The sequence below is a fragment of the Chroicocephalus ridibundus genome, chromosome Z (assembly GCF_963924245.1).
Source record: "Chroicocephalus ridibundus chromosome Z, bChrRid1.1, whole genome shotgun sequence".
Classification (NCBI taxonomy): domain Eukaryota; kingdom Metazoa; phylum Chordata; class Aves; order Charadriiformes; family Laridae; genus Chroicocephalus; species Chroicocephalus ridibundus.
This window is the reverse complement of record NC_086316.1, coordinates 19,854,716-19,998,894: the sequence shown is the minus strand read 5'-3', so window position 1 is coordinate 19,998,894 and position 144,179 is coordinate 19,854,716. Positions and strand designations below refer to the sequence as shown.

Sequence of the window (144,179 nt, the reverse complement as noted above, 5' to 3'; positions counted from 1 at the left end):
CACTTTGAATACACTTAGAATGAAGCTTTAAGCATAGACTTTGGGGTTTTGTTTTTTTAATTGAAAACATAAAATCCAAGGAAACAAACGCAGTATGAGCCATTCTTCTTTCTTTGGTGCTTTAAGTAGATTTTGTTTAAAGCTGCACTGGACTCCATTTGATGTTAACATTTGATGTTAAGGAAAGGAAACCCTGTTCCTGAGGACAAGATGAGTGGCAGGGTGGGCATGGGAAGAGTGCCCCTGTTTATGGATTGGTCTCAGCAGCTCACGTTCCCTTTTTTTTTTAGTAAGGACATAAAGACAGCTGAAAATAACTTGACAATGCAGAGAAAAGACCTCATTTGACTTGTTGTCTGGCCCTGAAATCCTCTTCAAACCAAATCCAGCTTTCACTTACATTGTCATGATCTCAGTAGAGTCACATTTTCTTGTGATCTGCTGCTATTCACTGAAGAAAATTGAAGAGAAAGGAACCCTTCCTGTACTGATTTTTAAACACACTGATGAGTGCTCATTGCTGATAGCGTTATCCTGACTGCACTGTCTCAACACAGAAACTCCAGGGAGTCCAGTTTTTTGAAAGCTGCAATGTAAGTCAGTAACTACTCGTTACATGAGGTACCAATTAAGCTTGGTGTTTCTTTATGTCAAGGTTTTACTTTTCCCCAATGGCATGTGTTAGACCATCAGAAAGTCTGGTGACTGTGTAGCTGATTCACAAGCGTGTGGCACAAGAGTTCTCGCTCTTGCTCACGGGTGGTCCTCCTCTATAATCTTTAGGGTCAAGGGTCATTCCTCGTCCAATGACAACTGAGACTTCTGCGTGCCGCCATAATACAGTAACATATTGTGGTGGGTTAGCCTTGGCTAACAGCCAAACTCCCACCCAGCTGCTCACCGCCTCCCTCCACCAGCACTGGCAGAGAAAATAGGTTGAAAAATTTCATGGGTTAAAATAAAGACAGGGTGCTTGCTCACCCGTTGCTGCCATGGGCAAAACAGACTTGACTTGGGGAAAATTAATTTATTTTGTTGCCAATTAAAATAGATTCAGATGGTGAGAAACAAAGACAATCAATAAACAACCTTCCCACCCTCCTTTCCCAGGCCTATATTCATTCCTTCACTCCTGACTCCCCTATCCACCCCAAGTGGCACAGGGGGGTTGCAGTCAGTACACAGCAGTTGTCTCTCTGCCACTCCTTCCTCCCCACACTGTTCCCCTGCGCCAGCGTGGGTCCTCTTCATGGGCTACAGTTCTTCAGCATAAACCTGCCCCAGCATGGGTTCCCCATAGCCTGCAGCGAATACCTACTCTGCCATGCAGCAGAGGACCTCCTCCTTCTCTGACCTTGATGGTTCCCTGTGCTGTTTCTCACTCTTTTTGTTCTTTCCTTCTCTCTCTCTGGTATTTTCTGCCCTGTCTTAAATACCCTTTCCCAGAGGCACCACCAGTGTGGCTAAGGGGCTCAGCTGTGTCCTGTAGGGGGTTCACTGGAGGCTGGCATGGGCAGCCCCTGGTCTCTTCTCACAGAGGCCACTTCTGCAGCCCCACCCTTGCAAAAAAATTGCCATGGACACCCAGTACAAATGTACGCTGTCATGTTTCCTAGCTGTACCAAGAGGTGCTTGCCATAAGGCCTGATTTGCTATTTTACTATGTGTTGTGACATTGCGTAATGCAAAGTGACAACAGCTTGTGATTGGAATGTGGTATAAAACTTACAGTTTACTTGTGTTGAATATTTGTGAAGATACTCTTCGTGTTCTTTTTTCTAGCAAATTTCTCCACATCCCTCTCTCACTTTCCAGAAAACGTTACACAAACTCATAGAGTGAACCAGGTCTGAAGATTAAACGGGAAGGAAATAAAATAAAGTAAATATTGTATCCACAGCAATTTAATCATCTAAGCAAAGACGGCAGCCAGATATGTATGGATATGCATGAGTGCGTGCTCGTGTATATGAAGAAAGAAAAAGGGGGAGAGGGTGAGAGCATGAGGAGAAGGAGGAATGGTAACTTGGGAGCTTGCACACTCCTGACATTATGAGGCAATGCAAACAGCCACAGATGCAGTTATTTATGGCAAAGGAAAATATATGTATTAGTGCATACTGAACTAGTCTTCCACAGTGGTCACCTGCTTGTAACTTACCCAGTCAATCTGTACCATAAAAGGTCAAATTCTCTGCTGGAGTGCTGAATCTGGAAGGAACATACAGGTGAAATAAAAAGGATTAGGGGAGTTGTACTGCATTTCAGGCACGGAAGGCAATTTACAGTGTCAGATCTTGGCTGAAAAAAGCAATCTGTTGTGGACAGTCGTGGTTAAAGCATATCGGATTCAATCTGTTACAACACATCACAGAAAAATCAGCATCTGTTTGAGATTACACCTATAACAAGTACTGTAAAGAAAGGAATTCTGAAGGCAACTACGGAAACTACAGACTTTAAAACAAGTTCTGAACTCTTGGGACCAGTAATCCTTCCTGTAGCAGCCCCTTAATACTTAATGGCCTGAGCTTTACACAAAATATGAGCAATAAAATGCAGTGTATCTTGTGGGCAAGGAAGCAGAAAAAAATGCTATTGGGAAACTTCTGAAGGTTAAAAATTATATATGCAATGCAAACACATTGTGGCTGCACTGGACACAAGTATGGTGAGGTAAACAGGGAAATGCTTTCACATTTAATTGCTTTTTTGAAGCACATTAATGTTTTCACAAGAAGCGGTTTGCAGTCCTCATCTATTTGATTCTAGGAGATATTTATTTTTCCTAGTCTCCTTTTTTTCTTGCCTTTTCAGAACTTCGTTGTTTCTCAAAACAGGACTAGAGTAAAACTTAGTGATAGAAGGAAATGAGAAAAAGGTATTTTTGAAAAAGAAAAAGGATATTTTTAGTCAATATGTTTCAAGAGTGGTGCTGCCCTAGAGAAACTTATCTGACAGTTTCCTCCTGAGCCATGATTTGTACTGGGTCACTCAATGTACATATGAAATAAAACCTCTCCTGTTTTTAGTACTTACTGGCACACAAAGAGAGATGCAGTAGATCAAGTACAGACTGTTTTAATTCAGTCCTGCAGGTCAGGACAGGGGTGAATTGACTAAGCATTGAGAAGATGCTGCTATGAGTTCTTCTGCTGGAGGAAGAGACAATTTACATGGCTGTCAACATTTTACATTTCATAGCAGTACAGTTGCTATTTGTCTGTTTTGCCAGAATGCTTACAATCAAAAGAATTGCTTTATTAAAATACAGTGACAATTCAGGTCAGGGATTTTTGTGCCTTCAACTCTTACTGAAACCATAATAGAAACACTTGCTAAATGCACATGAGTAATGGAATCGCTATGTAGTACTTTTACTTAGCAACTGAATTACTGTCTGTTGTATAGAATGACCATAGAATCATAGAAGTGTAGAATCATAGAATAAAAGGTTGGATGGGACCTCAAGGATCATCTGGTCCAACCTTTCTGGGCAGCACCATGGTCTAGACAAGATGGCCCAGCACCCTGTCCAGCTGAATCTTAAGTGTGTCCAACGATGGGGAGTCCACCATTTCCCTGGGGAGATTATTCCAATGGCTGATTGTTCTCATTGTGAAAAATTGTTCTCCTGTGTCCAATCCGAATCTCTCCAAGAGCAACATGTACCCATTACCCCTCATCTTTTCCATGTGACTCCTTGTAAAAAGACAGTCTCCATCTTCTTTGTAGCCACCCTTTAAATACTGGAACATGGTGATAAGGTCTCCCCTAAGCCTTCTTTTCTTGAGGCTGAACAAACCCAGTTCTCTCAGCCTGTCCTTATATGTCAGGCTTCCCAGTCCTTTGATCTCTTTGTGGCCCTTCTCTGGACCCTCTCCAGCCTGTCCACTCTTTTTTGAACACAGTATTCCAGGTATGGCTTGACAAGTGATGAGTAGAGCGGGATAATGACTTCTTTATCTCTGCTGCTAATGCCCTTCCTTGTTGCGGCAATGTTGAGGCAACCCATTGTGGCTGTCTTTGCTGCAGCAGCACACTGTTCACTCATATTGAGCTTGTTGTCCACCAGGACCCCCAGATCCCTTTCCACAGAGTTTCTCCCCAGTCAGGTAGATCCCAGCTTGTGCTGTGCTCCTGGATTATGTTTTCCCAGGTACAAGACCTTACACTTGTCCTTGTTGAACTTCATAAGGTTGTTGCTAGCCCAGTCTTCCAGTCTATCTAGGTCTTCCCACAGGGTGGCACTCCCTTCCAAAGTGTTCACTTCCCCACTCAGTTTGGTATCATCAGGAAACTTTGTCAGGATACACTTGTCCCCATCATCCAGGTCACTTATGAAGATAGTAAACAGTGTTGGGCCAATATCGAACCCTGTGGGACCCCACTTGTGACAGGTTGCCAGTTTGAAAAGTAGCTATTGACCACCACCTTCTGGATGCAGCCTGTCAGCCAGTTCCCCACCCACCTCACAGACCATTTGTCTAGACCATAACACATCAGTTTCTCTAGGAGAAGGCTGTGGGGGACCGTGTTGGCTGTGGGAAGCCGTATGATTTGTTCACTTGTCTTAGACGTAATGTAGCACCTACTTCTAATGAAAACTGACCACTTCAGCTTTTCTGGTTTTCCTGTCTCCATACCTCTTTTCCCCATATGCAAGGAAAGAAGTGAAACTTATCCATACGTATATGGCATCACATCCTGTCCTGGAATGAGGCTAAAGCATGACAGCTATGCCAGTACAAGACTACATGCTCCAACATTTCTTGGTTCATGTTCTTTACTGGAGCGTTTCCCCAGCTTATCCTTGTAGATCTAGCTAAATCATGTGTGTTTTGCTGCACAAATAATATCTCATCTTTATTTTGACTGTAAACTATAATAATATTTGGGAATGATGTTCTTTTCCTGTAAAATTGGTCAGTCAACTAAAGCAACTAGTGCTTTAGTTTGTATGTTGGAAGTGCTTCACACTGACTAGAAGTCTGGAGTGGCAGGGCCACCAGCTGTGGCACCTTTCATTGTCAAATTGTGGGAAGGGGATTGTCAGCAGGGTAGTACAAAACAATGGAAGAATCGTGTCCATTTAGCTGGGACAAAGTGGGTTTGATAGGATGGCTTAACAGCGATGCACATTTGGAGTGAGTTATTCAAAAGAGTAGCCAGAAAAAGAAGAACTGAAGGAAAAAAAAATAGAATACACAATATCTTATGTCCTAAAACAGATGAACAGTTCAGGGAAAATTTCCATTTGGGATAACTACAATTGAGCCAGGAGCATAGAATCATCTTGATGAGAAATCACAGACCATCAGATTGCCAGGAGCTCCAAAAAAATCTAAGTACTATTTACAGGTATAATTAAATCTCTATATAGAGTAGTGTCTGGTTTTGATTATGTAAAAAATCTTTAATTTAATTTTGGCTGGGGACATTTCAGGATGCAATTGTTTGACAATTGTGCTAAGTTATGAATTTGAATTTATTTATTTAGGTGAAGAATATGTGAATTATAAATACTCCTGGCACATTAGTCTTGCAAAATTCTGTTTGTTCGCTTATACATGATAAATATGTTATTTTGACAAGAAAATAAATTAGAAGGTTGTTTTGTGTCAGTCAGTATGATGCAAGTATTAAGGGGAGTTTACATGGATGTAGTTGTTACATGGGTGGTGTTGTTAGGGTATATTATCACTTGGCTTTTATGCCAAGGTAAACATCCTTTCTTTCATGAACATTTCTAGATATATAATGGCTGCAAGTTATTTAAACCCTAATTCTACCCTTATTTCATGTAACATGCTGTACCTCGACTAACACAACACTTCCTTCCTTTGTGCTGGACAACAGGGTTAGTTAGCAGTGACTCAAAAGAAAACTGTCACCCAATGAGTCATTATCACCATATAGTGCAGTATTTTATAGCAGTATACTTTCAAAGAGTCAGAGGAAGATGAGCATATATGGTCTTAGTTCTTCTGGGCTGCGTTTAAGATATTGATTCTCACCTATTCTCTCGTATTGCTTTAACTAATCTCCAGCTCTCCATTTAAGATTGCTTTATATTTATGGTTTCCTAAATACATTAAAAATCTTTTCTAAAAGAAAAATATTTGCTACTTTTCAATCTCCAGTGGGATTTCTGATCTTAGTTAAATAAATCATATCACTTAGAAATGAGCTTGGAGCACAAAATGCCATGAAAAATGTAGTGGTTTAGAAGTATAATTAAAAATCTCAGTCTGGTTATTAATTTGGTGGTACCATTTGAAAAATCAAATTAGTTGATCTTCCCCACCCCACACACATCCCTGAAGCTCAGAAGAAAGAAGCAAAGGACTACCTTATCAAAGAATAACTGTCAAGATGATGATGATAAAAGCCAATTTAACTTATGAACTTTATACACAGCAGAAACAAAGTGGGAAACAGATGTGAAACCACACAAAGTCTCTGGGTGATGAATCTGAGTTGGTTTCACCAGGGAACATTACTGCCTTGATAGAAATTAAAACTGTACCCTGAGTCTCAGTAGAAAAACTACTGTACCAACATGAAGATTTACTGAAGGAAAGAAAAAGTGATGCTTACCTTTCTAACAGTTTACACACATTCTCTCTCCTTAAAAGCCATAAAGTTTTTCATGGACTTGGACCTGTTCTGAAAAAAAAAAAAGTGTGTAGATATATAAAGAATAATGTAAGTGTATCCACTTCTGGAATGTCTTTTTCTTTTCAATTTAAACTACGGGTTCTCTCCTTGAACTTAAAAATATTGATATGCCTTAGATATTCACTCCCTCTACCTGGCACATGATGTAGCCTCTTTTATAATCTGATTGCAGATCTACCTAGTACAACATTGCATATGGTGCCTAGTGACCAGTGTACGTTACCTAGTGTACTAACAGTCACTATTTCTTTAGCTGTAAGGACAACCAAAAGTTCTAACTCCTTTTAGTGTTACCATGTTATATAAAAGCCAGATTTCAGGATGTGGACATTTCCACTAAAACCTACCAGAATGTCTGCTAAATCTGGCAGACAGATTATTTTGGGAGCACTATGAAGTTATTTTAGACAAATTCCTTAGTCTAAACATTCAGTTTAAGTCTCATCCCATCACAAGTTAAAGACTTCTCTGATGCCTGGGAGGTCCTAGAACCACCAACATTCCTCCTCGACAATTCGGGATCTGAATGGAGTTATCTTCAAATTAATTAATAAATAACACAGCTAAAGGAAAAGTGAAGTTTCAAGAATGTCCCAATATTCTGGCTTTCAGGACAACACTGTATCAGCATGTTTGTGAGAGTCTATGAATTTGAGAGATCCAAAACTTTGCTTAAATAATTGTAGATCTTCATGTAATTGTTCTAACAGATCAATAACTGGGGATTTGGTAAATTAAAAATGCCATACATGAGGAATTAGATCTTGCATTGTAAAACATAGGGCCTTGCATTCAAAGCAGAAAGGTCTGGGATGATCCAGCACTATGTTTCAGTCGCACCCCCAGGCTTGCTGCTGACATGACCCTTATGAAGGTGTCCTTGCAAGACACCTGGTTAGCTGGCTGTCCCTCCCACTTCCTTGGCATGGAGAGCGCAGGTGAAAACAAACACCTAATACATACAACAGGATATACACACCAGTAAGAAGCTTCAGTCTATATGGGGATCCAAGATAATTTCCTTCAAATTTATCAGCATCGGAAATGAGATCCCATGCTCTCACGTAAGGCTGTTTGCGTGGAGTCAGACTCAGTGCTACTTCTCTTTTCAATGTGTTTTCCATCTCATGCTGTGAAAGCTGCACTTAAATTTTCCCGTTCTTCTGGACAATAAATGCAGGCCACAGGGATCCTATTCAAAATCCTGTACCACTTATGCCACCCGCATAATGAATGCTGGCCCTGCTGGCACAGGATGGCTAGTGGGGCATATACCAACAGGCTGTGTCTGGGGTGACCCACCTTGGGAACGTATTCCTAACATGGAGAAGTCATCAGGCCGCAGCCCCCCTGAGAGCAGCTGCTTTCAGACCACTGGGTTTCACAGATGCTTATGGGTTCTGTCTTCCATTATTGTCTCAATGCGGTTCACAACTCCTGCATTGTGCCCTCTATATTATCCAGCAGTAGCGAGTCCACAAGGTAGTTATATCCTGGTGAAAAAAAAAAGATTTTCTGTTTTTCTTTAATGTAAAATTGGCAATAGTCATATTTTTGAGTACTAAAAATCCCCTTTTCTGCATGAATCATGGTTTTTAACCTCTATTTTTACTCTGCCTTCATCAGTTTTCTCCTTTATGAAATGAAAGGTCCTATTCTAAGGAATCACGGAATCACGGAATCATGGAATCTTCAGAGTTGGAAGGGACCTCTAGAGATCATCTAGTCCAACTCCCCTGCTAGAGCAGGATTGCCTAAAGCACATCCCTCAGGGCTGCATCCAGGCGGGTCTTGAAAATCTCCAGAGAAGGGGACTCCACAACCTCCCTGGGCAGCCTGTTCCAGTGCTCTGTCACCCTCACCGCAAAGAAGTTTTTCCGTGTATTTGAACGAAACTTCCTATGTTCTAGCTTGTGCCCATTGCCCCTTGTCCTGTCGCTGGGAACCATTGAAAAGAGCCTGGCTCCGTCCTCCTTAAACCCACCCTTTAGATATTTGTAAACATTAATCAGGTCCCCCCTCAACCTTCTCTTCTCCAGGCTAAAGAGTCCCAGCTCTTTCAGCCTTTCCTCATAAGGGAGGTGCTCCAGTCCCATAATCATCTTGGTTGCCCTTCGCTGGACTCACTCCAGTAGTTCCCTGTCCCTCTTGAACTGGGGAGCCCAAAACTGGACACAGTACTCCAGTTGTGGCCTCACCAGTGCAGAGTAAAGGGGGAGAATGACCTCCCTCGACCTACTGGCCACACTCTTCCCTGTGCAGCCCAGGATGCCATTGGCCTTCTTGGCGACAAGGGCACACTACTGGCTCATGGATAGTTTGCTGTCTACTAGGACCCCCAGCTCCTTCTCCTCAGAGCTGCTTCCCAGCATGTCCGCCCCTAACATATACTGGTGCTTGGCATTCTTCCTTCCCAGGTGCAGGACCCTACACTTGCTTTTGTTGAACCTCATTAGGTTCTTCTCTGCCCAGCTCTCCAGCCTGTCCAGGTCACGCTGGATGGCAGCACGGCCCTCTGGAGTGTCGGCCACCCCTCCTGGAACAAGTTCATCAAATTATAACATGGGAAATTCTGACTTAGTATTAAGAAAAATATTTTACCATGAGGGTGGTAAAACACTTGAATGGGTCCAGAAAGCATGCGGGGTCTTCATCCCTGGAGGAATTCAGACCTTGCCTGGGCATGGCCCTGAACAAGCTGCTAAAACTGGGCCTCATGTTTCTTGAAGAAACATACATTTCTGCCCTCTGAGACATCCCTACCTGTAATGATCATAGAACCATAGAATGGTTCGGGTTAGAAGGGACCTTAAAGATCACCTAGTTCCAACCCCCCTGCCCTGGGCAGGGACACCTCCCACTAGACCAGGCTGCTCAAAGCCCCATCCAGCCTGGCCTTGAACACTTCCAGGGATGGGGCAGCCACAACTTCTCTGGGCAACCTGTTCCAGTGTCTCATCACCCTCACAGTAAAGAATTTCTTCCTAATATCTAATCTAAATCTACCTTCCTTCAGTTTAAATCTGTTAATCCTCATCCTATCATTACGCTCCCTGATAAAGAGTCCCTCCCCATCTTTCCTGTAGGCCCCCTTTAGGTACTGAAAGGCTGCTATAAGGTCTCCCCAGAGCTATCAAAAGCATTTTTTTTTTAATTCAGGCATTGCCTGGATTGCCCTAAATATGTGTTGCAGACAGATACCGCAACAGCACAAGGAGCAAACTGAGTTCACCGGCTCTGACTTGAGCGCTGCTTCTAGCCTTCTCCCAGGAAGGAAGTACTCATCTGTACTACCTGAAAAAACACGTTCATGAGTGATATATTGGACTGGAGAATGAAAAAAAAATCTGTTGGAGGAATGCATAATGTTCTCAGGAGACCCGTTTTGGGTATTTTAAACCCCCAAAACTACCAGATGAAACCAGGAGAGGGCAATGAGCACACAGAATATTGTTGATAGCTAGAAAGGCCCAAGCTCCTGAATCGTACGATATTTTCCTCATTTTAATCAAGGGGTAAATATTTATTTGCCCCATCATTGGCCCCAAAGAAGCTGCATTTCTGAGGTTAAATATCATCACATTGCACATGATAGGTCTAAGGATCTCTCAAAACAAAACAAAGGTTTCCACATCAATCTTGTTAAAATAAAAAACAATTCAGAATTGCTGCCGAGAGTTTCCTCTTGGGCTAAATGGAAGAATGTGTTTAACTGGACAAATTCCCAGAATTAATGCCACAGAAATTTGCATTAAAAAAACCCAACAATCAGCATTTAGAAGTGGAAAAACCATTGCAAAGATCTGTTCTAAGAAATTGCTTTCACAACAGTATTCACATGAATGCACTCTCTGAGTTCCTTCTTTCCCAACACACATTATTTTTAAGAAGCCTGTTTGATGCATTTTGGTCTTTTTCAGAATGTTTAACTTTTGGTGAACTCTGAAAAATCTATCTGTTCATTAACAAAATGAGGACAGTATTTGTTTGTTTTTCCCAGAAAGAAAGCTTGCCGCTATATGTGTTGCTGTTAGGTCTACTGCAGACATAAACAACAATAAATTGTCCTGCTGGATTGAGGCATGTAATTTTCTTAGGTTTTTTTTAACAGGAAACTCCCTTTAAAAAGACAGGGTAACTTCTAACTTCAAAGATGCTGTAATACAAAAAAGAAAAAAAAAGGAAAAAAAGAAATAGTTGCTTTGGCTGAAACAAAAATAACCTTTTCCAAAAGCACATGAATAAGGTACATCATTATTCTCAGGTGTAAACAAGTGCAGGGGTTTAAACTGGAGGTTTTTTATAGCTGGAGTGGAAATATGTTCCATCAAAAAAAAAAATTCTTCAGAAGCTTAAGTCCTGATTTTTTATTTTTCTACCTTAGTAATTTAGGTGGCATGTGTTGGATTCTAGTTTTGTCCTAAAGGTATTGGTTTAACATTTTATAACATAATATTTAAAATTCTGAGGAATTCAGAATACTTTCAGTATCCACGGGAGCAAACAAACACATATTGCCTGCATACCTAATAGTCTAGCGGTTTACTGTAGTGAGAAACTGCCCACCACATGTTATAGTTTAACCTCAGTGCTTAGGTTTTTACGGGTTCAAATGAGTTGAGTTTGTGTTTCTCAAGGATATCACTATCTCACACTTTACATACATAGTTTGTTCACTGCTTGGAACATCCTCCCAAAATAATACATTTTAAATATCTGTATAGTTTATGAAAACATAATTTCATGTGATATGAATAACAACCCAACCATTTTCTGTCACCAAAAATGAGTGAATTAATGCTTATATTGTTGAGCAGAAAAAAAACTTGATTATTTATGAGAGCAATGCTTCTATAATCTGGGTGCTGACACAGTGAGCAAAATAAGAATGAAGGCAAATTTATCTCAATGCTATTGGCAAACCTAAAGAGGTAAGAGATGCTCTCTAGATGCTACATAGACACCAATGATTCAAAAAAAACAGGAATGAATGTTCCTGTAGTCTTATTTTGTTAGCAGGCTTCTTGTGAGAAGTACGTCTTGGTAAGGATTTGATCATATGGAGTATGGAGGTGCACCAGGCAGCCTGGAGTGCACAGGAGTTGCTGGGACTGCACATGTGAGACAGGACTGACTGGGTCACACTAACCACAAGGGAAGTTAGTCCTTTGTTTCTGGCCTCTGTTTGCTATCTTTGAACCCCAAAGAATGGAACCTGTCCAGTTTCTTCAGGTACTGGATATAGTTTACCTGATATATTTTAAACTTCCCAAAATGCTTCTGGGGGATAAGCAGGTCTCCTCCCCCCAGCTGACACTCCGTGGTGCTTTTCTCAGTCCAGTAGCACTCCATCATTTGGCATGTAGAATGCAAAGTTAGAGAAATACACTTTCAGCACCTCAGATGCCGCATCCGAAACTGCTCCTTTACAGGAAGATGCTTCTTTGTCACAGGTAGAAAACTGGTGAAAGACAGTCACTCCAAAGACCAGACAATGGTAGGGTTCATTTCAAAAGGTGCTTCAAAGCTGCTGCAGCTCTTCAGTGCAACCCTGGCCCTCCGTCATGAAGCAAGCAGCCAGAAGGGAAAAGTGAGGGGACTTAAAACGTGAGTGAACAAGAAGACTGAACAAAACTTTGCGTTATTTTTCTTACTTCTCCAGTCACCACTGCTTATGCTTAAAACATGTTTATACTTGTGTTAGCAGGTGCTTTCTTGCTACAGGTGCTGTCATGAATGACAACTTCAGTGGAGGTGTTCAATTCAAATTATAAATAAGGCACAGTTTTGTTTTGTTTTGGGTTGGTTTGGTTTGAAGTGAAGACAAAACTGTTGCATCAGCTGACTTTGGGATGTGGTATGCTCTCTATCATTTGGCCTCTTTAATCCAAGACTGTCTTTCTAAAAAAGATGTCTTAGCTCAGCAACTAATTATGATCTTTACGCAGAAATTACTGGGTGAAATTCCATTGCCTGTGTACGCAGAAGATCAGACTGTGTAGGTCCTTCTTGGCATTAAAATTTTGTAAATCCAAATTCCAATCCAAATTCTAACACATGTAATCTTACAGATTTCCCCAGAGGTTTCTATAACAGAATGTTTCTTTTTCTTCCTGTCTAACACTGCTCATTAACATTACTTTAACAGACATGACATGCTCTTCCTCGGTGGTGTGCAAAGAACAGTGATGGGAGAGATTTCTATAATGTGCTTTTGAATCTTCCATGATGTAATGCAAACTAAAGTTACTACTTGTTATTGTTTAGTCTTTGGCAAATACTAACCTGTAAGGACAGTACAATACTGATGGAAAAGCAAAAGGCAGTTTGAGAAAGATAGAATCTTGCCCTTTTTAATTAACTCAGGCATTTTAAATTGTGGTCTGCTTCTACATTGTACCACAGTCAAATTTAAACTTTAATTAACTAAATTTTTACAACAGGACAGTTGTGCTGGAAACCAGTCTAATTTTAATGTGAAATGAAATGAAAAGCCGGAGCTACAGTAAAAAATGTCAAAAATACAGTATCTTCAGGAATTTTCATTTGTTAAAAAATACATCACAGGACAGCTACAAACATGTTAAATACCCTGCTCTCAGCTGCAAAGTCCTACCCTGGTGTCACTCAGCTGATTTCTATGGGAGTTTTTCACTAGAATTTAGTATTGTCCACAAAACTTCAAAGGTGAATCCAGACGCACTGTATTCCTTGTGTGTCTGTGGGGGAAAATACCTGCTTCTGGAACTAGACATTCAGTAAGCTTCATCCTCCTGAAGCAGCATCTTTGCTTCTTAAACTTGCCAATGCTTATTTAAGTTCTCTCTTCCTACAGGGTCTCTTCAGCTGATATGATTCCTAGAGAAGCCCTATGGGACTTTCTATAGACTCTGCTCTTTATTCCTCAAGGGGTCCATGACAGTGAATAAAACAATGCCATCAAGTCAAGACTTTCTTATTTCTTATTGATTTCTCATAGCTCTTTGGAGAAACTCTTTCTGGCTTCCTCTACGAAGTTGGGCTTCAATGGAGCAGTCACAGGAACCTTCCACCAGGAAAAGCAGAAAACCTAGAGAAGGCACACTTCTCAGATCGTTGTGCTAGAAGGTGTAATCTGACATACTGTGACCGGTGAGACACCCCATTTTGCAGAACAGCCAGCCCCTATTGCGTTCCCCACAACAAAGCATGGATGCTGATCAGAAATACATAAAATCACCTAAAGCTTAGGACTGTATGTTTGCGATGGTCTGTGTATTTGTATAGATCCAAGAGTTTTCTTTTGCTCAAGCTATGCAGGGGAGTGGTACTTGTACATAGATACAATACTATATAGATAGACATGTACAGGAAGTTTTCCTAAACAAGAACAAGTACAGAAAGAAATTAGCATGGTAAAACTAGACTAAAAGAAAAACTGCTGCAGGTTTAGCTGTAGATTTTCTGGGGAAGATAAATAAGAGGTTTAACTGTTCCTGTTTTTCCCCATCTCATGTCCTCACATTCTGCTCCCATGCCACCTCATACAAACCACAACTTTTCCCTAGTTCCTCCAGAGCTACAGAGAAGTCAGTGTTGCACCAGAATCAAGACTGTTGTCATTTGTTCTCTCCCTCATCCCATTGCCTACCCTCTTGTAGACCCTATTGACAGTATCACTCCATCGCCTGACCCGAGGCAGTCACACAGCCCAGACACGTGTCACAGGGGCAACAGAAGTCAGCTGGAGGGATGGGGAAGGGGCTCCGCGTTCTCAGATAAAGGCAGCAGCCACCTCTGTCACTAAAGTATTCAACTGAAATGAGCACAGCTGAGTGTACACATTTCTGAATAATGTATCTATTTTTATGGAAGTTTCTGTTTGGCTATATGACATCAAATGTTGAGATAATTTTGAATGCTTTGAAATAACATACATTAAACCGCAGTGTGGTTTAAAGCAATTACTGTGTTAGGACTCAACTGAGAAAGAATAAAACCAACCCAAACTAAATACCACGACAGTTTCTGAACTTACCCTCAAAGATTGGTCTTCAATTAGTAGCTGCTTGAGTCTGTTCACTGTGAGGAGAAAATAGTATTTACCATCAATTTTTTTTTCAGGTCATTAAAGCCAAACAAGCACTTTCTAAGTATATCTCTTTTTTTCTACTCTTAGTTGGTAAAGCAATTATTACAGTTGTTGCCCTGATATACCTTCAACATCTTTTTATAAACATTCCTTTCAGTCTAACTGCATGACTTAATGTTTTAATTCAAATAATTTCTCCAGTCATCTGTGCGATGAGAAGACCTAAAGTTAAATCTGATCATTACCTGTGGATGGAAATAGGAATTAGATTAGGAATGTATTTCAAAAAGGATCTACTATAGAGCAGAATAGTAAAAGAGTTCATAATATTGGTATGTAAGACAAAATATTATGATGAAATTTAGCCCAAAGGGAAAACCACCATGGGTGTTTTATTTGAGTCAGAATCGCTGAGTGTCAACTTTGTTCAATAATACACACAGCTGCATGAGGGCTTTCACATGTTCTAAATGTCGCATCTGTTCAATACAGCATTCTGTATTCAGTGCTGCTCTTCATATTGCAGCGGTGGCCAAAAGTAATAGTCAGACTCAGTGCCCAGCTGTGAGCATCACTGAGCCTATACATAGGAAACCATGGTCCCTGCCCTGGAGAGCTTAGAATCTGGCTTGAGAAAGGACATAACAATTGGAAGAAACCTAAGCGTAGTAAGGAAGAAAGATAACAGGAGCAAGATCATGTACTTGGATAGGATGAGAATATGAACAACAAACAATTTCTCAATAGGTTTAGTGTCATCGTCATCTTACAAGGAATGTAAATAAATAAAGTCAGTTCTTCCCAAGACTCATTCAATTAGACATTGCTTTTTTGAATCTTCCTAGAATAGTTATACTTAGTTATCCCTAGAGAAGGAAATGCTGAGCCGCCAAGAAACGCTCACCAGTCCAGACCATCAATTTAGGCAAACTGGCATACCACTACTGTTGTTATGTAAGTTTTGTATGTTATTCATTATATAAGCTGATTTGTTTCAGGACTCGAAAAATACCTATTTTCAAAGAATCATAGAATGATTTGGGTTGGAGAGGACCTTCAAAGACCATCTACTTCCAAACACACACACACGCCCCACCACCTTTCATGGGCAGGGACTATGTTGGGTTGCTCAAACCCTCATCCAACTTGACCTTGGACATTTCCAGGGATGGGGCATCCACAGCTTCTCTGGGAAACCTGTGCCAGTGTCTCACCACCCTCACTGTAAAAAAAAAGTCTTCCTTATATCTGATCTAATTCTACCTGCTTTCAGTTTAAAACTGTTGTACCTTGTCCTGAGCCTATAGGCCCTAGTAAAAAGTATCTCTCCATCTTTCTTATAAGCCCCTTTTAGGTACTGGTGAGGTCTCCTCTGAGCCTTCTCTTCTTCAGGATGAACAACCCAAAGTCTCTCAGCCTGTCTTCATAGGAGAGATGCTCCATGCCTCTGATCATCTTTGTGGCCCTCCTCTGGACCGGCTCCAACAGGTCCATATCTTTCCTGTGCTGAAGACCCCAGAGCTGGACACAGTACTCCAGGTGGGGTCTCACCAGAGCAGAGTAGAGGAGCAGAATCACTGCCCTTGTCCTGCTGGCGACTCTTCTTTTGATGCATCCCCGGACACAGCTAGCCTCCTGGGCTGCAAGCACATGTTGCCAGCTCATGGCCAATTTTTAATCTACCACTGCCCCCAGGTCCTTCACCACAGGGCTGCTCCAGCCTGTACGGATACTGGGGATTGCCCCAACCCTTGCAGTTGGCCTTGCCAAACTTCATGAGGTTCACAGGGGCCTGTTCCTCAAGCCTGCCAAGGTGCCTTTGGATGGCATCCTGTCCCTCAAGCAAATCAACTGTGGAATCAAGTTTGGTGTCATCCACAAGCTTTGTGAGGGTGCACTCAATCCCACTGTCTGTGTCATTAATAAAGATATTGAGCAGTACTGGCCCCAGTATGAACCCCTTTTTACTGATCTCCACTCGGACACTGACTGCAACCCTCTGTATTTTGCCTTGGTGAAGCCATGCTGGCTGTCTCTAATTATCTCTCTGTCATCCATATGCCTTGACATAGCTTCCACAAGGATGCACCACATCTGTTTATATAATCCACACAGAAAAGCTTTTTCAGGATTTACAAATGACACTTTCTACATATAACTGTCTGATAAGCAAAATAGAGCCAATATGTCTTAATTGTATCAAACATTCGCTTGACAATACCAAGCTAGGAACCAAGACTGAGTTGCAAATGTGAGGGTATTTATTTAAGAAATGTCCTGCTCACTGACCAGACATCTACATTTTGACAACATCAGATCAGCAAAACACTGCTGGAGACATCTATGAGGGATTAAGGGATGTCAGATGCTTAAATTATGTTTTTTTTCTATGGGAACTTGGCTAATATGAGGTAGTTTATAAGCCTGAGCCTGCACCTCTATCAGAAGACCTTTTGTCTTGTAGGTTTCTGTGTCCTGCTAGAATTAGATCTCACTGTGGGGAAGCTGACCCATCCATCTGTTTCTATTCTTCCCTCATTTCTTTTTGAATTCAAACTGCAAACTGTATTTCTAATGTCCTTGATAGTCACCTCTAAAACATTGTCTCTAATGCAAAGCTGCGGGGGTTTTTGTTTGTTGTTTACTGTGTATATATGCTTCAATGAAAACAAAGTAGCAGACAATTAAAATCCTAGTCATAGGTATACAGGCGTTCCTCTGCCAGTTCTTTATTACCTTCATCATTGTCCCACCTTTTATGCATACACATTATGAACTGCATTACTGATTGCTATTTTAATTGAGCCTTTGTATGCACCTTATCAGTATAACACAGAATTCTTTTCCAATGTCAAATATGAAAATTGACCTCAGGATTTGAAAGTGGGCTCTTCGCTGGTATTTTTCCATCAGACCTTGAAGTTCCACAATGAAAATTACCTGTCTCTGTGACAGCCATGCAAATTCAGAGGTGGTTATGAAGACGCTATACACTAGATGGAAAAGACCTATCAGATCCAGGTGTATAGGAGAGTTAGGAATTTTATCTACTTTTAAACTAAGCAACCTAGATATGATGAACATGACACAATGAGTCTGGAATTACTTAATGCAATTTTTACAAAGTTGGCTTTGTTTTAGAGATATCACTGATGCACTGTCTAACTATCTTTGATGAGATGCATAGTAAAATCATGTTCCAAAATTTCTGCCAACATGTTCTGCTCTTACATTATGTTGGATAGTGTTCCATTTTGTCGAAGATTTACAAGGACTTTTTCCCTGATGAAGAGGAAAGCAAAATGAAGGATTCAAAATGTTATCCATTCCTCTCCCTTCATAGATAATCTTCTTAACCTCAGAACAGTCTGGTGAATGCCTCAGTTAAAAACTAATTGTTTTCTCAAGTCTTCCTCGGCTTGGACTTACTAGCTGTGTTTTTTTGCTTTTGTGCAGAATAGGCAGAAGGGAAGAATCATTTTGGAGCCTTGCCACAAGGAAGACATGCCTGTGTATAGAAGTGTTCAGCTGAATACTAACTTTTTGTGAATTTACTTGGATTTTCAAGCTTATCGTGATAACCCCTTCTCAGTATTCAAAAACATCAATAAAATTAGGCAGCTGTATCTGAGATGGGCTCTTTACTTTGCACGTCTTGGATTTCTATTTCTTTGTACGTGTCATCGGGCAACTTACTGAAATCAAAGCAAACATACCTAGTTATATTACTGATGGTAAGTTTTGCATACCATTGCAATGAATACTTCAAAGACAATAGTCAGAGAAGCTTTCATTACAGATGCTTATGTGTAAGAAAAGAAATAACTGTGGTGGCTTTTCAAATCTCTAACTGAATTTGCATTAGGTGCCTATTTATCTATTTATCTCACTTTTTTAGAAATCTGATGTGTTATAGAAGTCTTTGGGAGACCAACAGAGAACAAACAGAAAAGTCAGAAAACAATACTCAGAGATGAAACACGCTATCAATTCAAGAAGGGAGAGGCTTTTTGTTCAATTTCACTATGCTCTTTTAAAATCTAGGTTCAATTAAGAAACCATGTAACTGCATGCTATGACACTACTTAGCTTTAGCAATACATCAATACTCTAAACTTAAAAAACACTGCTATTAAAACTTCATTGCAAAACCCTGATTTGACAAAAAAAAAATCCACTGATATCAAAAGGCTTTTGTCTTCAGGTCTCATGCAAGAAAAGAATGACAGCTACCTCAGGTCTTGTAGCTGCTCTTCTTGATGCTGCTGTCAGGTCCTGCAGAGATAGACAAGTGTGCTTAATTTCCCCCACTGGGCATAGTTGTCTGCAATTCAGTAGCTCTACCCACAGTGTATAAAACAAAGTAACTACAAACTAGTTTTGTAATGCAGATAGATAAATCCAAAATACCAGATAGGTGCCAGGTGGCATTTTGTCTGATAACTTTGAACTTACCTACTAATAGAATTCTAAACATTTTCTTTCTTCAACAAATTGACAAGTTAATTGAAGCAACAAAAATCTATGTGTTCCTTCCTAAATTCAGAGCAGAAAAAAAGTCTGAAAGTTTACTTTTGCATTTTACTTATGGTCATAGGAAGCTGCCTGATTAGAGACTTCAAAATCCGGCCTACAAATGGTAGCTAAATTGAACTAGAAGATTAACTTTTGTGAAAATAAATTCTTGCAGTCTGCTCCAAAGACTACTGATGTCAGAAAAAGTCTATAACCCTGGTCTTTAATTAGGTTGCTTTGTTAAAAAATCTCATTACGGACCCGAATCTGAAAATACTTGGTGTTCTTACTTTCTAGTGAAGTTCACGTACTGTAAAGAATATCTTAACATCTTGATTCCAACTATTAAGGGGAATTCATTATAATTGGGAACCTTTTAATCCAATGCACTGACAAGTGAGTTTCTAAATAAAGATACCTGGACCTGCTGTAAAATGTACTTCAGAAAAATCCACAGTGTTCTAGTGTACAAAAAAATTACCCAGTTTTAAATATTTGAATGCAAAAATCGACAAGTTATAAAAAAATATTATAAGTAAGATCTGCAAAACAAGATAAATTTGAATAATCTAGTTGCAACTCAGTGTTTATGCTAACAGAACAATCCAAGTAAGTTCTTTGTCTACTCAAGAAGAACTTGGATGAGTATACCAAATTTTTCTCAGATACAGAATGCTGAAACCAACCACAACTCTTCAAGCTTTTTCTCGTAGCGGCTCCTCAATAACCAACCCTTCAATCCCAAACAAATAAATACCAGCTTCAAAGAAATACACTTAATACATATTAAGTTTATCTAGGTTCATGTTAGGATTTTATGAAATTATTCATATTTCTTGCTTCATGGGTATGACTCTAGCTAAGCATCCCAATTTAACACTAAACAAGAACACAAATTAGCCATCCTATAACAACAGAATTGATGATTATTTAAAAATAACACTAAAAGTAACAAATAATGGGATTGAGGTAAACTGTCTGTCATTTAAAATAACTTCCCCTTTTCTACACTATCACTCTTTTTTCATCCACACACTAAACAGTAAGCTTAGAGAACCTTAAAATGTCTTTCTTACGACATGTACTAAGACCTGCCAAATTCAAATAGCTTTGATTCTGTTTGTGGTTGGTTTTGTTGGTTGTTTTGTTTTGTTTTTTTGAAGAACAGGTTAATCTTTTTCCATTCACAGCTGCTGTTTAATAGTGGTGTACACATAAGAAGGACTTCAAATGCTACACGTGCCATTGAGGACATTTTCCCATTTGTAACCTTTGAATGAAGACTGCAACAATCTACCAACTAAATTTAAATACAAAATACCTCCTCATCTTAGGTTTTGAGAGATTACTGCAATGACTTATTGATATCTGTTTCAATTAGTCTCATTTTCTGGTGAGGGAAAATTTAATTCCTCAATTGATATGGACTGTATTTATTTCCGTAGGAGGCAGAAATCAAAATCCCCAGTGCAGCAAGTACCCAAGCATACCAGGCAAAAAAGAAAGAGGCAGGCAAGGGCTTAAATAACTAAATTAATTGCAATCCAGTGTCAGAACTGGACTTTACAAAGAAATTGTATCAACCTTATGAGAAAACTTAATACCAGAGTACTCAACAGTTTCTAGGTCATTTTTAAAGCAATCACAGTACCTGGCTTGCTTACAATACTTTTAATGTATTGCAGAGATTTTCACCTCAATACTTCTGGTCGCAGGTACCAGTGGGCTTTTTGATGGTCTAGACAGACCCAAAGTATAAAAACTAGGCATAATTAGGCAACCTGTGAGGAGAGGACAGTAGTGGACTGGCCATAGGCACCTAATAAGTGAAAGACGTGACTCTGGTAGGGATGCCGATAGTGCTTTTCATGGTGGATGAAACCTAAATTAATTAACAAATAAAACTTGTGCTATGGAAAAAATGGCAAACAACGTGAATGGCTGATAAATGGGCAAGACTAGCCTCAAGTATGCGTTCTCCAGTTTCATGAAAAATAGTTACTTAATAAAAAAAAAAAAACAAAACAAACTGGCTAGAATCCCACTGTGTGGAAACATTGTCTAATATCACACATTGGGCAACAACCTGCTGTTTGTAACACTAGTAAGATTCAGAGGAAAATTAGAAAGACAGAAACCTCATTCCTTCAGTGTTGTATTTTCCCTATCTTCAACCTTTCCGTTTTACTCAGTCTTAGTCACTGATTGTTCCAGGCAAAACCTTAAGTGGAGAATAATATTTTCAAATCCACAATGAGAAAGATGAGGGGGGATGAGCAGTCTGCAAATATGATGAATATGAGAACCCAAACCCAACCACCCCTCTAGCAGGCTGCCCAGACTAGTACTAACTAACTGGGGCATCAGGCACAACGGACTTGCGGAAAGGCACCAGTTACTGGTTCTTGTTGGGGGCCCAGTCCACCAGATGCTCCTCACTGGCCTGATGCTGGCTAGTAGTGACAACATACACCCACTTTGCTACTGGGAGTATTCCCAAGTAAGAAGACCTTGCTCTCTTTGGTGCATATGTGTCCCGTGCTCCTCAGTGTTCTTCAGACTGGGAATTTTCAGAGTTAGCTGCTGATTTCCCTGTGTTTTTAACCCTCTGAGTTGTTTGGGTGACCGCAGGGAAGTGAACAGTGCTTAAGTAAGTCCACTAGGCTGCACACTTGTCTGCAGCACAGGCCTCCTGAGATAAAGAGCAAAGCAAGCCTGGCTTGGCCAGCAGCTGTCACCAGGCACTGGTCACAGCCTCTGACCCACCTGTCCACAGGGCTAACTTTGAGACCTAGGATCGCACCACTGATTTAAGGGGCTATAAAGAGCTACTTTAAAGCTAAGTACTAGTACTAGTAATTGGACAGCAGTGTAAACCAGCATTCACAATCAATCAGAGCCACAACGCAGGACTGCGTCTTGCAGGATTTCGATTATTAAGGGTGAACCATTTGGAGTAATATGCAATTTAAGGAAACTACAATCCAAAAAATGACAGGAGAACTGTATCAAGAACATCAAAATGCAGTGGCAAACATCTGGCTGGCCAGTAGTGTGTGGACTGTTAACCTGACCTGGGGAAGCCGGCAGCAGCAGGAAGGTGCCTTGCATCTACCTCAGTGGGGTAAAAACTTCCAGCCTGGACTGATTGTCTTCGATGGGCATCACATAAGAAATACCCTCACCACCAAACTTTTGGAGAAGGAGAACTTTTGTGTATTCTCCTCCATTCCTTTGCAAGGATTCATAAGCAAACAGCCCTTGGAAAAATACACCCAAAAGGAGTTTTGGCTGAAATCCACAGACCTTCATTCGTTTGCCTCGCTGGGTGATTGGACTTATCAAAACACGGTGTTGATGAACTCTTGTAAAAGCAGGAAGGGAGGGAGAGGCTCTCGGGCCACAGCCTGCTCCTCTTCTCCGGCAGAGTTTTGGGGAGACGCTGCCCGAGCCAGGTTTATTTGTTCTGGTGATAGGGCTAAGCCTCTCCCATGTGAAATTTCACTTTTCAATGAAAACTTACTCGGGGAGGAGCACCGCCAGTATATTTCTCGTGTGACTCATACACAGAAAACCCAAAAGTCAATAGTCAAGAGTTTATTTGATGGAGGTTTTCTCCTAATTAAGAGGTCATTAAGGGGATCCGACTGTTACTCAGCGCTGAGACGAAGGTCCCCAGCAGCTGCTCCAGCCCGGGAGATGTGCCGGCCAGCACATTTTCCAGAAACATGTTTCCTCTCTCGCTAGCGGCCCCTTCCCCCTCCCCGCCACCCCGTTTCTAGTCTCTCCAGCGCTGATGAGCTAATAGCATTTTTCCTTTGCATACTTTGGCGCTGCCCCACGGCATACTCTGGCAGCCTACGTGTGTCTGAGCGCGCCCGCCCGCCGCAGGCTCGGCTCGGCTCGGGGCGCGGGGGGAGGCGGGCAGGGATGGACGGAGGGAGGCAGGGATGGATGGATGGAGGGAGGGAGGATGGGGAGCCCCCGCCGCCGCGCCGGCCCTCGCCGCCCCCCCCCCCCCCCGCCACCCCGTTCCCCCCTCTTCGGTCGGGGCGGGCGGCGGCGGGCGGGGGGCGGCCGTGCGGGAACTGTCAGGGCCGCACGTTTCCAGCCGCATTACGTGAACAAATGGCGGGGGCGCAGCCAGCCCAGCCAGCGGGGCTTGTGTAACTTTGCGAGCGTGCCAGCAAGTTTAAAGTCCCTGGTCTCTCCTCCTCCTCCTCCTCCTTCCCTCGCTCCAGACACCAGCGCGGGCCGGAGGACGATGAGAGGCTGATTGTTTGCTCCGGCTCCCATTCGCATCCCCTCGCCTATAAATACCGGGGAGAAGAAAAGCCGCTCCCGCCGCCTCCCCCGGGCCGGGTTTCCTTCCCGACGGCCCGACCTGCCCGATGGCACCGCCCGGGTGCCGCCGCGCCTGAGACCCCGCTGCAATCCTAGCCCTTCCAGAGGCGCAGCCCGCATCCCCCTCGGCCTCCCCACACACCGCCACCGCCACCCCCCCCACCCCCCCCGCGCCATCCCGGGCAGGAAAGGCGCCCCTCGCTCTCCGCTCGCCCCCCAACCCGTTTTCGCCCGTTCTCTCCCGCGCCGGCGCTCAGGAAAGAGGAGAAGATGCATTTCGCGCCGCCGGGGCTCCTGCTCGCCCAGCTCCACGCGTGCATCTACTGGAGCTGCCTGTGGCCCGCCGGCTGCCAGCAGCCGCCGCCGCCGCGCCGCGACCCCCCGCCGCCCCCCGCCGCCTGGAGGCAGCGGATCCAGTGGGAGAACAACGGGCAGGTGTACAGCCTGCTCAGCCTCGGCTCCCAGTACCAGCCCCCCCGCCGCAGGCAGGCGGCGGAGGCGGCGGGCAGCCCCATCGTGCTGCTGCGGAACAACGGCACGCTGCCGCGGGGAGCCGCCGCCCGAGCCGCCGCCGCCGCCACCGCCACGGCCGCCCAGCCCCAGCCCGCCGCCGGCAACCGGGGGGGCTCCGGCGCACGGCACTGGTTCCAGGCCGGCTACCAGGCTCCCTCCGGGGGTCGCGCCGCCGCCGGCGGCGGGCAGCGGAGCCAGGGGGCCGCCACCCCCGCCGCCGCCGGGGCGGCCAGGAGCGCTTCCTCGGGGGCGTCGCGACCCAGCGCCCCCACCAGCCCCGACGGCGGCACCGGCACCGACGGCAACCGGAGCAGTACCGGGGCGGGCGGCCTGCCGCCCCTCAGCAGCTTCAGACCAGGGCGGGAAGATGTTATGGTAGGAGACGACCCCTACAACCCCTACAAGTACACGGACGATAACCCCTATTACAACTACTACGACACCTACGAGAGGCCCCGCCAGGGCAGCAGGTACAGACCCGGCTACGGCACCGGCTACTTCCAATACGGTAAGAGCCCTCCTTCTCCATCCCGTCCCGTCCCTTCCCTCCCCTCCCGCCGGCCCCGGCCCCGCCGCCCGTCCCGCTCCCTTCCCGCGCACCACGCTGCCAGCGCGGCGCGTCCCGCGGGATGCGGTGCGGGGGTCGGCGGCCCTGACAGCCCCTCGCTCGGGGCAAAACCTGACCGAGCGGGCGTTTGCACCGCTCCCGGACGGCGGGAAGCCCGGTGGGCGGCAGTCCCCGCGGCTGGGGCCGGGGAGGGGGCTGGTGGCGAGCTGCGGGGGGATGGGGGCACGGCGGGAAGCCCACCGCGGGGGTCCGGGCGTCGTGCTTGGGATGCGGTCTTTGAGAAAAGCCGAAGGGCCTGAGCAAAAAGGGAGAGCGAGCTCAATGGGGAGGGCAGGGGTCCTTCGCAAAGCGACGGCTCCTAAGGATTGGGATGGAAGCCAAGTATTTGCAGACGTGTCCTGGGTTGATCTTGCTGTTATGTGGTTGGTTTGATGAACTGCAGGTCTCCCTGACTTAGTCCCGGATCCCTATTACATCCAGGCGTCCACGTACGTCCAGAGGATGTCCATGTATAACTTGAGATGTGCTGCCGAGGAGAATTGCCTGGCAAGGTAGGCATCACCCCGGCTTTTGCATCTTCGCTGTGGGTTCTTGTGCTCCTGTGCCCACCGCAGAGTACCTGAGGGCACGGTGAAGAGTGGAGAAAAGTGAGGCTGGAGGGCCCGAGGAAACATAGCCCGGTTTGTAACTTTCTTCAGACCCTGTGGCAGATGGTAGGGTTTGCATGTAAGGAAACAATACCACCATATTAGCGAGACAAACTACAGATGCTTTGAAGAACCTACATTTTTGTGAAAAGTTATATTGCACATTTCTATCTTCAGGCTCATTTGAACATATCTGAGTTTTGCAAAATAGAGGCACCTGGAAAACCCACTTGAATCTGGTGATCTTCATGTCCTTCGTCTAATCCAACCAGATCATATTCTACTCCATTAAAAAAAACACCCAGCACAAGCTACTATTAAAATTATAACATGCTAATTGCCTCTGGCTATTAGCCTTGTAATGTCTCTTAAGACTGAAATCTCCATGAAAAGTGTTTCAGCGTCTTTTAACAGGCTGAAATAACAGCTTTGCTATGAAGCTAGGTCCTGTCCAGTTGGCAAAGAGGGATTTTTCCTGTTTTGTTTGGAAAGAAATCAACATGGCTGTTTTTAACCATTTTAACTTGTTTGATACCTTATCATGCAAAACAGATTTATTTATTTACCAACACCATTAATTGATGTCAGACTGTTTCCAGGGTCAATGCTCTTTCTTCGCTTGCTGGAAAGAGTGGCATAAGAACCAGTATTTTTTATGCTAACTTTGCAGTGAAGGCTAATTGAAATGTTCTTGCTGGCTATCAGTTGATTAAAATATTCCAGTACTTAAAAGACTGTAGAAAATGGCTATGTGAAACAGGAAAATGCAGCCTGAGGCATATATTTATTCATTTTTTTGACAACAAAACCAAACATCTGTTGTGTGATCTTACATACACAGTGAGTTATTTTGGTTAACAGCAACTAATGAAATTGTATTTTTAGTACCAGAGTAATTTTACAGCTAAGTGATGGTCTGCTTCAGAGATGGAGGCAGAGAGTCAGTGGCCAAACTCCTGCTTATATTATTAGAAGCGGATTTGAATCTTACCCAGGTCTTGGTCTGACACCAGGCACTTCTGAGCATCACCGTGTGGAATTATTGTCTCCAATGCATGAGCTTTAATGGGGCTGAAAAGATCTTTGCTAACAGTTACTTCTGAGACAATATAAAGTGGTTTTTAAAGTGTTTCTTGCATATACTTATGATTCTCTTTTGCATTATTACAGTTCAGCTTATCGAGCAGATGTTAGAGACTATGACAATCGGGTGCTCCTGAGATTCCCCCAAAGAGTGAAAAATCAAGGCACGTCAGATTTTCTGCCCAGCAGACCCCGTTATTCATGGGAGTGGCACAGCTGTCACCAGTGAGTGAAGTGCTCAGTATGGTACCTTCTAATTATCTTTTTCACTAAGAAATTGTCACTGATATGGTGACATTTTCTAAAACTCCAGTGAAGCGGGAGGAAGTCATGGGGAAACTTTAGCTTTTTAGTGTCTGATTAATTTATGGTAGTGGTAATTACTCTTTGTATAGCCACATGAAACCAAAATGGATATGAAACTTATCTAAAGTATAGAAGTATAAATTCATTATAAATACAAGTCTTGAGTCAGTTTTGACAGTGGCACCTTTTCCCTTTAAGTGTATTTCACACAGGTTATAGTCCAGTTACATTTAAGTGGAACGAGTAAATAAAAGTCCCAATCATGTTATAATAGCTGTGGAAACCCAAAAATGTAAATTTACTATAATGTTCCCTATAAGATATCATTGTAAGCATTGACCCATACTAGACCTGCATTTCATGGGTTAGTTCTTGACACAGAGTGGTCTGGTCGATATGGTAAAGAGAAGATACTGAGCTAACTTATCCCATTATCAACATCCTTATATCATGATGCTTTCAAATAGCAGTGGTGCCCTAGAAATAGCAGAATTGCTGGACACGTGGCAATGTAAATGTAGTAGGACATTTTCAACATTTTGGGAGCAGGTAGCGCTGCAAACTTGTACCTGTTCAGAAAATTCAGATGCAGCCATTGGCAGGTTTGTTCCAACATTTGCTGTTTCATAGCAGGGCCAATTGTAAAATACTAGAAAGCTTACCTTACTTCCACCTTACTTAAAATACAGTACTGCTGTTATGGGTACACAAGTGGTAACTTAATATTATGCTATTAAAAAAATAGCATGTAACGTGGGCTTGAGCTAAAGGCCCCTGGAGTCCATGGAATATTTCTCTCTAGCTTCAGAGGCTTTATGCTTTGCATGAAAAATCAGTATCATTAGAAGAAATTCTTAAAAAAAAAGACTGTTATTACTAGTTTATAAATCTTGTAAAGATCAAAGAGCTAAAACTAAATCAAACCAAACAAAAAAAAGCCTCCATAAATGCTTTAGTTAACTGCCACCCCTAAAAAACCCACCACCAACAACAAAAAAAAAACCAACCCTGATGCTTACAAAGTTGCTAAATGGATGAAATGGATAGAGAGCAATTGAAATCTTCCATTTGTAGAAAAGCAGTTCCTTACTCTGCCACGCTATCACTGTCCAGATGCAAAGTGTCTCTGATGTTGATTCAGTTCTTGGACAGAAAATACATTGCCTACAAAAAAAAATGCATTTTTTGTGATCATTTCCATGACAGTGAAACAAGCTCATTTGGAAATGAACTATAACTGCCAATTAGTTTGGCTAGCCATCAGACTTCAGTGTTAGTCATCATCATCTGTGGACCGGTTTTAGCATTCCTGACTGTGCAAGACTCACAATGCGCGCTTGTGAAACTTGTGTGCTCCCCTTCGTTTCAACAATACGTTTGGATTCTGTTTAATTTTCTCTTTTTCATATACCTCTTGAGCTGAAAGCATTTGTAAATAACATCAGCCAAATGCTGCACAGACAAAGTGCAGGTAGATAGTACAAGTTTAGTTTTCCACATGTTTAGAAAAACTGAAACTACAAGAATAATGTGTGTTCAAGTCCACAGTAAGAGCAAGAACTCACTTTGTGTGAGAGCAAGAAAAATGCTGTGCCCAGATCAAAAGCATACACACCTCTGAAATGGAGACTACATTAAGTATAGACTACGAATTATTGTCAGTGGACAAGATCTGCATTGCCAATACACAGAAGCTGATTTCTTTATGCAGATTTTGTTGTCTCTAATGTTATGAATGTGTACGTTTATTGAGGGCCATGGAAATGTGAAAGCAAATTGTTGGGTTTTTGCCATCAAGTAGCAAGCTTCCCTGGAATTTATAGCATGTGAGGTAAGCATTCCTAGTGAAACTCTGGCTAAAGGCAGTTATAAGATGTACAATTCAAATATGAACTACTTAATACTTACTATTGTTAATGGAAAAGAGCTGAAACGGGAAATTTTGGAAAAGCAGTGCTGCTATGGAGTCTTTCTCATAACAAATTAAAATCTATTATTTATTTATTTATAGAAGATGGCATTTTCATAGTCATCGAAGATGAGAATAATGAAAATAAAACTTAATTGAATGGCCAGTAACAGCAAAGTATACTAACACAAAAGTTCTGCATAATAAATAAAATTTGGCCGTATCTAACAGAAGGTAGTTCAAATAGGATTTTGTTAAAATGTTACTGACAAGTTGTGATCCATCCTTAATAATCTGTCTATGGTTTAACAGACATTATCACAGCATGGATGAATTCAGCCACTATGACTTGTTGGATGCAAGCTCACACAGAAAAGTTGCTGAAGGACACAAAGCAAGTTTCTGTCTTGAAGATACCTCCTGTGATTATGGATATTATAGACGGTATGCATGTACAGCGCATACGCAGGTAAGAGTTGGTTCAGAGACAACCAAGTTTCTTTCCTCCTTCTAATTTATCTTTGGATATTTTTTCCTACCAATCATCTGATGCCCTAAATTATCTGATGCCCTAACTAGCTCTGAAATTCTCCATCACAGAGGCCAGGAGAGCAACTTGGAGACTTGCCATTTGCCCAGGTGCTGCTAAATGTGGGCATCTCATTAAAACGCAGGGACACTCATTAGCCTAGCATCATTGTTAAACACAACACAAGTTCTTGTGCTTACAAGACTGGTCAAGCGAGCTAAAGGGAACTCAAGACAGAGTCAGTAAAGAAGTGGTTTCCAGTGTTCATCCCCCACGAACTGCTCGGTGATGGCCCTTGGCTAGTCCCAGTGTTCATAGCGAGTATTTTCTCCCTCGCAGAGCCCGAGGCTGCAAGGTGCTGAATTCCCGTAATACCTATAGCTACTGGCTGGCAGCCCGACACAGAAAACTTACAGCATACTTGTATGCGTGTATAGAAGGCTGTTCAAGAGGCTGGCAGCTGTGTGGGCATTATGATAGGTCATATACAAATGTAAAGCAAGGTGTTAGGGCTTATTAAAGGAGTATATAAAAAATAGAATGTACCATTATGATATTATACAAATCCAAGATAAAATTCCTACCTTGAATATTGCATGGTCACCACCTCTCAAAATCGCTACAGAAAAGCTTAAAAAAACAAGCCAACCAACCCCAGGAGAATAATACGATCAGCAGTGTAGTACAGCTACCACAGTAAGACATTTCGTAGACTATTCCATTTGGAAAACCAGAAGTAATGCCAAATCTTGAGTGCTCCTGGATGGAAAGAGGAAATTGTTGATATCCGTGGTTTCTCACAGTCCAAGAATTTAAGACTATCCAAAAGAACTGTCAGGCAACAGCTTTAAAACAGAGAGGAGCAGTCTTTTGACCCATGAATAAAGTGTTAAATTCCTTGCCATAGGATGTTGCAGAGATGAAAAATAACTACATGGGTTCAAAAAAAAATTTAGACAAAGTAATGGAGGTTATTAAACACAAAAATCAGATGGTACCCCATGTCTTAAATACAGTTAAATGCCTGGTGGAATGAATCTGCTTGGGTAAAGGACATTACACATCTCATTTCTTCTGTTATTTTCTCCTCAAGCATCTGCTGCTCACCACTGTCGGAGACACTACACTGAGTTTGATGGATCTGTGGTTTAACTCACTGTGGCCATACTTATACATAAACTTGTATCCCTTATTCTGCAGTTTTTAATCTAAGAGGTAGTTATTTTATCACAGAGAAATGACAGCTATGCTTCACTGGCTGACGTGTCCACATTTGAATTTTAAATATAATGAATGATCTGCAATACATAAAGGCTTTGAAGAGGTTTTATAAATATCTTTCCTCCTTCTGTAGACTATGACATCTAACTAAGCAATGTACATATTTTACAGCTGGAGTATTTGTGTCACTAGAATCCCGGCTGTGTCAGCGTTTCCACTGGAAGCCCATATTTCAGGGGTTTGTAATTGGACTGTAAAACTTTCCTCCAGCCTCAGACTTGGCACATACATGCGGGAGTCTGAGCTGATCACCAGCTAGGTCAAGAGGGAATTCCTGCAGTACTTGGGTTTTGTGCACTCACTCTGTGTGTCGCCACAACAGATCAGCTTTGCCTTGAGCCATCCGTATCGGCCACGGTTAAAGACACCAGATTTGAACCGCTGATACATTCGTACGTGGAGATGCTTACTAATGTTCCTAACAGCAAAGAAGTTTTCAGAAAAGATTCATCTGAAAGAAAGGCTGCATTTTCAGTTCTGTCAGATTCTTGTGTCACTATTTGCCTCAAGAGATGCCACGGAAGAATTTTTCTGTGGAAAAATTCAATGCGAAAATGACCCTGGACTCTGCTATTTGCAGATGGCACTTTGGCAGAGTACACCTGTAGCAAAAAATTGCATCATTCCTAAGGGTAGAGACAGGTCCCAACACGGTGATCAAGTTTGTACTCAAGGACCTCAGAAGCTATTGACACATTTGTTGAGATTTACAGATATTTAGGTCCAGTCTTTTTCCAGTTTTGATTTTATTCTCCCCTTTTGTAAAGAACAGTGAGTAATAGCATCAACAGAACTTACATAAAAGTACTGTAACAAGTGATAATAAAATATAGATAAAATACAGATATTTCACAAATGAACAACTATCAATAATATAGGTGTTTTTTATGCAGTAGTAACACAGTGCTGTTTATAAAAGTGATATGTTAGACTTACGTGTTCTAGTTTAGATACCAAGAAAAAATAAGTCTCATTGCCTGAGGAAATTTTCTTAGTGAAATGTGAAGGTTAAGTGAACTTCAGTCTGAGTGTCCCTAATGTCTAGAATGTTACTATTCCTGGTGCTTTTTTTGACATCCATCTTAACTTTGTTTTTAAGGGACTGAGCCCTGGCTGCTACGACACTTACAATGCTGATATAGATTGCCAGTGGATTGATATTACAGATGTAAAACCTGGAAATTACATTCTGAAGGTAAGGGTATTGGGTGTGGGGAAGTTTGTTTTTTCTTTTGTTGTTTTTTAAAGCAGCAAATGATATGCATACCTCCTTTCGAGTGTAAGTTACCGACTTAAACCTGGAGGTAGGTAACACTGTGCTTTCTCCCCTCAAGGTGAGTGTAAACCCCAGCTATTTGGTGCCTGAATCCGATTACTCCAACAATATAGTACGCTGCGATATACGCTATACAGGCCACCATGCATATGCCTCTGGCTGTACAATTTCACCGTAAGTACATTCCTTTGTCTTTGCACCTGTTTTATATTCATAGTACTAATGTTGACAAACAGGTTTATAAAGCTTAGAGATTTACTTTATATTGAAAAAATAACTCCCACCATTCTTTAGAATGTTGTTTCTTGGGTTTCAGGATCTAGCGTGTTGATTCGAAATTCAGATGGTACTTTTCAAAGGTCATTTTTGGCAGGAATGATGGGAACAGTTGCTTTGCTGTTGGTAACTGCATGGGGTTCAAATCCAGACATCCAGTAATTAGACTATTTCAGTAAGGCTAGCACTGATTTTTAAAAATTATTTAGTCTTGAAAAGCAATCATAAGTGAGAATTTTGCTCTTGCAGTCGTGCCATCAGGATGTACAGCACTTTCAAAATTGCTGCTACTGTCTGGGCTGCCAGATAACTACCTCTGGGTCGTGCCTTCTTTGTGTTTGCACAAAAACCTTTCTGTGCTCATTCAGTACCCATTTATAGCATCCACACAGAACTGTCGAGCGGCTACAGAGTTCTTAAACCATTCTGCAAAATCCCACACATGTATGTTACTTTGCTGCTGCTGCTGACACAGCAGCCATCTTCCCTGAAACAGTTCTTCCAGACACGCTCCATTTACAGTTTAGTTCTTTAAAAGTTTAAACAATGCCACAGTTAGGCCTTTTTTCTTTTTTTTTTTTTTTTCCCCCTCCGAAAAGGCAAATTCATTTAATTAATGTTCTCATGGTCGATCTGCTGTAGCTTAGTATCTGTGAAACACACACACAAAACGCGATCAGCCTTATGTAACACAGAGGTAAGCAGTTCTCAGGATAATGTATTAGCGGCTCGTACGAAATATGTATCAAGGGGTTTCATTTGGATTGCATAAGGATGCGTTAACCTTGTACAGAGGTTCATGTGAGATAAATTCCAGAGCGGTAAATGAAAAGTAAAATAAATGATCAGTATAGTCTCCTGTAACAGTGAAAAAAACATGCAGAATTAACGTGACTATTGCTTAATTGGCCTTTAAAATATACACTCCTTAATTTGTATTAGGAAGGCAGTAGTTAAATGAGGCTAAAATGAGAAACATTTTTTCACGCCAGTGTGGAGATCTGTATTTGTCATCGCACTTTGGTCGTAAAGGCGACAAGTTAAATGGCTTCAGCAGAATCCTCTGTTTGTTCTCACCATGTGGTGGTCAGACCTGCAGGAAACAGAGGAAAAAGAACAGGCATCCTGCAGGTCATGAGCGATTATTTTTGGCGAACCCGTGGCAGTAGCTTTTAAAGCATTTCTCTGTCACAGGAGTGATTAATTGGTACTTCTAGGAACAGTGTTTCTGCTCACATGCACGTGGAAGGGAAATTTATGCTTCACGCTTTTAACTTCTAGTCTCAGCGTACCTCTGTAAATGATATCAAGTAAATACATTCATGCAGCGTGAAGAAACAAGATTTCTGTTATTGTTTGTTGACGGCGTCTTCAAGCTGACAAAAGGGTATTTAGCAGATAACGTATGTGCTTGGTCAACTGCATAACTTTGTTTCTTTTCTTTCAACAGATACTGAGAAAGATGCAAGAAAATGGATGAGATGGTGCCAAATGTTTTGAACTGAAGTATCGTTATATAAACTTCGATAGGATGTAAACACTATAGAAACAAAACTGCAGAACATACATACACCCACACACCTTATGTGATTTTGAAGCACTTTGGCTGCTTCTCAGCCAAATCTGTAACTGGATTTTAAGCATTTAAATTGGCATTACATTTTTTTAGTATTGAAATGTGCGGAACTGGTGATTCATGCACAGATATGTTAAATTTTGGAAATCTAACTCATTCATTAAAAAATAAGCATTTATTAACTCCTGAAAATTTGGAGCTTAGGTGATAACAGACTTCAGTGAGAATATTACTGTGAATGAGTTGAACGTATTTTAAAAGGTAGCAAAAAATATGTAAAATCAATTAAATAAAATGCAAGAGAAAGTACTGATGTCAGCTATCTCAGAAAATACCAGAATGAAAAACAGCTTAAGAATAATGCTACAGTACCATTAAAATAAAACTTGCTAAGACATGTTGATATGAATGAGAAAAGTATGTTCAGTTTTCAAGGAATATTAACATATAGCAGAGAAGTACATATATATATATATATCAGTTATACCCCTGCAAGAAAAGTTATGTTTACATTTTTAATACATTAGAAGTTTTTCCATTTTCTTAAGTGAAAAACAGATGGGGTTTTGAAAGAAACCTTTCATCTGTGGAAATGAATTAAAGACCTTATCCACCTTTCTATGTTCAAGAGATTTTTCAAGGTGGGGCTTTTAAAAGACTTCTGCAAACTTAATGTGGATGAAAATAAATACCTGTCAAGAACAGGGCTCTGGGAGATCACGAAGAGTCCCTGATGTAGTCATCTGTGAGAAACATCCAACTTTAACAGGTTAACCATCAAAATAATACAGGCAATTAACTCAGGTGGCACCACAAACAGAAGTAGGTCAGAATCTCTAACGAAGTGTTTTTATGGTAAAAAAGCCTACTACCTGCTTCCCCCTTAAGTACTGTATTTGACTTTAAAAATGTATATTTCAGTATTAAACAATGAAGTTGAAAATATACTATATAGAGAGGGAGAACAAAAGTCAATGTATTTAACATCCTACTTTAGGCTGTTCAGGAACCAAATACAACATTGTTAAGGGTAAAAGCTTCCAGCCCAAATTAAAGTTTTTGCTGAACTGCTTAACTGGTGCTGGGTACACTACTCCTCCTCCCATCCCCAAATTATTTTGCTTTTGCAGTGCACCCTGCTGTAAGCTACAGTAGCTGTGATTTTGTTTTTAAACTGTGAAATAACATATCACAAGGGGATCTGGCTTGGTTTGGTTTTTTTTCAGAAGATTTCTGATCATGTAAAATGAAGGGATCTACTTTTGAAACAAAGGGACCTAGAAATATTGATTGGTATTGCTGAAGTTTAATCAGCAGTTCAAAACACCTAATGAAGCATGGAAAGCTCAGTATGTTTTTTAAAAAATTGAAAAATGTGCTATTCGGTATAGTTAAAAAATGAAGAATCTGAGGAGTATGGAGAGGTTTTATTATCGCTATTGGGAATACTTCAAGCGGCATTTGGAAGTATGTCACGCAATCGAACCTTATGTATTTAATTTGGAAGTTTTATGAATTATCGTAATATCCTTTAAGGATCAACTTGTTCTTTACTGCTACTGCTACATGTATTTAAACTTATGTCACGATTATAAAGTATTTCCATGTTAATCATAACTTGGTTACAAATTTGCACAACTGGTATGTATACTTAAAAAGAATTTAAGAGCCAGCAACCCAGTGATTACTGCGCAACACTGGGAGTGGGTGCAGAATGAGTACCATTTATACCTGCAGGTCCCTTTTTGTTTGCTGAGAGATCCATTTTAGCAGTCACTCACCAGAATGGGCAACGAACAGAAGCAAAATTTGGAAACTAGATGTATTAGAAAGCCATTTATTACATATGTCTGCAAAAATGAGGGTCTGTTTAAAGTCTAGGCTTCTGAAATCTCAGCCCAAACAGTTTTTAAGATTAAGAGGTGTTAAGGGATGCAAGTGCATTCACCATTCTAAAGACTTAGGTCAAAATTGGGGTGAAAGTCCTGATAGCAGCTTGGACGATGGACACAAAAGCTACTGTAATGGAAGCTAGGCTGTGGGCACGGGCTGCTTCCTGGAAAGAGGTTGTGTGCTCGTACCTCATTGTGCCTGATGCTGAATGTGGGACAAGAGAGCACTAACTGGAGACAGAGCAGCCACCGAAACTGAGTTTATCCTTCGGCTTACGAGCCAGTAACCTGCTTACATGTCTATACCCAAACTAGTTGCAGAACTCCACTGAAGTCAGCAAGGAGCTAGAGGACCTTGAGCATCTGTGTAGGTGGAGCAAGTTGTCGTACTGGACGTAGTCCTTTCAGTAGGAATGGCCTGGTTTGGAAAGGTGTTGAACGCCATGACTTTGAATATTGGGGATATTGTAGCTACAAAAATGTAGCTTTTTTTTCCGTAGCAAAATATTGTATTTGTTTTGAAATGTGTGTTAAGAAACATGACAGTGATGTACAATAGCACAAAAATTGCCTAAGATAACATGAACAGTCTATTTAGAAAAAACAAAGGATTTTAGGATTAAAAAAAATGAAGGAATGTGACTTTAACTTCCCCTGTTTAACTATAGTAAACCACAACATAGTAGAAGAGTTTATTATATAGCATGTGTAGAAGTAGTTCTAAATAGGGGAGTGCCAACCAATATTTTCAGTATCTTGGCTCTGCAGTTTTGACCCAGGCACCTTAACTCACTTTTTTCATAATGGATTATATTTGTGGGATTACATGCATTTTTGTTGAAAAACATCTATAAAAACTGTTTTGGTAAAAGCTTATTTTATACAGCAAATTATATTTTGGAATCCTTTTTACCAGACATAGGGCTTATTCCCATCAACTTTGAAAGGCATGTTGCCATTGGTCTGTGGGAGCAAAATCAGATTTAGAGAATTCTAGTACAAATTTGCTGTTTTACAGTCTCAAATTTCCTTGAAAAGCAAAATCGTAAAAATGTGTGTGAAGCAGTTATGTCCCACATTTCAGATCTTTAGATAAAAATTGCACATAAGGAACATATTGTACGTCAGGCTCATTACAGGAGGGGTTTGTTATATATTTTTTTTAATCCTGAAATACATTTGATATTTGCATATTTCTAGACAAAAGTGTAACGAAAATGACAGATTGGTCACCGATGGAACCAACATATTGTGTAGATGATGTTTTTATGTTAGTAAAAGTCTACTCATTTTCTCTCTGCTCCAAAGTTTACTATGCAGTGTCGAATGAGTGCAAACACCAAATATACAATGCGTTGTTTGCAGTGTACTCATTCAAAACCAGCAGGGTGATGTCATAAATGAGACATTGAAAGGTGGTTTATCCTGTGTCTCACGTTTATGCCGATAAGGCATTTTCATTTTCTCCAAATCCTAAAAGGTGCTGAAAGATTTTAACTTGAATTAAAACCAAAGAGTATGTTATTGGGAGGTTTTTATTATGCAACTAAATGCTACAGATACAGTGAAATGCCACTTGTTTTTTGCAACTTTTTTTGAAGGTTTTTCATTATTTCCTTCACTTTTCTTCCAAGAGTCTTAATTTCAGTAACTTTGCATCTTTATCTGAAGAGCTCTAATTTATAATATTCAGGCACTAGCTTTGTATTCTTCATTGCACTTTCATATTCTTGTGTTACATGCCCGTATTATGGTTGCAAGTTTATGTGAAAATGACTTGAATAAAATGTTTCAAGCGTTCTACTTGTCGAAGTATTAATGCATAGGCCAGATCCATCTCCCAATGAGAAAACTTCAATTAAAGTTGTTATATCTATATAAAAACACAGAAGATTCTGTCACACTGACATGGTCTCAGAAAAAAGTTGCGCCAGGGGAGGTTTAGACTGGATATTAGGAAAAATTTTTACACTGGAAGGCTTCTCAGGCACTGGAACAGGCTGCCCAGGGAAGTGGTTGAGTCACCGTCCCTGGAGGTATTTAAAAGACGGGTAGACATAGTGCTTATAGTTTAGATTAGTGACGGTCTTTGTCGGAGTTAGGTCGATGGTTGGATTACATGATCTGAAAGGTCCCTTCCAACCTCAGCGATTCTATGATTCTAAGAAAAAAAAAGGTGCAAGGCATGATAAATTACCTCTCACAGTACACAAAGGCTTAACATGAAGTTGTAACAGGATGAGGTATGGTTCAGCTGGATAAAAAAAAGATTTCCTTACCATATCAGCCATCTCTGTAGGAACAGGAACTTAGAAACCACTTTCAGAATTTCTGCTGCAAAAACTTTACTTTGATGGAAAGATCATCTGAACAGTCCGTGGTAGAAAGTTTACGTACTCTGGAAAATTGACTAACCCATTTAATGCTCAGTTACTCCAAAAACACTTTATCCTTTGTTATTTACATTCTCTGAGTACAAACCAATGTCCCGATGCATCTATATGCTAAACTGATGAAATAGGCTGAATTGTGAACCATCTCTTGTTCCTTCATTGGGGAATTAATACAGAAAAGCATGGTTAAAAACTTTGGAATGTTCACTCTAACAAGAGTTTGTCAAACACTTAAGTATCAACTAATGGCACTCTTGGCTTTGAGTAAATGGAGACAAAACCGATGTAGTATCTTTTAAAATTCATAAAATAAATGTAGAATTATTTCAAATATAAACAATGTTGTGATGTTTCTATACTTTAACAAAATTATTCCTATACCACTACATATTACAGCTAAGAGCTTCAAACTGAGAATTCCTGCAAGTGCTGTCCCTAGAGTGCAGAACGTGGTGTGGATCAGAATCCACGCAAATACAAAACTGTAGTCAAAAATGCATACAATTATTGCAGAAAGTCTATTCAAATTTATTGAAAATAAAGCATCTCCTAGCTTCCAAATACCTTCTACCTGCTATTCTGCTATCTCATTTTCATATTAGATCACCTGCCTAGAATCTTAAAATGATCTATCACCAGTCTACGATTAGAAAGAAGCCCAATACTTTGGGTTAAGAAAGTATTGCTGTAACTGAATTCTCATTCAAGCCCTGTTCCTCCTGACTTAATCAGTCCATAAAAACTGATGAAATATTTATGCCTGTTTGGAAATCTTCAAACTGGTGCTATCAATAGTACACCCGTCTTTTTTTTTTTTTTCTTAAATCGTATTTATTTAAACTAACATTGACTCTGAAAAGATACTGAAAAATCTGAGATTGTTTTGTCAGTAAGTCTGAAGCGAAAAAATTGTGCAGCTGAAGCATTCTAGTAGTATCTGATGGTATGTACCGCAACTGAGAACATTTCTTCTATGGCATGTTACTGAACTGGGAAGCACGGTTCTCAAGGTTTTTTGTATCTAATCATCACAGAATAATATAACTTTCCGTACCACTATAAAAATAAATTGGTAGTACTTTGTGAGAGGTGTCTGTCTAAACAGCATTACGGATACAAGTTATGTTAAAGTCATGTATATATTGAAAATGTTATGTTGTTATAGTGAGGAGAAAATGTTCTGAACTTTATCAACAACCTCCAGGCAAGTTCAGTTGGTTTATCAGTTCCCAAAAAGCTGCCCAGTTCCACACAAAAAATATTATCAAGTCTCAACCATCACTACTCATTTGTATAGCGCATTAAGGCTGTGACCCAGGTGAGTCACTAAGCACCAGCTAAAAGTAGTAGTGACCCACTGAAATATGAAGCAATGCCAGTAATCTAATCTCTCTTCTCTCATTCACATTCAGTGTATGTTATCTTTTTTCTTTTCTTTAAAGTAAGAGCTCAGAAGTGTTTTTGAAGACAAAAAAGAGATGTTTTGATAAGTCAGGCTTCCTTCAGGAAGAATTCTATGGCCACAAATTACAGCTGTAAGAATGGAGTAAGAAACTTGCTAAAATGCCAAGATAAACCAATGCTCTTAGATTTCAAAGCACATGCAGAAAAACACTTTAGAACATAAGCTCCTGAAAGAGTCTGGTTTGGTTTTTTTTTCAAACTATTTGCAGTCTTTAACTTTTTGGACTTTACTGTGAATCAACTCTTAAAATAGGATGCACATCTGATAAAAGGAAGATAAGCTATCTATGAAAAACTGTCTTATAGCTGATGACATCTACTTAAATTTTTCTTGCCTTTTATTGGAACCAGAGAATTCACATACCAAATATATTTTTGGTGTAGCATTTGGCTAGTTATTCATTTATTTAAAGCGTTAAGGATTAGCATTTGCATCTGGAAAACTCAAAGAGCTTGTACATAACAGGTAAATGCATGGCTTTTTCTACAAAATATGATCGATCCCTACAAAACCATAGTAAACCTCTTTCCATGTTTTATTTTGATGCTTCTGTCCTTAAATGTTGTTCCATATGGTACACTGAAAATAACAACAAAAAAACACGAAAGGAAGATAGAAGGTTATTTGAATTTCTAATTCCTCTGAGTGGCAATGCCATTCAGGAAGACACTACTACATACAATTACATTTGTTTAGGATGCAGAAAAGAAAGCCTAACTGAGCGGGGCAAAGACATGCCTAGATAGTAACACAACATGGAACAACTGGAACGTTTAGCCTTCAAGAATTTAACTCAGCATGGGAGAATAGGCAGAAATTGCTGGGCTACAAATAACAAGATACAAAGTCAGCAGAAGACAGAGGTGGCCATACCAGCGACAGAGTTACACTACATTAAAAAACCTAACCTGTTCCTGCCATTTGACTCTAATGTCATCCCAAGTGGAATACAGGGAGGCATTAAACAATGACTGTGTGGAATACAGTGAGGTATTAAACAATGACTACAGATTTTAGACACCTCCAATAACTTCCTGTGGAACTGCTGATGGTTAGGGAGTCATTGTGTGACTCTGTCCTAAGCACACAAACTCACAAGGAGTTGATGAGGTAGGAAAAGACCTCTGGGTATCATTCAGTTCAAATCCACTGTCCAAGGACTGTGTCCAGTCAGGTTCTGAGTATCTCCAAGGACAGAAACTCCACAATCTCCCTGAGCACCTGAGCCAGTGCTCCATCTCCCTCACAGTGAAAAAAGGTTTTTCTTGTTTAAGCAGAAGTTCTTGTATTTCAATTTGTGCCCATTGCCTCTTGTCCTGCCACTTGATAGCACTGGCAATCTTCTTTACACTGCCCTCTCCACACCTCCCCCATATTTATACACATTGACAGGATCCCTGGAGCCTTCCCTTCTCCTGAACAGTCCCAGCTCTCTCAGTTTCTACTCATATGTCATATACTTCAACCCCTTAATCATCTCGGTCACCCTTTGCTAGATTCATTTTGTCTGTCCTTGTCCCTCGTGTACTGGGGAGTACAGAACTGGACCCAGCATTCAGATGTGGCCTCACCAGTGCCGAGTACCACGCAAGGATCACCTCCCTCTGGCTGGCAACACTCTTCTAATGCAGCCCAGGAGGCTGCTGGCCTTCTTTGCTGAGACATACAAAAAGACTGTTTTTCGTAAGAGTGTAATACATAGGAAGGGATCCCCTTAGAGGGATTACAGATTCCACAAGTTTACATGGATTTAAGAGCAGACGAATCTGCAGAAAAGAAATCCAATGAGGATTATTAAACACAATAAGCTACAATATCATAAGCTGTCCCTGACCTATAAAACTGGAAGCTCAATGAAGCTGAGTTGGAAGTTGGATGATGTATCACTGCGTGCTTCCTCTATCCCTATGCTTAAAGAATCCCTTTTTTGACTATTGTTGAAGGTATTAGGCTAGATGGAATTTGGTCTCTGGTGGGGCTATTCTTAGGCATTACAAAATGATACATGAATTGTACAGTGTATTCTCTTACACCCACTGCAGTCATTTACCAAGTTCTGAATTAATTTGATTATGAAAGATACAAGATTATGAAATGTAACTATATTTAAATAACACTGTTAAAGATTAATTAAAAGTTCAGAACTTGTTTCAATTAAAGCAGTAGAAAAGTCCCCTGAAGAAAAATACAATGAAGGTTTTACCTCATATCCCAACCAAATGAACTCCCAAACTCAGAATTGCACTTAAAAGTCAGATGTTTCTTAGTGTACAAAGAGCTTTTTCAGTTTTTCAGCTTTCTTTCAGAAAGTGCAAGACAGGCATGTTGGAGCACCCAGATACACCCACCAGGACAACAGTATTAAAGACTCTCAGTTCTTCAAATCGGCTGTATAATCAAAGGACAGAGATCATAATTTAACAGGCCAATATTTTATTGCTCTCCAGAAGTTTTCATATTGTGCATACTACTGATCAGCTTTTTCAGCTACATGATACATTTGTGAATTTGTGAAGTCTGTTCAAGTTTAAGAATCTCTTAATTTTTCTCAGTTGAGATGTATCTGAAAATATAGTCCTAGGATTATCACCTCAATATTTTGTATATCCCCCTCTCTTTTGACAACCAAGTCCTCATACAGTTTGAAGCACATTTTTACACCAAGAAAATCTGTACTATTCCTATAGTGCACAACTGATGTTCCTAAAAAACATTCATGCACATTAGGGTGTATTTCATAAATGGCGGCACTATGTAATGAAACATATGAACCAACACCATATGACCATCCACTAATCAACAGACAGCACACTGAATAAACGAAGCAATCTGCATTATTAACAGATGGTTAAGTTCTAGCAGTTGCTATTTTATATGTTGCAAAGGATAAGGACAGTACAACAAAAATGTTCAAACAGCAGTTGTTACTTCCTAAGAAAATACCACAGGATGCAAATCTGCAAGATACTTTTTTTTAAAAATCTGAATTTACATATAGTCTAGTCATCAAATTTAATCTTTTTTCCTTGGAATGCTGTAATTTGAGACATTTGCTCCCGGCGTCTCTTGCTTGCTTCCCATGACGGATGAAGAGGCTGCTCCAAACGTGCTTTCTTATTGTCACATTTAATATCTGCAGCTTTTGCAAATGGTTGCTTCTTGAGCTGTTGTTCCTTTTTAAGAAGAGCTGTGCAAGAGGTACAAAATAAAACATTAACTACATTGTGAACCTTCATAAAAATATGCTAAAGCTACATTGGGACTGCAGATATTTTCAAGAATTTCTTAATAAGCCATGGAGAATACATTCATCTGAATGTTCACAACAAGATCTCCTCACCTTGCAGCCCAGAAGATTGTCACTTAGTAGGCTGCAGACAGTTAAGATTTATTATCACTGACCACATTAAAAATCTGTGTAGATAAATATTCAGTACAGTCTCAACTTTTTTCTTCACAATAAACCAATGAGATATTACACAGTGTAACTCAATGTGACTGAACTGGTATCCTTGATCCAATGCACTCCAAAATGGAACCAGATACTATAAATAGAACAAAATATTGAAGGAGCTATTGAAGGAATTACTCATGAGATAAACTACTTGTTAAATATCATAATCCGACACCTTTACCTGTGCACAGGTAACACTAACTGCTCAACACGAAGACAGATGGAAAAGCACTTTCTTGTGTAAACCCCACTTTAAGTATTTCTAATATTCAAAAATTAGCAAACAATATCCACAGATTAAAATGAAAGCTCAACAATTTGACCATTTTAACATCAAATGTTAAAATACGTGCCACAAAATTGAAATGACACAAAAAACAGCCTATCATGATTTGACTGCAGAGGCAACAAAATCTTAAGATGTTTTTACTCTTCTAACTTTACCAGGTTAAGTAATACACACCTGTTCTTCCATTTTTGAGAGGCTGGTCTTTAGTATTTCTGAAAATAAAAAAAGAATTTAGGATTTTTGAAGAAACTTGTAAGATGACAAACAACTGTGAATAAAGAATCATCGCCACCAAAACACTCATGCAATGACTTTTCAAGCATAACATTCAAAACCCTTACATATTGTTTCCTCTTTGTTAATAAAAGAGTAAATATAGAAGTATTAGTAGTGATTTAATTTGGATGCAGGTCTCATTAGGAATCCTATGTATACGTCAGCGCTAATGTGAATATGAAAATTATGTAAGAGTTAACAAAGCACAAGAAGACTGCAGAGTAGTTTATGTAAAAATGTTCTAAGCTGTAATTGGCTGAAATTGCTTCTTGTTTGGTAAGGCCTACTAAAAATCAAAACAATGTCCATTATTGGGAGGGAAGGAGGGAATGGAGAACATAACAAGGGGAAAAGGTTTACCTTCTTCTGTGTTGAGATTTCTGATCAGAGGTAGACAAAGAACTGCAGAACATTGATTCGAGCTTGCTTGCTTTTGCATGTGGCTTTCCTTCTTCCATGATCAAACCTTGCGCTGTCCCAGGCACTGTGTTCTTTCCTTTCTTCACTATGTTTTCCTGAAGTCTATCCTTTTCTTTTGCTGAAGAAAGACCAGTATCGGCTGCTATCTTTTTCTTTCTTTTTACTTTGCCAATGAAGAAATCATCACTGCTGTTACTGTCAGAATCCGATGACTGGTTATAAAACCTCTCTTCAGTACTATCATCAAAGTATTCTTCCTCATTAGGATGTTCCTGACCACTACCATGACTAATTTTTTTTTTTAAGGTGCTTAATTTGTTCATGCTTATATTTTCTTTGCTTTTTTGATAGCCAGTTTTCTTTTCTGTTTTATTCTGAGTGACTGCTTGCATTTCTACTGCCTGAAATGAAGATTCTTCCGGAGCATAACTCTCCATTTCCACAGTTTTCTGCTCAGCTTCACTCTCATGAAGTTCTTCAGCCACCCTGTCAGTTTCTCTTTTCATACTCATTTTTGGTTTGTGTCCTTGATGGTTTTGAGCTAGTTTAAGAGCTTGGTCATCCAAATTGCTATTGAAATCTTGTGCTGATTTAGGCTGTTCTTCTGACTTAGCCTTTTTTGAAGGAGTGGCTTTGGCTGTGTCCTTTCTTTCATCCTTAAAAGCTTTTACAGCAGCTACATAAGGGGCAGAAGAAAGATCTTTGTTCCAGCTACACAACTTTACATAAGTTATTTTAACCTAATAAAATGCTTTTGCAAGTTAAGTATGTTGTATTGAGTAAGCATATTTTGGAGGTCCTTATCAATCATTTACTGAATGCATGGGGCAAGAAATAATTTAAGAGTACAGCACCAACAAAAGTGAGGAAAAGAAATTATTACCAACTGAATACATTATTAAACTCAGGTTTAATTGTGAACTTCTCTTTCAGCAAATAATCTGCAGCTGATAATCATGTTCATTTAGGGCATTACTTTGTGAGTAAAAATGGCAAAGAAATAGTAAATTGCCCAGATATAATTAAATGCTCCATTTGTTAACAAAGCAATTTTTGTGACATTTTTACTAGGACTTGACCCTTTTTAACATCAATTTTAATTGGAAAATTTGAGTTTAAAGAGAACAGGAGATAACCTAAAGAGCCAGGAAAGATTCCCTAAGGATTCTGGGGACAGTTTCCACAGAATTTTAAGGCAGTCATTTGCAAAAGCTTTTAGCTGCCTTTGGAAACCCAGTTCTAATGCTCCTTTTACCTTTGTATCTGCATATTATTGTGCTCATTGCCAGTTCAGTCCTATTTAATTTAGAGATGCTCCATTATACCCATTCGATTTTGAGAGTTTCCATTCTGAGCCCTGTTTGTCCTACACCCTATATCTTCAATGTCAAATAGCATACTGTCATGTATAAGCCCATTTCAACCAACATAAATGACTACAAGCTCTTGACACTTGGTTAATGTGATTATAGGAGCTTTTCGTACTTTTACTTTTCTTTTTATACTACTTATTCATGTCAGGAATATACAGACACAAGGTAATGCACCAGTAATCTACTACTGAAGTCATATACATGTTAATATAATATTCCATACCTTTAAGCTCAACAAATCTGGGTTTCAAGATGGGGTGTGTTGCAAGTCTTGCAATGGCTCGCTCAGTTGCAGTACAATTTGGCTATACAAAATAAAATTAAAGGCATGAAGTCAATAGAAGTCTGTATGAGTTATGCTACAATGCATACTAATGTGATTCTGGACTATTAACTGAACAAGAGGAAAAGCTTATGATGCTATAATATTTGCGTATTTCTTATTTTTTCTGTATTACTGACATTTTAAATAAGGAAAAATCTGCCTGTCCAAACACTGACAGAAACGCAACAGACATGTAAATCTGCTATTTCTCAGGTATTGAATAGGGATAAGACGATTTTTATATTACAGGCATACCAGACAGACCTTTCAGAGCCAACATGCTGATTTTACATTGACTATTTCTTACACATGCAAAGCAAACGCATGAACCCCCTGAATAAAGAACATCATATTGGTAGAAAGCATCCTGCGTGAAGGAATACAGCAGCTTGCAAGAAGTATGGATGCCATAAAAGTAGGCAAAATGACACAGCAGGTACTGAAAGAATATACACTAAATGTGGTTGAGAGGCAAGGTCTAACCTGATCTTAAAGACAAACAGTCTTGAATTTCAAGTAGTAGAATACTGGAACTCTGTAGACCGATTCAAAGAACAAATATGATCTTCATGCTTTAATTTGAAGTAAAAAGGAGGAAAGCAGGAATTGCTTCCATTTCGGACCTCCTCTTTTATGTATTAGAAGTCACAGATATGACCCATTGTAAAAGCTATTTCATTTTCAGGTTCTTCTTTCAGCAGTCAACACTCTGCTTCAAGAACAAAATGAAAAGTATTTATGACTTTTCCAAAGACAGCTTTGATGTCTTTTTTTTTTTGAAGGGAGGGAAAGGGGATTTGACAAGCTTGTAAAACGCAAATTTAGCAGGAAGATTTCTTAAAGCTTCCAGTGAAATTCCTTGCGAGACAGGAGAAAAGACACACCTTCCTCCCTTCCTCTTAGCGGTACTGCAATGGATACATGTTTAAATTGTTGCTACCGGTGATTTGAGCTACATGCTACAGGAAGTACTACAGCAGAAGACACCCGAACCAACAGATGATGAGCCTCTTAATGAACCAGCCAAGCGTCCTGTGACCCAACCTGAGCTGGTTTTGGTGCCCAACAACTCAACACAACATGCTGCCTCTCTTGTCCTGAGCAACCAGAGAAATCACAGGTACGTAATGGCAAGGAATAAAGGGTGGAGATTCTACTGGCTCTGCCCTGGCATAGCGTTAACTTTCTCCATAGCAGCCAAGATGGTGCTGCGCTTTGGATTCGCGACTAAAACATTTTCGAGTTGGTAACACACGAATGTTTTAGTTATTGCTGAGCAGTGCTTGCATGGCATCAGCCCTCCCAACAGGCAGGCAGGGTGTGGGCAAGAGGCTGGGAAGGAAACACACCTGGGACAGCTGATTCAAATTGGCCAAAAAGGATATTCCATTCCATATCAAGTCATGCTCAGCAATAAAAGCTCAAGTAAAGGAAAAGGAAAGGGGGGATGTTTGTGGTTATAGCATTTGTTTTCTAAAGTAACCGTTATATGAAATGAAGCCTTGCTTTCTAGGATGTGGCTAAACATCTGCCTGCCGATGGGAAGTAGTGAATAAATTCCTTATTCTCCTTTGGTTGCACACACAGCTTTCCTTCGCTTATTGAACTGTCTTTATCTCGAGCCACAAGTTTTTCTCACTTTTGCTCTTCTGATGCGATACCCAACCTGCGGGGGTAGCATGAGCAAGCAGCTGCTGGGTGCTTAGTCACTGGCTGGGGTCAAACCACAACTCAAACACTACCTAATACATCAGCAATGCATGTTTAAAATATCTGACATAGAAGTACTTGGTGGGGAATCTTACTTCTTTGTATGTATGTTTTCTTCCAGCAGAATTATGCCACTTAGTATAAATGGTTATGTATTCACTCCATAAAGATAGACGTTCAATTTCATGCCAACTACTACTGCCGAAGAGTTGCTTTCAGCGCTTTGGTCTGAATGAAACAGAGCAGAAGACGACACTTCCAGCCACAGCAGAGCCAACAGCTCTAAATGCAGAAACATTTAATTGGTTTGCAAAACATAAATCTTGTTCCTCAACCAATGCAAAGCAAATCCCATTTGTATTTCTTTTGCTGTAGTTTTAGAACTTACAAAATATACTCTGGGTATGTCTGCTCATATTTCATGTTTGAAGTGTAGAGCATCTGGGAATTCTAGTACTTTCCTTTCTCCTTAAGTCTCTGCTATTATAACTTTAATTCTTCAGGTCAAGAAAAACTGGAAAAATGTTTTCTCTGTAGACTGTCTACAGAAATATGAACACTGGCCAGAGGAGACAGGTCAAAAGATGGGTCCATTTCCAAGGGCCACAGACTGGCTTGCTTTCAGGCTAGCCTACCTCTGAGAACTTGAAATCTGAATTTTGATCCCCATGTGACAGTGCTGCACGCTGCCACCAGATTCCTGGGACAGCAAGCTCACATTTCTGAAGATCAAATGCTATTTTCTTTGGAGATTTTTCTATAGCTGGAAAATCTATTTCTGAACTTAATTAATACACTTTTTCCCTCAGCTACTTCCTGTGGGTTTTGAAAGAATATAGCATGAAGTTCAGAAAGCAGGAGCAGCTTCTGTGCAACATCTGGTGTCCTTTAATTCAAATATTTATAGAAAGGATTTAAGCATATATACATGCCAATCCATATGGAATAACTACATTTTTTCCTTATAGCAAAATACTTCTCAAACACTACTCACGCTGATAGATAGTAGCCAACAAACATTGAATATGACATTCACATTCTTTAAAATTTCTCATTTTTCTGTTTTTTTGGCACATCCAATGCTCAATTTATTTTTCCTCAAGTATTTTCCAGTATATAAAACCTTGGCAGAAAGTAAAACTTACCAGAAAAACGTCAACTGTATTTACAGCAAGAACACCCTTTCCCCCTCCTCCTGCCCCTTGTATGTTTAATTATGCAGATACTGGGATTGTACACATTTATTCTCACATGTTCCTGCTACTCCTTGTATTATTTTGCATTATTCTTTTTTTCATGCAAGAATGTCCAAGTACTTTCTGTAGGAACACTCCCTCATTCTGTGTGCAACTGAGGTGCTGCAAAATGAACAAAGCAACTGAGGTCTGTATAGTCACACTTTTCAGTGAGAAGTCGTAAGCTACATACAGAACCTCCTGAAAGTCTGAGTCTCCTCAAACTTTTTATCTTGGTAAGTGATGCATTATTTCTGTATGTAGTATTAAAGTTGTCTACCTAGCATCACTGACATGTTTCATTAAATTCCATGTGGACATTTAACTGGATTTAATGCACTAATCTCTATGTTTTCAGATCTCCTAAAATGAAAACAAACCCAAACTGCAGAAACAAGTATTCTTCATCATGAATGGCAGATATGCACACAGATGCACAAGCCTCAAAACATAACTTGTCAGTTATAGCATAATAAAGCAGCAGTTGTATAGCTTACCCATGTGCAAGCACACATGCATGCCCCACATAAGGGAGACAAACTTTCTACAATGTGGGAATGATTGGGAAGAGAATGGACATTACAAGCTTGCTAAGATAAAAACAGATTCACGATGCAAGTTTTGAGATGCGCTGGAATAGGGGTCAGAAGAAGTACGGAAGGTCTCTGAGAGCTGTCACCACTGGGTAAAACAGGCATCAGGCAGAAGCTGTGTGTGCAGTACCTGCTTCATACAAGGCAAATGATAAAGCAGAGAAAGAGAAACTGAGTGTCTCAGGGCCTTAGGGCAGATGGGATTGCAGGAGCTGAAAAGGAACCTTGTCAGCCTGCTTGAGACTGTAGAGCTTCAGGAAGAACTAACAGGCAGAAATTTGGGATTAACTTGGGAACACAATACAGAGACTTCTGACCATCACTTCATTCTGATTACTCCTTCTCTTGAGGTCTGCTTCTGTTTGTATCCTTTCTGCTACAATTATAATCAATAATAGGAAAGAAAGAGGTCATACTTCTATTCTTCAACTGACTTTTGTACAAAAGGGAATTGCCTTGTTACAGGTCTCATCAGAAACAAGGCTGGTACTAGAAGAGTATACTACTACAAAGACTACTGCTACAATTTCAGCGGGATCAAAGGATGGTGCTACCAAACTGCTAATGCGTGGTGGCCCTGCATCTGTCACCTTAAATCATCTCTCAGTTATTTAAAATAATGGCATTCAAATGGAGACAGTCAGAAACCCCACTGACAAGTATGCAGCACGTGGCAAAAGCCACGACACAAAGAAACAACCCTGAAGCTCGTCATACTCAAGTTTCTAAACTAACTGGAAGTGCAGATTAATGTTGAGTGTAACAACAGTTTTGAGTTTACGCAGAAAAAAATGGCAGAGATAATCCTAACCAGGGGAAGCATAAAAAAACCCAAAATATAAAGCCCCAATACCAGGCCAAAACAAGATGTCATTGCAATAACCTTTGTAGCAGCTTAGAAGAGCTGTCTCTCTACTAAAAAAAAACCACCCAGAAAACCTGTTAATCCACACGTTCTTCCCAGAGCTCTAACCAGTTACAGATGTCCTTCATAATAGCAGATGTAGTTAATGTGGAGTCACAGGGTGGCTGAAGGTGCCAGATCATGGCTGCTACCCAAGTCCATCCCATGACCTCATACTGCTTTGGAATACGACCCTTGAGAAAAGTTAATTCCTGTCTATGAAATGCTGCTAGTTCTCCCTTACTTTATGTCTGTAACACATATAGTATGTGATTTGTGGCCATCAGACATGGTGAAGATTTTGGTATGAGAGGCAATGGATTATTGATAACACTCGTGGCAGCACTGTTGTCTCTCGGCTCCAGACAGTAAGAGATTGTTTGCTGACCGTGGTGCACTGACCGTGGCTGGACACGGGGTGGGCACCAATGCTGCTCTATTGCTCCCCCTTCTCAGCTGGACAGAGGCACAATCTCTCTGCTGCTCCCTCCTCCTCATGGGGAGGACTCTTTACCCGCTGCCCCTGCTCCAGCGTGGGGTCCCTCCCATGGCAGACACTCCTCCACAAACTTCTCCAACGCGAGTCCTTTTCATGGGCTGCAGTTTTTCATGAACTGCTCCAGCATGGGCTCCTCTCTCCATGGTCCACAGATCCTATGAGGAGCCTGCTCCAGTGCAGGCTTCCCATGGGGTCACAGCCTCCTTCAGGCATCAGCCTGCTCTGTCATGGAGTCCTCCACAGGCTGCAGGTGGATATTTGCTCCACCATTAACCTGCATCGGCTGCAGGGGGACAGCCTGCCATCACCAAGGTCTTCACCATGGGCTGCAGGGGAATCTCTGCTCCAGCGCCTGGAGCACCTCCTCCCCCTCCTTCTTCACTGACCTTGGTGTCTGTAGGGTTGTTTCTCTCACATATTCTCACTCCTCCCCCGGCTGAAATTGTGCCTTTTTTTTTTTCCCCCTTCTTAAATACGTTCACACAGGGGTGCTACCACTGTCCTGGATGGGCTCAGCCTTGGCCAGCGGCAGGTCCATCTTGGAGCCGGCTGGGATTGGCTCTAGTGAACATAGGGGAGAGCTTCTAGCAGTTACTCACAGAAACCACCCCTGTATCCCCCTGCTACCAAAACCTGGCCACGCAAACCCAATACACTGACCTTGATAATAGGAGGATGGATCAACTACAGAAAGCAGTAAACAGGCCTCTGTTGGATTTGGCAAGAGTTTAAAAGACAGTGGTTCTCCCAAGTACAGAAATAACAGAGAGCAATCCCATACTATTCAAAGGAGAGAAATATCAGCACTAAATGCTTCAGACTCTGCACTGGAAATAGACAGTCAAAACCTGTTAGATTTATAATTAACTTTTACTCAGGCTTTCCTAATTTTCCATGTAACATCGCAGTGACCGTACAAGTGTTATGAAGAAGCAGCTATACAACCTTAACAGCAAGACAGGTGAAAAGTTCTTACAGCAATTAGTTCTGTATGGGTCTCAGGAAATCACGCAAGTTTCAACAAATTTTGTTTTTATTGGACTACATACAATTTTGAAAATAGACTCATGAAAAAATCCCACTTGAAGCTAAAACATATGTCTTAACAGATCTAAAGACTTTGCAAAAAAACTCAGCAGGATAATGTCTTGTAATAGAACAATAAAGAAAAATTGAACTATTTCTTACAAAACATCAAGATACACAAGTAAACCTGAAGTCCCCCTTGGCTTCTTGTTTATTACTCTTTTCAATGCTTGACACAGTTTATATTGGTTTACATTGTTTTCTGTTATGGTAACTCAACCCGAAAATATTTGAATATTTACTGTATTTATGTTGCAAGCATTATGGAAGTTGAAGACCCATGGCAACATGAGGTACTCTGGACAATCTTTTCACTCATCTGCAGAACTGCACACAACAGAAGCTAAAGGTCTGGAGAATCTAGCTGACCTTGCACTGATGGCAATAGCACTGACTCATCACTGACTTCATCAGACTCTTGAATCCAGCATCATGGAGAAGCATGAGACTTGTCTAAATACGATCAAGGTGCTTACACTTCCCTAACTTCATTTGTATATCTGGACCAAAGCTATTCTTTTCCCCATAATTTGTTCACTTAGATTTACCTTCATTCATACATCCAGTTTGGCTTGTGTTCTATCAAAAAGAATTATAAACTTGTTTCTATCACTGTCTCCTTTTAAAATAAGAATTTCAAAATAGGCGATAAATTCAAATAAAAATAGATTTCTTGCTGTTCGCTGCTGCATGCATGATAAAAAAATACCTACTAAACAAGCATCTGAAAAAGTTTAAAGGCCCTTTAAGAAGCCTAGCACTTTACAAGTGTTACAAGACCATATTTAATTGGAGTATAAGAGAGTCAATAGAGTTTCTCTGGATTAACCTGTCAACTAATTTAGCCAATCACACAAGTGTGTGGGAAACACTTATTTTGCAGATTGGGAAATGGTCAAAGAGAAATGGTAGTGTTTCATCCCAAACTACCACAGTGATCTACAACAGAGCTTGGCATAAACCCCAGACCTGCCCAAGTACAAATTATGTACTTAATATTCTACTAATTTTTTCCTTCTTCTCTTTATACATAAAATAAATTATTATTTCAATAAAGAAAAGTCAGAGCAAGAACATCCTGAATAAAGCAGGCATGGATTCTTAATTATTCCCTCATGGAGAACAGGGTCAGCCCTAGGTGTAAGTTGAAACAGTAAGATTGTGGGAATACTCAAATGCTGATAACTCTTCTTTGCTTTCTCCAGGGCTAGTAAGAATATGTGTCTATGATCCTCTCAGTTTGGCATCCCACAAAAACAAGGCACACATTTTTAAAGAAAAAAAGTTAATTTCTTAAGGTTATGAAAGATGACTTGAAGCAAGCACTGTGCATTTCATATATTTTGACATTTGAACAGTTGAGGCACTATATCACTGTAAAATATGTGTCTTGCCAAACTGAATAAAAGAATTTGGCGTACAGCACGGTGAAATAGATGCCATAAAAAAACCAAAAGCCAAACAATGAACCAAACAACAAACACCACAAAAATCCAACCAAACCCTGCCCCAACCCAAATCAGGCAAAAGACAATCATATTGAGAAAGTAAACTGGAAAGCAAAATATGATGAAATAGAAACCCTGAAGCGAAAAATGTACTGCAGGGGCAATAGAAACAAAATGCTTCTTGGATTAAGAGACAGTAGCTGTGAACAATACAAAGAGAAAGGTCTTTGCCACAAAATTCACATAGACTTCTTCAGAGAACATAATGAGATTTGGAGGAAAGGTCATATATAAATTAGTTTGACAATCACTATGTATTAGATCTGAAACCATAACTGACTATTGCAGAAAAGTGAAGTTGACAGATCATAAGTGGACATCTAGAATGAGGGTCTGGAGACTCGAAATAAGCAGTTGTTTATTAACTCCGAACAGGGAGTTAAGATGGCCAATCTAAAAATGGAATTTGAAACAACCACTATTTGGGAAAACAAAATTTAAAAAATTGATTACTTATACTTATTTGTTACTATTACTTATACTTTGAAACACAAAGTAGACCAACAACACTCTGACAGTGCTGCAAGCTGAGCAGGAAACAGAGTTGTCTGAGTTCACTACGACCTGAATGCATCTGAGCTCCCAAAATCCAGCTGTGCATCACAGGCATGTCCAAAGACTGAGTGGAAGCAGATGGTAGCAAATAAATTGGTGAGATACAGGGATGAGCTTCACATTATTAAAACTATTTAATGAAACTAAGAAGTTCACAGTATTCTGCCTTGGACAAACCCGAGTTTCAGAATCAAGATATCCACCAGTCCCCTTAGGAAGTCAACTTGGTGACAAAACTCTGTACCAAACTTTCAGGGATGTAATCTTGAGACATCCTTACAATATTTCACTGCAAAACCGATGCTTAAACCTCAAATTATCACTTGTCAGATACAGCCTGATACAGCACCATATGGATAAGCACATGTGAAAGACAGTTTGTAACAGAGAGAGTAGACATAGTTCTGCTCTTCAAATTTAAAACAGATGCAAAGCTTCAAAACTAGATAACATTAGAAAAACAAGCTCCAATTTAATCAGGTATATTTCCGATAATTTATAATGCAAAGGTGAAAGATTTATCCCTGACAACAAAGCCTGTCTTCCTCAGACCTTCACATTTACAAGCACTACCACCAGGCAACACACCTATATATAACTGAAGTATTGTCAGGTCAATGTCTTCAGATCAAACTCTCGAGAGATGTATTTATGTTCAGAGCACTGCTGAAGGAACTAAATATGAGAGCCAGGGATTTGGAGGCACAGATGACTTAAAGACTTCATGAATGCTGCACACACTAACCAGGGGTAGGCCATGTTCTAATATGCTATTCAAAACACGACAGAATTTCTTGGCATACCACATTGCAATTTTCGTGCACAATTGAAAACAGATTTCTTTTAATCTATATGTTTTTCAGCCACTTTCTGAAAAAGACAATGGAAATACAAATTCTGTTCACTGAAAAACTATTAAAACATCTGAGATAAACATACCAGTTTTTTGGCACCAAAATGTAGATTTTCCATCATTAAGTCTATTGAGGGAGTATATGTATTCAAAACTTACTCTAATGATAAACACATGTCAGATGTATATGGAAGCCCTGATATTACTCGTGCATATCAGCACATGATGGATGTAAAATAAATGGAAATCCTGGATATTCACATTTTATAGCAGGTATTTCACCATACGGCACACACAACAATCACTTTTATGCTTAGAGGCTCTCAGGCATCTTCTAGACCATTGCGTTATTATTACTGACCTCTGGCATGCAGAATTTTCCTGATGTGTAACCATTTAACCATTTTGATCATTATGCAATTATTTATATACCAAAACAAAGAAAAATTAGACCATCACCCTTTAAGTTTAATGCTGCTACACTTTCACGAAGTGACTAGTTAACCTCACGTTTCCCATACTTTCTCTTACCTAGAAATCTTGTCATAGAGGGGCAATATGCTGCAAACTTATGCTCTCATTTTACCAAGCTGCAACTTTTTAATGTAGCCATCTGCATTCATTGACATCCCAATAGATGAGATTTTTCTTTAAAGAGAATTCCAATAATTCAAGAACATCTAATTTTTCTCCTTCTACAGTTAATTTTTAAGAAGTTAAAGCAATAGTGCCTCCAGCACTTTTCATCTAATTTTCCAGTGTTAACAGACTGATGGGCTTCATGTTGAGCTGAAAAAGCCCTCCTAATTCCGTAACTTTTTTTTTTCAATTTTTAGTTTTATAAATCTCAATTTCTTAATTCTGAGTTGCAGCACTTTAAAAACTTACATGGATAGGAAAGGGGGAAAGAAATTGGAATGGTTTTGTACTTTATTTTTACATGATACAGAATGAAAAATTGATAGTTTCATTTATAAAAATAAAAAAGCAAAAGACAGCAACTGTTCTTCATTTTTAGAAATATCAGGAATGTCAGATTTTATTTTTTTTTATGTTTTATAATGCAATTGAGTCACACTACAAAGTGTACATACAGAAAGAGCTTTTCCAGTTAGTAATGTGTGAGTAGCTGTCAGTCTTTAACATAAGTGATTACAACTGTTTATTTAAAAACATCTTGACACTTTTAAGTTTTCTAAGCAACCAAAAGAATGACAGATTCCAGCTCATGTATGTTCTACCTTATGTTCTCTCTCCTTGCACTTATCTTCCGTGCTAACTCTATGGTGCTTCTCAAAACAAGATCAAGAAGGAATGGCCACCTCTCCCTCAGTGGTACGCCGATCTTGGTTTCTCAAACACACAAAAAACCCTGTTGGAAGTTAATGCTTTTAAAACCACCTGCAGTAGTCTTGGTTGAAATTGCTCAATGGGTACCAATACTTAGAGGATTAGCAGATAGGTAGATGGCAAGACAGGGAAAACATTTTGCCTTCTCATTTGGTTGAGCATATCCTTCTCCCTGCCCCTTCATGTGCATCAACTTTATAATTACTTTCCCAATGGATACATAAAGGATGCAATTCAAAGATTCTGTCTTTAGTACCCAAATGAATTAAGGGTAACAAAACCTCTTACTATTAATATCTGTCCTAAAAGTGTAGCTTCTTTAATCTGATTTAACATTTTCTGTTCGCCATCATCACTTTGACTGGAGGCTGTAGCACATTACCAGTACCAAACTTTTATGATAGTTGGAACTTCCATTCAAAAGACTTAGTGCTTCACTTTTCCTGTAATTCAGTTGTGCTGTTAGGCTTAAAATGCAGTGCTTCACAACACAGCACCACTCACACGCACAAACGTCCTACCCCATTATCCGTGGAAAGACTGTACCTTTCATTAATTATCTTGAAGACCTGGTGGAAGGAGAAAATCTATTGTATATGTGATGAAGTTGTATGTCAGGTAGTCTAGTTTCCCCCATTAATTTTGTCAGTTCAAGGATTGGTATGGAAGCATTCATAATTTACACCCTTTCTTTGTAGCTTAGTATTGGAGGCACCAATCAACTAGCACTGTAGGCATCCTGATTTACCTTCATTCACATGCCCCCTGCTGGTCTTGTCATTGTGACTCAGATGTTCCTCCATGCATACCATCTTCCACCCACTTTTAGTTTAAATATTCCTTTATGACCTTCACAGTTTTCTGTGCCAGCAGCATGGCACAATTTTGATTACGATGCAGCTCATCTTTCTTGTCCAGCTTCCTCTTGCCCCAAAGGCTACCCAAACACCTAAATCTCTCCTTTCTATACCACACTCTCATCCATGCATTAAGATTCTGGACCTCTGCCTGCCTTTTGGGCATTGCGTGCAAGTCTGAACAATATTTTGGAGAAGGATACCAAGGAGATTCTAGACATCAGTAACTTGGCCTTGGTTTATTTAAAAAGAAAAAAAAAAGCCAAACCAACCACCATATCTCAAGAACCTCCTGTTATGCTACTTTTTTTTTTTTTTCTGCATTTCCTTCAAGGAAAGCACAAAGCCAAGACTACTTCTAACGTTTTCCTCTACTGTTCCCATGACAGCTCATATCCAGTAAGATATTTATACACATCACTTAAATACTCATGAAAGACAAGCGACTCTCAACTTCCCTTCCTATTTTAAATGACTGCTGTGATATAAATCTTTCTGGGTCTGAAAAAATACAGCCAGGTGCATGCGAAGCACCATGCATCACAACATCACTACCACAGGCATACCCGACCTTAAAAACACTGCCCTTCTCTACTTACCTTTTCGTCCATTTATGCTCTTGCAAGTGTTTAACGTGTCTGAGTTAGATAGATGATCCAACCCAAACATCACTTAGAAAAATATGAAATGACTTCCTCTGAACTTTATTGACAACAATATGCCTGCCCACATTCTGGGCTGACACACCAAATAAGTGAAATGACCATATATTCAAATCAAAAGCAATCATATCACTTTTGAGATTGAGCCTTGTCTAAGGACAGGAATACACTTCAATAATCTTGAACAATCAGTTCAGCCAGGCAACAAAATTAAGTAATACAGCTTCACAGGAATGTAAATGAGTGGTAGAAAGATTCCTGGACTAGTAATTTAAAATTTCACAGGAGACAGCCTTTTGTGTCAAGAGATAAACATAGTATCTCTGTGAAAAACTGCCAAAGTTACTAGCAGTTTATTTCAATACTGAACTTTAAAAAGATTCTTTCCAGAATGGACAAAATCCAAGCTGTAATTAAACTGAGATCACTGCAATTGCTACTCTGCTGTTGAAGATGATGGTAACTTTGGTCTAGTTTACCTCCTTGCTCTCAAACTTAGTCAGGCACATACGTGGCAGCCTAGCTTAAATGCAAAGGGGATAATGGAGAAGATACCTACAAATTGGCCCAGAGAAAGTAAGGGAAAGAGTGTGTGAGGGTAAGGAATAGCAAACAAAAGGTGAGAGGGCAACAGACAGAACATAGAATAGTCAGGAGTCTGAAGTCTCCCACTGAAAGCCTGGGAAGGGATTGATACTGGCTGGGCTAGCAGAGAGATGGGCAACTGGGTGGAGAAGTAGGTGGGAGAAGCGTGGAGAGAGATTTGTCAAAAACTGACAGACTTAGTTTCATACTGACATAAAACTTCAGTTGCAGCCATAGCAATGGTATTCTAGGCTGTAAAATATAGGGGAGTATATATGAGAGACATACTAAACAGTTTGCCGTTCAAGTGATTAAATTTGGAAGATGAGGAACCTTTGGGAAAAGACAACAAAAAACAATCAGTCACACAGAGAAAGTATTTACGGCTGAATGTGATATTCATCACTGAATGCAAAATTCTTCACTTCATCAGTAGTCTTAGGAAGACCACAGACATTCCTGTTTAATGTTAACATCTGGTGTTTGACATGGAAAATTCTCAGGAAACAGTGGCTTCATACATTCAGTGTAACTTCCATTCAAACGAGTCAAAATACTCAGGACAAAAAGCATTCAACTCTGCAACACTGATTCCCAGCATCAAGCCAACAATTTTAGCCTGTGTTACAGGAAATCATGCTATTAAATCAATGCAACACATTTCCAAAAACATAAGATGCTGACAGATCACAGAATGGTTTGGGTTGGAAGGGACCTTAAGGATCACCTAGCTCCAACCCCCCTGCCATGGGCAGGGACACCTCCCATTAGACCACCACCCCGTCCAACCTGGCCTTGAACACTTACAGGGATGCGGCATCCACAGCTTCTCTAGGCAACTCTCACAGTAAAGAATTGCCTCCTAATATCTAATCTAAGTCTACCCTCTTTCAGTTTAAAACCATTACCCTCCGTCCTATCATTACACTCCCTGATAAAGAGTCCCTCCCCATCAACTATTACATGTCTGGTATCTCATATGCAAATGAATACCTTTATTTGCATACTAAAGTAAGAAGGGAACATAACATTTTAACATGTAGGAAAATAAACAGTGTATTATTATTTTAGTATTCTCAGCATAAACACATTATTGGAGAATGGAAACATCTTCGTACATACAAGGCAATACCTTCATTCTGATCCTAAGATAAACAGAGTTGATAACATGTTTCCAATAATTGACAGTTAGAAAGAGGGGGTCAGGGGGAATGAGATGGAGACTGTCAACAGTGTGCAGGTAGGGGATCACTAAACTATTAAATTATCACATTTTCTTCTTATAATTATGCTCTGATTGTCTATACATGATTTCTAACTTAAGAAGAGTGTAACAACCAGAATTCAGATAAAAAACGAGAATTAAATTTTTCATGGCTGTCTCAAAAATACCAGCCATTTGCCACCGCATTGACAAAATCAAACCACAAAACAGCAAAGTGCAAAGAATTAATAAGCTTATTATACAAAGTTGGTGGACTATCACATCAGTATTACACAAAGGACTGATTCATACAGTAGTCCTCTCCCTATGGTTTATGGATTGCAAAAAAAATATATTTTCATAAGCAAAGAATGTTAAAAATCCAGAAAAGTAATTATCTAGTTATGCTGCTGTTAAAGGCACTAACAACAGAAACAGAAGTTTTATATCAATAATAACATCTATCCTAATCAGAATGTTTTTCTACTGAGTAGAATTCTTCAGGGGGGCTTGGAGGGGGAAGAAAAGGGAGGAGGTTATGGAAAAATCCCTCAAAGCCCAAACGAAAGACAGCAACTATTCTGTGCTTGATCCAAAGCCTTTGAAGTTAACGGAAAGTCTTCAATTAAACTGCAGGAGACTTTGCATCAGGCCCCTTTTATGATGAACTAGTGCATTTCCTCAGATTAAATCCACAGAGAATACAGAGGTTTTGTTTTTATATATTTTGCACTAGAAAATACATTTTTAAAATAAATTAAGGTAAAGATCACAAGTGTACATTTAGGATTGTCAGCTAAGATAGAAACCTTTGTACTTTTCAAAGTCAGAAAATACAGATATGACTGGTTACTCCTCAGATGCAGATGTGTTTAATCAAAAATTCTACTCAATTCAGAAACTACACCTTCCTTCCTTTCCCTGTCACACAATTAAATAGTACCAAGTTTAAAATTTCCTTAATAAGTGTGTTCATTAGAATATATATAATGCATTTATTGGCTGTGTAACCATGTTTTGCATGTGTCAGTGTCTTGCAACCAAAGATGACCAGCTAGTGATACACTCGGGGAAACCCGATGCTCCAAATAATTACTTACTGACTGTTAATGCCTCAAAGTTAGTAGACTTTCATAAATTGCCTTTCACAGACTGTTGGTGTGAAACACGCTTTCAGTGTAAATCTACAAAGAACATGTAACAACACTGTGACTACCCTATCCTTGCTCTTTTTTTGGTTTCTGATGAGAGAGGTTGTGGACTGCTAAACAGACTAATATCAGGCCATCACCTACATAGTTTAAAAAGAAGGTGGTATGAATCTGAGAAATGCTATTTTCATAATGAGATTTGAACACTTTTGAAAGAAAAAAAGGTAATACCTAATCAGTCCAGTGAGTTCCTGTCTTGCAAGTTCTTTTTGTTCCTGTCTGTCCAGGGAAGAAATACCTTTCTACCTCTTTCTCGTGTCCTTTCTGCTCAAGGACTTCCTTAGTCCTGCACCAGAGGTCCAGTGAATTCACAGAGGAGTTTGGCAGGTAAAACAGGGTCATCTCACATGTGAATCTGCAGAATTCTCATTTGATAAATCACAGAAAATCTTTCCTTATTACTGTAAGTTTTTCAGCTGGTTTCTGAATCTCAAATTCAGGTGACCCATACAGGTAAAGAGCCATAGATACTAAATTCATTTGCCCCTGAAATAACCCCCAGAACTTTAACTGTAGCTAACAGCCTTTGGGCATCCATTAAAAATATGTGGATCTGAAGCTAGACAGCACCAATGTCACCCCTCCAAAATCATGTTAAGTACAGCTATCCTCATCAGGCAGCTCAGACTTTTAATGATCAAAATCATACTGTGCACCAGGCTGCTCACTCAAATCCTGGCACATCTCTCCATGGCTGTTCATGAGCTGCCTAAGATCCTGTTTCTAAAGCCTTTGAATTCCTTTTAAATTCCAAACAAGACAAAGTTGGTTCCTGAACATGAAGCAATCCAAAATAAGCTCACCAGGCCTTACATTAGCAAAAAAAACCTTCTAAGAGCTAGTAATGGCTTACATTTCTGGTCTAGAAGAATTTCTCAACACACTTAGAAATTGTGGCAAGCTTTTCAGTAATCTTGAGATTCAGAGGGTTGTGGCATGGCCCCAACAAACTTTGAAGATCACAATATCCTCATAATTTGCTGTGCAGAATCCTTTTTGCAGACAAGCATCTCCACGATTCAAACACAACAGGATTGGAGTAACAGGTGAAAATCCAGGACTTAGTAGGAAAAGGTGGTGCTCTTCAAGGCCACAGATTAAAGCTCAATGCAAAAAAAGGAGAATTATGCTACTAAGGTTATGTGAAGATTGAGTCTGGAAGCAAAAAATAGAGGATGTATTTATCATCTGTGAATACTTGGTATTTCTGCAGGTCAGAAGCACATGCTCAATTCAAGCTCTGACAATAATGCATACTGGTATTCTGTTCTTCACGCAAAGAAAAATACAATAGTTCTTTGCATTTTCAGTTTCAATTCTGCTCCTCCTGCCTGCCCAAATCTGAAAGTCGTTGAATTATGAAGACTTTATTATTTAGAAAAAATAAGAAATATTTTGAGTTAATACAAGATAGCACTCCAGATCACTGCTTGTAGTACAGAGTTCCATTGTGCTGAAGCAGAATTCCACCACTGTTTAAAACACACGTTTTTTTTTCTCATGTCCTACATACCAAGGACTTACTGGAAGAAAAACTAAATGAGATGCCACAATAAGTTAGTCAGTACCTGTCAGCCTAGTGTGAAGGCAACAAAACCAACTGCAGTTATGATGAAGGTGTTCACAGGTGGACCAATTTCCCCTTTTCTGAAGAAACAGCACGGATGACACAGATAGTTTCTCTTATACCAGAAAAGTATTAATACACCTTAACCTATGTATCCTGCCTGTCTTAACCTATCTAAGTTACCTTAAACCTACATTAGCAATAAGTTGAAGATAACAGTTAAGACCTTTGCAAGTTCCCAAGTCAGATTCCTGCTTGTAATGAAAGCAGTTTTAGGATTAGCTTCCGATTTATAACTTCGGTGTGCTGGAGCACAACACTAATGAACCAAGACTCCTGGAATACTTCAGGTACATATGCTGTAAGGAACACTTCAAAATGCAATCACAGCTGGAAATACCAGTTTAAAAAAACCCAAACATTAGCCAACAGATCTGCCACACACTTTTTAATTTCGTTAATGGCTGGCAAGTATACTGTAAACAACTGTGTACAGAAAGCACACAAAAACTTAGTCAAAACCTGGAAAATACAGGTTCCATTTTTCAACAGCTGTAACTATGCACAAACAATATAAAGTCTAGTTAAAGCTGCATGTCAACATTCATTACAGTTTTTACAACAGAATTTATTACCTGTTGATAGCAATGGTGCCAGCTGCAGCAATATTAAAATGGAATAAAAATATTTCAGCAGAGGTGCACAAAGAAGAGCTGTTCACCTACTGCTTCTTGTCTTACAGTACCATGGTAAGCCCTATAACATGTTTATAAAGTATAAAAGTAAGAAGTCTTGTGTCATGTAGCTTGTGACTCTTCCCAATTCACTCCGCAATTACTATAAATCTGATTTGTTTATTAGCAACCATCAGTACAGCAATATTGACAAGTAAATCATAAGAACTCAAGTTAGAGTGCCACTTGCTAAACACTCAGCACAATTTTATTGTACTTGTCTGAAATTTATGCAAACTCTTTTTAAATAGGAAAGTATGCTTATCTTATTCTGAAAAATATACGGGGAAACATAGTAATGGAACATAAAATCTCAGTGGGCAGAAGGAATTAAACAAATATCTTGACTACATGTCCACTATGCAAAACTAATATTCAGCATTCCACAGTGAATTAAAAGCAGATTGCCTTTTATCAATGAAAACAAACCTATTCTGAAAATGAAAACAGCCACAGGATGTTTTCCTTCAAATATTTTGAAACTCAAGTTAATGAAAAGGTAAACAGTATAGTCTGCATTTCATGTGACCTACAGAATATCGCTAGGGGTAGAAAATCAATTATTTTTTTATATTGCATGTTTAATAACTAACTTTGGGAAATTAAGAAATAATATATTGGAAAATTAAGTTTTGTTAAAGCGCAGACGGGATGCATTCTTCAGTTAGGGATATGTTATGGTCAACCAATAGCAACTAATAAAATTATGATGGCTCAGCCACCACTTCTCAACGGTACTATAATAATTAATTGTACATGTTCTTCTACTGCAGTGAGGTTAAAAACCCTCTGTGGGTTTAAAAAAGCATCAGCACCCATCCATAAACTTGATTTGAAACATGAGACCCATTCACTACAAGGTGTGAGATTAACAGACTTTCATACCACTGAAAAACAGGACCAGCAGCAGAAAGTAACAGAAATAACAAACAATTCTAAAACCCAAAACAACTCCATGAAGATACCTGTATTACCTGTTTTCATGGATTACACCTAAAGGAAAGCCTATTTTAAGAAAATATGGAAAGCATACACGAATGAATGCTTTGGCTATGAATACATCAAAAATAACGGGACAAAATAAAACAGTAAGATTAATAATATTCCTTTTGTATCCTTGGCAATAAAATAGTCCTCTTAGAAAATAAAATTCCAATGATAAACTCCTTTAAAACAACAGCATCAATTATTTCATTCTGTGGCTCCTACACTTTATGCAACCAGCATAAGCCTGATGCATTTGAATTCTTGACAGAAGAATCACTTACAGGAAGTGAGAAAATGTCTTACTATTTGAATTTAGCATACGTCTTCAGGCATGAAATCCCTCTCCATGTGTCCTCAAACATCCAGAATCTTCACTTACGCACCATTTCTAACATTACAGTAAGCAGTTTCTCACTAGCTCACCTTCAGACTGGAAAATCTTGGTCAAACAAATTTAGAAGAAGAATGCTGCTTTTTAGCTCCATGCCAGTATATCTGTGACCCTTTCCTTACTCTCTTCTAGCATGAAGAGAAGGAAAAGCAATAAGATGCTTCCATCCAAACACTGCTCCAGAAATATTAAATCCTATCATATTTTCCTATTTACTTGATTGTGCTCACATGAAGCATGGAAATCCTGCTACATACTATGCTAATAGCTGAACTACATCACACATGACTGTGCTTTGCAACACCATAGTTCTATTACAAACTAATGATGCCATTATAAGAGGAAATGACCCAGTTCTAAATTAAAACTTAGCCTATAGACTACAAAGATTTCCCATTTCAGACTCCCTTAGTGGACCACCCATAGGAATTTAGGCTAACGTGGAGGAAAACACAAAATTTCATGTATTGGCATTGTTTGATTCAGAACTGCTTTCCGGCATCACTTCTGCAGCACATCCGTTAAAATCGTACTTATTTCTGCTCTTCTTCACTCTTCTATTAAGAGTCTCCAGTCAGTTCTTAACCTTAACTGCCAATTTCAACAAGCATCTTCCCACTTCTATGTCTTAATTTAATCTCTTACAGACACCACTAGCTAGACAGTTAATATTTAATAACGTACGAATAGTTGGCTTCAGGAGAAACACTGCACTGACATTAATGTGCCACAGGAGCGTTAAAATTCCAGTCTTACTTCAGGCTAATGTTTGTCACGTTTTGCTCACATGTGGAAACTTCTCTCTGCATCTAAAAGTATTTAGAGCCTTTTTCCAACTGTTGTTGAAAGCTTAGATTATTTACACTAACTGAACCATGTATATGTACTGTATAAACAAAATAAATCTATTTATAAAAGACTCAAAACCCACTACTAAGCATCCTGGTATTCCATTCCAGTTACTAGGGACTAGCCCACCAGCCTAGATGACAAGCCACTTGTACTAAACAGCTATACCATTTTTTTTGTAGATAGATCCTAGTGGATAAATTTCCTTAGAAAAGAAAGTAAGGTCTACAATGAAGATGCAACATAACATACAGAACACACTGTGCACATGCATGCACCCCAGCCACACAAGCACCTTTTCCTAAGGAGTGCTTTCAAAGTCACAGAAGCAGGGGAAAGAAAACAAAAAATATCAAGCCTTACCTTTCTGCAGACACTTTCAAAATTAACTTCTGTCCTAAGAGCAAGTCTGGTAACTTCATCTGGCTTTATTTCCTGTGGGTGAAAGATATATTTATTCTTCTTATGATCAGATTTTTTGAAACCTTTCTAAGGTTCATCTTCCTCATAAACATTCTAACTTCATGGCATCTCCCACTGACCTCTTAAAGGAAGAAAACTGGTTTGTTATACAGAGATTTTTTTGTGTGTACATAAATAATACATCTACTGACTTCCAAAACATTCACTTACACCTAATCTGACTGTATCTACTACTGCTGAGGGCAACAGAGATTTTTCAACAGCGAAATATGCAGAAGGGTGATTTTATTTACAGAAATGTTTAAATTGACTGTATTGTTGTGCTACAAATAAACTCTGGAAGGGTTGAAATGCCCCACTTATCTTTGACTCTGAAGTTACATCAGAACTTATCAACATATGTGAATATACAAGTTGAAGACAATGAAATTTAAGTTGAGGGGAAAAAAATTTTCTTTTCTGAAGAGACTGACTACACATGCAATTTTCGTTCCTGGACTTAAGCATTTCCATTGGCAGTTGAAATAGAGGAATGAAAATCCTGGACAAGTGTATTAGCCTTATCAACTGAATGCACTGAATATTGGGTTTTCCCTCCTAGGGCACTGCGTCAAATAAATCATGTTACATACCAGTTGTTTGCCAGATGGCCATTTTAAAAGTAGTTTAACTACAGTTACGCAGAACCCAAACAACTTCCATGCATTCATAGTTCTGAAAAACTGTACAAAGAAACCGAGTTTTAGTTTTTCTGACAGCTTTCATTTGGATCTAGCCTATATCACAATCCTGGTGGCCTCAACACCTGAAGAAGATTATCTGTTTGCTAAATTTCTAAAACTCCAGGAAAGCAGATGACTTAAACATAAAACCCAGCAATTCTGCAACACTTCTGATCAATAAAGAAAATGAAAACCTAAACTGGAAGTGCCCATTAAAAGTATTATAGTTTGAGAAACTGATACATGTCCAGGCACTTGGGCTGCGCCTATAACTAACATTATGCTCAGATCTGACAAGAAAGATGCTGACTGAAAAACCTTAAAAACAACAACTGTAACTACTGGCTCAGAATAACTAATGTATTAGCAAAAATTCAAATGCAAATCAAATTATGGGAGACATGATAATTTACAAACATCTAGAAGAAAAATGTACTATATAATAGGGACATACTTTCATGTTCAGCAACTAAATTACACATTCCTTTTTCTCTTTTTCCCTACTTAATTATCCAATAAGTATTCCAACACTTCCCTTTAACATCCTGCTCCATTGTTAACTTTCCATATTCTATCCTCTTTCTGTCCTAAATCTGGAGCAGTCTGTGCACTTCGTGACACGTAATTTCAGGAAGAACCAAGTAGTTTACTTTCTTATAAAGGGTCATACCTTGCATTTCAAAACCTTACATTGTCCTTCCTTCTATATATTAGATACGTTACAGAGAGTTTGCATCTTACCTAGATGCATATGTCTTAAAACTATAAGCAAGCATATAATAATGGGAATAAAGTAACAGAACAAAATTAAATTAACAAAAAAATAAATCTCTTTTTGTGAATGTCAGAAGAGCTTCCTGACAATGAGGTCTAAATGTCTGCGAAATCATCTACCAAAGGTACTGGTGGAAGGCCGATCTCTTGGAGGACAGAATCCAGACTGGAAAAACACTAGTGGATGTAGGAAACAATCTTCTACTGGCAGTTGGACAGTTGGATGACCTAATAGAATCTAGAGATGGAAAAGACCTATGATTCAGTTTTCCATGACTTTCCAAAGCATTTCACAGATGGTGAAAGTAGGACACCGTGGTTAAGTGACATGCTTACTGTCACATAGTAGGTTGGGGGCTATGAATGAAGCTGTGGAACCCAATACTATTCATTAAATCAAGCTGTTTCTTTACTAAAAAAAAAAAAAAAAAAAGATAATTTGTATGATATACATCCCAAATAACACTGCCTATTTTCTTGCCTCCTCAGGATTTAAACGCAGCAACTGGTTTCAGAGGGGAGGCACGTAAACTTCAGCCACTCCTACACTAGAATGTTTAAGGTTTAATTTTTATATGACCATACTGCAGAATGCCCTTAACGTTGCAGAATCATGCATAATAATGGAGAAAGAATTACAGTTTGGAACATGAAGTCATGAATGGAGCTTCACTGAAATGCTTAGTATAAACGAATGAGGCCAAGAACCTCCTGTTAAGGCTTAAAACCCAAAAATTATAAAGCACCTCCTTCACTTCTCTTAGATTTAAGGCAATACAAGCATTTTTGACTTATATAGTCTTCAGCAGCTCCCTGGTTTTCTAAGAGTAGCCATGTAAGTCAAGTTATTGGAATAAATAGACCTTTCTATGGTGTCTATTAATGGTCAGCTTCAGACAAGAAAATAGAAAAAGGATATAGTGATGTCTTTCCCAGCAGTTTTCTCAACTTTGAGATGCACATAGCTCAAGAACTCCTGACTCACAGAGAACCTTTGTATTGAGTATCTATTATGAAGTCTTCTTTCACCAATTACGTTAAGGGATGTTATAAGCGGCTGCCACCTCCAGCACCTCTGGGACCAGTCCAGGGATTCCTCCTGCCCTGCTGCTGGAGCCCAGCCCAGTGTGTCCAGAGACACAGAGGTCTCCATCCCAGGTCCACAGATGTGGCAGTTGCTTTCTCACTGGCAGGTTCAAGCAGTAGTGACGCTCAGCTATGCATCTAGCTGCCACAGACATGTAACACTTACAGGGCTCACACGTACAGCCAGCCAAGACCTCTTCCTCCGTTTGGTCAGGTCAGGATTGAAGCTCACTATTGAGAGTACAGAATGCCCCCTCCCAGCCCCTTCTAGATTAACAAGCACGTGCACATTCACGGATACCTCAAATATCAGCACAGCATATCCCTCTGTCCACCTAATACCCCCATGCCTGGGTCCAGAGCCCTTTTATCCACCTCATGGACCTCCTACTTGCTGGCTGGCAGCAAGTCACTAGCAGGCAGATGCAGGCACTCAAACTCTTGTCTTACAGGTTCACTTCTCTTACAGGCACCCCACGCTGACAGGTCTCTCCCAAACACCAGCATGGGCCCTCTACCCACCTGGTACCCCTTCCCCGACCCACTGCTAGTCCCATTTGAAGTCTGCTAGCGAACTACATGTGACAGAGATACGTATTTGGGGTCAAACCACGCGGAAATACAGACACTCTGCCTGTCCCTGTTAGCAGCAGGCACCAGGCACATGGGCTGCGACCTGTGGTCCCAGTCCAGATGCTGCACCGAAAGCCTCACTTGCTTCACTTGCCCCACACTCACCCATAGCTGTGCCCAGGACACACGCTGTCCCTGTCTTCCCAGTTAGGACATGTGCTGCTCCTGCCCCTGTGGCTGGAGCCGAGACCCTCACCTGCTCCTGCTGCTGACACCACAGGCTCGCGTCACCCACACCCCTGGTCTGACTCTAGCTGTTGTCTCCATACCCAGTCATGACGGTCCCCCCAGTAGCTGGCACCTAGTCCTTACAGCACTCGCACAAAGAGTGAGATTACACAGAGAGTTAAGATTTATAAAAAGACAACAAGCTGTGGAGATCTGAACAGGGCTTGTTAAGATATGTGTACTGACTGGCACTGGTTGGGACTGGCCCCTCCGATACACATTCCCACCTGTGCTCCCTAAACATTGTTTAGCAAATTTTGCATAGTCCACAGGTCCCCCCCCACTGCCCCAAGTCCTCATGTTCATCTTGTTTCCACTTCTTATCAAAGTCCAGGCTGGACTTCCCCAAAGCAACACCAGTAGTTTCTTAATTGCTCGTTACTTAGTGACTGTAGACTTTTTGTCTTTGTCACACTGTCTGTTATCCCCTTCCACCAGCTCTATTCCTCTCTGTGTTTTTGTTCACCCTCTCCCCTTTCACTTATTATCCTCTTAGCACTGAAAAGGTCCCCTACTCGAGGCTCATAATAAAGAATGCTCTCACCACCTTCCACATGCCCTCACAGATTATAGCTGCTTTCTGAAATCATGTTGATATTCGGTATCATAACATCCTGTGCCAGTAAGTTTCCAAGACTAATGAGGTGTTATGTTCCAACATAATACAGGGAATACAAAAGTTAAGAGGGAACCAGATAAGTATGCTACTTTGTGAAGTCTCCTGTCCATAATAATCCCAGGTTAGGTAAATACAGACAAAGCCCCCCTACCAACCAACACATACACTCTCCTTCTCTCCGTGAAAATCCTCTCTGGCAAACATTTTAAACAACCCCCAAATACCTAAAAAAAGAGAAAGCAAGCCTTAAAAACAAGGTGTTGAAGTACTGACTGCCTCTTGAGGGATGACAAAAAAACAGCTGTTGGGATCAACAGACCCTTCTGCCCTGCATGCTGACCGTGTTTGCTCTTGTGGGAAAGGTACTACAAGAGCTACTGACTGAGATACGCTGCCAGTACTGATGGCACCAGTGCCCTAGCTGGCAAACGCTGGCATGCTGATGGCTAATGGACAGTAAGCAACAAGAAGAACAAATAATTTTCTTTTAATTACAGACTGCATGCCTATCTCAACTTCTGTCACGAAACCCTTTAAGAGACAGGGACGTGAGCAAGGGAAGACTCTGTGCAGGCTAACGTAGATGACACAAAGTACAACGATGTAGCTCTCTGTTCTGGTGCCTGAGCTGAGCCAACAACCACCACAGGAGTAACCAAGATGAGACTTGGAAGAAGGTGGCGAAGGTGACATAGTGGCAGCAGCAGGACCATCTGATAAGTCTCAGAGCTAGGATTTGCACAATTTTTCAACAATTTTCACAATGTGGAGACCGAGGCTCCTCCAGGCGTTCGCCACTCGGGCAGCTGCTCCGGCGGGGGGACATCAGGGAAACCAAGCCATCAGCCAGTTGGACCTCGTCACGGCTGCAGGCAGATGACTAGGCCTTGGCCTGAGATTAAGCTGAATAAACAGGATGTGAAAAACTACTGGACATGACATAAGAAAACTGCTGGATGTGACAGATAATGCGAGAAGCTGACAGAGTGGCTGGATTTTACAGATCATTAAGGGAAAGTTACGTGAAAAACAGACAAGCTCCATGGAAAGGTGGAGTACAGGGCAGCTTTTGGAGATGGGGTGGGTACATCTTGCAAGGCTGACAGTACCAAGGGAGCCGTACTGGCAATAGCACACGAAGCCAAGACCGCCTATGAAGTCACACCGAAATATGGAATTTGCGGAAAAAGTAACTAGGGGTGGGCAAAGCCTGGCCGGGGCTGGGAAAAGGGAGTGCTGGGGCCCAGGAAGGGATGTGTCAGCGCACGGCTGTGGGGCAGCCATGCAGCTCCGAAGCCAGCCCACTGCCAGAGACAGCGAGCTCACCCCACTGCTTACAGAAACTGAGAACAGCAGTGTCTGTGGTTTTTTTTTTTTTAATTTTTTCTTTAAATGATCAACTTATTTAAATAAACCATAACTGCCTTACACAGAAAGGGGAGATCCCATTGAACAGAAGTATGTCAAGCACAAATGACATCTGAAAATACGATTTCATGCTGATATTGGTCATGGCTGCTGCGATACCACTTTATCCAAGTGATACTGAGGAAGATACAGTGTCTAGCTTAACGGGTATGGAAATGTAATTTATTGAACAGCCTTCAGAAGACAGGAAAGGCACAAAAAACCCTGTCGGATGAAGCTTTGACACATCTCAGAAATGCAAGATTATTCACATAAAATGTATTCCCAGCCATGCTGTCTAAGGCAGTTTTAGATGACTCAGAAGAAACAGTTTGCCAGTAGTGGCCTGTGGAAGCAATTTAGGAGTCCTCACACTATTAAAACCTACCCAATTTCAATTTTGTTTTGACTAGCATTTTCTGTTTATCTTTATCATGCAACTCATTAATTTTCTCATTGTTTTTTCATCTTTTCTTAGTCATATGAGTGTTAGGCCTTTCCTTATGAAATTGTTCCGTATACACCATCTTTATAATATGACTTTTGTCTTAAAATGGAGAAATTTCTGCAAAAAATAAGTAACAAAATCAGGGTGTACACAAGGAGGTAACAGAACACTCATACCAAAAATCAAATATTTCTGATGAAATCTCAACTGTAGTCTGTTAACCATTACTGCATTTACTTCTTTTAAAGTATTATCGTAATTTTTACCCTTGAACACGTGTAAAAGTTTCTTGCAAAGTTGCTTATATTTTTCCTCAGCTTTCAGTCTAATTTTGCTATTTTCTGTCATTTTTCTATGTTCCTTAGTAAGGAGAAAGGGATGGGGGGCGGGGGGAAAACACCTCATTTCAGAACAGGTCTTCAGTTTCTCTTTTCTGTAATTTAATCACTGCATGGCTTTCTGTCACAACCAATTTGTTCCCCTAAGTCTGTAAAAGTTCAGTATTTTAGTCATTCAGAGCAAAAGTAGTCTTTGACTCTTAGTGCAAATTCTACCGTTGTGAAAGTACACAAATATGAGATCATGCACTTACAAGCAGAATATCTTCAAAGTAGTGAAATAAATCAGCCATGGTTCACCTGAAAGTTTATATGCTTTTCAAAAGAAACTCCATGATAAAAGTACAAGTTTGTTTCAGCTACGAAGGCCTGTTTTCAAGAAATGCAGTATTCTAATTGGTTATACCTAACTGATTATGAAGAAAAAGTGACACTTTTTCCCCTGACAGTTTACCAATCTGTATCCTTTGTCAGTAACTGTGACCCAAATATATACATATATATATATACACAGACAAATGAGAATTTCTACAGATGTATGTCTTATTAGTGGACCACCATTACAAACTAAACGGCACTCTGCCTATGTAAAAAAATTAAAATAAATACACCTCCCAAGTCATATCCCCCCAAGCCCCCTTTTTACCAGATGTGAAACCAAGACGAATTTGGTCTTGGTTTGGAATTAATAAACAGAATAGTAGGGCAGAAAATTTAAACTGGTAAGTAAAAATTTTGATATTGTGCAGTCAAGTGTGGCTTAAGCTTGTTAATAAGTTTATTAAGCAGATCAGTGCTACACCCGCTTTATTATAAAATCACTATGTAATTTTAGCAACAGACAAAATCAAGCACACTTTAGAGTAGCTGGCTGGCTTCCTACCAGTACTTATAAACTATTACCAAGTCACCCCTCAGCTTACTTTTGACTAATTAAATGTCCTGAACTTCATCTACCACAGAAGGAAAGTCTGTCCGTATGTAACCTCTGTAAGTCTTTCCTGCATTTGCTCTCATTTTTTAACCACAATTTTAAAAATAGGAATAACATAGGATGCATTATCTGTCTTGGAAATATCATACAGAAGAAAAGAACTCTCATTCTAGACAAAGAGCCCATAGCCTTCCTTGCTCCTGGAAACTTAATCTTCCATTTGGCTTTACTTTTTTCCTCAATGGAATCCAGACAATCCAAGTCACTCTCGTCTTTATCCATCACCTTTAAATTACATAAAATCCTTCCAGAGAGTTCTATTGATTTGTCTCAAATTTCCCTAACTGTAACCTGATGTTAGGTAAACTCAGAATTTGCTACTTGTGACTGCATCTTCTGCAGTAAAGCTTTTGATGCCTAAAGACTCAGACTTTTTTTTTTAATGATTTCCCGCTTTGTTGGCGGTGACAAGTAATCCCAAAACCTCATTTATCTCCTCTGGCTGAACGACAACATGAGAATGCCCAAATGATGCAACCATACCATTTATTTTACTTGGTGCTACGAAAATAGATTGAATAATCATTAAAATGTAGCACTACTTTGATACTAAAAATCCTGTTGCTAGCAGCCCCTAGAAATCTCCAGTCTTTGCACCCATGTACTTCTACTAAAAACACAGCACGATATGAAAGCATGGCAAGTAAAAACTAGATGTTTTTCATCAGGAATTCAATCCAGCAGCTCAGCATTTCAATTCTAAAAAGACCTGTCACTGCCTCCTGTTGCAGCAGATTGCAAGCAGACACTTTACATAACGCTTCACATCCGTGGATGTGAAAGAGTTACGCGACAGTCACCAAGGGTACTGCTGACGAGGGCTGAGGTTTTCAATCCACAGGTGAGAATCCAGTGAGGGCCAAACCCAGTCTCATTAGAGGTAGGTTGATTCACAGGGAAGTCTAGGATGGTGCTGTTAGGCCATCCCTGTTACAGGTCTGAATTTGACTGATGCCCAGAAAATTAAGAAGGTATATAGACTGTCCAGTCACATGTTCAGAACATTATTGCCCTTTTGCAAGTCAAGTAAGCATCCTGACATCTCCGTGCTAAAAGGTTTCCTCACTTTTTTTTTATTTTTTTTATTTCCGTTAACAGTCATTTGGAAAAAAACCTGCACCCACCAATCCCTGAAGCGTGAACTCACCCCCTGACCCATGCTGCTGTAATGGGGATTCTTTCTCGGGTTCCTTGGGTGAATCACGCTTAGGACTCAGGGCAAAGGATGAGCTGGGCAACTTTAGCACTTCAGCTCCCCCAGTTTACAGAATCCCCCAATATTACACAGAGAAGGATCTTGCTATGCTTCCCAAGCCACACTCAGTTCATGCTAGATTTAATTAAAATGTAATCAAAAGCATTTATTTGTAATACTCGAAACACATGTACAAACATTTATAAACTGCTTAGGTAAAGAATCACACACAGAATTACAGCATGGTTCAGGTTGGAAGGGACCTTAAAGATCATCTAGTTCCAACCCCCCTGCCCTGGGCAGGGACACCTCCCACTAGACCAGGCTGCTCAAAGCCCCATCCAGCCTGGCCTTGAACACTTCCAGGGATGGGGCAGCCACAACTTCCCTGGGCAGCCTGTTCCAGTGCCTCACCACCCTCACAGTAATGAATTTCTTCCTGATATCCAATCTAAATCTTTTGTCTTTCAGTTTGAAGCTGTTAAGAAATCATAGAATAGTTCGGGCTGGAAGGGACCTTAAATGTCATCTAGTTCCAACCCCCTTCCATGGGCAGGGACACCTCCCGCTAGACTAGGCTGCTCAAAGCCTCATCCAGCCTGGTCTTGAACACCTCCAGGGATGGGGCAGCCACAACTTCTCTGGGCAACCTGTTCCAGCGTCTCACCATCCTCAGAGGAAAGAATTTCTTCCTAATATCTAATCTAAATCTCCCCTCTTTCAGTTTAAAACCATTACCCCTTGTCCTATCACTCCTCTCCCTGTTAAAGAGTCCCTCCCCATCTCTCCCGTAGGCCCCCTTCAGGTACTGGTAGGCTGTTATAAGGTTGCCCCCACAGATCCTCCTCTCCTCCAGGCTTCTGAAATACAAGATATGCTTAACCTATCCACACTAGGTTAAGGATCCCTCTGCCTTGCCCAGGTTGACTTGCTTGTCTTCTCGGCAAAGTGACACTCAGGATTTTCAACATTTGTGCATATTTACACCATAGCTTGCACCTTTCAGGCAGAGCAAGCGAGGGAGTCTGTTTGGGAACTACTGTCATGGTTTCTTTGGTGATTCACTGGCACCTCACTGGCATAAACCTTTGTTTTTTAAATTACAATGGACACAAAATCTAAGTGGTGCAAACATGTAAAGCTTATAAAAATACACAGTAATCTACTGTGTGGTAACAGAGACCACAAAAGACAGTAATTAACCAATGTGAAGTGAATATGTCTGGGAAGATGGATGCTAGATTTATCCTATGCTAGATTAATCCTTTTAATCTAGTATAATGTAATATACTGACAAAGACAAGACTGTGTGTTGAGGCATAAGTGCACTCAAAACTAATATAAGCAAGACAATTAAATCAGCATATTACCAATGTATTCTTTTTTCTAAATGAAAATTACATGTCGCATTACAATGGGGGAAGGAATATCTTTCCAATTAGCAATGCTCTGCATGTTGTGGAAACGTCTCACTATTAAACTGTTTTCATCTTATCAGTCTTACAAATATTTACTAAAATTGTTTGAATAAATACTATTTCAGAAGTTTGCACATTTTCAGGAATGACATCTTCTTCTAATAAATGACTTTAAGTAAACTTTTGCTAAGCTTACAGCCAATGTAGTAAATCTGATAAAAGTTCAAAGTGTGCGGATGTACAGATTTAGCTTTCCGTAGAAGTCAAGCTTTACTGTAAATACCTGTATCATAAAGAACAGAAAACTACAAGAAAGCAAAACCACAACAAAAAAGATTCCATGGATCTTTTTTTGTTCCACCAGTCTAGCCAACAAAGCTCTTCCCGGCAACCTGACTGGATGACTTGATTCTATATCATCACATACTGAAACCAGAGGTTTTATCCAGTAGAAATGAAGACATTTTCTCTCTAATTGCAGACAAATTAGGTGAATTATAATTTAAATACATTCCCCTGTATCATTAGGGTTTAAGATTATTATTATGTCCTACAGTAATTATAGTATTTTTCACTTATCAAATATGTAGATTCTGTATTACAAAGAGGAAGGAAAACATAAAAAGAAAGGGTTCTACAGTTGCTAATTTTCCTAAAGTACACACTAAAGAAAATCTCATGTATGTTTTCAATGACTTTGCATGTTTCATCAATTGCCTTACATTTTCAAAAGCTTTATAGAATATAATGTTGTTTTAACTTGTCTTTTATTTTAATATATGACTTCTCAAAATAAAAATTAATCTTCCTTGAAATCATTAATTTTCAGCCTTGTTGGATTAATAACAACTTGGGCAGGAATACTACAGAACAGATTAAGGAAAAATAGTAAAACTTAATTCTCATTTTAAAATAACAAAACCAAGTAAGTCACTAGAGGAAATTATCAGAATAGAACATCCCAAAAAAATAGAAAGCTGTACAACCATCTCACTTTAGATGAATATAAGGCCTTTGTTTTTGATGGGAATTAACTATTACTAACCTGTTAAAAGAGAGAGCTCCAAAATTACAGTTAATCATTGGGAATGCAAGAATGTATTTCAAGTGGAACTTGTCTAGCAATTGTTCTTTTGTAAACTACACTGGTGTCAGGTTTTTGCTGGCACCAATTTTAAACATTACTAAATGTCTACAGTATTGCTGTCTCAGTTTAGATCCAAGTGAAATTCAATGTCAACCTGTGAGTTTTCATCTACTAAGTTTCACACTGCAAAATTTTATAGTTTTCTGGTTTTATTGTTCTCTGGAAAATAAAGTTATTAAAATATTAATCAAACAAAACTACACAATATTCCTATAAATATAGTTTTGTCCATATGGTTACCTTCCTCTAGCTAAATATCCTTACTCTGCTATGCTGTACAAGCTCTCTTAAAAACAGAGCACACAGCTAAGGCAAAAATTACTTATTCATGCAGTTTAATAACAAAACAAAATGAAAAAAACAACTCCCCAAATGAAGAGTTAACATGGCTAGTTTGTTTAAGCTGTTGTAAAATACCCAAACTTTATTTGGCAAGTATATGCTGCTCTTTTCTGCCACGTTTATAAACTAATTTAATATTTCAAGAGGTATGCAAGTCAAATGCCAGCAATTACATCAGCCTACTGAGATGAACACTGTGAACTTGGCATTTTATTTAGTCAATTAGATTAAATGAATTGTTTAATTTTGGAGGTTCCCATCTGATTCAGTAGCCACATTCAGGGAGCAACAATCACTTTTCATCATATGATACAAAAAAAAGTTAGCAAGTCTGTAATCTTGTGACAATTTCAGAAGTAGAAGGTATTATGGAAGTAAACTACAATTACAAGCATTCAAAAGAGAAGTTATAGAAAAGGAAAAAACAAGCTCACTGGATTATTCAGTACAGCAAGTATGATGATGCCAAAATTATTGTTACTTAAATATTCTTTTTTCTTCAATCATCTTTTAGTTCTGAATGTCAGTGTTCACTTGGACTGGTACAATCTGTAATTTCACTCTGTACTGGCAATTTGTTCCATGCTGCTTTTCTAATATTAAAATAACAACCACATGCAATTTCAGGGTTAACATATTTCCAAGCAGCCCTGTGTTGGCTGGAACCATCTTTGGTTTTGAATTACTATCCCCGGTATTCACAGCCGCTGCCAGTATCACTGGTTGCCAGATGAACTGTTTTTGTAAAAATTAAAGAAAAACAGCGTTGCTTGCCAGAAGGGGACGCTATGCACAACTAGCAAAAAGCTGCCTCTTTCTCAGTTTAGCCCCTTCTCTCCTAGCAGGAGCTTGGGCCAGCAAGACTGCCACCAAAGCAGCCAGGAGAAGGATGTGCTATATTCTCACAATGTTCCCAGTGGAGACAGCGACTGACAAATATAATCCCCACCCACTAGGTTCTGGGTTGAAATAGATATAGAAATCGAAATGAATAATGAAGACAGAAGAACCTGGAGAGAAAGAGGTAGAATACTCAGAGCCACACACACAGCCGCTTTGTCTGCTTCAAAAGGGCATAAAAGAGCTCAAAGATTAGACACAATGGAGAAAGAAAGAATTTCCTTTTTCCATTCCCTTTCCCAGTATGCACTACCTGCATGAAAGGTACTCGTCTCCAATCTTTTCTTAAAGCGCCATGGGGAAAAAAAAATAAATTACTTTTTGTTCTTTCCCAGAGATCTTGAAACTTGAGCAAGACAAACCTGCTATCTCATTTTCCCAGGGTGAGGGGTAAAGGTGGAAAGAAGAGACCTGGCAACAAAACATGAAAAATACAGCTTTTTTCAGTACCTACTGATTTCCAAATTGGCTGCTAGAAGCTCCTGAGCAAAATATTGTTATACAAAGTGCAAAAGAACTATCCAGGACAAATACATGAATTGTGCAAAGCTCCAACATCAGTAGTTCACCCTGTATCCTGGGAAAACCTATTCCAATCTATTCCAATATTTTTTTTACACCTTCTGTAGATGCTATGCCATATCTGATCATCCTTTACACTCTTCTTTATACTTTTACTAGGTTTTCAAGGGGTTTTTTTGCCTTTTTTTTTTTAATACACTAAGAAGACTTATGCAGTATATGGTAAAACAATTGATTTAAATAGGAACAGACTTTCTTCTGCCTGAAGACAACAAATAGCAATGTAGCATTTTCACAAAGGTATCTACGGTACTTCAAAAATCCATCTCCTCGCTGGTAATACCCAATTTTGATCCAGAGAAAATGAAAAACCATTGGAAATGTAATGCTCACAACCGCCACATGCTTTACTTTCCATTTATCACTATTGAATTTCTTCAGTTATTTTATTGCCCATTTAGTCAGTTTTGTAGTATTATTCTGCAGTGTCTTAGTGTTAGTATCTTCACCATTCTGAAACTTTGGATCATCAAGCGCTGTCATTCATTCTCTTTTTCTGAATCACTTCCAGCACTGCTCTCCACAGAACGCCACTATTAGCTTTCCAACACCATGAAAGCCAAACACCTATTCCTCTCTTCCACCTATTATGTTTAACTCTGGGACCAAAAGAAGAAAACTCATATCCATGAACAATTTTTTTTCTAAAAAAACAAACCAAACTAAACCATAAAAAACCACCAGAGGCTTTGGTGAAAGATGGACAACAGCTTTTTGGAAATTTAAAACAATATACAAACTCAACCAGCAACATCCAGTGTATGTACTTACTCCTTCAAAGAACTCAAACTTATTTGCAAGGCATGACTTTCATCTCCTAAAGGTACAATTATTCTGCCTCATCCTATTCATCCATGTGTTCACTAAATCCATTCTTTAATAAAAGTGCCAATGAGTCTGTCCAGCACTGAAGTCATATTTACATTAGTATTACATTCCCAGAACAGACTTTTTTTTGTAAGCAGGAGGCAACCACGGGGGAAATAATATTTTACAGACAAAAGCATCAATTGGAATAAGGAGTCAGAGCAGCTGCAGACACCATTCTGAATTAATTAGTTTCCAAGTGACTATAAAGATATTTACAGTAGGTCTCTAGCTCTTTTTTTTTCTTCACCCCCACCCCCTCAACCCTCCAATCAGAAGAAATAAGAATAAAACCTTTACTACAATATTCCAGAATAATTTCTTTTATAGCTAGGAAGAACAAAACACCTAATTTCTGTGGGAAATTTCTTCAGAAGAAAGAGTTCCAAAAGGAACAGTTAAGGATACTGAGAAGCGTTAATACTGATCTACCATACTAAGTATATTCATTATTTAGGGGAGATACTCTTCTTAGCTTCTTCAGAACAAATTAAGTACAAGACCAGCTAGTATACAGCAAGAAATTAACTAGAACTGCCTCAGAGATCTCACAAGGACCATCTTATTTGGCAACTTCTAGTGCACCTCAGCATGGGATGGCCAAAATGCAAAGAAAAGGTATGCAGTGCTAACAGAAACAGTCTTTTCTATCTCAGATTCAGATGAATTACAGAGAAGGTTAACGAAGAGGCACAAGTTGGTGCACTAAAGTGAAATATAAGTTGGGATGTTGAAAGATGTCAACAAGAAAAATACTATCTATTTGGAATATGCATAAGTATTTTCAAAATGAGCACAGAAACATGCTGACACTTCTGTCACTATTTTGAAGGATAATAATAACAATTAGTGTTTTGGTTTGCTGTCACTGCTCAATTTTCAAATAAATTAAGGCATATGGGTTGCATTAATTTGTGTTTTGTACTACTGCAAAGGTTGCTTCTTTATTAAAATAAACAATAAGAATACTCATACAGAATTCAGAAAGGAGATGGAGTCTCATCTGCAAGCCATATTTTTTAAAAAGTGAAAATAGCTTATTTTGCATCCTTACAAAAAAATAAGATAGTAAAACTCTTATGCAAGACTCAAGAGGAAAAAGCTTCATCTGCAAGCCATATTTTTTAAATAGTTGACAATCTTTACTTAGAACCTACTTTAATATTTTCCTTAAGTTGTCTGAAATCCAACAAAAAGCTGCCTTTGTGATCTGTTTTCACTTTGTAACTAAGAATCTAGAGCATAAGAAAAAAAGCATATGATAACTGCTTCAATTGAAGAATCTTGTCAATAATGAAGTCTTGAAAATGAAGCTGGTGATGTTTTTACTGACTTCTATATTTAAGAAATGCAGCCCATCTTTATTTATGCAATCCAAAGGGGTATTTGCTGTAAAAAAAAAATCATTACTTCTGTTATCATAATGAAATAAAACAGTAGGAATGGCTGTCAGCCATTTTCTCATTCCAAATTAAAATTGTACAGTACAAGATTTCCCCCCTCCCCCCAATTTTCTCTCAGTTTTCCTTACAATTCTAAGTATTCTTTAATGCTTGCTATCTAGGAAAAAACCGTATCACATTCTACAGCTTTCTTACACTGAGATTGTTAAGCTTGCTCAGTTAAGATATTTTGACCCCGGAACAGGAGCAAACAGGAGACTGACTTGGGGAAAGTTATATTAAATACGGGGTTTCTCATTTTAGCATAAACATGAATTCTCCCTCCCTCATTCTTATTGATAAGAATACCAAGGGTCAAGCCTCAGACCTCCTAAACACTGAGAAAGGCATCCAAACAGACAGTCATTCAGCTCACCACTTCTTCTTTGTTATAAATACATCAACAAAAAGAGAGCCAGGGAGAATCTCCAGCCCCTATTGGATGCAGGGGGGAAAGCTGCAACCAAGGACGAGGAGAAGGCTGAGATACTTAATGCCTTCTTTGCCTCCATCTTCAATAGTCAGACCAGCTATCCCCAGGGTGTTCAGCCTCCTGAGCTAGAAGATAAGGATGGAGAGCAGAACAACCCACCCATAACCCAGCAGGAAGTAGCCAATGATCTGCTTCTGCACCTAGATGTACATAAGTCTATGGGACCAGGTGGGACTCACCCAAGAGTACTCAGGGAGCTGGTGGGAGAGCTCACCAAGCCTCTCTCCCTCATTTATCAACAATCTTGGTCAACAGGGCAGGTGCCAGATGACTGGAGGGTGGCTAATGTGATGCCCATCTACAAGAAGGGTCAGAAGGAGGATCCAGGGAACTACAGGCCTGTCACCCTGACCTCGATACCAGGAAAAATCATGGAGAGGATCATTTTGAGTGAGCTCTCACAGCAAGCGCAGGGCAGCCAAGGGATCAGGGCCAGCCAGCATGGGTTTAGGAAAGGGATGTCCTGCTTAACCAACCTGATCTCTTTCTATGACCATGTGACCCGCCTTCTGAATGCGGGGAAGGCTGTGGACGTTGTCTCTCTGGACTTTGGTAAGGCCTTTGACACCGCCCCCCACAGCATTCTGCTGGAGAAGCTGGCGAATCATGGCATAGACAAGTGTACTCTTTGCTGGGTTAAAATCCGGCTGGATGGCCGTGCCCAGAGAGCTGTGATTAATGGGGTGAAATCCTCTTGGCAGCCCGTCACCAGTGGTGTCCCTCAGGGGACCAGTTTTGTTTAATATCTTTATCAATGATCTGGATGAGGGGACTGAGTGCACCCTCAGTAAGTTTGCAGATGACACCAAACTAGGTGGGAGTGTTGATCTGCTTGAGGGTACGAAGGCTCTACAGAGGGACCTGGACAGGCTGGATCGATGGGCCAAGGCCAGTTGTATGAGGTTTAATAAGGCCAAGTGCTGGGTCCTGCATTTTGGTCACAACAACCCCAAGCAACACTACAGGCTTGGGGAAGAGTGGCTGGAAAGCTGCCCGGCAGAAAAGGACCTGGGGGTGCTGGTGGATGGCCAGCTTAACATGAGCCAGCAGTGTGCCCAGGTGGCCAAGAAGGCCAACAGCATTCTGGCTTGTCTCAGGAATAGCGTGGCCAACAGGAGCAGGGAAGTGATGGTGCCTCTGTACTCGGCACTGGTGAGGCCTCACCTCGAGTGCTGCGTTCAGTTCTGGGCCACTCTGTACAAGAGGGACATTGAAGTGCTGGAGCATGTCCAGAGGAGAGCTACCAGGCTGGTGAGGGGTCTGGAGACCAGGTCATATGAGGAGAGGCTGAGGGAGCCGGGCATGTTTAGCTTGGAGGAGACCTCATTGCCCTCTACAACTACCTGAAAGGAGGTTGGAGAGAGGTGGATGTTGGCCTCTTCTCCCAGATGATTAATGACAGGACCAGAGGAAATGGTCTGAAGTTGCGGCAGGGGAGGTTTAGATTAGATATTAGGAAGAATTACTTTACTGAAAGGTGGTGAGGCACTGGAACAGCCTGCCCAGGGAGGTGGTTGAGTCACCATCCCTAGATGTATTTAAGAAATGTCTAGATTTGGCACTTCAGGGCATGTTCTAGTGGCAGAGATTGTAGGGTTTGGGGTTTTTTTGGTGTGTGTGTATGGTTGGACTCAATGATCTCAAAGGTCCCTTCCAACCATGAAGATTCTATGATTCTGTATACTTTAACGCCACCTAAGCTGTGAAGACCAAAACATTTGTGTTTTGATAAAAAAAGTTGCCATCATCCACTTCCAAGGATATGTGCATGTACATGTTGTCAGACAGGCGTAAGTGAAATTTCCATGAAGTAAATTCCATTTGGAAGCAACACCCTTTCTGTCTTGACTGGAGAGCAATTACATAGACCAGCATTTGCTCCAGGAATAAATATACTCCCTTACTTCTCTCTTGAAATGTAACATTGTCCTTGTTCATTATTTCAATGTTAATGTAATTTTTTTTTAATTTCAGAAACAGAAGGAGAGAAGTTGTTTCAAGTAAGAATTTGTTCAGTACCAGAAAGTCATAATACTTTTGAAACAAAATGCTCATAATTAGTGAGGAATTATCTCCTACAAGGGTATCACAGAAAAGGAATTTCATGGAACTTCATGATTAGAAAAAAGGAAGATGTATCACTAAGCACATCCAACCACCTATCATGATAGTCTTGATAGATGAGCTGGAGAGAGACCATATTGTAAAAGTGAAAGCAACAGAACTCTGACCTTGAAGTTACAGCAACCAACCCTTCTAACCCAATGCCCAAGATTCATGTAGAAAGGATGATAAAACACTATGCCACAACCAATTAAATACAGAAATACACAATGCTTTCTTCACCATCTCCAGTCACGAGACACTGACTGTCATGAAAATATCTTTGCCATTTTTGCATGGAAAATGCCCTTAGGGCCACTTGTTTACATCTTCTCTGAAACAAGCCTGTTTACTGGTAATACCAGTTTAATAATACAACCTAGAACAGAACAGAATAGCTGTAAGTTTATCAATTAAAACAGTATTAAACTCCACTGTCCAGACCAGCAGAGGTACAGTACTGCTCCACACAGCATATTCTCAAGCACTTGATCTAGCTGCCTATCTTCAATACTGTTTATTTCTTCCTATGCTCTTCCACATGCTCTTTGGAAGGTAAATCTACAGTATAACACAGTTATTAATGTATATCAAAACCTAGGCATGCAACTCTACTGACTTATTCACAAAGCTATTTCTTAAGGCGGAAAAATAACAACTTACTGAATGAGATGGTTTTCACTCCTAACTAAAGCTAAAATATTTTATTCTTCATCTACAGTTTTACTGTTCCTAACTTTAAAATCCCTCTTACTTCTGATTGTGTAAGCATACTCCTGTAGGCTGGAAGAGACCTCAGATTTAGCACAATCTTCTGCCCAAAAAGCTCTGAACTGAGAAAGCTGTTCAAGGCCATTAAGTTTTGAACATCCCCAAGGACTGAGATCCCACACCCTCTCTTTGCTACCTGTTTCAGCATTTTGTCACCCCAATGGTAAAGTCCCCCCCACCTCCCCACACAGCAAGTCAGAATTCTCCAGGATGCAACTTATGCCCACTATCCTTCCACTGGACACCTCTGAAGAATGAACGGCTTCATCTTCCTAGGCCATCCTAGGTAGTTACAGACAGCAATAAGGTTTGCCCTTAGCCTTTTTTCATTAAGGGTGAACAAACACAGTTTTCTTACCTTGTAAATCACATGCTCCTGCCCCCAACCAGCTTGGTGGTCCTCTGCTGGACTTGCTCCAGTATGTCCATGAATTCCCTGTACTGGGAAGCCCAGAACTGGAAACGGCACTCCAGCTGCAGTCCCACCACAACCAAATAGATGTGAAAAGACCACTGTCCTGTACCTGCCAGCTACACTAATGTAGCCCACAATGCAGTTGATGTCCCTTTCCATAAGGGCACTTTTTTTGTCTTATGTTTCCACAAAGGTCCTTTCTAGTGAACTAGTCCCCAGGCTGGACTGTTGCTTGGAGCTATTCCATCCCAGATACATGACTATGCATTTGCTTTTCTTAAACTGCATGTGGTTCCTCTCAGCTCATTTTTCTACCCTGTACAAATCCCTCTGAATAGCAGCGCTGCCCTCAGGCATATCATCCATGTCCCCCAGTTTGGTATCATCCATAAACCTATAGAGAATGCACCCCATATCATCATTTACGGCATTACTAACACACTAAACAGTACAGACCCCTAAGAGACACCACTCGAAATCACAACCAGTTGGATGTCCTGCCACTGATGTTGTACCACCCTTTGAACCGGACAGACAGAAAGTTTTTCACACACACATATTGCCCAGTTGTCCTCTTCATCTCTCTCCACAGGATCACAGAATAGTAGAGTTTGGAAGGGAACCTCTGGAGTACTCCTCCAGCTAGAGGTTGGATCTCCAGTCCAACCCGCCTGCTCAAGCAAGTCAACTAGAAAACACTCCTTAGGACTAGGTCCAGACAGGTTTTGAGTATTTCCAAGGATATAGACTTCACAAATTCTCTGTGTAATCTGTTTAAGTGTTTAATCACTCTTACAGTGAAAAAGTGTCCTCTTAAGTTTAAATGGAGTTTCTTGCCTTTCAGTTTCTGCCATTGCCTCTTGTTCTATCAGTGGGCACCAGTACTTCCATCAGGTATTTAATATATCAGGTATTTATACAAGACCCACACAAGCCTTCTCAAGCACTCTCACATGCTCCTTGATGTTCTAGTCCCACAGTCATCCTCAGGACCGTTCCAGGATGTCCTTATCTATCTTGTATTGGGGAGCCCAGAACTGGACCAAGCACTTCAGATATGTTTCACCAGGTCTGAGTAAAGGGGAAGGATCACAACCTTCAGCCTACTGGCAACCCCTTTCCTAATGTAACCCAGGAGACTGATGTCCTTCTTTGCCATGAGGGTGTGTTGCTTACTCATAGTCAGCTAGTGTTCACCAGCGCACCAGGTCCTTTCCTGCAAAGTCCTTTCCAGACTGTCCACCCCCATCACAGATGGGTGCAAGGGTTTACGGCTATCCAGGTGCAGGACTTGACATTTACCTTTGCTGAACTTCAGAAGATTTCCTCTCTGTCTTCCCTGGTCTGGACTTTCCCACTGGTTTCAGGGACCTAGGATTCCTGAAGGCTGCTCTTACCAGTAAAGACTGCAATGAAGAATGATTGTCCTTTTTCATGGCCTTTATCGGGAATCTCCTGTCAACTCACCAGTGGGTTCACATTTTCCGTAGTCTTCCTGTGGCTGCTGATATTCCTGCAGAAGTCCTTTGTGTTGCCCTTCATGCCCATCACCCTATTTAACTAGAGGTGCACACCTGGACAGTGTCTCTACGTTACTCTCAGGCCTTCATCCCCTGTTTCCACCTTGCATGCTTCCCTTTTCACATTTGAGTTGGGTCACAATCTCTTTGTTCATCCTGCAGGCCTCCATCTGCCTTTGCTTGACTTCCTTTGTGTTTGAATAGTTCATTCTTGAGGTTAGAGGTGGTGATACCTGAAAAATCGACCTCTCCTGGACTCCATTCCAGGACTGTACCCTCACGGGATTCTTCCAAGCCGCTGCCTGAGAAAGCCACATTCTGCTCTCTGCAAGTCCAGGGTTTTGATCCTGCTTAGGTTTTTTCTTCCCTTCACTCAGGATCCTGAATTCCACAGTCTCAGGGTCACTGCCAGCGATGCGCTCCTGACCTTCATCTTGCTGACCAGTTCTTCCCTGTTTGTATATATCAGGTCCAGCAAAGCATTGTCCGTCACTGGCTCCTCAGTCACCTTTGTTAGAGAGTTGTCATCAGATTCCTCCTGGATTCCTTGACTGCTGTGGTTTTTATCGCTGCAGCAGATAGTGGGGCGATTCAAGTCTGGGGGAGGCTGTGGACATGAGTCTTCTTTTACTTGTCTGAAAAAGGTCTCACCTATGCTGCGGTGAGGGTGTGTGCAGCCACGGGGGAAAGCTGGTGGTGGGGAAAATGGGGCTGGGATGGGGGTCTTAGGCCAGTGCTGGTGGGGGACACTATGTGCAGCCCCACTACCCTTAACATGCCCAGTCTCGAAAGCTACACAGGAGCAGGAACAGTTAGTACTGGGATTGGAGGCTGCCCCAGGACATGCTTTTGCCTCTGCTCCTTTCCATTTTGGGTTTTTTCACCCCTCCTCTCTTGCCCTGGATTTCATTGTCCTCCTCCTGAAACCTCATCACTCATGATGTGGAAATTGGCCAGATGGGTAAGAACAGGTGTAGGGTGACCCTCCCACCTCCTTTTTGTCCTGCCGGCATCATGGTCTGTAGCATCACCGCCTCTGGTGCAGTAGACAGGGACAGGCATTCTCCACCTCCTTGGGGTGGGGTAGGTGGAGGTGTGAGGAGGTCTTTCCGCCCAGCTGAGGTGGTATGGAGGCTTCATTTGTCCCCTCTGAGGGGATGGAGCAAGCCCCCAGAACTGGGCCAGATGGAGCCTCTGGTGTCCTGGGAAGCGGAGGGAGGCAAGGGCAGGGGGAGGCAGGCAGGGCCCTGGTGGCAGATGGACAATGCTGTGGGTGCTGGTGGGGAGCACGGGGGAAATCAGACACTCATCAAGGCTGGACCTTGCTTGCAGATGGCCCTGAGAGGGCTGTGCTGCTGCAGTGCTTTGGCCTGGAATGCAGGGCATGAGCAGCCTTTGCATGGTGGGAGCTGTGTAACGTAGGGAAGTTGTGCTTTCCAGAGGGGGCAGGGTGCATGAAGTCATCTGGTAGGGGCTCTTCATCTTTGTATCAGTAATAGCGTGGCCAGCAGGACTAGAGAAGTCCCGCTGTACTCAGCACTGGTGAGGAAGGATGCATCTCAAGTACCGCATTCAGTTTTGGGCCAATCACTGCAAAAAAGACATTGAGGTGCTGGAGCACATTCAAAGAAGGACAATGAAGCCGGTGAGGGGTCTGGAGTGCAAGTCCTATGAGGAGTTGTTGAGGGAACTGGGGTTGTTTAGGCTGGAGAAAAGGAGGCTGAGGGAAGACCTTATTGCTCTCTACAACTACCTGAATGGAGGTTGTAGCAAGGTGGGGGTCAGTCTCTTCTCCCAAGTAACAAATAACAGGATGAGGAAATGGCTTCAAGTTGCGCCAGGGGAGGTTCAGATTGGACATTAGGAAAAGAAATTTCATCCTAAAGGGTTATCAAGCATTGGAACAGGCTGCCCAGGCAAGTGGTTGAGTCATCATCCCTGGAGATATTTAAGAGATGTAGATGTGGTGCTTAGGGACATGGTTTAGTGGTGGTTTTGGCAGTGTTAGGTTTACGGTTGGACCCAGTGATCTCAAGGGTCTTTTCCAGCCTAAATGATTCAATGATTCTATTATCTTTTTCTGATCAGGCATTGTATAGCAGACACTCCCAATAATATGGCCCATATTGGTATGTCTGGTAATGCTGACCCTTGTGCTTTTAACTGGCTCATTGTCAATCTCAAGGCACAATTTGATGAATGCTGCTGCTCTCTCCAATATGGCCAAATTTACCTTCTTTGTCTTCCTGGTCCTAGTTGGGCTACAAGGAAATTACAGGTGGTTGCATCACCGGCTTTGCTAAAGTCAAGGCATACAATATCTGCTGCTTCCTTCTTGTCCATGCAGACAGTCATCTCATCACAGAAGGTAATCAGGTCAGTCAGGCACAATTTACCATTGGAAAATCCATTCTGGCTATTCCCAGTCATCTTCCTGTCCTTGTTCCTGGAATTAGCTTCCAGAAAGACTTGCTCCATAACATTCCCAGAGATTAAGTTAAGACTGATCAGCCTCTATTTGCTCAGGTTTTTTTTTCAGTTATTGTGACTTTTCAATAACCGTGAAAGCAGCCTCATCATGACATTAGTCGGATCCTTCTGCACCTTAAGTACAAGGTACCTGGTCCCATGGACTTGTATATGTCCAAGTAACTTATTCCTTAACGGCATCATTTTCTGCTGTGGGTAACATTTCACTCCCACAGACTCTGCTTGTAGGCTCTGGAAAATGAGAAGCCAAAAGGCAGAACTGACCAGTAAAAAAGAGGGGAAAAACCCACTGAATACCTCACCCTTTTCCATATCATCTCACTGAGCTGTGGACACTTACTTTCCTTTAGCTTTACTTTTGCTCCCAGTGTACTTACAGAAGCCATTCCTGTAGACCTTCACATTCCTCACTAGTTGAAAATCCATCCGAGTTTTGTATTTTTTAACACTATCTGTGTGCATTCATTCAGGCAGTGTCTTTACATTCCTCCCAGACAGTATCCTGTTACTTCCACCTTTGCTGGACTTCCTTTTTGTGTTTGGGCTCACGAACACACTGTTTATGTATGCTGTCTTCTTCTGCATTATGTTAGGCGCCCTTTACATTGTGTTTCCTATTTGGAAGAGCTTTCTACTTCAGTCCTAACAGAATTTGAGATATCCAATAAATGAATATTCAGAGTTGGTGTAACAGAAATAATCTGCCTTACTAGGGCATACATTACGTAGAAGAGCCACATAATGCCATTGGCAAAGTAGAATGTGCTGTTGAGAACACAAATGGTAAAATTCAGTGTTTCCTAAAAGTGCCTGTGTTCTTGCATGTGTATGCCTGAGTAATGCACACATGGATCTAACCGTCACTCAAAACAACCAAGTTTCCTGCATTATTGTAGAGAAATGCATCACGCATGGATAACAAGTCAGTCACTTGCCAAAGCAAGGATCTGCACCGCTCCACTGAAGGAGGGCTGAATGACTTTGAGTTCAAATCCCTTCTTCCTTCCCTGAAATGGTCTTTAAGTGGCATCTGGGCCATACCACTGTCAAAGCTGGACCACACCTGCCTCTGCCTTCTGTTGGGAAGCATCAAAGACCCTCCCTAAAGTGATTACACTAGAGTTTAAGAGCTTCCCATTACTCTTTCAAAAACCTTTAAAGGTTAAAAGATTCTATAACATTGATATGAAAGCCTGCTATCTATTATGAAAGAAAATGCCCAAGACTGTTGTTGGAAGTATAGGCTAGGAGAAAGAAAAAGCAAAACTGCAAAAAAGTGCATTAGTCCTTACTCTTAAGACAGCTCTACAGTGAAATGTTAACTGAAACCAAAGCTAAAGAAGATGAAAGCATTAGCCAAAACCCAAACCATTGCTGTTGCCCTTTCTCATACATATGACTGTTACTTTCATGAAATCGGATGATTCTTGTTCCAAGGTCAAAGACTGTGAAAACATCCTTTAGACTGAAGCTCTACCTTTACAAAATAATTTGGCTTTAAAAACCTTGGCAGTAATACTGGAGTTCATACTTAACTCTGTTTCTGTTCTTATCTTGCTAAAATACAAAGTTGAGAGAAAATAATATAAAGTATTATTTTTTCCTGTATCTCTTGTACTGAACTCATTATCCTGCGATAAATATTCTGTTTTAAGTGCATTAAAACAAAAACATTATATTGATTTATCTGTTTCTCCAGTGATAATTTCCAGGATAGAGAATGTATCTTTCCAAGTCACTTAACAATGGTTGTAACCAACCGCTGCTCATTCCCAACAACTGGAAGACATTTTCCCTTCAAGCACTGCACATAGCCTTTCTTCCATATCTCATTAATGGGCACCCTCCAAACATGACATTACTACAGCAGCAATTGCCATAATACCAAGGTTTTTGTTGTAAGATAAAGGCCAAATCTACTCCTAAATACACAGTAAAGCAACCGCATAAAGTTGTGTTAAGACCTAATTTCAGCCAAGAAATTGAAACAATTCAAGATAAGCTACACATTGCTAAGAAATCACTAGACAATCACTTATTTTTGTGTAAAGAAACTTTTAAAAATGTATAATTAATCCACTTCGACAGTACCATCAAGCCTGATAAACAAGTAAAAAAATTCCTCTAAGTATACACAATTTTGTATTTTAAAAAACTAGTATCATAGTAGATGGACTAGAAAGGATCATACTGTTCTTTTTTCCCCATCTTTCATGAATTGTTAAATAAATATTTTATACAGCTTTGGCAAAACAAAATCTGAAGAACTCAAAAAACACTGTACTATTCCAATAGCTTTGAGAACTCCTGCAAACAATTAACCCAGTTCCTGCATCCACGTAGCTGGAATTTTTAACTGTTCTCATTTTCCCACAATGTTTACTTCAGATCATTGTGCTTGAGACATTATTAATTGTATTTGCCAATTAAGTTATTTTTAATCTCCAGTTCTAACAACGAAAATATAGAGAATCAAAAATTAAATGTCATTCCAACAATAACACAACAATATATGCTATTTGCAAATTCAAACAACAAAAACTTTCTTAATACAGCCCAGCACCAACACTTCCTAGGTTTTCAATATATGCAGAACTGTGTATGTGTGAGTATGGATAGCATATAAAAAAAGTAGTCACAGACACAGTATTTAACCAGAAAAGTGAGCATCTAATTATGTCCCACTCCTAGGAAACAGTATATTTACAGAGAAATTATATCAGCAGTGTCTGTTTAGGGTCTACTCGAAGACAGGAAAAAAACATCCTTAAGAGTTATCAAATAAGACAAGACAAGAGTTATCAAATAATAGCAAGCATTTTCTCCTTCCTATAATATCAGATTGTAAGTAGTAGAGAACCACATTAGAAAGAGAAGTTAAGATTTTGTAACTGAAAGTTAACATTTGTCTCATCAGAAGGACCACAGCTCTTACAAGTCCTGCTGAGCTGCCAGTAGCCAGCCTATAAAAACAGATACACCGTCAGGCAATTGATTCTTTTTTTTTTTTTTCCCCCGGTTTGCAGTCTGGATGAAAGATAACAGGTGCTCCACAAAGTGGCAGCAGCCATATTGAAACACTGTGCTGACCAAGAAACAGATTCCTCAAGTAAATGAGCTAGTACAAAAGGTTTGTGGGTTTATAGGCAGCTGAATGCAGAATTCTTAAGAAGGCAAGGAATTCTCCCTTATTGGGATTTCAACCCCTCAATTTTTTTCCTGAGTAAAAGAAACTTAAGCCACCGCGTTAAAAACTTCCGTAAGACAGACAACTGTGTCAAGGTCCCAGAACTTCAGTCTCTCTTCCCTGAGTTTGAAACAAATTCCCTGTGAAATTAAACCCTCCTCTCGTGCCTTCTGAGGTCATCAGGACACATAAGGTCCTTCAAAAAAGACCTTATTCATGCCTGGAGTCCCCAGAAGGCTTTTTTTTTCCTGGATATGTGTTAGGGGAAAGGTGGTCTGGGTCTGTTCTTGACTAAAGGAAGAAAGATGGATGTTTAGAAAGAGGTGTACTGTCTTTGGCAACCGGGAAAAACTCAGAAAAAAATTGTACCATTTTCCTTTTCTTTCAAAGATGTACTTTCTTCAATCTACAGCAACTCTTTGTGTCTTTGTCCAACCAGTAAAGAAGTTCTAGAAGTTGTAAGTAGCCATCTCAATATATCTTTTAATCTGAAAATACACATGCTGTCAAACTCTGGTGTAACATCCAAATCACTCTGGCTGGTGTAATTATTTTCGTTGTTTTTTGCCTTTTCAACTGAACTTCTCTTCACAGCTTGCTATACTCCTCAAGACTAAACATTCAGTAAGAGAGAGGGCAGACATTTTTTCTTACATAAAACATGTAAACAGAAGTTTATAGACTTCTGCATATTACATGGAACACAACCTATTCCTATATTCTGCACACAGTCAGTCAGTCAGTTTTGAAAGGATTTGCATCTCCTCTGACAAGGGTTTGGGATCCACACACTGAAACTGATAGAATAGTCTGGATGATACAAGCGTGCTCTAAATTGCAACTTCGTAGACTGCTTACCAATTTACCTTATTAACCATTTCTATTCTGTTCATTCATTCGTAAAAAATATAAAATCAAAGTGTTCTTTATGAATCATCTGATCAATAACTTAAAAGGTTTCTGGGAGTGACATCTCAAATAATATTGATGATTTCTGGGAAAGCTGTCTTATTACAATTCAATGCTGAATGAGGCCTATTTCTATGCCAACACTAAAAAGCTCTCTCTTAGTCTAGAAATCAACAGCGGTGAAAAAATATGTAAACAACAAGTGCCTTTTAGGCTGTGATTCATATGAAACAGGAATTTTTCTTTCGTCTAAGAAGCAAATACACTGTAGAGCTAGTAAGCATCTATTTGTTCATTTTTGAAGACTAAAAAACCCCAAGAAAACCAACCTTTTTGCTATAAAAATACTATTAATAGAAGGGTGCATTTTTTTTTAACAATAAAGACCACTTAAAGCTCAATTTCAGATAACCGAGCACATGTATTAGCTATTTGCCTGAGAAGCGAGAGAGCTTTTCATCTTCCTCAGCCACTCGCTTTGAAGACTTCTCCCCTCCTATAAACTATTTCAAAGCAAAACTTGTTTGCCTTCAGCTCTGCAGATTACGAATCTGTCCTCCCTTTGCAATCACTCTTAGAGTTAACACTTACAAGTCCTACACTCATTAGCAACAGGTGAAGAAACAGCTGGAATGCACTTGGCCAATACAGTCCTCAGTGCAGGCAGCATTTAAGATGTCTGCATGACCCAATCCTGGAAGGAAAAGCACAATGTGGACAAAGCAAACACTTCTGGGAGATGTGAGCAGAACGGATCTTGCAGTGAAACTCTTTCAGGAGCGCTCACAGAAGCGCCTTAAAACACGGGTTTGTGAGCTCAGTGCTGCAGCAGACCTGATCACTTGATATACACTCTTGAGAGACTTTTCCAGAATCCTCATCATGCTCCAACAGACACATAAATGTGATGGAAAAAAAACCCAAAAGTGCAACCACAAGACTAAGTTTAAGACTGATGGTAAGCCAGAAAAGCAGAATGCCTAATATGAGTGTCATGTTGCTTGACCAGTGCTTTACCCTTTAATACAGTGCTGCCCATTTTCTTTTCCCCTTTACTGATTTGTGAAGACTCTTGTTTTGCAACTACTGTGCTAAAACCCCCTGATTCCACCTGATGAATCTGTCACAACGCACATCTAAATGGGTCAATGAAGCCTTTCCAGTTACCAGCTTTTTGAAGACTGAGATTCGTGCAAGGACCCGGAAAGAGAAAAAAAACAGAGAAAAGTTAAAAAACACCCAAACGAAACACACAACGGCAAGGGTGATTTAATCATTACATTCATCAAGGAAAAACAAAGAAAACAGCCATTTTATGTTTTCTTGGCCTATACAGGACTCTTGTGCTCAAGCCTTACAACTGGAGTTCGTGTCTCATTTCAACACACACAATTTTAACCAGTATTGGTGAAAATTGAGATATGGCTTGTAGAAAACACTACAAAATTACAAAAATTCTAAAGCATTTGCTCGTATGTCATAACACACAACATACAAAAACTGTATCAACTGACAGCAAGGCTGAAAATAAAAAAAGGTCTGACTCAAGCCTTACCAGTCCCGTGCAGCTAATATTTCAAACTACTACAGAACTTTCAAGTTGAAAGTAAAATACAAGTGGCATCATCATTAAAAACTGATAACAAGCATACTGTATTGTTAGGCACAAAAAATGCCTTCCATACTCCTGAATGGCATGAGACCTTTAATTACTGTGCTTTAACTGTTACAGTAAAAACTTCAAGCACCACCCTTGACCAAATTCATGTTTAGCGTGGAAAGCTTAAGACTCAAATTGTCTTGACTGATGATGTCAAAAACCTTGACAGATGCAGCAAACAAACATGGGAATATGCAAATATGCCTAATTTTCCATCTGTGTTACAGTAATGACCAAACTGACTCTGGAAATATTTCAGTTAAGTTTCAGTAATGCAGTCCCAGAAAACAGACAAAGCTTTTTATTACTAAAATTAATTGCCTCTAATATTTAAATATCTAAACATGGCATTACCTTCATGGCATGTATTTCTTCTATTAATCTCTCAACTCGTTTTTGGTTCTTTAATTTCAAGTCTTCTGGACCCCTGCAAATGAAGTCTGACTTTATTAAAAAAATCTGGGTATTGTTCACTTTATTCCCCTGTGGGCTAATACTAAGTAGCAAAATAAAAATATCACAAGAGTGAGCATAAACACATTCCCTTGTTGTTAAATGAACATTTTAGCGAACAGTTGAACATAATCTAATGCTTCAGCTGTTCTGAACAGAGAAATAAACACTGAGGATTTACCAGAATAATAAGAAAAACAAACGTTACCTTATTAGAAGATAGTAACTACAATTGCTGTCAACAATCCATGGGAGACACTGATATCTTAAATCTAATTACATTTTAAGAGCTGTAATATTTAAATATAAAATATCATTGGGCTTGCTTCTTATTTTGCACAATTTGCTAAGATTGTGGGAGAAGAGTACACTTAATTTACACATTGAACACAGTAACAGATGTATCTCATACCGTCCCCAACAAGACACGTCCTAAATTCCTTGGGGCCAGTTATCTTTAAAAACATAATCTACAAAACGTTAACTATTAACTTAAATATTAATTAATACTAATTATTAAAAACAAATCTGACACATACACCTATGCAGACTGAACACTGTTTGTTGCTATAGAACCTTGCATACAACTGCAGTGAGAAAATGTTGCGTAACTTATGCTCAACAGCAAAATAACCTAAAAGATCAAGTCTGACACTTTTAAAAGTGCTACAAAAGGTTCTGTAACCGACTGGGATTAGCTTCCAATACTCTAAATCCTTTTTAAAAAGTTATCCCAATTCTGTTTTATGAAAATGCTTTTTAGCTAGTGTTTTTAGTCTATCTAAAGTGATACAAAAATAAGAAAAATATAATTTACGTATCACAGTGCCTTAAATTTTAAATGTAATACATGTTTCTCCCACTTCTGTTTTTGAGAAAACATTTAAGATACTGTCTCATTTATAAACACACAAACAAGAACACTGATATTTAAAACTGACTTTTTCAACTTTAATTTCCCGATGTGTCTGGTTAGTCTGCGAATAGTCAGGACTCTGGCCTTCTTCACATCTTTTCTCATCTTCACAACCTGTCAGAAAGATGGAAGACATTATAAAGCTTCTTTTCCTTGATTAGTTTCCATATACAATATGTTCATTACATTGACTTAAATTTTAGAAATTAGTTCAACAAAAAGAACTATTTTTGGAAACAGAGTGCCTTCCCCTGCTAACCAAATCCCAGTACAACTGAATTCAGATTTCACTTAAAAATCAAACTGCTTCCATAAACACCAGAGGAAGAACAACCAACAGCCTAAAAACGTGTCTGAGGTCTAAACAGAAGACAAGACATTCCTAACTAGCCATACTTTAATATTATTCTTAGAGCTAGCCTGAGCTAGAGATTTGAAAAGACTCACCTTTTGCCTTCCCTTTGTTTATTTTTGTTCTGGTGAAATAGCACCAGTACTTTTCCATTAGTACATAATATGTAAAAGTATTTTTGTTATGAAACATTTTGAAAGATTAAGGAAAGACTCCCAAACTAAACATCATTTATTATAGAACAGAATTCAAGATATAAAAATCTTATAATGTATTTGAATTGATTTTTGTTGAAAATAATATCAAAATGATTTCTAACTTGCTACAGACTCTTCCAACTTCCTATCCTACCCAGTATTCTGTTCCCAAAATGCATTTCAAAGTAGACAGTATTAAAGAAAACTTGACAACAATGTTTTGGTCTTATTTCTTCCTCCAAAATAAAAGAAACAATTCTAGTTATTATTAGACAGATGGTACAAATGGACAAATCTTTGGACTGTTTCGCTACTAAATTCCACCATGGGAAACCTTAGGCCTAGGCATTGTCTTGTCAATGATGCACATTTTGGATACAGGTGCCCATACTAATATAACCTTGCTTTTTTACAACTCAAAAAACCAACCCTAATTTGTTCAGATATATCTTACTATCACTATTAAGATTTTGTATTAAGAGTTGCACTTAGAAGTATTAAAACAAGCAAAAAAAAAAATCAGTCTTCCTGACAAAAAGACAACTTTCAAAATAAGTTAGCACCTTCAAGTTTCAAAATAAGTTAGCACCTCTTTCTCAAGAAACTTCTTTACCTCAAGTTTCTACTTTATCTTCTAATTTCTCAGACATAACATCAAAATGATAGCTTGATGGTATCTGCACCATCAAGTCAGTTCCATCAGAAATATTAGTATTATAAACCTGCACCAAGCTTGACCAAATAGAGAGAAAATAATTCTCCAGAGCTCACAAAGGAATATTTCACACCTCTGAGGGGAAGCCTGGCTAGTAGATATCCTCTGTACAGAGACCATAAAGGCGAGATTATATCATTTATTAAAAAAGAAAACCAAAACACCCACATGTTTTGCACACCTGATTGTGTTTGTAGCTAGGTTACCGACATAAGCAAGCAGTTAAGCCTTGAACTGTACTCACAGTGGCTCTCCTGAAGCCTGATCAGTCAGAGCAAAACAATTTCTATAAAGGGGCACATGCTGATTAGCCAACCCCACCTCTGCCAGAGCAGAGGAGGAGCGTGTGGACAAGTGCTCCCATGAAAAGTAAGGGAGGGGAATTGTACTTGGGCAATTTTATTGGCACTTGCACAGAGAGAAGGGAAAAGGCGAAGGAGGTTTTTGGGACAAGAATGACTGACTTAAAATTGGCCTCCTGTTCTAAAATTTTGTACAGCAAAGGTCAGTACTTACCTTGGTTACCCTAATGAAAATAACTGTGCATGCAGCTCTACCTACAAACATTTCTACTTCAGGTAAGAGCAGAAAGCACGTGCCAAAAAGCAGCTGTGCCAAACCTTAACATTACCATTTGCCATCCAAACCTGAAAACATTTCTTTCTATAAGATACTGAATGGAATTTTCACAGCTCCCTATATTACATCTTCTTCTAAATGGACGAAAGAAAATAAAGCATCTTCTGGTTGAATACCCCTTAGGTACCATGGATGTTCAAAGAGCTTGGCACTTCAGATGCAAACTGGGTATGCCTTCTTAGAAAGTTGGGGAGGGGGTTGTTTGTTTCTTGTTTTTTTTTAAATAACCATTAAAAACATCCACAAGCTACAAGCACACGTGAATTTAAATAATTCATACTTTACATATTAGTTACTGTGTATCCAAACATGAAGTATATTTAACCTTCTCTCAAAAAATATTTTGTAATGTATTTTTTAATAGAAATATTAATGCAGACAAAGCATGTTTCCGGGGCCTACAAGAGCCAAAACCCAGCCTTCCTTGCTGCCAGCCAATGAAGGCTGTATAGACATATGACAGCAGGAATGTGGGAAGGTATTCACTCTTTGGCAGGCTAGGAATGTCAATTTATGTAATCCACGTCACTTCTTTCACACGGGACAGTTTGCATCAACTGCGTTCTTGGAAGTACTCACAAAGTTCTCAAGAAAGCAGTCAGTTCTTTGGGACAGAAATCAAACAAGTTTTACTTTAGATTTACAGTGTGCCTGAAACAATGGGGCTTAGACCACCAGGGTGGCTCCTAGGACTCACTGAACCATCCGCCTCTTGTCTGACAAAGTGAGATAGGCAACTTCCTCTCAAGTGAAAAAAAAAAAGCCATCCTCCCTCCCCACCAAAACCAGGAGCAGATTTCGGAAAATACTAACAAATACTTACTCATAATAAGATATTTTTTATAAATAGGTTAAGAAAAGACAAGAAAAGAAGAAGTCTTTGCACTGTAACTTAGAAAGGTTGCAGTGTATGTCAGGGTCAGACTAACCAATCCTTTAAGACCAGGCAATAAGGATTTTTAATCTAGAGATTGTAGTAAACGCAAGAAAATAATTATAAACACAGGCAAGCCTCAAAGCAAACAATCTATTCTATCAATAGGAACAAATCCTAGGATTCCTGGAAATTCATGAAGCCTGCAATTCTAAGTGGAAATAACCACTTCAAAGATTGCTTGCAACAAAGAAAAAGAGATGCTTTCCTTTGCTGAAGACGTTCCTTTACTTCTTTATTCTGTAGGAAAACATTATCTACAGGGCAATTAAGTCATTACCATTTATTAATACGAAAAAGATGTGTGTGAATTTTTTATTAATGATTAATATTTATTAATTACAGTTCTTAAATAGTAAGATGAGATAATATAAAAGGAAGGAGAGATAACATAGAAGTAAGAAGAGATCATGTAAAGGAAGAGATATAGATAACATATAAGTTATTAAACCTAAAAGAAATCATAGGGGAAATGAACTCACTTTTTAAAACAAGCCTAGGTAGTAACACAGACTAGCCTGAAAGCACACGAGCATGTTTCAAAAGCTATGGCTAGGAATAGAAATCACACCCATTCTGCACTGTGCCTTCCACGATACAGCGTAAGTATTTATATTACTACCAATCCTAAACAAAGGCAAAATGCAAAAAAATTCCATGGCTGCAGGTATTCCACAAAGGGAGGCTTCCATCACCCCAACAGCTTGCAACCTACAGCAAGCACTGCCACAAAACATGACACGTACCAGCCAACTGCACACAAGCCGTTTCAAGCCATAGGCAGAGTGTACCTGTTGCTGGTCCAAGAACGAGAGGGAAAGAAAGAGCACAGCATGGGATCGGCGTTACGGCTCAGACAAGAACTAGAAACCCTCTCCTGCAATTTACTGTGGGGGATTATAACAGGAATTGCTGACTTCAGCACAACCTACACTGAAGGGATACTTGGCACACAGCTCCCAGCACTCACTGCTGGTAGCGGCAGTAACTGGCAATGAAAAGAGCCCCTATTTGGATGAACAGGTACACTTGGCATGGTACAAAGGAACAAGAAGGTATATGTCACACGAAGAGGATGATTTCCAGCAAACAATGCATCTAACAAGTGTGTATTTAAAGGCATCACAAGAACTGCATTTAACCCAGAATTTACAGCTGAGGAAGGGAAAAACCAACAGCTTTAGTCACTTTGCCTTCTTACTCCAGGTTGCTCCTGCCTCTGGAGGACTAATAACCATTCTCAGAGATTTCTCCTCTTGTGTGCTACTCCAATCAAGCCTTCCCCAACCCTCAGCATGTCCAAGCCCTTCTCATGCCCAAGGCTGGGGGAAAATAAAGGGAGAGAAATTGACACAGGACTGTTTAATGGTACCTTTGATGTTTTAAGTTTCCTTCTAGCTTTTTTTTGCAAGAAAATAGTTTGGTTTGAATACTGATATTTCACTCATAGTTACAAATTACTAAATTTCAACTAACAAAAATCTTGGAAGTGCTAAATTGGTGCCTGAATTGGACTTACTGGAAAGGGCTTTTGATCACATACATTATCCCTTTTAAATTAAATGGGACATGGTTATAGTATATAATACAAAACAAAAAACGTGTAATAGAACAGAAAGCTATTTTAAGAACTTCCCACACAATTAAGCTTTTGCAAAAAAACCTTTTATGAAAGTTTTCAAGTTTCTTTAAGAGAAACCTGAGGTATTTTTAGATGAAACAACAACAAAAAAAATCTGGTTTAGGTTCCAAAAACCTAAATCACTACAGAAAAGTCCTCGTATTGGTGATGGCAACAAAACCACACCAAGCAATGTGGACAAAACAACAGTATAGGTGCAATATTAGATTCAAATTCTCACAACTAGTCAAAGGTATTTGCCTTCACATTTTTAAGACAACAGCAGCAAAGTTCTCAAAGGAACACTACATTAGAATAAAATGTTATACTTGGCCACTTCTGAAACTTGTTTTGAGGTCTGTACAGGCAACATGCCTCCAAACTAAGCTAGTGTTCAGCCAATTAGAAAAAAATAAAGGAAAGTGTGACTAAAGATTTGTAGATGTATCAAGAAAGGTACGTGTCTACTCTGAACTATAATATCAACTATACTTGACCAAAAAAAACCTCAAACCATTCTTCAAGAAATCTTAATCCAATGGATTAAGAGAAAAAATACTCAATAACATGTTTCTGCTCATGACTTAATATATTCTATGTTTAATATAGTCTATGTTTAATATAGTCTATTCAAAAACAATATGAAAAGTGGTTTTTTTATGTTATCATGTACAAAAACTGGTACTGTACCTGAAAGACACAGAATGTCTTAAGTTCTTCTTAACTACAAGTTAATAAAAGTTTACTTATGCAGTTGGCCCCAGCTATCCAAAACGCATGAAAGCCAATAAACTGATGGCCATGTCTTTTTCCTCTAAGCAGCCTAAAGCACATACAACTGTTCTCCTTGGGCTTCAGCCCATGAGGTGCTGAACATTTTGGTCCTGACCCAATAATGCACTTAAACAAATTATTAAATCCTTAAACAACCAGCACTAGACAGACTGGAGTTTCTTCATCCACTTTTGCTTTATGCCAGCACACAGTCTAGTCCTAGTTCTTGTACAAGTAACCAGAAAAGACAAATCACCCTGTTCTCCTCAAAGAAGGACATTGGACCTAACCTCACTCAGTGAAAAAAATCAGTGGAAGAATTTACAGCGTTTTGAAATATCCGTAATGTTATACAAACACACACACATATTAAATAGAAGCCTCCCTCCTCTCCCCCAACATGGTGAGGTCTCTCCTGTATGAAGATTGTCTTCAAGGTCCAGACACAATTGCAAAAAAACTTTAATTTACACGTTGAAGATATCATTCCTAAGCAATATTTTGTAGTTTTACACAGACATGTCCAAATCCACTTTGCAATATAAGGTCTTTTATGTCTTTTCCATCACTTGACGCCTGAAAATAAAAAAGAGGGTAGTTCTGAGTTTGCATTTCTACTTGTGTTTCTTCCTGTGCTTTCAAGGCTAACAGGCTTTATCCAACATAATGGTTACATCTGAGAGTGCGATAACAAGGAGAAAATATAAAAAATCTACCCTGTAAATTCTGTGTCAGGAAATAATCTATTTTAAATATACCAGATCATATCACTATCAATAAATTACTACATATCTGTACAAACTGGGTCTAGTGAATGAACAATAGCGAGAAACAAAACTGTGGGTAAAAGCTATACCTCAGTCCTGGTGGAGCCCTTTCGTGCCAAGAGAACGCCAACAGGTTCAAACAAGACTCTGATCCATTAAGATCAAAATGGCTCAAAGCAGAAGGAAAATAGAATTTACATGTGCCCAAAAGTACACAATAGCTTTTTGATTTTACTACATTAAGAAATTTGGTTCTGAACCTCCTCAAGTTCAAGCTTAAGTAGAAAGGGAAAAAGTCATTAAGAACACACCAAAAACAGTTGTTTATTTTTCTTAAATTATGCATCAACAAGTGTCAAAGCAAGAAATCCAGCTTAAAAAAAAGTATTTAAGTTGAGTATTCAAGGTCTCTCCCATACCTACAAGAAAAACATGAAACTAAATAATGTTTTAGTTCTTGCTGATCTTTCCTTTCTTCGTTTTAGGGCACACCAAAAGCAATGGTTTCATTTTATAGTTGCTTGGCAGTCTCCTAACCAAGAAATTACCATGGCAACAGAGTATTCTAAACGTTAATTTTTGGTGCTATTTGGCAACAGAGAGTTTTAAAATTCAAAACACCTGCAGCTGGATCACATATTAGCCAGAACTAACAATAGTACATAATCTTTTGAGTGAATAATCTAAGTGAAAAAATGTTTCTGGAACTTCATTACAAATATTTCTCTCTATTATCTGGAATGTTAGCTTGAAAGATCTAACGATTTTTAGATTCTTAGGAAAAGTTAGGAATTGCCAAGTTTACTTTTTTTTCTGTTTTAAAAAGAGAATCACTATATTACAGTATATATTTTATACATGTCAAAATATCTGGAAAGAGCTAGTCTTAGACTTATTACAGGTTCATATATTTGCATTATAAAAACATATGTAAGTAGGGAGGTAAAGGCAGCATGAACATAAATGCACCTATGTGGAGTATCAGGGTTCAGTTGTTCAGTTCCAGAAGAGTTTTACACAAATATATATCAATAAAAAAGAAAAACCCCGCACATCCTAACTTCACAAAAAACAAAACGAGGCGAGTTTTCAGCCAGTTTCCTGAACTGTTTCCCCTTATGGTGGTATGACCACTAGCTAGCTCCAGGGCAAAAGAGCAAAGTGAGAAGGAAACAGAGAGGTGGGCTACAACAAATGAGCTATCCTTGCATTTAATATAAGGATCAAATCGCAGCACAGAGAGTGCTAAGGAACACATAGTCTTCAGCTAGTGTCTATACTGTATCAATGTAGCGTTAATCTTGCCTTTGCTGTCTTCAGCTACATGCATGCAGGTTCAAACCAAGTGGACTCAATCATATCACAACACATCTAACAAAACGTAGACAAATTCATGAAACATGAGGCAACTTTTTCTGAGTTAAAACATAGCATCCTGCTGCCCAAAGCAGGCAGAAGCACCATCGCTAGCTGGAGGCACCTGCAAAGCAAAACACCTGCAGCCTCTCAGGCCTCTGGGCACTCACCCTGTCAGGTTCCTGAGGAGAGATGCTAAAGATGAATGGGAAAAAGCACGCTGCCCACTTGGGCATGTTTCCGCCTTTCTCACGGGAAAAGTAACGCACACACTCCTTGTGAGTTACTGTCAAACGCTTCCTCCACACTCTGTCTGTGCTGCTTTCTTTGTACTTTCTCAACTAAAGCACTGATACACGAGTTTCTTTTTTTCAATATAGCACCGTATTTCCTCCTGCGTGGAGAACAGTTGTCATTTCTAGCATAACTTCTCCAAGTGGAAACCACAATGAGTACTCAGACTGCTAGCAAAGATCGTTTTCATCTGAAGGTTTTGAAAAACGATTCCAAATATCTCAGATAGTTGTGATGGAGTAAGGCTAGTCTAGAATTACTTGCTCATTGCCAAAGACCAAAATTTAATAGATTTACTGCTTCAAAGTCGGTGTCTCACTATATGGAGTCAGGCTCTATGTAGTACTTCAGAAAGCATTCAAGCTCTCAAATCCAAACCAGGACCATGAGCTGGCCAGACACATTTCTAAACCCTAAATAAACAGCAGTAGTTGTAAATGTCCAGATAAGAACTAACTGTGATAAACTAGCTCAAAGATGCTATATCACATAAATCAGCACATAGGCCACCACATGGAAATAAAAATTCCACAAGTCTTCCAAAACAAAACACTACCTGAAGGTGATTTGTAACCTTATATTTAATTGATCAGCTGGACATAAGTTTGAAAACCCCCGGGTAGCACTCTGCTAAAAATATTTCCACGGAATGTTGCAGGGAGATGTGATCAAAGCAGTCAAAACTGCCAAGCTCAAATCAATGGATTTCTATGTCTAGGATTTTTTAGTTAGACTGGAGATGACCAGATAACTAGAACGCACATGTGAATTTCACGCCCCCTTATGCTTTGATTTCACAGAAGACAGTAATAGCAGAAGCTACAGTAGTGACATAAGAATTATCAGGATCAAGACACATAAATAAATAATGACAGTGGTGAGGGTTCCCCCCACCCCCCCCGCCTTTTTCTCTTCAAATGGTGAACTTTTCACAAGGAGATGAAAAAGAAAGCACTGCTCCCATGGCAACATTATGAATCTCTACGTTACTTGTATAATCTGAAGCATAACACCGCACCTTGACTATACTGACTCACAAACAATCTGTGTAATTTTTTTGCACTAATTATACAAATCGTAAACATTATCCAAACCTGTAGAGTTGAACGGCTATCATGGAAAGAAAACTGTGGCGAAACTGTGTATGACACCTTTCACACAACAAAGTCAGAAATGCAACAACAGGCTTTCCAGTATTAATTTGGTGTGCACGCGTGCATGTGTTACTTTGGCTTGGGATTGTTATTCTTCCCCCCTGCTTTAAAAATGCACTGTCATGTTGCTACTTCCTCTTCTTCCACTTCAAGTAGGATAGGCACCTTTCTGTAGAAACTGCACAGTTGTTAAAAAAAGTCACAAGAGGTTTAAAAATTACACCCCTGTTCTGAGGATATTTAAAAAACATAACATGACTCAGGTTAACGTATAGTTTTCAAAGATTAATCTCCTGTCTAAAAATGAGCCCGAGCAATACTGTTGAGCACTCACCACCCTTTCGCTTACCAAAATTCGTGAACCACAGTATTAGCCTAATGACCAACAAGGAGCTAGAACTCTCCCTTCTGACTTCTTGGTACCAGATCAGCAAGCACTTTAAATTCAAGTTAAATTCAGTCTGTTTGTCAAAACATTGAAGGGATGGGTTTGTCTGACAGAACTGAGAAATGCAAGACTCCTTGCTAAGTAAACCAGCAAGAGGTCTATCGAGCACCAACTCCTTTGCAACAGAATGTAAAACTAAAGCATTTGAATAGGTATCAACTCCATCTTGCAAGAAAAGAAGCAGAAGAACAACCAGTTGGCAGCTCAGCTAAAGGACAAACCAGTGCATCAGATCGTTTTCCCTTATTCTACCTCAGTTTGTTTGTCTCAGTCATGGGGTGCACCTGAAAAACTGCACTATAGAAACATTTACAAGAGGGGTATGGTAAGAGAGTGAATAAACTTTGGCAAACTGTAAACACAGTGCTGTTTCCCTTATATTCTTCTCTACCTTCCTGCATTTACTTCTACATAGCACTTGACTGTTGAATGTTCATAGAATAGTTTGTGTTGGAAGGGACATTTAGAGGTCATCTGGTCATCTAGTCCAACCACCCCGCAATGAGCAGGGACATTTTAAACTCAATCAGGTTGCTCAAAGCCCCATCCAACCTGACCTTGAATGTTTACAGGGGTGAGGCAGCTACAACCTCTCTGGGCAACCTGTGCCAGTGTTTCACCACCCCCATGGTAAAACATTTCTTCCTTATGTCCAGTCTAAATCTACCTGCTTTCCATTTAAAACCATTACCCCTTGCCCTGTCACTAGCTGTGACAGACCCTGATAAAAAGTCTGTCCCCATCTTTCTCATAAGCCCCCTTTAAGTACTAAAAGGCCGTTATAAGGTCTTGCTGAAGCCTTCTCTTGTTCAAGCTGAACAACCCCAACTCTCTCAGCCTTTCCTCATAGGAGAGGTGTTCCATCCCTCTGATCATTTTTGTGTCCTCCCCTGGAGCCACTCCAACAGGCCCATGTCTTACCTGTGCTGAGGACTCCAGAGTTGGACACAGTACTCCAGGTGGGGTCTCACCAGACTGGAGTAGAGGGGCAGAATCACCTCCCTCAACCTGCTGGCCACGCTTCTTTCGATGCAGCCCAGGATACATTTGGCTTTCTGGGCTGCGAGCACATGTTACCAGCTCACATCCAGTTTTTTGTCCGCCAGTATCCTCAAGTCCTTCTCCACAGGGCTGCTCTCAATCCCTTCATCCCCCACCATGTCTTGACACAGGGGCTTGCCCCGACCCAGGTGCTACCTTGCACTTGGCCTTGCTGAACCTCATGAGGTTCAAAATAATGGGCTAGTAAATTGCTCTTGATTAAATGGGCATTTCAAGCATCTTCATACCATTCTTCTGGCCAGCCAGTTGTTCTTTGCATGCTACAGTTCACTTTCAAGGAACTACATAACTTCAGCATTCATAGATCATCCATCCCTCATCGCTAGGCTTCCGATATCCTATGATCAGTCAGCAAGTCAGCTGTCACACTCTCTCACTCAGATAAGCATACAAATGGCTTTCTCATTAAGTAAAACATCAAGATTCATTTTCAAACCACAACAAAGCTGCTCAGCTCTAGCTGCCAGAAGATCAGTCTGCTGCGCTAGGGTACTAATTGAGGGTGGGATGGGAATGGAGAAATAGGGAGAGTGGTAGCTGTATGCCAATTAGCCCTACAAGAATGCATGCTGCCCCTTCTTTTTGCACTGGCAGAAGTGATCTCATACTATTCATGCATTCATTTTGCAAGTGCTTTGGACAACATCCACTGAAAGCAATTATTTGCATCCAGAAAGGTGGCACAGCTTATGATGGGCTTTAAAAGAAAGCAGGGAATCAGCACCTGAGCTGACTCAAAACTTAGAGATAAAAATTCCAACGACTGACAGCCAAACTGATTCTTCTATGTATATTTTTGCTTTTTAATAGTTTATTTAGACTTGAGTTCTTTAAACATTACATCAATTTGTATAACTACTTTTATGTAACACGGAGGGTATGATAAATTAATTATATCCAAAAAAAAAAAGGAAAACATATTCTATCCTACATTTAAAACATATTGTGTCCATGTCACCTTAGAAGTCCTACTTCATCAACTTTGTTTCAAAATGTAGATTTTCAAAATTTGTTCACTGCTTAGCATTTCCAGTTGATTTTAACTGATGATCATTTTTGCAAAGAGATGGTGGTATTGCCTTCTAAGTCATCAGAGAAAAACCTCAAGAGCCCTGAGAGCCAATACATTACAACTTTTCTCAGCTATTCTAAAAGAGTGGAACATTAAAACTGTGTGTATTCTGGAATTAAATTTGTTAACCTGGTTTCTGAGGAAATTAAGTTTGTCAGCACATTGTTTGCCTGTCAGTATCTCTCCCCAGTAACTTTCCGGCATACTAAATAGAAACCAAATTTGACAAATCATCACAGGCCAGAGCTCCTACACGTTTTGTGAAAACTGGTAGCCAATTAGGAGATAAAGACTAAAATTAGCACGCCTAGAAAGGAAGAAATAAACAAGCAGAATTCACATCTTTTCCATTTTGGCTGCAAATTAGTACGCACATACTCATTTGCCAGCACATCTGGCTTTGAACCAGACACAGAACACCAGTCACATCTCCTGATTGGCCAAACAGGTGGGAAACGTGGGCCATAACTACAGTTACTGATTAGTGCTCAAGGAGAGCAACTCCAAGGATAATACATAAAAAACTGTAGAGACAGAGGAATAACTGAGGATACTGGTATGAAGTTTCAAGGAATACTGGACTAGACTCAGAGCTGTAAGATGCCAGGCATCACTGGTTCCGCAACTTGAACATACAATGTTTTATTCTTTGGACTGGTTTTTAATCTGAGGATTGAAGCTTCCAGGGAAATTAGAACATTACTGAACTGGACAGAAGGAGGACAGGTTCTTCTTACTTCATGTAAAAAGAGTCATTTTTATAGTTACTTCAGTTACCTTCAGCTTACACTAGTCTCACATGCTAAGAAGTCAGGGAAAGAATGGTAAGCCTGTGCAGTATTACAGCAGCACAGTATTTGCCAAATATTCATACCTTAATATTAACAGAAAATGCTTTTGTGAATTTGTCATCCAAACAACCACTCATTTTGTATTAAGACTCAATCACCTCAAAATTTCTATTTCAATGTCATGATTTAGTTGCTATTATGCAGACATAAAGGAATCATAAAGGAAAAATGGTTTCAAGCTTATTAAACAAATAAAAGAGAACTCAGGATCAGCTGAGGAGTGGTAAAGTAAAAGAAATACTTATTAAACCATTTCTCCATCCTCTATAAATCTGAACCAAATACCATAATTTTTAGATTCTCTCCAAAGTATAAGTATAACCTGGTTTTGTGAAAACTGAAAATAAAAGTCACTGATCTTACTATGATAAGAAATATAAACTTTTGTTTTAAAATCTAAGCTACTTTTCTTCAAATTCCTCCTCAGTAAAGTTTGTCCCTGTCCATACATGTAAGAAGAGGAATAAGTACCAGAAAGCGAAAAGGCAGGAAGGTTCTTTAGGTATGTGAAAACTCCCATCAAAAAAGGGGAAGGTCTCAACTAGCAACTGCTGCTTAAGTGAAATTCATGTTTTATTAACTTTTGGATAGAAGCAAACCACACCTCAAGCTAAATCTTGCAACAGTTAACGCTAATTTTCATCATATGAGTAAGTATCGCCAGTACTGATGCTCTCCCTGTACTATACTCTCCTCACAAGCTGAAGGAATTTCCATCATGCAAGTATACTTTAAACTAATGATAAAATTTTCTGTTGTCTCTAGTCTGTAACTCCCAAGAGTGTCTACTTCTTGTCTGATGCTCAAATATGACACTTCTAAAGATTCGACAGGAAAAAAAGCCCTAATATAACTAGCATAATAATATCATAACAAAAACTGTTATGATATTAGAGAGGTAGGTCATGGAATGAGGGAGTACAAGGAAAGCAAGGAACGATATCTAGTCCAATAAAATGATCAAATAAATGTTATAGTGAATGAAGTTGAGGGGGGGAGAAGAAAAAATCGTAAGCACTTTTTTTCTGTGACTGGGAAAAAAAGCTATGTCGATAAACACATAATAAGGATTTAACATTCATGTTATCAAAGGAAGAAATCCTCTACTAAAAAAAGAAAAGAGAGAACAAGAAAACAGGGGAAGAACAGAAAAGATTTGTACATAGTTTTACACTTTCATAATACTTGGTAACTTTGCATACCTTCTTACAAAAACTCTCTTCTCCTTATTTAAAAAATGGTAACAAGAGCACATTTCAGACGACTTCTACTAATGGACTGTAAAGTATAGTGTAAGACTTTTCATGTGCCCTGTGCTGCCCCTAGCACAAGGCCACCTAGCATGCATGTAAAATACACGTACCACAACACGTCCAAGTATCCTTGTTCAGACCTAAGGTATTCCAGTGACCGGCAAAAGCCTCAGGGACCACACTCTGATAAACACTGATATAAGGGAAATACAGATTCGCATGACAGATTTTTCTGACTTACTCAAACAGGATGAATATTCAACCTGTGTCAAGAATACTAAAATCACCAGGATATGAGGTGGGCTTCTGTTTGCTTGAAACAGCACTACTATACAACTAACTTTTTAATCTTTTTATCTTTTTGGAAGGACAGGAAGATTCTTTCTAGTGGGAATGGAAAATTACCTTGCTACACCAGTTAGTGTTCTTAACTCCCTGAGAACAGTTTAAAAAAAACACAAAACAAAACAATTTAATGATGAGAATTTTTCATAAACACAAACACATGGGAAAGTCAGTGTTTGGAAAAAAAAAAAAAGAAAAAGAAAAACCTAATAATCTGGGCTCTTCCTGGAAGTTTCTTAATGACACAAAATAGAAACTGGGTAAAAGGACAAGTACGAAAAGTAGAAGGAATAAAGAGCTTAAAATATCCCTGCCAGATGTTTGACAGACACTATTCTTTTGTTTAAAAACTATACCTTCAAGCAATTAGTTCTCCATCAGGCGGCTGCCAAGATACCAGATCTACAAGACGTTGTGTAACTATTCCAGTATTAGTTACTAACAACTTAAGGCAGTGCATGAAGGTGCCTGGAAAATCTTCTTTGTTGTAACAGAACAAGTGCTCTCACATTACTCATCTATTTTAGGTATGGTACGTTTATTGTCCATCCATTTAGAACTTCTCTCCTATACCAAGTGCTGGTTCTGCTGGGGGATTCCCTTCTGAAACTTGCTACTTTCTTCTTCAGTATCCAGCTTTTTCATACCAAACACACATTTCCCCTCCTTATGAGCTCTCCTTATTCCACATCCTATTTCCTCTTGTCCGACACACCTCATTACCCACCTATCATTTTTTGACTGTTACAATATTTAGAGAATTACCAGCTACATCTCTCTGCCCTTCCTTCCATCATTCTTGTTATTTCTGGACCACTCAACAAGCAATCACCTTAACTGCCCGTTTGCTTTATATCATCTGGAGTTCCTATTTTATCATGCAACTAAGTGTGAGTTATGCTCTCTTGCTCCTATGCTACTCATTTCCTTTGCAGCAGTCCCCCAGTGACTTTTGCCTTGGGATGATATCCCTCTTTCATTCCTTTGAAACAGTTGCTATTCAAAACAGTTCTTACTAGCCTCTCATATCTCACGCAACCAGTCTCTATACACACATCCCTTCCTACATTAATATATCTGTACGTGACCTCAGACTTCTTCTAATGTGCTCTCATTAAATAGCAAAGAGGAATCATAGAATCATTTACATTGGAAAAGACCCTTAAGATCACTGAGTCCAACCATTAACCTAGCACTGCCAAAATCACCATTAAATCATGTCCCTAAGCTACATGACCCACATCTACAAGTCTTAAATACCTCCAGGGATGGTGATTCAACCACTTCCCTCGACAGCCTGTTCCAGTGCTTGAGAAGTCTTTCGGTGAAGAAATTTTTCCTAATGTCCAATCTAAACCTCCCCTGGCCCAACTTTAGGCCGTTTCCTCTCGTCCTATCACTTGTTACTTGGGAGAGGAGACCAATCCCCACGTCAGTACAACCTCCTTTCAGGTAGTTGTAGAGAGTGACAAAGTCTCCTCTCAGCCTTCTTTTCTCCAGGTTGAAGAACCTGAGTTCCCTCAGCTGATCCTCACACACTTGTGTCCAAGACCCTTCACCAGCTTCGTTGCTCTTCTCTGGACACGCTCCAGGACCTCAATGTCTTTTCTTCTAGCGATGGGCCCAAAATTGAACAAAGTACTCTAGGTGTGGTCTCAGCAGTTCTGAGTACAGGGGGATGATCACTCCCCTAGTCCTCCTGGACACGCTATTTCTAACACAAGCCAGGATACTGTTGGCTTTCTTGGCCACCTGGGCATACCATTGGGTCATATTCAGACAGCTGTCGACCAATATCCCCAGGTCCTTTTCTGCCAGGCAACTTCCCCAGCCGCTGTTACTGAAGCCTGTAGCGCTGCATGGGGCACTTGTGCCTCAAGTACAGGACCCAGCACTTGACGTTGTTGAACCTCATACCATTGGTCCTGGCCCATTGATCCAGCCTGTCCAGATCCCCCTGGAGAGCCATCCTACCCTCCAGCAGATCAACACTCCCACCCAACTTGGTGTCGTCTGCAAACTTTCTGAGGGTGCACTCAATCCCGTCGTCCACATCATTGATAAAGACATTAAACAGAGCAGGCCCCAATACTGAGCTCTGGGGAACACCACTTGTGACCGGCTGCCAACTGGATTTAACTTCATTCACCACAGCTCTTTGGGCCTGGCCATCCAGCAAAGAGTATGCCCACCCGAGCCACAAGCAGACAGTTTCGCAGGAGAACGCTATGAGAAACAGTGACAAAGGCTTTACTAAAGCCCAGGTAAACAACCTTTACAGCCTTTCCCTCATCCACTGAGCAGGTTACCTTATCATAGAAGGAGATCAGGTTAGTCAAGCAGGACCTGCCTCTCATGAACCTATGCCGACTGGGCCTGATCACCTGCTTGTCCTGTACTTGCCACATGATGGGACTCAGGATTGTCTGTCCCATAACCTTCCCAGGCACTGAGGTCAGACTGACAAGCTCCCCGGATGCTCCTCCAGCCCTTCTTTTGGATGGCATCACATTCACTAACCTCCAGTCTAATGCACCTCCCCGGTTAGCCAGGACTGCTGATAAATGATGGCAAGTGGCTTGGTGAGAGCACATCCACCCTTAGTACCCTTGGGTGGATCCCAACGGTACAGCTGATTCTGAAAATAATGATGATAGCCCATTATCACACTAAAAATTTTGAGAGGCCATCTATGTGACCATGTCATGTGTCATCTATGATGACATCATAATGCCTACAAATTTAATGGAAAATACTCCCCTAACCACTTAGAGATTCAGATATAACTTGGCATTTACTGGTTGCTCTATGCCAGTGATACGCTGTATGTATTGTTTATGTAAAAAATCTCATTTCCGTTTGCCTTGCTCCACCACGAGCTTTGAAACACTGTTTTCTTTAAAAGAGGTGGGCTTTCTTGGGAACACTTCCTTTCAAGACAAAAAAAAAAAGTTGTTTTAAGATTTTTAGTTTAAAAAGTATTAAGAATTATACTGTGGCAAATAAGTTTTGTTTTCTATTGGTCAGTTTTATTTTCCTGGCTAGTTTTCATTCTCTACTGAAATGAGCAAGGTTAGAATCTAGGGAAACAAGCAAAGAACTCCTGAACTGCAGAAGAAAAAAAGAGAACAAAAATAATGAAGGAATAAACACAACTTTATAGACATTTTAAAGCATGTTTGGAGATTTTTATTTGAAACTGTCTTATTCTCATTATTACAGTTATTTGGAAACCAAGTAAGCCAAATCATAAGATGGCACTCTTGTTCTAAAATAGCTTCCAAAGAGCTAGTCCAGATTCACTGCTTACATTTGCACCTTACCTCAACACACAGTATGTTTTAGGATATAGACAAGCCCCAATTCCAACATTTGACTCATGAAAAACAGTGAACAAAAATTCGCTCACATTTCACTCCTCACTCTGAGCTCCTGATCCTACTGGAATTTTACTTGTTTCTGCCCCTAGTTGGGGTAGTGAATTTTTGAGACTGAACTCTTTCACACTGTTATCAACTTTAAAGACCTTGCAGTCTAACTTCTCACCCTACCAAGCTGCTATACACTAATATCTTAAATTGGTAGTTGTCCAATTAAACTGCTGAGAGCCAGTTTGTATACAACATTTCCTTGACCACAGATAAAAAGAATTTATACAGGTCTACAAACACACAACAAACTAGCTTGCAACACAACTGAATTAATCCAACCAGATCTCTAGATAGTACACACAATCTTAAATTTGTGAATTTAAGAGCTTATTTTTAGTGTCATGGAAATCTCAGTATTGAGCTTACTGGTGATTTAAATAGAAATTCTCCAAGAGGAATTACACAAATACTCTGCTGGACCCAATTTTGACCTGTTTACTCAACACAAAAATTACAGAATGGAAAAGCATGAGTCTAAGTCAGATGACTGCAGAACAGAAAAGACACCAGAATAAAAATGAACAGAATATTTGCATTCTAAAAAAATGATAACTGATTTGCATTCTAAGTAGTTAGTTTTGAATATATATATACACATGCACAGAGATTTAATTTGGTATTAAATGCCCTATGAATCGCGACACATGTTTGCAACAGAAATAGCGTAATGGTAATTTATTTTTTTCATATAAAATCAGTACAAGAATTTTAAATCCCTTCTCTTATATGATTTAAAGGACAATAAAAAGGCTACTGAATTTAGCAGCTGGCCACTTTTGTGCTGAAAATCCTAACTAAAAAACTTTTCCCTTAATTGCTCTTCACTACTGACCTCTGCAGCACAAGACAAACTGAAAAGAATTTTATCATGGCTATACCAATCGCCAATTTGCAATGAATTCACGATTGAGTTGTATTCTCCTTCTAGGAACCTCTCCTCCCCCAAACCCCATATTCTATTAGGAAAAAAATCCAACGCTATCCCTTCCCTTCTACACCCATTTCAGCCTTGCTTCCTTCTTCATTTGGCAGTAAGCTTCAGGCTCAGCAATGCAAAGGTTGCAGAAAGATGTCTGCAATGACAGCAGTAAGCAATTAAGCACGTGTACTGTAATAGAACCATTTTTTTAAATTGTATTTTATGCATGCATATATACCCATAAATTACATCTGATAAAAGACTATACTGTGTACTGCAAGTATCTCACAGTTCCTTTAAAATAAAAGTTACAAAGTTTCCCATGACCATGTTTGCATGTTTTTTTCATTATTGTACACTACCACACCAAGAAACCACAGATGTTTTGTTTTACGAGAGCATCTTACTAGTCTACGTGGCCTACCACACACACTTTATATAAACCACTTGAGCTAAGGAAAAGTTTTCATTTCTATCCTGAAGTACAGTAGTTTGATAACGGCTGTACACAATATTGCCAGAAGCAAAAAACTGCATAGTTTGCTGTGTTTAATTGCTTCAGTAATCTGCTGAAACAAAATCTGTGTGAATAGCAGATCAGAATTTGCTGTTAATATTAGTATAACTGATGATGTGGCAACTGTAGAAACTTTAGAAACAGCTGCTGGAACAGTTCCTAGGGAACAAAAAAAAAGCCACAATTCCTCAGAATTCTATCTCACAGAGTATAAGTTTGGAAATTTCATAAGCTTTCAAAAGACCTTTTCCTTAGGACATTTACATGGTCTGTAAAAGAATGTCAGTAATTTAACACTTGAACTGTTTTAAGCAGAATTCAAGCCCAATCTAGCACAGTTTTCCCCTCCTTTAAGAAACTGTTGTGCTTAGAATTATTTATTAGTAACACAAGTAATGCAAGAATTTTTACATGCATTTCCATAGAGCTAAAATGACTGCTGCCAAGTATTGCAGAGTTTAAAGAGAAAGTCCTGTTTGCTTTCTAACTTTGCACACACTTGGACTTTATAGAAAAAAAAGTAGTGATTTGCAAGTATACTGAGAAATAAACTGATGGAACACATTAGCTATTTTGTTTTGAATTGTGTATAAGTTTATTTTTCGTCAGTTTTCATAACTGGTTTATATGCCTTTCCAAGACTTTAGACCGTTTTCAGTGACATATTAGAGACTGTATGACCAGCTTCAAGGAAGTATTTAAAACCACGTGCAAGCCGGGGATACGGAGATTTTGGCAGTGCCAGGATACAGCCACAGCTGACGACAGAGCATTCTAAGCACCTGTACTTTTTCAAAAGTATCTAAGTGTTAGCCACTTTACCTTAACAATAATTTTGAAGTGGTGACAGATGAACCTAAAGCTGACTTAAGTTGCCCAAAAGACAGAGTCTCTCTGATCTATCTTAACCATACTGATAGATAGCTTAGGACCGTACTAGAACTGGTGTCCACCATCTGAGGAACAGTTTAGACGTTGAGGCACTTATCAGAACTGAAAAGCCTAAAATTACAGACCTTCTTCAACGTGAAGGAGTCTAGGACAAATGCTTCTACTTCCACAGAGTGACTTGGCCAGCATGACAGATAGGTGCTGGAACAAACAAGGCTGATAAGCCAGAGACAAAACAGCAAAAGGGAACTCATCTGTAGACCAGCAAGAAGAATTTCCTTGGGGGTAAAGAGTTCTGAGTTCCAGTATTTCCTTTGAGGGAGCTCATGTATTTTATGTTAATTGTTGGATAAGCAGCCTTTGGAGCACTGCCGAGGACTTTTCCTACGGAAACGCTCACACTGGTGAAATACATGACCAGACTCCCCTCACCCCATAGAATCTCCCTTTTTTCCCTGGACAGTAGCCCAGCGTTAGTATTGGTTAGTATTTGTGATTAGTGCACTCTGCTGGTCACTGAGATCACAGGATTCCACTCAAACTGAGGGAACCTACACACCAGCTTTCTCAACTACTGGAAAATTTTTAGCAACTAAGCCATTAAACAAAAAAAGGCAGCATTTTCCCCATCAGACAGAGGCATGCCTTGAAAGAAGGCATAAAATTTTGAATTATGAGCAGTAAGACATCTCACAGCTCAGTCCAATACCGGATAATACTGGTCAGATACCTCACCTTATGCCTTACCTCCCCTTTAGGCAGCTATAAAGTCCGCACACAGGAATATTAAATTGCCCTAAAGGAACTCCTGAATTTCCACGTAGCCCAGGGGATAGTACACGAAACAGATCTTTGGGGGTAGCTACTTTATTTCAAAGAGAAGCCTGGATCACCGCACTGGGCTGGCTGCCCAGTATTTCAGACTGCTTTAAACACCATAGTGCCTGCAGCACTCAGTCGCTGTTATTTTGAAAGTTTCCATATAGGATTCTTTTTCATCACTGGTAAAGAAGATCCAGGAATGCACTTAAAAATATCACAATATACCTTATGTAACACTAGACCTTTGGATAATATACTAAAAATTGAATGTTCACAACAGCTTCTTCATGCTAGCGAAAAGCAATTTCCAAGAAAACCCAAGAAAGAAGGCCTAAGTGTTCATTTCTCTGATTACTGTGGGAAATACAACTCCTGAAAATTACATCTTGCTTTACTTATTACTGGACTGCAACTTGTTTTTAAGAGTTCTTTTGCAACAGGTAAGAGACTAGGATTTTTTTTCCCCCTTAATATACCCCTGGTCACATTTTCCAAAAATAAATATAAACTTATTTAAATATAACAGTGAAACTATAAGAGTCTTCTTTCAAGTTGATTTGTAATTACTCTCCAGTGAACTTATTATGCAACATTATCAAGATCAGAGAAAAGTAAGGGCTCCTTTGGCTTCCTCTTTGAACCCTGGAGTTCTCCTGCCCTTGGAGCCTTGACCACTAGTTAATTTCCGTAACAAACACCTCCTGAACAACATAACTGAAGGTCATATAATCATCCTGACTATTTTAGGGTTTGCTGGTTGAACACCCTCCCCAAATCTTATGTTGATTTCACAGAAATGTCACTGCCTAAAGACTGAAGTGAAATGAAGAACATCACATTTCTACCAGCCCCACAAGCCAAGTGACCAGCTCACTGTGGTGGAAGAGGGACAGCCCATCTCCACTGCTCTTCCACACGCCTCCCATTCATCCCTGGTCCCATGTTCCTGCTGTTCTCACTCCCTCTAAGACCATGCTACCTTAAATCAGTAGCAGAAAACTACCCTAGCAAAAAATTTATTCTGCACACAGAAGAGGGAGGCACGACCATGTGGCTGGAATGGGTGAGCAGCAACAGAGAGTGAGAAGCCCCAGCTTCAGAAGCAGTGAGTCCAGCTGCCCATGAAACCACAGTCAGAGAATCAATCCTCTGGGGGCACGCCGCATGTGTCTGAGACACCACATACTGAACTGCAAAGCAATTCTTCACAAAAAGGCTTATATGAAAGGCCTTTTAATGTTAAAAACTGCCGCAGTTTCTATAGCCTAAAATGGTGTGTGTGTGTAAGTCATGAATAAGAAAAATCTTGAATTATATGTCTAAATTGTCATCTTAAGTCAATGAAAACACAGAGAGGCTTGTCACATCTGAGTGACGTGGCAGTCATAATGGTAAAGAATACTGAAAATAAGGAAGATCTTAAGTAACTGCAAACAAATACCATGGAGAAGTCTTAAACTCACTTTGTATGAAATGTTTCTCTGCAAAAATGGTTATCATTCAACAACTAAAAACCTTTAAATTAACTTCATTTCAGATCAATTTAAAATTGACAAATATACAAGCACGATGGACCTACTGTATCAATAACAGAAATATATAACGCACTATGGACTCTTATGGGTAAGTAATCTGGTTTTTTACATTTAATGCACCTTAGAAAAATCATGAAGCAGTTCCTGGCTATACAGGTCAATTCAGCTTCAGGAAGAACGCATGACCTTCTCAAATTCCTCTCTATTCTTTAACAATTCCACCTGATATGCCAGTCAGACCATGTTTTTTTCACTGCTACGCAGAAGCTTTGGTCACCAAAACTGATTTACTTTTAAAAGCATATACCTGGCCTTTCAGAAATTTGTGAATGAAGGCATGCATAAACGCAGCTTCAGTAACTGTTTTTCTACTTACATCCGTTATCTTAGCTATGCCTGACCAATTAATGACAAACATGACACCTACCCATGCTACACCAGGCCAACCCAGCCTTTATAGAAGTATTTGCAAATGAACATTTACTTCTGGTTGCACTGTGATAGAAGATGCAAGTGTCACAGAATTACAGAAATAACTCAGACTGCAGTTTCAGACTTTCAAAAGCTGTATGTCAGTCTGTCTTCACAAGTTAAGGTCATTTCCCATGGCTTTTTGTCTGATGTTTTTCATAATAAGCCATACTATCTATCTCTGACTTTGCTCTACATCAGTGTAAATCCTTATCCTTATGTCCACATTGCTTTCTGAACATATCATTCATTTAAATTGCAGTCCAGATAACTCAAAGGTCAGGATGTCAGTCCTAAATCTAAAGAGTAAAAGGGCCTGTGTATCACCATATTGTGTACCACAACATAAATTTTTGGGACCCAAAACACTACTGAGTGGAATCCAACACCTTGAGCTTCATTACTAAGCTCCCTACATAGCATTTTTTAAATCTGCACTTTGTTTAGCAGACTGAAAAATGTGCATGCACACATATTACTCTGAAGATATTCTTTTATCTTGACTCTAACTTTTAGGAAAAAAGAAAAAGAACACTTCAATTGTGGATGACAAGTGTTATGTAGACATCAGGTTTTATTACCTAAAAAACATAACTTTGTAAATAAAGCTTAATCTTTTCTAATTCACTAATAGGTCCATAACATTTTTATAGTGAGAAATTACTTTGGAGGGATGCCATTATTAGATACAAATTTAAGACAAAAAAATCACCTGGTACCAAAGTTTCCATGCCCAAAAAAGTTTGGCAAATTAAATTCATATGTCCCATGGACAGAAGCAGCTCTCAACTCTGAGAAGATTTAAAATTGCTTTACATAATATGATGCGTTACTAATATTCAACTTCAGCGATTACAGCACTCATATAGATACAAACTCGAACACTTATTTTTAAAACAATTCATACAGACATCATTTGCATTAGCTTCACGGTCTTTCTTCAACTTAATTCCCTGAAGCAGTTGTAAGAAAAATTTAATTCAAAAAAAAAGAAAAAAAAGGAGGCAGAGTGATAACTGTATTTGTTGCAATTATATGATAGTGTTAGCAGAGTATGACTGTAAAAACAGAACATAATTTAAGAAGCACGGGTTCTGAAAAAAACATAAATCTGGGTTGGATCTCATTCAAAAGCTTCAATTTCACACTACTGTATATGGCTGATCAACAACAATCCTTTTTCACATTAAACATGAGCTATCTCCCTTTAAACTTGTCCTCGTCCATGGCTGTTGATGATTATGTGCTGCCATCTAGCAAATGTTTCCAGAAAAGCTTAATTTTGGAAGCGATTTTGTGACAAGACACCTGAAAATTCTTAGAAAGCTTTTTAAAATAGGAAACACATACAAGACAGAAATAGTTTTTTTAAAAAGATTCCTTCAGTCTGCATGCTTATAAAATTAACCACGAGCACGAGATGAGAATACAATTAGGCTTAATACAGACAAACCCCAAAAAAGCATGATCATATGCAGTCGATACATAATAATTTTAAGACTGAACTTTTTAATTCTACACATTGTTTTCCCTTGTGTAAAAGAACATGATGAGTAGAAAATGGTAAGAAATACTGCATTCTTCTCTTCTTTCTCAAAAGCTCTAGTCTTCACTGTTTCACTTTGTTCTAGCTAATTGCAGTCTTTACTTCCTCCCACCACCAACTCTGTCCTGGGCACAGAAATCAAAATGCAATAATCCCTTACAGGAATGGGATGTCTGAATTACAAAAACATTTGTGTTTTTTAACTCTTTTCAATCTTAGTTTTTCAGTCATGCAGTCACACTGAAACTATACCTACCACATTATTAAATTACTTAAAATTACTGCACCTTGCTAACTGTGAGTTCTGCTAAGATCTTGCTTTTTCTGTTATTATCTGGGTATGTATGCAACTAGAGAAAAATATAAAGAACATTTATACACTCTTGGCACAATACCTGTTTGTTAACATGGAAATAATGAGCTTCTGAAGCTGTTCCACAGATATAAACAACTTCACATGAAAAAATAAACTAAATTATGGATAGAATGTCTGAACTGATTATTCTGTGAATAGCTGAATAATTATGACCGATTTCTTACATTTTTCTGTCTTATTTCACTTCATCACAACAACTGCAATTCCCTCTTTCTTTCATCCAGGATTCTTACCGCTGCACAGTAATTTCAGATCCTATTCATGCAGTCACCTAAACAGTATGACATTTTCATTCTTTGTTCCCTATTAGATCAGAACAGTTGGGAGCATATTGCTTCATGGAAGCACTACTCTTTAACCAAATGATAATTTTAGAAAAAAAAAACCCCAACTTTTGAGGTCTCTACTCCTTTCCAAAATCTCTGAAATTAGTCAATGAATTCAAAAGCTGTCAGAAAGGACACAGACATCACAGTCCTTTATTTGTCTCATTTCCTTTGTGTATTAGATTTTCATAATAATAATATTATTAAACTTCCAAGTTTCTTTAGTGATAAGAAGTTAAATCATCAGCCAGTTAAATGTTCTTTAATTTCAACATGTGTACACTTTACTTCATTATAATATTGGAATCAAAGGCTTGATTTTTACACTGTACTAACAAAACTTTCCATTAAGAGTGAGAGGGTTGTTTTGTTGGGTTTTTTTTTCACCAGGACAGTAATACCAGAAATAAGTCCTGCCACTGAATTACACTGAAGCTACCTACTCCAGTGTTTAGTAATTATCCTTGCCATTCAGAAATAAGCTACACAAATATCTCTTATCTGTACAAGCAGATGCTGTGCAGCTTTTACCTATGACAATACAACTTACAGGAATGCTGTAGACACTCCAGAACAAATAAGTTTTTGGACATCAATAACTATTTTTTTGTTAGTTACTAGTATCAAATATATAACAGGAAGTGATGAAAATAAAGGTTAATTAGAATTAAGAAAGTTGTAAATTCACATTACTGAGAAACACTGGTCTTAAACTATTTGCTCTTCCTGTAAACAAAATATGAATCAGTAAAAAATATTTTGAAACCCATCATCCTAGAATTTCTTAAGACTTCATAATTTTGGAGGCCATTATAGTTTGTGATATTAATTAATAGCAGAAGTCTGCCTTTGCCAGAATTAAAACCTGGAATAAGAAAATATAAGACAGCTGAATTTATAAGGCCTTACACATAACTACTGTAAAATCAGCTAAGACAAACAAGTTTATCAGCTATACAAAGGTCACAAAGTTCTTCCTGCAATAACTACCGTCATGCCTATTTGATATAGACAAACGGGGGAAGACGTTGGTTGACTGTGGAATGCCAAAGGTACATAGTATATACAGCTGCTTTGTAATGACAGTAAATTTTTCCCTTAGCAAATTGTAAGAATACACAAGAAAAATCCAATAGTTCATGTAAAACATTAGACTTTCAAAAATCATTACTGTATTGATGCTCAAATTCCACCATTTCACCTTTATTAGAGGAAGATAAGTATCTCTTACCAGTAAAATATGTTCTTAAAAGGGAATCTCAGTCATAAATACAGAGGATATCCAGGTATTGGTACAGAAAATATTTATTTCAGATTTTATGACTTAGGGTCATCAGAGTAATTAATACAGCTCTGATGCTTATGAAAAGGCATAGGTAGGTGTAGAAATGGAAAAAATTGCTTAACTATTCACACTAGGTCTCCATCCTACTCTTAGCCAGCCCGACCTTCTGTCCCTCTTGATTTCAGTCTCTGTACTACCTTACATCTTGGACAGACCTGTATTTAGAGAGTGTCTACTTTTTGTCCGAGCTGTGATGAAGCTTTAGCTGTGAGAGCTGTGATGAGCTTTAGCCTGGAGAAGAGAAGGCTGAGGGGAGACCTTATTATGGCATACAAGTATCTAAAGGGTGGGTTTAAGGAGGACGGAGCCAGACTCTTTTCATTGGTTCCCAGTGACAGGACAAGGGGCAATGGGCACAAGCTAGAACATAGGAAGTTCCGTTCAAATACACGGAAAAACTTCTTTACGGTGAGGGTGACAGAGCACTGGAACAGGCTGCCCAGAGAGGGTGTGGAGTCCCCTTCTCTGGAGATTTTCAAGACTCGCCTGGATGCAGTCCTGAGTAATGTGCTCTGGACAATCCTGCTTTAGCAGGGGAGTTGGACTAGATGATCTCTAGAGGTCCCTTCCAACTCTGAAGTTTCTGTGATTCTGTGAAAGCTCATACCTCCAGAAAATCTAAGAAACTTACTTTCAGCTTCCTCTTAGGACAGGGTGATGTTTGAACTGTAAGAAGGAACAGCGTCTCCAGTGTCCTTACTGAAATTTTTCAATATTTCATACAGAAACTCATTGTATTCTGTCTTTTTCTGAAGAATTGTTTGGTCATTCCTCAGTCAAATAACACTTCTTTTTTTCATCCCTTTTTATATGAGTATTTCTTTGGTGAAAGACTATGAATCACCACCTGAACTTGATCAATCAAAAAAATCCCTGCTTCAACAATGAATGAAATACTCTCTTCTTTCCTTGGTGATTCACAGGCATATTTCAATGGGAAATCACCCACAACTGAACTTTTGTTAATAGCAAGGACAAAAATCTTCCAAGAAATTACCAAGTAAATATCCATATTTTATGTATTATCAAACTACAATTTTTCTGACAAACAGACTACCTCTTACTAAATTCCTGACTTGCAAATCAATCTTTCTCAAAGTTACTAAATACCTAAAACATAAAACTTACTTTAAATACAAGTATAATCTGAAAATGCTTGCAAAATCTGTCATTTTGGTTCTGCTGATGACATACAGCAACTTGAACCATACTGTGAATTATCTAGGAATTCTGGAAGCACACAATGCTATCTGCAGAGGCTGATACAACACATGCTCAGTAGAACTGTCAGCTACACTTTAAATGTTGCAGCAACAGTTTAAAGAGGCTGGTTGTGTCAAACATCATTGAACACAATGATTTGCAAATGCGCAGTCAACATCCAACACAGTTGAAACACATATAACTCATTTAATTCATGCTACAGAGCGGGGAAAAAAAATCCGAAAGAAACATGAAACACCAAACTTCTCACAGAACAGGAAAAAACTAGTTCTAACCCATTCATTTCTCATTCTGAACCCCTCCACCTCCAAGGAAGTCGGGCAACGCCATGACTTTACTATCCGGGAGACAGGCAGCTGAGACTTTGGCAGGTCCGCTAGCAATACCTGTAAAACTTCAGCGCGAACACACACACAGTAAGACACGACATGATATGATGATGACACGATTGACGCTCAATGACAGGACGCTGAACCGAAGCACACGCGCCGACAGTTGTGTTGGGCCCCCCTAAAGGTAGTTTACTTTCTTCACAAAGCCCTTTAGCTGAGAGCCAGCACAGTGCGCAGCGTCTCCCGGGGGGTCGGAGGCGGCCCTCTCAGGCCACATGGCGACAGTGGCAGCCGGGGCCGCAACGGGACCTTCCCTACCGCTTCCACCGGCCCTGGGGAGACGCGGGTCCGGCCCGGCCCGGCCCGCTCGCAGGGGGACACGCCGCCCCCGAGCTCTGCCGCTTCCCTCCCCTCCCGCTGCCCCGGCCCTCTCCAACGGCCGCTGCCCCGGCCTGGCCCTCCCCGGCCCAACCGTCCCCAGCCGGCCTGCTCCCACCGCCACCCCAGAGGAGGCGCGTGGCTCACCTCGTTGTTGAGGTTCAGCACGGGAGCCATAGCGCCGGCCCCTGACCGCAGAGCTCCGCCGGCCCCCGTCCCGGCCCGGCCGGCGCCGCCGCCCCTCCGAGCTCTCCCCACGCCGCTGCAGCGGCAGCGCGAAGCGAAACCCCGCGCATGCGCCGTGCCAGCCCCACGCCAGGCTGGAACTCGATGGTTAGAGCCTCTCTAGGCCGGCTCTCCAAGGCCTCGGTCCTCCAGGCCCTCCCCGGGCAGCGCGCCGGACACTTTCCGTTAGAAATGAGGGTAAAAAGGGTTTTCTTCTGGTTCTCGCGGGTGAGAAGCAGGAAGAGGATCCGGAGTGGCGCGTCGGAGGCAGCTTTTTGGAAAGAGCTCACCTCGCATTAGGTTAAACCTGAAAATTCTCGTTGTTGTGGTGTATTTTATGCTGTTGCATTGCATCATCAGCTGGCCGAACCAAAGAGATGAGAAGATGTACACCTCTAAATCCTCGAACTAAAGAGACATCTGCCCTCGGAATTTTTTTAAATCTTAGAAATAATCTGAGATTCTTGCTTTTTTCATTTTGTTGCTGCTGTTACAGAATTAGCCTAAAAAAGATTACATGAGTTGAGACTTTGGTTTATCCTCCCCCACTCCGTTTCCTTATCATAGAAACATAGAATCATCTAGGTTGGAAGGGACCTTTAAGATCATCAAATCCAACTGTAAACCTAGGACTGCCAAGTCCACCACTAAATGATGTCCCTAAGCACCACATCTACATGTCTTTTAAATACCTCCAGGGGTGGTGGGTCCACCACTTCCATGGTCAGCCTGTTCTAGTGCTTAAGAACTCTTTTGGTGAAGAAATTTTTCCAAATATCCAATCTGAACCTCCCCTGGCCCAACCTGAGGCTGTTTCCTCTTGTCCTATCGTCTGTTACTTGGGAGAAGAGACCAACTCCCACCTGGCTACAACCTCCTTTCAGGTAGTTGTAGAGAGGGATAAAGTCTCCCCTCAGCCTCCTTTTCTCCAGGCTAAACAACCCCAGCTCCCTCAGCTGATCCTCATAAGACTTGTGCTCCAGACCCTTCACTGGCTTCTTGCCCTTCTCTGGACAACTCTGCCCTTCTCAGCACCTCAGTGTCTTTTTTTGTGGTGAGAGGCTCAAAACTGCGCACAGTATTTGAGGTGCAGCCTCACCAGTGACGAGTACAGGGGGACAATCACTTCCGCCATCCTGCTTGCCACACTATTTCTGACACAAGCCAGGATGCTGTTGGCCTTCTTGGCCACCTGGGCATACTGCTGACTCACATTCAGCCAGCTGTTGACCAACACCCCCAGGTCCTTTTCCACCAGGTACCTTTCCAGCCACTCTTTCCCAAGCCTGTAGGACTGCATGGGGTTGGTGTGACCCAAGTGCAGGACCCAGCACTTGGCCTTGTTGAACAAAAACAGCCTCCCTTTTCAAGCTGCTTTAAAATTTTCAGACTGATTTTTCCATTTTTGCAGAAGGCAGAGTATGGATTGTGCAGAAATTAAGTTGTCTGAAGCTTTAGCACTGTAAAATTTTATGTACACAACTCATTTTAAGTAGCTGTAGTGAAGTGGAGCTGAGCATGTGTTTCGGACTTTGCAAGATTTCAGTCTGAAAAATTTGGCAAAGTTTCATCAGAACTTTTCCTCATTGTTTCCAGTTTATTTTGCTAGAAGGAACTGTTGATTTGAATTGTTAAAAATATTTTTCTATTTTACTGAAATGGGACTTTTACAAAACTAATGCCTAAATGTAAGCAACTCAGCATGTCTAGAGAATGAATCAGTTATTGTTTCATTTTACTGTTTATCTGTTGCAGTATTCAAAACAACTGAGATCATATTTGAAAATATTTGTGAAAACCGTTTTAAATATAAAACCTTTTTGTTTATACGAGTAAAATCAGTTTCAGGAAATTCTTTGGACGTTCACCAGCAATTAGCTGGCCCCTGGATGGCACTGTTGTGCCTGGAATTCTGCTTTGAAGTCTGAATGTTTAAACAAATACAACTGTTGTCAGCTGTCTCTGTAATGCATTTTGTCTGCAGGATATAGCATTTATCTCTTGTTATATTTTAATGTTTAATTTCTTTCTGGTGCTCAGGCATCTCTTGTAAGTGAACTGCAGCTAAATCACCTTTGGCTGTAATTTTGTCAAGTATTACAGGCAAGTGGGATCAGGCCAGGCTAGTCTTTCAAAATAAAACTTTCGAGTTCCATTTAGGATGTCTCGTAAAGTGGTCCTGGTTGTTCAGTAGCACTCTAGGTTTCATTTGGATCAATATAGAGCCAAGTGAAACTACTTTGAACCCATCCATTCATAATGTAGTAATGGTATTTTGTTCCAACAGGTGCTGAATTTCAGGTTAAAAATATAGTTGCCAGCAATGCTTTGGCTCTAACTGCAGATGATAGGTATTTACCACAGCTGCTGTTTTGGAAAAATTCTGACTTGGGCAGTTATATCCAGCCTACCTAAAGTCAGCCGACTGCTGTAGAGTATTCTTTGCTTTTTAGTACCACTGATAGCAAATAGCTGTGGTGTTCTATATGAGAAGTAGCTGCATTTGATTATGTCTGCATATAAAGCGGTATTCGATGTGATGCATTCAGTACAGTCAATATATTTTCAAAAATTAAAGAATGTGTTCTCATATCTAGATTGGATTTGTAGGCACCGAGTGTAAAACTGGAATCAGAAACTCAACAAGGAAAATCTCTTCCAAGGAAAATGAAGAGGTGCTTCCCTTTGTCAGTGCAGCCTACTGGGTCATAGCTTCAATTTTCCTTTCTATATCCTCTGAACACTGAAATAACTTTCTTTGGAAGTTTCTTATAGACCATGATGACATACATGGCCCTTCTTCATCCAACAGTTTTGTTTTCTTGTTACTCAGTCAGTCACTGATGAAAATATGTATTTTTGTTACTTTCATCTTTTTAAACCTCAGTGGCCTTCCGGAGTTTAGAACCGCTGTGCCTCACAGCTGGTTCGTTGTCTCTTTGTTATACTGTTTTTTGACTTAAATTTATTCTAAGTCAAGATTTTCTTGTCAGCTTGTCACAGTCAGGATGCTTTGAGGCATTGCCCCATATAACACTTTCATACTTTGATGCTTTGTTCTGACCTTTCTTCCTTTCATGTCAGTATTTCACTCAGCTATTTTGGCATGCTTTCCCAGTGCTTGAACACATTTTTCTGGACCATATTCTCTGCTTTGGGAACAGCTGCCTGTGTGTGCACGTGGCAGGGCAGCATGTATTTGTAAGACATAACATGTTGCAGAAAAATGCAAGGGAGTCGGGATGGTAAGCTATGCAAGGAAAAAGGGGGTTATGACTGGGTCCCATTTCCCTCCCTTTATTTTGGCACTCTCCAGGTCTTTGTGATGTGGCAGCAGCTGTGCAGACCATCTTGCAGCTACATCTGGCCTTGATCCTAGAAGCCATGCATATAAGTCATGTTTTTGGAGTACTTACTGAAATTTGTGATAATTGCAGACAGTTGCACTCATATGCACAGTACAGAAGTAATGAAATATGCATTAAGTGTGTTCTGTATTGCAAATGACAATACATAAACTTTAGCAATTTCAATTAATTGTTCATGTTTTATTGACCAAATTTAAGAATTTAAGAAGTTTCATAGAAAGAAAATGCCAATAATGTTAACTAGACATTGAGGAAGACAAAACCAGAAGGTTTTGTACCTTCCTTGTACCTTCTTGTATAGCAGCCTGTGCTCTTACTTTTCCCAAAGGAGTTTCTTTTTACTAATACCAAGGCATCTCTTCTGGGCTTGCTCCCTTTCTTATATTGGAATTTTTTTTTCACTTATAATACAACTTAAAGGATCTAGCTGACATTAGGATCCAGTTTTTTACTTATCTCTCTACATGTGTGTAGTAAGAGAAAATTTCGTCATCACATAATAAGCAACTGAAATAGACAGGTAAACTACTGAAACTGCTTCTTATAAAAGGGAAAGGTAGGACATAGGCATTACTAAGTGATTTATGATGGGTTACAGAAGAAAACAATGTGCATTACACATTTCAATTTAATGTCCCAGGTTGGAGTTCACCACAAGATCATCTTTCCAGGCTCCGTTTTTCATATACATTAAAATATCTATTAAATTCAGAAATATTTTTGAAATTTAATTGCTCACAGTGTTGACTGAATGCTGAAAGGATTCTTCGTAGGAAGCAGTCTCAAAGTTAATTCTGCTTCTTTAATAACAGAAGGATATGATCACTTAGGATTCAAATACAGTTAATTTCACTGAAGAGTATGTTCTAGGGTGTACATAACAAGGGCAGTAGCTGGTAAGTATGTGTGAAGACACAAAAATTTTGAGAAGTGAAGAAAGTAATAAGAAAAATAAGTCTGTAATAACAAGAACCAATTTTTCTATTCTGTCCTAAAGGTCAAAATAACTAATCTCATAAAACATTTTTATAGACTACGAAGGAATTTTTTCATACATATTTTCAAATATTTTTCTTATGTAAACAAGAATTCACATTTCAATACGATAATTAAATTATTAACCACGTTCACTATATATTCAGATATCACTTCTAGTGTGTTAGCACACATTAACAAGCATTATGTATATATATATATGTATAATGGAAGGTCAGTTGCATTTTCTGACTAATCTTTTCCTAAAGAGCGTGTTCACTGGATTTTTGGTGTGAATTAATATCATTAAATCACCCATATTCTAGCAACTATGTGGCATTTACAAAACACACCCTTACAGAAATAGTGCAGTAGCATTTGGTGGCGTGTTGGCATGACAGGAATAAGATTCAGCTATAACTGGGCTCATACATACACATACGGCACAGTAGATTCTGTGTGTTGAGGGTATGATACAGAAACTTAAATGGAAGGCATTTCACATGTTAAGCATAGTCTTATTTTTCTCAATATGGTGGCCTAAGACTTTGTAAAAGTTTGAAATGTTAAGGGCGGGAGAGTCTAGAAACACGTTAGGAGTGTTTCTCCTAGAGTGTAGTAAGTAGTAAGTAACTAGAGGAGTAACATTGTCTGGTAGAGCAGTTTTTGCAGCTGCTTTGCAAGCAGTGGTTTCTGTCAATGTATCCAAGTAAAATTGCTATTAAAATGTGTTCCAGAACAGTGGCAGTAAGCACAAAGGTATAGAGCAAAAGTTCTTGAGAGAAAGGTGCCAGCACTTTAATAACGTTTCTAAGACAGTAAAAAACCTATTACAAATATATATATATTAAATATTCTTTTTTTTTTCAAACAATAGTAATAAATTGAAGTTCTTCAAAGTATAAAAGTAGTTTGACCTCTGACAAAGAAGAAAGAGCATATAGTAGTTGGTTTTCTGCAAAGAATTATTGCCTTCTTGCATTTCCTGGTTCAACGCCATTTTAGTGTATCTTTGTTCTCCTTTCCATACTACCTTGTAAGTACACAATGCATTGTGAACAGACACAAAAGTGCTGTTCTTTCACTTCAAATACTGTTTGCTCATATTTGAAGAAGACTCAAGCTTGTTTTGTTCTGAGTTGTCTGGAAGCCATGTGAATGTGGTCTTGATGACTGTTACTCTCTTGCATTAGTGAGAGGCAGACCTCAGGTTTGACACTGCTTGCTACCTCACCTCACTGTAATAACCATCTATACGCAGTTTTCTGTTGACTCCAGTAGTGTCTGGGAAAGACACTTGAAAAGTGTCTTTCCTGAAAGTGAAGATAAGAAGCTTTTATTTAATGCATGAGGAGGGCTGCAAAGAGAAGGGTGTTAAGGTGAAAATTACTTTCTAGGAAGATGTTCTATGTCGGATGTTGTCGTGGTTTTGGCCAAATTGGCCAATGGCCGGCAACAGGTGCTGCCCACCAACCTCTCTTACATGGAGAGAAGGAGGAGAGATGAAGAGATTTATGAGTTTAGAAGAAACTAAACTACTTCAATGAAATACTAATAATAAAATAACAATGAAAATAATTGAATAGATACAGGATATACAAAACTGTATTAAGCACCCAGGATGATGTCACCAGCAGACACTGGGAAAATCACAGACTGGACTCAGCAATGGGTGGGAACTGGATTCCAGAGTTGGAGTCAGGATCGGGATCAAAGGCAGATGAACAGACAGGGTCCTCCTCGGGCGTCATCCATTGAAGGAAGAGAACTGACCCTTTGATCCCTCAACTTTTATACTGAGCATGGGGCAGATGGGATGAAATATCCCTGTCTGTCAGTTTTGGATCACCTGTCCTGTCTGCTTTTCCCTGCAGGTGGGACCCCTCTGTGCTTTTCCGCTTCTGACCCTCCAACAGGGCAAATAGCGAAATTAGCTGATCTTGGTTGTTATAGCAATAAGTGTAAGCAAAAGCCTCTCTGGCACAAACTGTAAACACTGGTTTTACCACTCTGAGAATGAACCGTTTTCGACACAACATGCTGTTAGTTTCAGAGAGTTAGAAGAGGCCTAGCTAAGAAGTAAAATTACTGAACAGAAATTTCGCTCTGTTTTACCTCAAACCAGGTTCAGTGCCAATGCAGAGAACTGTTATTAGTCAAGGACATAGACTACTATGTGGCAATAATTGTAATACAAAAGTGGTAACAGAAACCTTGATGAGAATATTGGCTCCATGAGTGGGTAGGAGAGACTGTATGTTTGAGGTGAAGTCAATATGCCATAAACAACAAAGTTCTCTGAATATTCAAGGCCCAGTATAGGGGCTCTGATGCCCAGTATATGTCTATTGAAAGGATGGTGCTGCTGTCATTGTTAATTCAGGAAGGAGGTGGGAGAAATGGCTGGAGGGTAAAATTAGGGAAGTGGCCTTGTTGATGAATAGACCTGACAAGATAGCAGGAAGACAGGCTGAAACACGAGTTTGACTGAGCGGCGAGTTTCAGTCCAGAGATGACTGCAGAATTTGTGATAGCAGAAAAGATTACTCAAAGGTAAGATTCAGGGGGAGAAAGGGACAAAAGAGCAAGCTCTCTGCAATCCCTTGCAGGAGGATGACTTTAAAATCAAGCTGCAGAAGCACTCTGAAGAGATCCCATGAGCAGAAGCTGCATGAGCCTACAGTATCCAGATTAACAGTGTGTCTTGTCACAGCACAAAAACAACTGACATGCTGGGAAAGATGAGAGTGAAGAAGGTCTGACTCTTGCTCAGAGGGAATTTGTTGAAATTCAAGTAAAAGATGCACTGGGAGTGTATACGACTTCCAGGGTGAAAGCTATATAACGGATGAATCCAAATACCGAGTCCCTGGAAGGGAGTTTGGAAGCTGGTAATGGAGCTTGGAGATGGACGGGGAAGGGCTGTATGGGATAGTAGCTGGAGTGACTGATGGGATTAGTGGGACTGTACCCACCACTAATTGTTGGTGGGATTACTGTGTTGTAAAGAAAAACCTCCAGAGAATGAGTGAGCAAGGAAAGGACAAATTGTACAGTGAAACTGAAAGTAAGTGACGTCAGGAGCAGCATGGGGTCATTAGTGCAGACGGAAAGGTGTCAGTAGGCAAGTAGTTGAGAAACTCCTTGGCTAAAATGAAAGAGAATTTGTCATCTGTAGAATAATGTTATTTACTTATGTGAAACTATAAAATAAAGCACGGTATTTTAATTGTACTTGGACAACTTAGAATTTTTTTTTTCCAGAATTTAAATTTTGTAAGCATAAATTTTCTGCATAGGCCAGAAGTTCATCACACTCAATGTTAGCCTTTTAAGCAGGATGTTTAATCAGGAGTAAAATCAGCATTAATTGTCCCTTCCATTCCATTCAGTGGGAGACAGAGGGATACTTCCAGAGAGCACTTAAGCTTATCTGCAGTCTTCCTGCTGAGGATAATAGAAGTCTAGGATGACTAGATTCTTAACTTACTTAACTCAATTAAAAACTAGTTAGATAGGATGAATCTTCGCATGGGTGTCATTATTGTAGTTGTGAAGAAAAGCTCAAAAATGTGAAGAGTGTAACTGGTATTTCCTGTTTACGTAAGTCTGAAGTAATGAACAGATGTGATTTACTCCAGATATAAGATGTTTCTTGTGTGCTCCCCATAGTAATTTGAAGTCAGTGCTTGAGTTAGTGTCATCTTTCATCAAGTTCATGTACAAAAGCAGTTGGGGGATTGGAGTCTCATGGTATATTCCAAGGAGCATCTGACTAATCAAGCTTTCTCTCTTTTTTCTTTTCCCTTTAAAAGCAATCTAGGAGTTAGGTCTGTGGAGCTGAGAAGAATTCGGCCAGGATTCCTTCCTCAGAGCAGTCAAGTCACAGGAACTCACCAAACTCCACAGACCAGAAGGTGATCTGGTGGACTGTGCTCACTTTTAAAGTGAACCCTTAATTTGGTAATTCAAATGATCAGAGTTTTTCATAATCAGAGTTTGGAAGAGTACTGCTTTGGAATTGCATATTTGCACAATATAGTTAGGTGGTGATTAATGAGAATTCTGTTTCAGTATTGATATTAATGACAGTTTTGAGAAATCAAGAAAGGTAACAGACATACAAGAAGAAATTTGTAACAGTGTAAGTTCTCTGAATTTTTTTCACTCTCCTAATTAAAAATTGTTTTTACCAGAATGTGCAAAGGATTGGTAAGTTTTAATCTAAGCTTCTTAAAAGGATTGTTTTCTCATATCCTGTTCTTAAAGAAAACTAAATTTATACTAGAAAAAAATCATTTTTTTTTTCAGAAAAAACAGCAAAATGTAAAAAAAAAGTCTAGAATGCACTATAAGTCTTCTTAAAGTAATTAGTTAGTCACAGTAGTTCTTGGAACGATCACATTTTCTATCACTGGTCTCCTGGTTTTAAAGGAAGAGCTGCTGGCATTTATGAGCATAATCACTTGCGAACTAAAAAAGGTTCTAAAACGTTTGGGTTCACATGAGTGAAAGCTGCAATATTAGGTGCATGCTGAATTTTATGTTCCCATACACGTTCATAAACTGCCCTTATATGTCTTTACTGGGCCATCTGTTACAACTCTGAATAGGAAAGTATGGTACTTTTAAACCGGTAAATTTAAAGATACTTGTAACAGATGGATTGTAGCAACTTCAAAGCAGTAAATTCTACTTGTAATCCTGTGAGTCCAATCAATGGATACTCATTTGTAGTATCCATTCATTGGGTGAATGATGGAAAGATGAATGCATCATTTCTTTCATTAAAATGAGCAAAAGGTTAAAACTAAATTTTGGATAGTCTGTCTTCAAAACATGGCTTATAAAACAGGCTGCTTTTCATTTTATACAGTTTAGAGGAACAAAAAACCCAGGAGATTATGATTTAAAATTTTGTTATGGGGTTCTGGCTTAGAAATAGTTTACAATTAGCCTTAGAAAGCAATCTGAAGCTAATGTTAATACCTAAACACAATTTTATGATGTAGCTTTGAGAGTAAGAGTGTGTAGTGGAAATTCTGACTGATGAACCTGAAACTGCAGCAGCATTACCAGAATCATGCTTTGAGGTTTTTATAAATGGATATGAAAAATGCAAATGAAAAATTAATAAGTCTTTTTAATTTACAAGGTTGTCAAGCACAACCAGCAAAAAGGGTTTCATTTAAAAGCACTGTATCATTGCAAAAGAGTACGTTATGTGATATACCCAGAGTTTACATAACATGTGATCGTTTGGCAAAGATTAAATTTACTGAGCTTTCAAAGCCACAAAATGATGGAAAAAATCTGGTGTCTATCCAACGTCAAGGCAATTGTTGAATATTTGTTGTGAAACCAGTAAAAACTGGACATAATTTCTTGAATTCTGAAGATTTAAAATATATTATTTTTCACCTCAGATACGTCTTTTCTCTATGGTGGCAATGTTTCAAAGTAACATCAGTGGCTACACACTAGTTTCTATATTCAGTTTGAAGACAAGTCATTTTGATATGAAAGTGATGATAACGAAATCGCTGCTGTAATATTTATGTTAAAAACACAGATATTCCTTATTTTTGAGCTTCCAGGAAATTTATGCTGCTGACTCTATGTTTCAGTTTTGTTCTGTTTTCAGTGAAAAACTTATAATACTTTGAGGGAAATAATATGCAAAATTCCTAGCAATAAACAACTTGTATTTCTTAATCTGTTTTACTGATTACTTCTAATTTGTGAGAAAATTAAATATTTTAATTATACTTTCTTTGGGATTTATCTGGATTTGAAAATCTAGCAAAATCACACATAAACACACACACTGAACTTTTAACTCACATTCAGCATTATCAGTAGAATCCAAAAATTCAAAAGTTGTTTTAAAAAGAATCTTTCAGAAATTTCTAATTAGGGGAAAAAAACCCCACCTTTTTTTCAGTGTCATAAAAAGAGAACAGTTCTGCGATTCATGAACATTTGAGTGTGGATTCTGAATATAGTTAAATGACTCCCAAGGTAGACAGTATTGGTTTTTTAGTTTTGGGCTTTATTTTCAGGTAATTTATAGAATCATAGAATCATTTAGGTTAAGATCACCGAGTCCAACCATAAACCTAACAGTGCCAAAACCACCACTAAACCATGTCCCTCAGCACCACACCTACACGTCTTTTCTACCAGCAAGGTCCAGCCTTGATGAGTGTCTGATTTCTCCCGTGCTCCCCACCAGCACCCACAGCATTGTCCATCTGCCACCAGGGCCCTGCCTGCCTCCTCCTGCCCTTGCCTCCCTCCGCTTCCCAGGACACCAGAGGCTCCATCTGGCCCAGTTCTGGGGGCTTGCTCCAGCCCCTCAGAGGGGACAAATGAAGCCTCCATACCACCTCAGCTGGGCGGAAAGACCTCCTCACACCTCCACCTACCCCACCCCAAGGAGGTGGAGAATGCCTGTCCCTGTCTACTGCACCAGAGGCGGTGATGCTACAGACCATGATGCCGGCAGGACAAAAAGGAGGTGGGAGGGTCACCCTACACCTATTCTTACCCATCTGGCCAATTTCCACATCATGAGTGATGAGGTTTCAGGAGGAGGACAATGAAATCCAGGGCAAGAGAGGAAGGGTGAAAAAACCCAAAATGGAAAGGAGCAGAGGCAAAAGCATGTCCTGGGGCAGCCTCCAATCCCAGTACTAACTGTTCCTCCTCCTGCTTAACCTGAAGTAGCAGGGCATAGGTAAAGGGACCTAGGTAATGTGGATCAAAAACTGGCTGGACTGCTGAGCAAAAATGGTTTTGATATCAGCACAAACGCAACCTAGCTGGAGGCTAATAACTGGTGGTTGTATACTGCTGAGTTCACTATGGGTCAATAGTATTTAACATCCTCACTAACGATAGGTCATTGTCAAGGGTTTCCTGATTTTTCTTCCTGTATTTTTTCAAATTGCCGAAATGATATACATATGGTCTTGGTTCTAACTTGTTGTGTCTTTCATTTCTGTAGTAAAAGTCTGTCTTTGATGCAGTAAGTTGTGAAACAGGATTTCTAAGTAGTGATGTTAGGTTTTTTTCATTTTCTCTTGTAAATGCATTGAAGTTTTCAGCTAGCACTCCAGCAATTTTATTAACCTCTGCATTTTAATTAATAATAACTGTACAAAGAATATTCTAATTTGTTATTTGCTTTTTTTTGTGACTTTTTATCATTAGCAAATTCGTTAAGCCTGCTAATAATGAAGTTGTTATGCATCAGTGTTTCTTTTTTCTCACAGTTTGACTTCTGTGTATGCATGCTTCATGGACCTGTGACTTTGTTTTGATACTACTTGAGAGAATAAATAGAAAAGTCATTTGTACTACTGAGAAAAATTTACAGGAATACATTCACAAGGTCTTCATAAGACTGGTGCAGCAGCATCTGCACAACCGAGTTAGTGCAGATACAGCTCTGCACAGATTTTTTTCTTTTGAAGCAAATGGAATAAGAGAGGAGCTAAGTGCATTACTTGGCCTCTCTGTTGCTTCTCTTGCAACAGAAAACTCCCAAAGCATTGACAACAGTGGCGGGCAATCGTTCAGTCACAATATTTTGGGACTGGTTGTAGGCTTTTGGTTTTTATTAGTTTTGGAAAACAATGACTGGCTTGATATGATGTGTAAATATTCATCCGAGTTCTCCTGAAAATGGTCACCGTAAGTGACTATCTGTAAGTGGATGTCAGTTATGGTGATATAAAGGCTCTGAATGAACAGCAGTTATTTTATGAAGAAATGCATGCACATAGTGATCTTGTTTGGCTCTCTGCCAATGAATGTACAAAATCCCTACAGCCCATAACAGTATCTTGATTAATACCTGATTGTAATTCTTCAATTCATGGCAGTCATGCCTGGAAAAAGAACAAGTATATTCAGTTTGTTCCAACCAGAAAGAATCATATTTCAAGAGCAATTTTCAAATGAATGTATGAATAAGAAATCATGTGAAATGATTTCACATCTTCAGATTTCTTGCTGTCCAATGATGCATATCTACCTCTGGGATAATTGTATAGAGAAGGACAGCCATAAGAGACATGTAAAGAAGGTCTTTTTGGACCACTTAGGATTTCAGAATTTAACTTGTTAAGGTCCCAAGTGGCTTGCTCAAAGTTCTGTCTCAAATTTGTGATCAAGTCAAGGAAATAAATTTGGTTTCTGTTTTTCAGCTTTGTGGCCTATCTACTGCATTAACAACATTTTAACCACTGGGTTCCAAAGAAAAATTATGTCAGTCCTTCTTCTGGTTCCTCATTCATTTATTTATATGTGAAAGGCCTGTCTGCATGACTGTTGCGCGATGCAATAGTTTTGGAAAGCAGATAGAAAGTTGATAGCTCAGCCTCCATATGACTTCTCTGCAGAACTTCTAGGGGGGTAAAGAATGCTAATAGATTCTGATTGTACTCCTCACCCTAACTTGGAAGCTCGTGGAGAAAGGAAGCAAGGTCAGGACAGTCCTTAGCCACTGAATTGTTCTCTGCAATTACTGGCAGCGGGCTATCAGGATGTTTTAACTTATGTGAGGGTCAAGTAAGCCAATTGCAGGGCTGCTGGAAGTTCAAAAATGTCAAAAACTCATTGCTGAGCATAGGTCAACTGGGAAGCAGAAAATCGAGGCTGAAATCGTTGTATGTGAAATGTGCAGTGCATAAGCACCCTTGTGTGTAGTCTTCAGCTCATGTAAGTAATTCATCCACTTAGCCAGACCTTTTTCATACAAATTAATTTCAAGCCTCTTGTTAAAGCTCACTAATTAAGATTACTCTAGAGTCCTGAGTGGTTTGCGAGGGGCAGAGGGTTAGTCTTATTATAATGACCTGACCGATGTTTTTTTTTCTATTACCTCTTGGAGGTACTTTTTAGAGATGATGAGTTTGTTTATGATACCATTAAAATGAAAAATCGCTGAAAAAGACCAGAAGCCAATTTCCACACTGCTTTTTGAATGATTATACAGTCATTAAAGTAATACATGAGCCTCCATGGACTACACAAGTACAGCAAAAGGAATGAGGAGATTCACCTTATATGCACAGCCTGAAAAATGCTTTGTGAATAATTTATTTTTGTGACGTGGGGTCAAACCTGGAAACTTGAAGGAAAAAAGTTCAAAATGACCTGATTATAAATTTAAAATAGTGGTTATTTACGCCAATTTTGCACTTCCCATTTAAACCATATTTTTCCTATTGTGTAGAGTAGCATTTGAAAGAACATCTAGAAAATTAAATTTTTCTTGCTACGCCTTTCTTTGTATTATTGTCTGACAAATTATTTGAAAGTTATGAATAAATTGCCACCACTTTATTCAAAGAAGTTGCTGTACTGTCTTTGTTTTGCCATATTGTTTTCGTAACAGGTGTCTGAATGGTTAAAAAGCCCCCCGTGTGATGCTTTGGATGATTCTATGATTCTATGATTCTGACCTAATAAAAACATGATTCTATGATTCTGACCTAATAAAAACATCAATGGAGCAACTTCAAAAATAAAAAAATCCACCTTGGAATATACCCTAACACGATGTTTAGAATACTGTAATAGGAAATTGCTGTTCTGGTGCCTGTGGTGAAGGATGAAATAGAGAAATGTGAAATAGACCCAAGCATTGTGCTTTGAGTAAATAACACAATCTTTTCTCCCTTGATTTATGAATTCCAGTTTCCATTCCTCCATGTTTCTTTTCTGAAAAGAGTAAGTTTAACCCCAATTTTGTGATAGCTCTGGGTTGGCTACAGCTGGATTTTTGAGCAAATAAATTATTAAAATTTGCTCATCCCTGGAGCATGTAATTTAGAGCCTCTGTAACTAAACCTCTTTCATTGTTATGTTTGACAGTTCAATGGTGAGAAGTGTTAAATGCATTTTAAACATGTTCAGTAAATTGAGGAATGGCAGCAGAAGTCAGTACTTCCCCTAATGGTTCAAAAGCTGAAAAAATGCACAAATCTTGCAAAAACTTATTTTATATGACTCTCAGAAGCCCGATTTGCAATTAGGATAATGCATCTAAATGAAGAAATCCCACAGAGTTTGTTATTGGCTATTATCAGTGGGAGGTCCAAAACCCACCAACATTCATTTACATGGATGTTGAGATACATTTTGTAGCATATTTTTAGTGATCCATTGATCAAATGGATTTTCAGTCTGCTTAAGTCAGCAGAGTGAAGATAGTTTATAATAATTTTAAAGTAATATTGGCCAAATTCTGTCTGCTTTGTGAATACAAATCCATGAAAGTTCTTGTTAAAGTATAGTGAGCAGGTTTTATGCCATGTGGGCTGATGTGTGGTAATTCTACTTGGTGGGAATAGTAGCCTGTGAAAATAGTTAGCCACATGATACAAGCCATGGGGCATACCACATATATTGGAACAGTATGTGTATTCTTTCTCTTAGAAGAAAGAGTAAAAATAAAAGGCTGATATTTGTAACTTTATGTTATGCAACTACTAATTAAGGTGGATATGGAAGGAGAAATTCTCCAGCTTTTAATATCACCAAGCAATGCCTTCAGACATCACTCAACAGTCGGATCTAATCATGTATTACAGCTGTTCTTAAAAATTTTGCCCACTAACAAATAAATAGCCTGTCTTCTACCACCAAAACCTGCAATAATCTTTGGGAAGAAAGTATTCACTGATAGATGGAGACTTTGTGGTGTTTATAAGCATGTGTGTCCCATCTTTTGTTGTGTTGATACTGAAATCCTTTTATTTGTAAGAAAGACAATTAAGACTACATCTGGAGTTATTCAAGGACTCGGCACTGCTAGAAGGGACAGCTTTCTAAAAGTTCACACTATTTTTCTGAAAGTTCACACTGTTAAGAGAATTATTTCCTTTTCAGACTTCAAGGGAAATCTTGACAGTGGGGATGAGATGCAGAGATGTTCAGGTCTCTTTTTCAAGATAACAAAACTCCTAACACTTGTGTATCATTAGTTGATTTTACTGCCCTGGAGTTTTAACTACGTTTAATATCTGAGACCCAGAAAATATCTGAGTAAATTAAAAATCTGTGAATAATTTTTTGAAAGTTGAATTCAATCACAAGATCCTTGCTATTATTTAAAGTCATGAGAAACTGGTCAGGTGTTTTTACTTTGTTTTGAGAGTAAATATTCTCTAGTATTACAAGTTTAACATCTGTTCTTCCAAAATTTAGGCTCTGGTTAATTTAGAAATGTAATATTTACATATAATATACATAGATAAGCACATACATATAAAATATGTGTATACATATAATGTAATTGTTACGTATGATATTGACTTTAAGGGTGTATTTCACAGTTTTTGTGAATGGGGAGGGACTTAGTGAAACTGCTTTCCTTCATGGAGACCTTGTAGGTTTGTATATTGGTAGAAATCAATTTTGTATATACATCCTTAAATCCTGTGCTTTCTTGGGATTACAAAACTTTTCTTTAAAAAGTCCACCAAGGTTTGTCTAAAGGTTACTTTAATATTCACCTCCTTATAAGTAAAAATAAATTACAGTTAGAACTTTGGGATTTTCTGAAGTATGTAAAATCGATCCTTCTATCTACAACCCACTGTTACTCAGGTTTAGATGTGAATACCAGCCCACACCTGTAATCTCTAGTTCTTGACAGAACAAGAAATGTGAGAAACAGAATTGTACTTATACTACTAGTGTTAATTCACTCCAAAATGCTCGATACCAGGGTGATTATTACAGAAGCCTTTTGTAGGAGAGATGTCATTGCAAACGGTTGTTGCCAATATGGTTTGTGGCAAAGAATATGATGGGCAGTAGCTGAAAGCAATATTGTAACATCAAATTACAGCAGCTGAAGTTAGAGGGTAGAGTTTAAAAATGATGTAAATATTTGAACTCTCTCTGAAAAGGCCTTTCACTACTGCAGAAAAGGTGGCAAAACTCAAGATTTGTAATATGTGAAGTAGTGAAATATATGCTCTATCTGATACATCTCAACCAATATAATAAATATATGAATATGTATATGAAGTAGTCAGATATATAACCAGATACAATTCAACCAGGGTAGGAAGTATGTTTCTTCAGTTGTTCCTTTTGACTTCTTTACAAGATATGATAGCAAGCTGTAATGGGACTGAGGTGGCATTCCCTTCAGAAAAATATAACTGGACAAAGTGCCCTTGAAAGCCCCTTAGACAGCCTAACCAATCAACTGCAATCACCTGGATGCAACATAATATGACACATATCCCTTGCAAGGGAAGAAAATGAAGAAGAAAGTATTCCACAGGGCATGTTCCCTTCCCAAACTTATGTATTGTATGGAGCAGGAAGTATATATAATGATGTGATAGAAAAGCTGTCGTGCCTTGGCATGGTCTGAGATCCTCACTGGAGACGTCACTGTGTTCACCTAACTAAAAAGTGCAGTTAGCTTGCCTGTGGAGGTAAAAACAGTACATCGTGACTTTTGAAACAAAATAGGACTTTCAGTTCAGAAAAGTCTTCATGGTCATTAGTGATTTAATAATATGGCATTTAGTTTGCTGCACAGGTAGTAAAAGCATGGCAGTCAAAAAGCTCCTGCTGGAGTTGCTGGAAAGTTAGCATTTCATTGCTAACTCTCATTTCAGTTATGTTTTTGCCTGTGACTTTACTTTCAGAATTATTTGCTGTGTGATAACTTACAAAATCGTATTACGAAGTTCTGTATTGTAGGTTAGAATGTAATTATGTAAATCATAAATTAACTAGTTCACAAATGATTATTGAAATATGGAATAGTGTTTTCAGTACTTTTTACTTTATAGAGTTACTTTTAAAAGCTGGTATGTTATTAATTTCCATCACCATACTGATATATGCTTCGGTATAATATATTTTCACGACATTCTTGGGGTATTCAGGGTGCTGAAACAAATAGCTGTTGGGAAATTGAATATTGTTTCAACACTTTTTCCCAACATCTGTTTCTTATTTCAACTTTCTGTACTCCCTTATTTCCCTGCCCCTGGGCCTCACTGGAAATGGAGCTGCCAAAAAGAAAAAGAAATAAAAAGAACTTTCTGGTCCCTTGAAACTGTGATTAGACAACAATGTTCTGCAATGTTTTCTTTTTACACCGCTAGACATGCGAATGTGTGCTCACCTTTACTCTACATTTTTTCCCTCAGGAAAACTCTAGCCAAACTTAGGATGGAAGAAAGGCAGCAAAAAAGGCTGATAGATGATTCTCATATTCCAAAAGGTGTTTTAGAGATTGTGGTCTGCAAATACATCTGCCAGTCTATTGATCTGGACTAAGTAATTCTTCACAGGAAAATCACTTACCAGCACTCAGTGGGTAGCAATCCTTCTTTTGAGAGTGCTTACCTCAGAAGAGCCAAGATGCTCCAAAGAGTTGTCAGGACATGGCACTCTGCTAAAGCTGGTCCAGCTTTTGCTCTGAAGAGCTGTCAGGATGCGACACTGTGTTAGAGCTGGTCCGTGTTTCACTGACAAGAATTTGGCATAACTACACATCTTCCACATCATCAAGTGTCCAACAGAAACATTTTAGGAACCTGTTGTTTCTCAAGGAGATTTAGTGAAACCGAGATGTTTCTGGATTTTCATTAAAAAAAATTAAAAAAAAAAAGCAGATGAATATTGTCAGAAAATTCTAAAGGTTTTTTACACATAAATGGGTTACGAGAACAAAATTGTATAGGACATTTTTCTCCGAGTGAATTTTTTTCTTAGAATTCTGTGAAGGTGAAATTTCTCTAGAGCAGGTTGGCAGGTCAGTCATGGGCTACCAAAAAAAAAGACTTCGACACTGGGAGTCTGACATGAACTACTCTGACACCAAGAACGCACTTAAGTGATAGTGAAGTTTGTGTATTTGCAGCATGGTCCAAGACAGAAAGTGAAATCTGTGCTAGGAGCTAAAAGAGTGTACTATGCACAAAGTATGGTAAAGGAAGATTAATGGAGGCTAGGATATGTTTTGTCCAGACAGAAGTTCAGGTAGATGCTGCTTTGAGACATACCAGTCAGCTCTCAGTGGGTTGTTGGTTTTTTGTTTGTTTGTTTGTTTGGGGTTTTTTTGTTTGGTTTGGGTTTGGTTTGGTTTTTTGTGTTTTTGTTTTGTTTTGGTTTGGTTTTTTGTTTTTTTTTTAAATTAATGTATGATGACATTTCAGTGTTCCAGTAGTCAACAAAGGAAGAAAAGACTACTTTGAACACATTATGCAATGCCTTTGCATCCAGGGTCCTTTCTGCTTTCCAGTTCATTCTACACAGAATTCAAATTTTTCTGTAATTTAGCACCAGCCAGCTTGAACAAAGAGATGTTCATACTGCACTGTGGGAAATGTTATTTGGAGAGCCTAGGCCAAAATGGAATGGAAGCCTGACATATCATTTCCATAATGCAGTATAATGCCTGGGAAATGCTATTTAATATTTTGTTATTTCAAAAATAGGAATGTCCTTTTTGGTGCAGTATAAAATGTATAAGTCAGAGAGACCTACAGTGAAATATTTTATTTTGACTTTACATCAGAAAATCCATTTTTAGGTAAAATCATTCCTGTGGAAAATTCACAACGAACTTTAGTATTACTATTAATTAAACAGCTGTTTATTCACTAAACATGTGGAATTGTTGTAGCTCTAGTAAATCTTTAATCTGAATCCAACAGCCTTCAGGATGATCAACATTTCAGTAGAAACTGGTAATCAAACATCAGTCATGTTCTGTCTAGTACAAATTAATAAGGAACTTATTTCTAAAGACTGCATACAATTTCTGTCATAGACATGTTTATACTATGAGCATTGTGAGTACTTACACTGAATGGAAAAGAGTTGAGTTTTGCAAGTCAACCATAAACATGGAAAAAAAATCACAGTCTTTCATTTCCCCCTACTTTTACTCCTACATACAGAATTCTGTTCTTCCAAATTTTGATCCTGAAGCATCTGTAGGCATCATTTCCTCTACAACGACTTAGTCTGAAAGTGTTTTTAACTAGAAGCAGATGTTTTCAGGCAATAATCTGATTCTGAGCTGATGCTGAGTCAGTTCCGTAGATGGCTTCTGCCTAGTTTCATGCTCAAATGTGGATCCATTTATACACCTTCACACTCTGCAACTTTGTTTTCACAATATTGTCTTGCAGGCAAGACAGTACTGTCCTGTGTAGAGTTATGCCAACAATTGTATACTAGAAGTCATCTGCACAGTTTGGCAAGAATAGCAGACAAGGTTAAATGGTTTTAGCAGTAGTCAGTAATCCTACGTTACTGCTATGAAATACAGAAAATCCTGTGGTGGGCAGGTGGGGCCTTCTCATTTTCTGCTAAGAGAAGCTGAAGTGGTGCTTCAAAAATTGTTAAAAATGGGAGAGGCCCAGGTGTCAGACTTAAATGCTTGTAGACATGAACCCAGTGATATCAGATACCCTAAAACTGGATTTTATGGTAACACCAGAAGGAAAAGCAGTCATCCTGCCAGATGTCATGGTTCTTATAGTTCACTCCATGTGTAAGAATAGTGTTGTGTACTTCATTGCCTTCTGACAAACACTTCACTGCTCTTAATACTACTGAAGAATAAAACCTCACAAGTACTTTTTGAGGCTGTTAGGCAGTTATTATTGTCATTTTCAGATGTGGTAAACATCCCAATATTATTAAGGATCTGAGACAGACCTAGGGAAAAGACTGAAACTTATTGAGTTCCAGTCCTTCACCTTAACCTGTGGATGTCTTATTCTGGGTGTTTTCTGAAGAAAGAAAAGAGTCGGTTTGATTTAGTTCGTTACTTCAAACTTTATCTCTTAGGTCTGAATCTCCTGAAGGTAATGTGTGGGCTGACTTGCATGTCCCATGTCACTGGATGGCCATCAGGGAAAAAAACGCTGGGATGATATGGTAAAGAAAGATTAAAAAGATTTTTAAAGAGAAATTGCTTCAAAAATTCAGGCCTCAGTAGCTGCATGATCACAGTGTGATCAGTCTGGGACTTACGACACCACAGATACTAAACTAGTGGCATGTGCAGTTGAGGCTACTCTTATGTGTGCAGGAAGTTCCTTGCTCAGTGCTGTAAGTGTAATGTTATCGGAATTAGCATCATGAAATTCTGAATTTTATTACTGCCAAATGCAGACTAGCATTGTTTTCAGAGACCCCATCAGCAGTTCTGCTCAGGCTGTTGTACGACAGCTTTCCAGATGATGCCAGTTGTATCACTAGAAACATGAAATTCCCACGCAGTACCTGAAACAAAAATTGCGACTTTTTCTACCATAGCATTTTGTATGACATGGAGAAGAACGTGATTTTAAAACAAGATCTGTGTTGCTGTGAAGC

At 39.5% G+C, this 144,179-nt stretch overlaps 2 protein-coding genes across 3 annotated transcripts; one reads left to right on the top strand and one right to left on the bottom strand.

The window, feature by feature from the left end:
• The first annotated feature begins 23,353 nt into the window (after positions 1–23,353).
• LOX (lysyl oxidase) lies at positions 23,354–37,267 on the top strand. 2 transcript variants are annotated; one of them, XM_063319949.1, is made up of 7 exons: positions 23,356–24,632; positions 25,135–25,243; positions 26,510–26,647; positions 28,950–29,106; positions 31,547–31,642; positions 31,782–31,897; positions 33,450–37,267. In XM_063319949.1, the coding sequence occupies exons 1-7, from the start codon at positions 23,882–23,884 to the stop codon at positions 33,454–33,456; spliced, it is 1,374 nt and encodes a 457-aa protein (XP_063176019.1). In that variant the 5' UTR covers positions 23,356–23,881; the 3' UTR covers positions 33,457–37,267. The 2 variants fall into 2 exon arrangements, with proteins under 2 accessions (XP_063176021.1, XP_063176019.1); XM_063319951.1 differs by lacking the exon at positions 33,450–37,267 and having other exon boundaries at positions 23,354–24,632; positions 31,782–31,901.
• A 1,032-nt stretch (positions 37,268–38,299) lies between these two features.
• Positions 38,300–123,537, bottom strand: SRFBP1 (serum response factor binding protein 1). Its single transcript, XM_063319952.1, has 8 exons — positions 123,379–123,537; positions 95,310–95,398; positions 94,270–94,342; positions 65,166–65,237; positions 45,361–45,442; positions 43,705–44,440; positions 43,243–43,280; positions 38,300–42,512 (listed from the first exon to the last, which is right to left on the bottom strand). The coding sequence occupies exons 1-8, from the start codon at positions 123,406–123,408 to the stop codon at positions 42,325–42,327; spliced, it is 1,308 nt and encodes a 435-aa protein (XP_063176022.1). The 5' UTR covers positions 123,409–123,537; the 3' UTR covers positions 38,300–42,324.
• Positions 123,538–144,179: the final 20,642 nt, after the last annotated feature.

Bases quoted from the DNA above. Each gene is read 5' to 3' on its own strand.
- LOX (XM_063319949.1), top strand. From the start codon at position 23,882: ATGCATTTCGCGCCGCCGGGGCTCCTGCTCGCCCAGCTCCACGCGTGC. The intron at 25,244-26,509 runs GTAGGCATCACC...GCATTATTACAG, and splicing joins GAGGAGAATTGCCTGGCAAG to TTCAGCTTATCGAGCAGATG. The intron at 29,107-31,546 runs GTAAGAGTTGGT...TTTGTTTTTAAG, and splicing joins CATGTACAGCGCATACGCAG to GGACTGAGCCCTGGCTGCTA.
- SRFBP1 (XM_063319952.1), bottom strand. From the start codon at position 123,408: ATGGCTCCCGTGCTGAACCTCAACAACGAG. The intron at 45,443-65,165 runs GTAAGGCTTGAT...TATTTTGTATAG, and splicing joins TTGAAAGTGTCTGCAGAAAG to CCAAATTGTACTGCAACTGA. The intron at 43,281-43,704 runs GTAAACCTTTTC...TTTTATTTTCAG, and splicing joins AAATCTCAACACAGAAGAAG to AAATACTAAAGACCAGCCTC.